Genomic DNA, 144179 nt, shown 5'->3' on the forward strand with positions numbered 1-144179 from the left:
ACTAAGTCCACATAATCTAAACTTCTAACTAATTCAACATATTTTCATTTGTTTTTCATATTCTTTTAACTTTTGTTCTAAAAAACTTTATAAAAGTAGATGATATTTCTTAAAGCTGGATGAATCTTTTTAGATTAGGCATTCAATTATGTTGCAGTCATAATTTTTGTTCCAGTTGTATGTAACAAGTATTAGACCGATTTGTAAAAATCACTTTATGTTTAATATAAATATACGTTTATGTTATAATTTTGAATGCATGATTATGGAGTTTTATTTGAACAAATATTTAGGTTTAAACGAGGTTGTAACACAAAAAAAACAAAAAAAAATTGAATGTGTGCAAGCTATTTTAAAAATGCAAAAAACCTATAGGAAGAAATATTTGTTGCCAAAGATTACCATTTTGTCACTAAAGATGTCTTGAATTTTGAATCTATAGCTCGTCAAGAAAAATCAAATTTCTTGTAGCACTTTGCTTTTGGTTCCACCAAAAAGTCCTCATATACCAATGGAGATAATTATCATATCTTATATACTCATGATCATCTCCTCCCCTAGCCAATGTGGGACTTTGTTTGTATTCACCTTACAAACCCAAGAATAATTTTCCTTATTGTTAATCTTACTTGTTTTGAGTGTCTTGTTTAAATCTAGCCAAATTGCTTGTCTTGCTTTTCAAAATTTAAAAATTGACAGGCAACCCTATTCACTCCTAATATTGTCATTCAATTCTATAGTGATAAAAACAAGCTTGGATTTCCATATTTTGGTGTTACATTTTTATCTCTCATACTTTCTTACTTTATCATATTGTTTCAAGTCTTTTCCTATCAAATCATACCATTATTTGTTTACTCTTAGCCATAAGTGTTAATTAGGCTTTAGACTTGTTGTCCTGTGTAATTCCCCTTGTTCTTCACTCTAATGGTTGATTTGCTACAAACAAGAAAACTTTGACACATCTAAAGGTAAGCTCTACTACTTGATTTGCCACAAAAAAGAAGCTTATTATTCTTATTTTACTAACTTTTCTCGTGTTTCTATGGAAGATCAAGGAGAGAAAACCCATGTTAGTAAAAAGCGATTTAAGTAAGCCCAATTCCAAACATTTGCAAAGTTTACTCAAAACTTCAAAAACATAAACAAGGTCATCCAAATGTTGACCACTCAAATTCAAGGACTTGAAGAACCATCTAGAGAGCTACAACGAACTAGACCTGGTCACCAAGAGTAGAAACCGAAGACTTACAAGAAGAAGAGAAGGGAGACACCAAAGAGAGAAGGGATGAGTATCATGATAACCGTGATTTTGATGTAGGTGTCATCCAAAGAGAGAAGGGAGCTAGCAAATTAAAGTCGAGGAAGAGTATAAATTGACAATTACGTGTTGGAAAAATTAAATAAACCCTAATTCATGATTATTCTAAAATAAAAGCCATAAAATTCCAGAAAAATCAAGGTCAAGGATCTAAGCATGGAAGAAAACCAAAATCTATAAAGAGATTAGAATTACCTAAATCCATTAGATAGATTGACTACGGTTTGTGGTCTTCTCAACTATGCAACCCAGACCAAATATGGGCAATACTCTCTTTTTGATGAGGAACAGGAGGCTCAAGAAGCATAGTGTATTGGGGACCATAACCATATATTTATAGGTTAATCTTAGGGTTTCCCATAATCCCCTAGGATTAATGGGCTGGTTTCTACTCAGCAAGCCACACCACTAAATGGGAAGTCATAGGCCCATAATTAAGATCACTTGTATGCCCATTGAATAGCCCAAATATAATTGCTCTTTAATTTGTTACCCACATATGAATTAATTATTAAATTAATTCCAACAATCTCCCACTTGGGTAACAATTTTCTTTATTAGCAATTATATTAATTTGGTTCTTTAGTGCACATCTCAATGCTATTAAAATAAACTTTCCTTTAATAACAATCCGGTCCATCTCGTATATCGATGAAGAACCAAAGCGGCTATTGTCACATGTATAATCACGACTCAACTTTCAATGATCACCACACCAAATATACTCAATGACATGGATCAAGTGTGGAAGAACAGCATGAGAATTACATGTAATGTGATCTAAACATGTTTATTCTCAACTGGTCCAACTTTATTCTTTAAAGAGATCCAAATTTATGCTTTCTAGCTTTATGTTAAACTACATTTAGAAAGAAAATCATTCAGAGTAACAAAATAAATCATCTTCTTTATTCTGCAGAAAAGAAAAAAATGTCTAATTTAAGAAAATACAAACTCCCACTCAATTGACATACCATAATTTTCACATCTATATGAGCATTATGCTCGTAAAACTTTTGTGAAAATTCTTAATGAGCGGATCCGCAATGATGGAGTTACATTTCTTTAAACACAAATACTCTGAATTTTCTTTATCAACTAAAGCTTAAATATTCATACAAAAGCTTTTGTTGCTGTAATATGGAAAAATACAAATCTTTGTCAAAATAACCTAATGAGAAAATTTGATAACCATATTCTTAAGTTCGTTGCCACATACAAAATGCTATAAACACAAACTTTAGTGGTGACAGGGACTAAAGTGACTCTCTACCACGAGATAGTAGTATTCTTTAACATATTAGTGAATATAGCCTTAAAGGTGGATCTAGATGACAACTCAAATTATCAAAATCAATAGCCTTATGATCTCTAATTAATATGATTATGATGAGTGAGCATGCAACTTTTTTTTTAACACCTTATAACTCTTTAGATCCAATTAAGAGTTATCAAAAATTGTCTTTCATTCTTGATATGAATACTGCAACGGAAGCATATAGACTTTAAGCATGAATTTTTTTTTATTTTACTTTATTATTCAAGGGACCTCTATTGACAGTGAGTTTATCTTCACTAGTGATTCAATACCACCTAGTGCATAAATTTTTATGCTAGAGAACTTGCAATACCTTTCAACATAGTTCTTTTGTGAATTCTCAATGTTCCTTGAGATTGATCTTACAATATCATTTCACAATATAAAAGAGATATGTTCATGCAAGTTTTCATCCTATAACAAGACCTTTATTATGTCGCAGGCATATTACACTAGGTAAATAAATTTACTCCCACTAAACTTGTAATTCATAATTATTACTCCTATTACCTTCCGATATTACATATGATAATATCAATCTGTAATGAAAATTATGAAATTGCAGATAAAAAATTGTTCATTGAGATCACAGATGAATATAAACCTTTTGAAACTTTGTGTTACTAGATCAAAGTTTCCAAAATATGCAAATTTATTGATTTCACAAATTATACAATTAAGAAACCAATCTTTATATTCATCTGACAAAACTCAAAAAAATTATAAGTATTGTCATTTACTTGAAATAACTTTTCGAGAAGCCATAGAAAAGATCTCTAAAAAATTAATGTCAACCTTAAGATTTGAAACCATAACAACTAGATGGACCTTATATTTGTTAACATTGCCTTTTAAAAGCAATATAACAAAATGTAAAATATCTTTGTTGTTTGTTGTTTCAACACATTCTTTATGACATTCATTTTTCCTTTTAAGAGATAAGACTTTGTTTAACTGAAGAGAATATACTTTTTTTATCAAACTTTAATCTATATAATCATATTTCTTCTATCTCTTCTACATACTTTAATCACATTTTTAATGATGTTGAGCTTGCTTTACTAAAATGAGGAGAATCTTTATTCTTTGCTAATATTGTTATAAAGAGAAAATAACTAAATTTCTCTTAAATACAACATTCTTTATTTTATCTTCCCCTCAAACTCAACATCCTTAAGAAACTTTAAGATCTCATCCATATTAACTTTAAGTGGGAACTAACTTTAGAAATTATATATATTGAAAGACTAGTGTATCTAGAGTGACAACTAAAAAACCTTAAGTCCAAGTCTTGTCAAACCTTGAATTGCAAGTGATTTTAGTTGTTTCTTTATTTGGTACACCACTTAAACTTTTTTATAACAAACTTGAGTGTTTTCTCCAAATAGAAAGAGGGTAAGGAAAAATGATTTGTCATATTTCTTACCATATCTTTTTTAGCTTTGAATCATTTTATAAGCAACATATATTTCAGGTTTGCCTGAAAATATATATTACTTATTAGCTCTATAAATCCTTAAAGGAGTTAACAAATGGCTTAGACTTTATCTTTTCAATCCATCATATTTCCTAACGATTTCATTCACTACGAATTAATATATGATGACTTTTAAGATATCCAGGAATAAAAAGCTCTCCTATATCAAAATATTGGTGCCCTTAACGAGAAGCCATATTTAATTTCTTATAACTTTATGCAATGTTGTTAAACATTTAAAGAAGCCATATTGAATAGGCTATAAATTGATGTTCTAAAATACTAAAACTCTCAATAACACCTAAATTTGACAATTCCAGTTATGTCCCCTTGATCATTCCTAATACAGACTTGAATGTCTGTTTAATCTTGAGAACCAACAAGCAACGAATATAAATACCAAAGTCTATTCAACACATAATATAAGTTTTCATATGCAAGTCTAGCTTGTTAAATACCCTAAGTGAGAAGCCAAATTTTCTTTATACCTCATGTGGCAATGTATTTGGAACATTTTTTTTTGTTTTTTCTTATATATGTTCAAATTTCCTAAAAATATCAAAAGAAGTCCTAAGCTTGATTCTTTTGTGGTTTAGGCGAACATATGTTCCAAATAAACCTTAGTACCAACTTTAATTTCTTTCTTTAAGGAAATAAACAATTAATGAGTACAATTTTATCTTTTCTGACTTAACCTATTTTCCTTGAAACATCAGTTATAAGTATCATAACCCACTACATACCTACTGTATAATGTCTCAAATGGTATCAAATGCACAAGTAAATCCTTGAATATTTTAAATTTTGTGCATTAGATCCTTTAGTGTACACACTAGTGTTCCTTTATTCTTTATTTAGAAATAGTCAACAAAAATTTAAAGTCTATTCCTTTTGTACTTTTCAAAACAATCCTTAAGGAACTTTCCTAATTATTTCCTCATTAAACATAATTCCCTTGAATGTTGCAAAACACCGTCATAATACTTATGTAATTAAGATTACTCCGACTTTTCAAGATCCCAATTAAACCTTAGAGGGATATTGATTTGCAAAAGTTGAAGTGTTTCCTTTCTTTATCAAAAATTCATGCAAACTTGAATAGAAATTATTCTTAAATACACGGTAAGACAATTAAATAATATTTAACAATAACTAATTCAATAATAAAACATGCTGGAAATTAACCTTAAGTATTTATAAAAATACTTTGTAATTAAACTCAATGAGGACAACAAGATACCTAACACAACATCGATAGCCTTCCTTTGGGCCGACAATATCAACTTGCAAGTGGTACTCTCCATGTGATGATCAAACATTGATAATCAATCATGTCAAGTGAAAGCCTTCCTTTGGGCCGGCAATCACTCACATGACACAACTTTATATTATCCATGTTTATCACCATCTAACTATATGTGGATCTGTTATTTGGCCAAACTGAAGTTTTCCTTTGGGCCGACTACAGAGTGCATAAATACACAGATCCACAAACATCTGATAATTTTGAAAGATATCAATATCAGAAATCAGAGGCTACTTTGGTAGCATGATTCATCAAATTAACACCAACCAAAATGATCAGACAATTATGCAACATATATAACTTTAATTATTATTAATTTTATCTTATTGAAAATAAAACTACCAAAATTATTTTCAAAATTAATAATAATATCTTTATATGCATAATTTAATAATGGGAAAAGTCCTCTAAACAATTTATTAAATCTAGAAATAAAAAAATAAAATCTGGATTTTCCCAAAAGGAATATTATTGATATTATAACTCATCAACAATTCAACATAGGCTATGAAGCACTAATTGCAGCACAATAATCTAATATCAATAATTAATTACATAATTGTAAGTATATTTGTTATTTGGCCAAATTGTGACCTTCCTTTGGGCCGATCACAATTCGCATAAACAACAATACTCAAATCTCACAAAATTATTACTTAATTATTATTAATTGTTTCCATATGAAAATAAAATACCTAAGTTATTTTCAACAATTAACAATAATATTTCTAAATCAAAACATTCATAGAAATTTAAAAATTGTGCAAAGTATTGATTAAATTGTTAATTTATTTACCATAATCAACAATCTTTAATGAGCACAACATAAAAGAAAAATTAAATCAACCTCCATATTTAAATTCTCCCAGAATATAAATTGATGACTAAATAAATAATTATTAAAATTAAATAAATAGCCACAAAAAAAGAACATCGGTAAGTTTGCGCACTGCAACATTTAAAAATAGTTGGTGCTAAGGCATTATCTCCATGCACCAGCCGTTATCTTCAAACGACACCTTATTGGAGTGACGCAATTTCTTTAATTTTTCTTTTAATGAAAACTAAAGATTCACCATCACAACTAATTTGTTAATAAAAAAAAATTAAACTTTATCAAATTAGTCAGGGATAAATTCGAACAATTTTCAATCAATTAAGAATTTTAATCATGTGAAAATTGTTCAAAGATCTTATCAATCCAAATAATTTTAATAACTTTTTGTTTAAATAAATAAGTTATTAAAAGAACAATGAACTTAACTCTTAAAGATCCCGTAATCATCCATGCAAAACTTACTCTGATACCACTTGTTGGAAAAATTAAATAAACCCTAATTCATGATTATTCTAAAACAAAAGCCATAAAATTCCAGAACAATCAAGGTCAAGGATCTAAGCATGGAAGAAAACCAAAATCTATAAAGAGATTAGAATTACCTGAAACCATTAGATAGATTGACCACGGTTTGTGGTCTTCCTCAACTATGCAAACCAGACCAAATATGGGCAATATTCCTGTTTGATGGGGAACAGGAGGCTCAAGAAGCATAGTGTATTGGGGATCATAATCATATATTTATAGGTTAATCCTAGGGTTTCCCATAATCCCCTAGGATTAATGGGTTGGTTTCTACTCAGCAAGCCACACCACTAAATGGGAAGTCATAGGCCCATAATTAATATTACTTGTATGCCATTAAATAGCCCAAATATAATTACTCTTTAATTTGTTACCCACATATGAATTAATTATTAAATTAATTCCAACATTATGAACCTATTAAAAAAAACTAAGAGTTAGAGACATATTAAATACTTCATAAAGTTTAAAGAATTTTTTTCTTTTTTTAGTACAACATGTGGGGATGTGGATTCGAATTCAACCATTTCAATAACTCGTTAAACACAAACAAAGTTTAGGAACTAAACTTGCAATATGACCTATACAAAATGACTAGTAAAAATAATTTATTTTATATCTTTATTTAAATATAATATTACTTAATTTTGGATGCCAAAATAAGCTGAGTTGGACTAGATAAAAAAAATTTATTACCATTACAAAAATGGATGGTTAAATGTCTACCTCGCAGTGTTGAAATTAAAATAAAATAGATAAAATATTACAAAAGAAATACCTTTGAAATGTCTCTAATTATAGTAAGTGAGCAATTGCACTCCTAAGGAATGATTCAAAAAGGCTCTAACTCAAGAAGACCTAACACTCCATTTTCAGCTCATCCAGGAGTAGGAGCAGGAAGATGAAGTTAGCGCCCTAGTTCTCTAGGTATCCATTACTAAGTTAAAACACTAGTTTCGTCCATTCTTTTGTTTGCTCTCACACCACGGTGTTCAAGCAAACATAATTTTCTACTGATACGAATTATGTTTTTAACTATTTTGTTTTGTTTTTGTTTTGGTCTAATGGGTTTGATTCGATTGAAAATTTAGAGTTTCCTTCTTCTTGAGAACTTCATGCATATGTATGTCTCGTGTTCTCACGATGATAAAGATAACTTCCATGTCAGTTCTATTTTTAGTGTGGCATGATCGCGTATTTGTATATGTTTGTTAAGTAATTGTTGTCATGACCTTTCAATCCTTATTTCTTTTTTAGTCAAAAGGGTTGCTCTCATTTTACCATGTACAATGTTCGAAATTTTCTCATGTATTTTGGCAGTCTCTTTCTAGATTGTAGCATCTATTGTGTGTTCTCTTTCTTTTTTCTTCCCTAAAGAGAGAATTGTAATCTTTTTTAACCAGATAAGTATTTCATTTCATTTACAGAAATGTTTTTGTTTCAAAAATATAAAAGAAAAAAATTAATCGAATGTCAATACTATGTTATGTTGCCTCAGCGACCCACCACTTCAATTTTCGTGGAAGCTTGTTTTGAAAATTAAAATGTACTTGTTGACTACTAAAAAGCTTGGTGTTTGGAAGATTTTAGGGTTTCATTTGTCAGAGTAAACAGAGTTAGAAGTTACTGAGACATCAATTTGAAGGGGAAATGGTATTTAAAGAATATGTTTTCCTATATTATATTGGTTGATTAATTTGGAACCGTGGATATACTTCTTCCTAACTATCTGGTCTATGAGATGCATCTGATTCAGTTGTTAAATACTATCTGGTCTATGAGATGCATCTGATTCAGTTGTTAAATACTATCTCTCTCTTTTTCTACCCTCCTATTGAATTTCTGACTATAAAGACAAGATCTCTTATTTCTCATCCTTCTTTCAAGTTAGTATTGATCTCCATGTCTGTTGGGTATGTTGAAAGAATTAATTGACTTATATACTTATATTACTACCTTCACTATTTGGATTTAGCTTCCTACAACACAGTTATCCTTTGCAAGGTTGTCAATGAAGGAAAATATCAGTTTCACCTTTTCCATGCAAAACTTGCTCCACTTGTGGAGGGTAGACAAATCTTCAATAAAGCCTTGATAGCTAACGAAGAGGATTATAGACCCCAGAAGGTTAATGCATGTTATTTACCAAGTCGATCTTGAAAAAACTTAAGGTCATGTGAATTTGGGTTTCCAAAGTGATGTCTCTTCGAGGAAAGATTCAGGTATAAATTGAAGATGTAAGTGGGTAACTATCTTAGATTGATGAATTTTTCCATCTTAATCAATAAAATCAATGAGATAAAATCAATGAGAGACTGAGGGGTAAACTCTTAACTACTAGGGGGATAAGGTCCCCCTTCTAATGCTTTGTGGGTGGTGGCTAATGTTTTAAGAGATTCCAATTTGGTAAAGATAAGGTTCGTTGGATTTACTTCAAGTTTGCATATGACATTGTTTGCTCTCAAGAGGAGAATTACTTTTTAGATTTCTATTGTGGATAGGATCATCCATATCGTTAAAGATTAATAAAGTTGTAGCTAAGTGTTTGGTGGTGCGGGTTAACTGCGCACTTTCTAATCGCTTAACACATGGGTTGAGATGGTGAGTTGTTCGGTAGTCTTGTTGTCTTGGGTTCCCTTGAAGCCATAACCCTCAGCTAGCCTAATGGTTATTTTAAACACAAACAAATTTTAGGAACTAAACTTGTAATGTGACCTATATAAAATGACAATTAAAAATAATTTATTTTTTTTAAATATAATATTACTTAATTTTGGATGTCAAAATAAGCTGAATGAAATAGATAAAAAACTTATTACCATTATAAAAAATATATTGTTAAATTTCCACCCCTCAGTTTTGAAATTAAAATAAAATAGATAAAATATTACAAAAGAAATACCTTTGAAATGTTTCTAGTTATAGCAAGTGAGAAATTACACTCCCAATGAAGGATTCAAATGGCTCTCACTGAATAAGACCGAGTACTCCATTTTCAACTCATCCAAGAGCAGGAGGAGCATGATGAAGTTAGCGTCCCGGTTCTCTAGGTATCCACTACTAAGCTAAAATCCTAATTTCGTCCATTCTTTTGTTTGCTCGCACGCCACAATGTTCTAGCAAACACAATTTTCTGTTGATACGGATTATATTTTAAACTATTTTGTTTTGTTTTTGTTTGTTTGTTTGTTTTTTTATCTTATCGGTTTGATTCAATTAAAAATTTAGAGTTTCCTTCTTCTTGAGAACTTCATGCATTTGTATGTCTCATGTTCTCGTGATGATGATATAACTTTCATGTCAATTCTATTTTTGGTGTGGCACGATCGCGTATTTGTATATGTTTGTTAAATAATTGTTCTCTTGACCTTTTAAGTCATGTTTCCTTTTTAGTCAAAGGGTTGCTTTGGGTTTACCATGTACAATGCTCAAAATTTTCTTATGCATTTTGGACGTCTCTTTCTAGATTGTAGCATCTATTGAGTGTTCTCTTTCTTTTTTCTCCCCTAAAGAGAGTATTGTAATCGTTTAACCTGATCAGTATTTCTTTTCATTTACAGAAATGTTTTTGTTTGAAAAAAAATCAACCGAATGTCAATACTATGTTAGGTTGCCTCAGGACCCACCACTTCAATTTTTGGGGAAGCTTGTTTTCAAAATTAAAATGAACTTGGTGATTACTAAAAAGCTTGGTGTTTGGAAGATTTTAGGGTTTGATTTGTCAAATAAACAGAACTGGAAGTTACTGAGACATCAATTTGAAGGGAAAAATGGTATTTAAAAAGTATGTTTTCTTATATTAGATTGGTTGATTACTTTGGAAGTGTAGATATACTTCTTCCTAACTATCTGGTCTGTGCGATGCATCTGACTTAGTTGTTAAATACTATCTCTCTCTTTTTCTTACCTCCTATTGAATTTCTGACCATAAAGATCTAGTTTCTCATCCTTCTTTAAAGTTAGTATTGATCTCCATATCTGTTGGGTACATTGAAAGAATTAATTGACTTATATACTTATATTACTACCTTGATCATTATTCGGATTTAGCATCCTACTGCACGATTATCCTTTGTAAGGTTGTCAATGGAGGAAAATATTGGCTTCACCTTTTTCATGCAAAACTTCCTCCATTTGTGGAGGGTAGACAGATCTTGGATGAAGCCCTGATAGCTAATGAAGAGGATTATAGACTCCAAAAGGTTAAGGTAATTTACCAAGTCGATCTTGAAAAAACTTAAGGTTATGTGAATTGGGGTTTCCAAAGTGATGTCTCTTCGAGGAAAGATCAGAAGATGTGAGTGGGTAACTATCTTAGATTGGTGAATTTTTTCATCCTAATAAATAAAATCAATGAAAGACCGAGGGGTGAACTCTTAACTACTATGAGAATAAGGTGAAAAGATAGTTGTCCCCCTTCTTCTGTTTTGTGGGTGGCGTCTAATGTTTTAAGGTATTTGAATTTGGTAAAGATAAGGTTCGTTGGATTCACTTCAAGTTTGCATATGACACTATTTGCTCTCAAGAAGAGGATTACTTTTCAGATTTCTATTTTGCATAGGATAATTTATATGGTTAAAGATCAATAAAGCCGAGTTAAGTGTTTGGTGGTAAGGGTGAACTGCACACACTTTCAAAGCTTGCTTAACGCATGGGTTGAGATGGTGAGTTGTTGGGTGGTCTTGATGTCTTGGGTTCCCTTCCATTTATAACCCTCCGCTTGTCATAGGGTTATTTTAAACACAAACAAAGTTTAGGAACTAAACTTGTAACATGACATATATAAAATGACTAGTAAAAAAATTACTTAATATAATATTACTTAATTTTGGATGCCAAAAAAAGTTGAGCTGGAATAGATAAAAAAAACTTATTACCATTACAAAAATGGATGGTTAAATTTCCACCTTGCAGTGTATACATTTGCAATATTTCTAGTTATAGCAAGTGAGCAATTTCACTCCCAAGGAAGGATTAAAACGAGCTCTCACTAAAGAAGATCGAACACTCAATTTTCAACTCATCCAGGAGCAGGAGCAAGAGCAGGATTATGAAGTTAGCGACCCGGTTCTCTAGGTATCCACTATTCAGCTAAAACCCTAGTTTCGTCCACTCTTTCTTTGCTTTCACGCCACAATGTTCTAGCAAACACAATTTTCTGTTGATACAGATTCTGTCTTGAACTATTTTGTTTTGTTTTGTTTTTTGTTTTTTTGTTTTTTTGTTTTTTGTCTTGTGGGTTTGATTCAATTGAAAATTTAGAGTTTCCTTCTTCTTGAGAACTTCATGCATTTGTATGTCTTGTGCTCTCGCTATGGTAAGATAACTTTCATGTCAGTTATATTTTTGGTGTGGCACGATCGTATTTTAGGAGTTTCTTTCTAAATTGTAGCATCTATTGGATGTTCTCTTTCTTCTTTCTCCCCTAAAGAGAGGATTGTAATCATTTAGCTGATCAGTATTTCCTTTCATTTATAAAAATGTTTATGTTTCAAAAAAATAAAAGAAAAAAAAATCAACCGAATGTCAATGCTATGTTATGTCGCCTTAGCGACCCACCACTTCAATTTTTGTTGAAGCTTGTTTTGAAAATTAAAATGAGCTTGTTGATTACCGAAAAACTTGGTGTTTGGAAGATTATAGGGTTTGATTTGTCAAAGTAAACAAAGTTGGAAGTTATTGGGACATCAATTTGAAGGGATAATGGTATTTAAAGAATATGTTTTCCTATATTAGATTGGTTGATTACTTTGGAACTGTGGATATACTTCTTCCTTACTAACCGATATGTGCGATGCATCTGACTCAGTTGTTAAATGTTATCTCTCTATTTTTCTTCCCTACGATTGAATTTCTTACTATAAAGACAATAGATCCTTTGTTTCTCATCCTTTTTTAAATTTAGTATTGATCTTCAGGTTTGTTGGGTATGTTGAAAGAATTAATTGACTTATATACTTATATTACTACCTTCATTATCCGAAATTAGCATCTTACTGCGGTTGTCCTTTGTAAGGTTGTCAATGAAGGAACATATTAGCTTCACCTTTTTCATGAAAAATTTGCTCCACTTGTGAAGGGTAGACAGATCTTGGGTGAAGCCTTGATAGCTAATGAATAGGATTATAGACTCCAGAAGGTTAATGTTATTTACCAAGTCGATCTTGAAAAAACTTAAGGTCATGTGTGAATTGGGGTTTCCAAAGTGATGTCTCTTTGAGGAAAGATTTAGGTATAAATTGAAGATGTAGGTGGGTAACTATCTTAGATTGGTGAATTTTTCTATCCTAATCAATAAAATCAATGAGAGACCAAGGGGTAAACTCTTAACTACTAGGGGGATAAGGTGAAAAGATAGTTGTCCCCCTTCTAATGCTTCGTGGGTGGTGGCCAATGTTTTAATAGATTCCAATTTGGTAAAGAGATAAGGTTCGTTGGATTTACTTCAAGTTTGCATATGACACTGTTTGCTCTGAAGACGAGAATTACTTTTCATATTTCTATTTTGGATAGGATCATTCATATGTTCGTCAAAGATGAATAAAGTTGTAACTAAGTTGGTGGTGAGGGTGAACTGCACACTTTCTAATCGCTTAATGCATCGTTTAATTAAGATGGTGAGTTGTTCAGTGGTTTTGTTGTCTTGGGTTCTCTTTAGGCCATAGCCCTCAACTGGTCTCTTTTTGGGAAACTAGGGTTGAATTGGTAAAAAAATCTCTTTTTTCAAAGATGGAAGATTAACTTTGATTAAATTAGTTGGGTGTAGCGTGGATTCCATTATAATGTCTCTCTCTTTCTAAAGTCCCAGTGGCTATGAGAAATAAGATAGAGGGGTAGGAGGAATTTTTTGGTGGAAAGTTATGGATGAGAGGAGAGGGTCTCATTTAATTAACATTTAATTAACTTAGTGTCTGTCTCATGTGTGTATGGGTGTAGCGGAAATTGCTAATCGCATGTGTAAGATTCAAGTTTTAATATAGTTAGTATGTAAATACTAGTATCATTCTTTGGATTGTGTTTCTAGTTCACTCAAGTACTATAATACTTTTGTTCAATTTGATTTAGAGAATTAAATCCAAATGAAGGAAAATCAAAATAAATAAACAAGCAATAATAATGAGGAAGTCAATGAGAAGAAAGTCCCAAGGAATTGATTTCACTGACTTATGAACCAATTAATTAATTACTCAGATTAAATAAACTATTAATTCTATAGGCGAAGAATTCTCAAATCTCAATTTACCTCTACCGAACACAAGGTAATACTCCTTATTAATTAAGAAAATAATAGTCATGTCTAGTTCCAATAACAAGTAAGGACTTTAATTAAAGTTATTTCCTCATATTTCGCTATCTTTCTTAATTATGTCAAATGATAAGGGGGAGTCGTGTTTTCATTTCTTCTTTTTAGGATGATTTGGCTTGGTAATGAGCCCTTTCAGGTGCACTTTTCGTGTCTTTTCTCCTTGTCCAATACTAAAAATATGCAAATCTTTTGGTAGTGACTTTTGAACAATGAAATTGAGGGCTTGTTTGAGAAAATTGTGTAAGGTATCACCTTACTATTCTGATATTAGATAGCACAATGTGGGGACTTTTGGCAATACACGAGGTTGAAACCACAAAGGGGTCGAGAGTAAACTTCTTCGCATGATACTCTACCAACATACAAACGACCCCCTCTTAAAATGTATTACAAGCACTTACTAGCCATTGGTGGGGGAATTCCCCTTTTTACCCTTCATAGCATACTTATTTATAATAAGTGACCTAACAAATGGTCCAACTCGAATATAGCTCAACTAGTTAAGGCATATGTCTCCAACTAAAAGAACTTGAGTTTGAATCCCCACCCCCAAATGTTGTACTAAAAAAAAATACCTTACGAATGGTTTCAAAATAGAGTCACGATGAGATGAGTTATACAAGTTAATGACTCTTCTTTTCTTATCTTTTCTCTCTCATGGAGTAAACTCCTCTCTGAGTCTGGGGGTGGAAAGGAAGATGGATCTAACATCGCTCTAAGGTTACATCCTTTTCTTTTGATTCTTAACCTATCTACTAATGAAATCTGATTCGGGTATCTCTCTTGTTTGATCTTTTGATATATTCTAGCTATCTATTCTCAGAAATCATGATAAAGGCGTGGTTAACCTTCATGATTGAGAATTTCTAGTTAGGAGATATGAAGATGATTGAATATAGATTGATTGATCGAAGAATTCGATTTAATTAAGAGATAGATTATTATCAAAATAAAAGAATATGAGCTTATTAAGATTTTAATTCCATCTCCTAGATATTTCAAGACTCTCCATTTCCCTCTCTTATGCTTTCAAAACTTCTCTCGAAAATCTCCCCCCATTCACAGACAATCGTTGACACAGCTTCCTCTTCTTCTTCTTCTTCTAGCAAACGAAAATCAGAACATGATTTTTCAAAAATCTTAGCCGAGCATAATTCAGCCGAAGCCCATCTGGCAAAGGTTGAAGACCGTCTCAAAAATTGGTCTATCCCCAAGATAGATTCAAACCAGGTATATAAAATAAATACCTTCAATTTTTCCCAGTAAGATGTTATCATCATCACCGAGGAAAACGTTGCTATGAAGGATTAATTCACCGAAATCACCCTTCTCCCTGAAGAAACCCTCTTCAAGGTCAGAAACAAATTCAAATACCTCTATATTGGATGTGTCCAAGTTGTCTTGAAACCACTCTTCAGAGAAGGCTTAGATGTCCCAGTTTATCTCGCCCTACGAGATAAGAGGCATCTCAACTTTACTCCCTCTCTACTAGGGATCGTCGAATCAAATATGGTACAAGGACCAGTATACTTCAACTGCAAACCAGGTCTTACCGTCTCCCTTCAAGATAAGAATATTATGGACGTCCTATGTCTAGATGTTCATTCTGAAGGATTAGAGCTAAAAGACGGATCTCTTCCGTTTGCTGTTTCTTATGCATCTATTACAAATTGATGCATACCAACCTTTCTCCAAAAGCTCTTGGTGTTTCTCCAAAAGGTTATATCATGCTAATGGAAGTCAATATCGAAAAATCTTCGATGACCATTCCGAAGACGCTTCGATGGGACGAGATTTCCAGAAACACTATCTGGAGACTCCAAGGAGAATCAGCCCCCCCGCCCCCCCAGAAGAACTAGTACGGAGGCATCAATTACCAAATTTCCAGATGGAAATGTCGAAATACAATTTAATTTTGAGGCAAGATACCCAAGAATTAGAGAAGTTAGGAGTAGCCGCCCGAGTATATCTTCAGATACAGGGTCGGTAAACACTATTAATAGATCTTTTAAAAGATTTGAATCAATGCGAGCGTCGGTAGACTTCACTCATCCTATCCCTGACGTTCATTATGAAGAAGGATCACTCTCTCCTACTCAGTCCGACATGGAAAGGAGAACTGAACCTGCTTTCAACCAAATAAACGTTATCTCAAAACCCGAGAAATGTTATGAAGAACTATACGGCAAATACATTGATATGTGGATTGCCGCACCAAAAGAAACAAGGAAACCTGTCATGAGTATTGGCGATTTCACTTCCAAGATACAACAAAGAGAGCTAGCCAGAAACTTAGCTCTAGTCAAACAGCTCCAAGCCCAAGGACAGATAGCAGTCATTAAAAATGGCACTGTTTGGGTCACGGCAAAAGGCAAAGAGATAGCTTCCACCTTCCCTCCAGAAGAAGAAGCTACCTTTTCTCACCCAGTGATACCAGCCATAAAGATGGTGTCTTCGCCCTATAAGACAATAGACGAAGACAAGGTCCAGAAAGTTGGTGTTCGAGAAATTAAGAACATCCAGCATCAACTTAATTACTCAAACAAGATTCTTTCCGAAGTATCTAAAACTGTAGAAAGAATTGAGAATCCGGTTCTTCCTACTGTCTCCAAGATCCCAGGGATCCCACCAGTAGACCCCTGTCAACCAATCTTTCAACCAAACAGTTTTAAGATTGGACCTCTCAAAGAAGACTCCTCAGATCTATTGCTCGAGATCAACAGAAGACTTTCTTCTTTGTCTATCGGTAAAGGAGACCCTTCCCAAAAGAATGATGTGATTAAGAGTATAAACGTAGTTGCTGTCATACCAACTACAACTCAAGCCTCATCTTCAACAATCCTTCCGGTCACAATGCACACGGAAATGAAGAGCCATTACCCTCAACCATCCCCTCTTGACCTAAGATGGGACAATCTCCGCCATGATCAACGTGCTTATGACGGATCGTCTATAGTTACTTGGAATATCGATGGATATTCTGAAGCTCAAATGATGAATGTTTTTCAAGAAATGATGATGGTAGGTACAGCATTTAGCACCAAAAAGTCGGTTTTACAGACCGCCCATATCCTAATCTCAGGTCTCTCTGGAAACCTAAGGAGCTGGTGGCATAACCAGCTGACAGATGAGGATAGAACAAGGATCCTGACGGTGAATAAAACAGTTGTTAAACAGGAAGGATCAAATGTAATGCAGATTGATGAGCCAGACATGGTAAATCAATTAATTTATGCAATGACAAAAAACTTCATTGGTAGTACTAAAGTCTATTCAGACCTCAATGTCGAAGCTCTTTTAGGCCTTCGATGTCGCAAAATGAGCAACTACAAATGGTATAAAGGCACCTTCCTAACACGTCTTTGCACTATTACAACGTGCGGAGCAGATATTTGGAAGCAAAAGTTTGTTGAAGGTCTTCCGCATTATATTGCTCAAAAGTTCTACCAAACGGCAGTAACAAACTCTACAACCAATCAAATCAATTGGTCAGAGTTAACCATTGGAGATATTACTGCCACGATTCAAGGAATATGCGTCAATCTCTACCTAAAGAATAAGCATACAGCCAAAGTCATCAAAGATCCCGACTACCGAAAGGAATTGGGGACTTTCTGCAAACAATACGGTCTTGACTATGGACCCAAAGATGAAAGGAAGAAGAAAAAGAAATCTTCTAACAGACGACTCTTCAGCAAGAGTAAATCAAAAGATTCCGAATTACCAAGGCGTAAAAGGAAGAATTACAACAGGTACAAAGGAAAGAAGGATTATTCAAAGAATCGTTCTCATAAATCCTCTATTACTTGTTACAAGTGCAACCGCAAAGGACATTACTCCAGCAAATGCCCTTTGAAGGACAAAATCAATTCTCTGACCATAGATGAAGAAACGCGGCAATATCTTCTCTATGCTATCAGAAGCGAAGAAGAATACTCTTCAAATTTCGAGTCTTCAACTGATAATGATGAGATCAATCTCATAAATGAAGAAGATTCAGGCGAAGAGACCTTTTTCTCTCAAAGTTATTCCTCTGAGGAAGATGGAATTATTCCCTGCACTGGCCACTGCGCTGGAAAATGCCACGGCCATATCAATGTCATCAGTAAGGATCAAGAGGCTCTCTTTGATCTAATTGAGCAATTACCCGATGAAGGCTCCAAACGAATGTGTCTTATCAAACTTCGGGAAAGCCTTTTAGCTGAAGCTCTTCAAAGGAAGCCGGAATTAAACCTAATAGAATACTCTTTTCAAGATATTCTAAAAATGGTCAAAGGAGAAGCTAGAAAGCCCATCCAAATTGAAGATCTCCACAATGAAGTGAAGACTCTCAAAAGAGAAGTTGCTGAAAATAAGCAACGTCTTTCTACTCTTGAATACGCCTTTAAAAAATTTCAAGAGTCAGAAACCACGGAAGGAGAAACTTGCTCGAGATCTGAACAAACTTTACAGATTGGTTCACCAAGCGGAATCAATTACATTAGTAAAGTTCAAAACCAGAAGTGGATGTCCAAGATTATTTATAGAAGAGAACAAGTGCTCTTTATAGAAGAGAACCGATAATTGCAACTAGCTGCAATTATTGATTTCTTACTATTGTCTTGACACTTGTCTCAACATAGTTTAATACAACAAAAGAGATAAAGATTAACTGACAAGACAAATCCTTGACTGGCATCTTATCTCTTTGGAATCTACTTTAAAAAGTAAAGATAAGCGTGGCCGACAAGGGGCATCTTATCTTTTTAAAAGTAAGAAAAGAAATAAAGTAAAGCGGAAAATTATTACAAACTGACAAAGTAAAGTAAAGACAAAAAGTGAAAACTGATATGACTGTTTTTGGATTGGATACTTGCTTTAGAAGTTTGATGAAGTCACCCGGCTTCTTCTGATTTAGCGAGGATTGCGGATTCTGTATATCATCGTATAGGCTTCTCCGGCGTTAGATTGGGTCGTTCCATCCAGGGTCTTACTCACGGCCTCTCACCTAAACTGCCCAAGGAACACCTTCGATCTTCGTCTAAAGTTGCCTTATGAGATATAGAATCTCTCAACTGAGTCAATCCTATACGCTAACTGCGCTGCTTCGTGGTTGGTTACTCCACATCAGAAGCTTGTCATCTACTTCATCGGAATTCCTTCTGCAATTCCTTCACAAAAACAGACTGGGATAGTGATGATAAGATCGGAATACAATGATCTTATCCTAAAGTTAAAACGAAATTTAAACAAATTAATTTACATTTAATTTACAATAATAATAATTAAACACTTGAGATATCTAGTTTCAGGATCAGCTGGGCTGTGAATCTAGATACGGATCATTGATGTCATAGCCTTCGAAGGGATCGAAATCGTCTTCGTCGTCTTCAACATCATTATTGACAGAGGTGGAGGAATCAGCATCCGTCTGAACATCGTCTGGATCAGAAATCTGAACCGCGACTGTATTGAGGACTGAGTTGAAGTCGGTTTGAGATCCGGCTCCAGCTAGTGAACTCATGACGGCGTTCTTGGCTAGAAGGAAACTCTCGTCTTCTTGCCTCGTCATGTCTTGAAAATGAACATTGGTTTTGAACCAGTTTTTCATCTTCTCGGATTCCAGGTAGGAATAATCAAATTTTTCCCACCACTTGATGCGTAAAGCTTTGCTTAACACTTTGAAGTTGTCATTGGGTCCTAGCTGGAAATTCCAGCAAAAGATCCATGGTATTTAAAAATACAAAGCAAATCTAAACATCTTAGAGAGGGGAGACGAGTAGATACTTTGTTGGAAGAGATGGTACGATCTTTGAACTTCAACCGGAAAAATTTCCTCGGAAATTCCAAAATACGTCCACCAACTTTGAAACCAGTTTGGGAAGTGAGATTTGTAAGCTTGCTTACAAAAAGTCATAAACCAAGAATGGTTGTAACCTTGCAGCCAGAAAACAACATACCACGCTTTCATGTAATCGCGATAGTTGTATGTCTGAGGCTGAAAGGTCCTCGTCAGTTTCTTACCTACAAACATACCCTGTTTCCAGGAGGAAGGGGTAAGGATGCGGAAGATTCTGAGTTTTGAGTAAATGGTCCTGGAAGGATCATTTCTGTGTAGGATATGAGTTATTTCTGCAGATTTGGAATCTACTAGAATAAACTCATAAAAGGTACGAGTTTTTTGGAGATCCTCTGGCAGGAAGTTAAAGCCATGAGGAAATATTTGTTTACAGACTTCTTGGACCGAAGGTCCGTCGAATTCTGGTTCGATGGTTGAGTCCACCAGGGTAGTCTTGGTGAAATAACCATTAATTGGAGGCCTTGGTTGAAAAACTTTTGGCCTTACGATTTGAGAGAATGAGGAAGGATTCCTCTGAACCGTAGGTTTTGAAGAGGTGGCTGCCGTAGTAGGGCGCCTGTTTTTCGTTGTATTACCAAAGGGGCGTAACAACGTGCTTGAGGGAATGGGAAGGCTAGAAGGGCCTGATTGAATAGACAACGTCTTTTGTGAAGAACCTTGCTGGCGTCTGGATACAGTTTCGAACTGGATATCCATGGCGTAGTTCTCTGCACTCATCGGAGATGGTACAGATGATTGAGAAATGGGCCTTTTGCCCTTTGAGGTAGCAGTTCTTGAAGAAGATGCTACAGTTTGAGGAGAAATGGTTGTTTCATTTCTCGGCGATGGGGGTCGCTGATTGTTTTGCGGCGGAGGCCGCTGAATGTTTGGCCGTCTTCGGCCGGGAGGAGGTTCCATCAAAAGGAGGAGAGGTCAGAGCTGATTTTGGGGTTTTCAAGATATGTTCTCTTGAGAGGTAATCAGCAAGGGAATTCTCGCTTCCTTTTATAGGCACAATTTGGAAATCAAAGCAAGACAGTATGACCTGCCACCTTGCAAAAATTTTCTTTGAGACCAGATTTTTTACATCTTTTTCAAAGATGTATTTACTTGCTTTTGAATCTGTCCGCATGGTGAAATCTTTGTTGATAAGATCTCCCTAGAACTTTTGAATGCAAAGTACTATTGCCAATACTTCTTTCTTCACCGTGGAATAGTTTTTCTGGGCACTATTCCAGATGCCTTAATGATAATGGATTATCGTGATTTTGCCATTAACTTCTTGGTTGAGAACACCGCCGTAACCAATTTCTGACGCGTCGGTGTCTACTATCAGTCGAGACTGTTCATCCACTAGAGATAAGCATGGGATGCTTTTCGCCAGTGACTTGATGGATTGGACTGCGCGTGTATGATCTACAGTCCAAGGCTTTGGATTCTTCTTCAATCTATCATATAGTGGCAGACAGATTTTACGGAGATCTTTAATAAAGTCTCCAATGTAATTTACGCAACCCAGAAATCGTTGTAGTTGTGTTTTGTCTTGTATGATATCTGGAAATTTATCCACGAATTCCAGAGACCGTTGGATTGGTTTGATAATTCCTTGATTAATATCATAACCGAGGAATCTAACCTTTGTTTGGAACAATTTGATCTTTGGCTGGGAAACCACAAGACCATTTGTTCTAATAATACTGAGGAATAACTGGAGATGCTTGAAATGTTGATCTACAGTATTCGAGAATACCAGAATATCATCAATGTATACTATTGTGAAATCTTGGTATTTGCTGAAGATGTCATTCATAATCTTCTGAAATTTGGAAGGAGCATTCTTCAATCCGAATGGCATAACGTTCCATTGAAACTGTCCGAATGGAACATTAAAAGCCGTCTTGTAACGGTCATTTGGATGAATCTGAATTTGCCAAAACCCAGATTTTAAATCGAACTTTGAAAATACTTTTGCTGAAGTGATTCTTTTCAGCAAATCTTGTCAATTTGGTATAGGATACCTAATCCACTTGAGTACTTTGTTAAGAGGCTTGTAATTTATCACGAGCCTGGGAATTCCTCGTTCTTTCTCGGCTTGATTGTTCACGTAGAAAGCCGAACAAGACCAAGGGCTTTTGGAAGGACTGATTAGTCCCTTTTTGAGAAGATCTGTTATCTCGTCAATACATGTCTTGACCAGATCTTTGCTCATTTGAATAGGCCGAGCTTTGGTTGGGATTTCGGCCTCTTTGAATTCATCAACATATGGCAGATTAACCATATGCTTTTTTCTATCCCAGAAGGCATTTGGGATGTTTGAACAAACTTCCTTTTCAAGCTTCCCTTGGAAGTTTCGAATTCTTTGCTGGACTGATGGAGTATTAATTTGAATTGCCACCTTGCAGGTCTTGATATCATCTTGAAGAAATTCAATCTGTTTTTCCTTCTTTGCGATGCTATTGATATAAAGACTGATATCTTCTTCAATTGATGAAATATATCTTGGAATCATCAGATGACTGAATTCGAAGATAATCTCTTTGTTGAACTTCTTAGAAACTATTCCTTTATCAGTGATTGAAAAAAGATATAATTGAGTTAAGTAGGGAGTACCTAATATGACTCCTTCTTTAAGGTTTTTAACCAGGATGAAGGTATTGATAAGGCACACGTCGTCTTTGCAGATGTGGACCTTTGATAATTTATACTTGATGTTTAATGGATTTCCACTGGCTCCGCTGAGAACTTCTTTGATTTTTTCAAAGTATTTAGAAGGAACTAATCCTTCTTGGATGACGTTCTGATCGGCTCCTGAGTCGATAAGAGCGAATGTTTCCAGCTGGAAGTCTCTGATTTTGAAAATAATCTTGGACATCCACTTCTGGTTTTGAACTTTACTAATGTAATTGATTCCGCTTGGTGAACCAATCTATAAAGTTTGTTCAGATCTCGAGGAAGTTTCTCCTTCCGTGGTTTCTGACTCTTGAAATTTTTTGAAGGCGTATTCAAGAGTAGAAAGACGTTGCTTATTTTCAGCAACTTCTCTTTTGAGAGTCTTCACTTCATAGTGGAGATCTTCAATTTGGATGGGCTTTCTAGCTTCTCCTTTGACCCTTTTTAGAATATCTTGAAAAGAGTATTCTATTAGGTTTAATTCCGACTTCCTTTGAAGAGCTTCAGCTAAAAGGCTTTCCCGAAGTTTGATAAGACACATTCGTTTGGAGCCTTCATCGGGTAATTGCTCAATTAGATCAAAGAGAGCCTCTTGATCCTTACTGATGACATTGATATGGCGCTGGCATTTTCCAGCGCAGTGGCCAGTGCAGGGAATAATTCCATCTTCCTCAGAGGAATCACTTTGAGAGAAAAAGGTCTCTTCGCCTGAATCTTCTTCATTTATGAGATTGATCTCATCATTATCAGTTGAAGACTCGGAATTTGAAGATTATTCTTCTTCGCTTCTGATAGCATAGAGAAGATATTGCCGCGTTTCTTCATCAATGGTCAGAGAATTGATTTTGTCCTTCAAAGGGCATTTGCTGGAGTAATGTCCTTTGCGGTTGCACTTGTAACAAGTAATAGAGGATTTATGAGAACGATTCTTTGAATAATCCTTCTTTTCTTTGTACCTGTTGTAATTCTTCCTTTTACGCCTTGGTAATTCGGAATCTTTCAATTTACTCTTGCTGAAGAGTCATCTGTTAGAAGATTTCTTTTTCTTCTTCCTTTCATCTTTGGGTCCATAGTCAAGACCGTATTGTTTGCAGAAGGTCCCCAATTCCTTTCGGTAGTCGGGATCTTTGATGACTTTGGCTGTATGCTTATTCTTTAGGTAGAGATTGACGCATATTCCTTGAATCGTGGCAGTAATATCTCCAATGGTTAACTCTGACCAATTGATTTGATTGGTTGTAGAGTTTGTTACTGCCGTTTGGTAGAACTTTTGAGCAATATAATGCGGAAGACCTTCAACAAACTTTTGCTTCCAGATATCTGCTCCGCACGTTGTAATAGTATAAAGACGTGTTAGGAAGGTGCCTTTATACCATTTGTAGTTGCTCATTTTGCGACATCGAAGGCCTAAAAGAGCTTCGGCATTGAGGTCTGAATAGACTTTAGTACTACCAATGAAGTTTTTTGTCATTGCATAAATTAATTGATTTACCATGTCTGGCTCATCAATCTGCATTGCATTTGATCCTTCTTGTTTAACAACTGTTTTAGTCACCGTCAGGATCCTTGTTCTATCCTCATCTGTCAGCTGGTTATGCCACCAGCTCCTTAGGTTTCCAGAGAGACCTGAGATTAGAATATGGGCGGTCTGTAAAACCGACTTTTTGGTGCTGAATGCTGTACCTACCATCATCATTTCTTGAAAAACATTCATCATTTGAGCTTCAGAATATCCATCGATATTCCAAGTAACTATAGACGATCCGTCATAAGCACGTTGATCATGGCGGAGATCGTCCCATCCTAGGTCAAGAGGGGATGGTTGAGGGTAATGGCTCTTCATTTCCGTGTGCATTGTGACCGGAAGGATTGTTGAAGATGAGGCTTGAGTTGTAGTTGGTATGGCAGCAACTACGTTTATACTCTTAATCACATCATTCTTTTGGGAAGGGTCTCCTTTACCGATAGACAAAGAAGAAAGTCTTTTGTTTATCTCGAGCAATAGATCTGAGGAGTCTTCTTTGAGAGGTCCAATCTTAAAACTGTTTGGTTGAAAGATTGGTTGACAGGGGTCTACTGGTGGGATCCCTGGGATCTTGGAGACAGTAGGAAAAACCGGATTCTCAATTCTTTCTACAGCTTTAGATACTTCGGAAAGAATCTTGTTTGAGTAATTAAGTTGATGCTGGATGTTCTTAATTTCTCGAACACCAACTTTTTGGACCTTGTCTTCGTCTATTGTCTTATAGAGCGAAGACACCATCTTTATGGCTGGTATCACTGGGTGAGAAAAGGTAGCTTCTTCTTCTGGAGGGAAGGTGGAAGCTATCTCTTTGCCTTTTGTCGTGACCCAAACAGTGCCATTTTTAATGACTGCTACCTGTCCTTGGGCTTGGAGCTGTTTGACTAGAGCTTCGTTTCTGGCTAGCTCTCTTTGTTGTATCTTGGAAGTGAAATCGCCAATACTCATGACAGGTTTCCTTGTTTCTTTTGGTGCGGCAATCCACATATCGATGTATTTACCGTATAGTTCTTCATAACGTTTCTCGGGTTTTAAGATAACGTTTATTTGGTTGAAAGCAGGTTCAGTTCTCCTTTCCATGTCGGACTGAGTCGGAGAGAGTGATCCTTCTTCATAATGAACGTCAGGGATAGGATGAGTGAAGTCTACCGACGTTCGCATTGATTCAAATCTTTTAAAAGAACTATTAATAGTGTTTACCGACCCTGTATCTGAAGATATACTCTGGCGGCTACTCATAACTTCTCTAATTCTAGGGTATCTTGCCTCAAAATTAAATTGTATTTCGACATTTCCATCTGGAAATTTGGTAATTGATGCCTCCGTACTAGTTCTTCTGGGGGGGGCTGATTCTTCTTGGAGTCTCTAGATAGTGTTTCTGGAAATCTCGTCCCATCGAAGCGTCTTCGGAATGGTCATCGAAGATTTTTTCGATATTGACTTCCATTAGCATGGTATAACCTTTTGGAGAAACACCAAGAGCTTTTGGAGAAAGGTTGGTATGCATCAATTTGTAATAGATGCATAAGAAACAGTAAACGGAAGAGATCCGTCTTTTAGCTCTAATCCTTCAAAATGAACATTTAGACATAGACGTCCATAATATTCTTATCTTGAAGGGAGACGGTAAGACCTGGTTTGCAGTTGAAGTATACTGGTCCTTGTACCATATTTGATTCGACGATCCCTAACAGAGAGGGAGTAAAGTTGAGATGCCTCTTATCTCGTAGGGCGAGATAAACTGGGACATCTAAGCCTTCTCTGAAGAGTGGTTTCAAGGCAACTTGGGCACATCCAATATAGAGGTATTTGAATTTGTTTCTGACCTTGAAGAGGGTTTCTTCAGGGAGAAGGGTGATTTCGGTGAATTCATCCTTCATAGCAACGTTTTCCTCGGTGATGATGATAACATCTTGCTGGGAAAAATTGAAGGTATTTATTTTATATACCTGGTTTGGATCTATCTTGGGGATAGACCAATTTTTGAGACGGTCTTCAACCTTTGCCAGATGGGCTTCGGTTGAATTATGCTCGGCTAAGATTTTTGAAAAATCATGTTCTGATTTTCGTTTGCTAGAAGAAGAGGAAGAAGAGGAAGCTGTGTCAACGATCGTCTGTGAATGGGGGGAGATTTTCGAGAGAAGTTTTGAAAGCATAAGAGAGGGAAAGGGAGAGTCTGGAAATATCTAGGAGATGGAATTAAAATCTTAATAAGCTCATATTCTTTTATTTTGATAATAATCTATCTCTTAATTAAATCGAATTCTTCGATCAATCAATCTATATTCAATCATCTTCATATCTCCTAACTAGAAATTCTCAATCATGAAGGTTAACCACGCCTTTATCATGATTTCTGAGAATAGATAGCTAGAATATATCAAAAGATCGAACAAGAGAGATACTCAAATCAGATTTCATTAGTAGATAGGTTAAGAATCAAAAGAAATGGATGTAATTTATTCGCTAAAATTTTGTAGTAAAAATAGGGGATTTTTTTTAAATAATTATTTTTTAAAAACAAATGACAAATCTAGTGTAGGTTTCAAAGTAATTACAAAACTAGGGTAGATAAATCGCAGGGATAGGCTGCGATTTGCCCAAAATCGCAGGCGATGGCCTCGATTTACGTCGAAATCGCGGTCATTGACCGCAATTTCTTGCTGACGGGCCATTTGTTCTTTTTTTATTATTTTTTTATTTTGAATTTGGAAGTCGCAGCTAGCGACTTCCCTTTGTTTTTTTTTTTTGTTAAATTTGGGAGAGGCAGCCATGACCACTTCCCCACTTCTTCTTTTATTTTTTATTTTTATTTTATCTTTTGAATTTAAAAGTGGTAGCCTTGAATCTTCCCACCAATATCCCTTTGTTTTTTTTTAATTTTATTTTAAAAAACCATAATTTAAGAAAAATACTATCATCTTAATTTTCTCCCTATTTGGAAAGTAGCTTTTAATTACCTACCACATGGGGACATATTCCTATAATGTAATAATTTAAAACAAAATAATGGTAAAACAAACAAAACCCTAATTATACATATCCCAAAATTTGGTTTTTGATTTAAAGTCATGTATTTCGCGATGCAAATGACAAAACATGTGAGTTTCATGTAATTTATAACTTTACTTTTATGGTTTTAGTAATTTAATAATTTTTTATCGATTTAGTTTATATTAAATTTAAATGTTATTTTATAGAACATACGAAGATGAAATACAAGAAGCTAAATGACATTTTAATCATCGAATTGGTTTTAATATAAGTTTAAACTTTTAGACTTTAAATGACATTTTAATCGAATTTTAAAATAAAAAATAAAAAATTTCATCACATCTTAATTAAATTTCGCAATATTAATAAAATAACAATATATAAATAAAATAAAATAGAATAAAAATAAAAAGGTGGAAAAATAAAAAGGAATGTACGCGACTTCCACCTAATCACATACTAGATTTGCAGGAAAATGGCAGACATTGTACGTGAGTTTTGACTTTTATTTTAACCTAACTTATTTTTGTCAATAATTTTGAAAACCTAATTTAACTTTGAATTTATTTATTTAAATGACATTTATTTTGTAGTTTTTTTTAAACTAACATTATTTTTGTAATTTATTTTTAGAACTAGATTATTTTAAAACTTTGTCGAACAAAATAGTTTATATTTTGCAAAATTTTCCTAAACAAGTCTCGAGGATCTGCGGTCTCCTCTTTCTAGCCTCGAGGGCTTCAATAGCCCCTGATATTTTCGACGAGCATTTGGTTCATCAATCCTTCAAATATTTCTTCACTCATCTTGTTTCATCTTCCGATGGGAAAGTTTACTCCATTTCTCATCTCTCGAAGATTGTAAGTTTTTTTTTTTTTTATCTTTTCTTTTCTTTTTGTGACTGGTTGTACTTTTCTCTGCCCAAATGTGGTATTTGATTTCTTTGGTCTTTTTAGACATCCCGAGTTCCAAATCGAGGGCGTCCTCTGTTGATGGAAGAGTTTTTTTGGGCTTTTCCTTCTAATGAGGAAGAAAAGGTTCTTTGGCAGGCTGGTTTCCTTTCAAGTAATAGGAATATCCGGGTGGGGAGAGTAGAATAGTTTTTACAGTTGTAGAGGGATCTTGAGATTGAGTGTGAGATAATGCTCACTTAAATGCATCCACTTAGTTGTTGGCTTCTAAATTCTTTTATGATATTTCCCTTTCTGGATCACCAACAGTCGGGGTAGTCTCTTTGTTGTTGTTGTTCTTCTTTTTTTTTTTTTTAATATATATATATATATATATATGTTTTTGGTTTCTTTTTGTTAGCCCTTATTGTGGGGCCTTTCTTTTCATTTCATTTACTTAATGGAAGTTGTTCTTTTCATTTTTAAGAAAAGCATGTCATTCAATCAACATTCAGTATTAATTTTTTGGTTGATTTTGGACATAGGTTCTTGTTCTCATAGATTTGAACCAATTTTTCCTTTTAGTCTCCCCATCCTACTTAAATTTTGAACTAATAAATCACATTGTATTTCTTGGAAACAGGAACCAGCTATTTGAACAAATTGTGTGTAAGAAATCTGGTAATGTTGGACATCCTTTTGGGTCACATTCTTTCTCATCTCGAGTTGGAATTCCAGATTCTAGACAGAATTTTACTCAAACAGGTACTATTTTTGGCGATGACAATTCTAATACATTTCCAAATTTAATCTGCTGGCAATATGCTGTGGTTTATCTTGATTTCCTGTTTGGGTGTATGTGCGGGCTTATGTGTGGCGGTATGAGATGAAGTAATTTCAATAAAAGATGAAATTCCATGAAGGGCTTGGATAAAGAATCCAAATTCATGAAAAAAATCCAATTCAAAAAACAACATTGATCCCTGAAGTACATATTCTCTCCAACTGCTACCAATCCAGAAAAGTGGAGTGTCTCTAAATTCTTTTATTGTGGAAGCTGAAAGAGAAAACGACATCAGAACCTTTATCCTTAGAAATACACCTATTTCTTTCTATCCGCATGCCAAATCAACACCAATATCAAACTTATTTCTCTTCCAAGTTTTTAAGACGTCAGTCTCTTTGTTGTGTCTGATTGCAAATTGTTTTTATCTTGCAGTCACAAAGAATGCAGGTGACCGTGTCTATGCTTCTTATAATGTATATAAGGGCAAAGCTGGAGTCTCTATGATGCCTTGTCTGCCAACTTTCACTAAATTAGATGTATATAAAGATTCCTGTTTCTTTTATCTATGTTTATTTCTGTCTAATAGGTAAAAATAATTTTGTTTTTATTCTTTGCATGATCGCAATATACTAGTCTGGGAATCTTGTAATAAGTCGACGTGGTTCAGTAATGCTGACGTTCTTTCCTGCCATAGGCGAGCGCAAGTATGATTGGACAAAGAAACAGGTCATTTTTCATTCTCTGTTTGCATTTATAGTCCAGATGTTTACTGGAAGTTTCCCTTGATTGTAATATCAATAACTTTCATGATTACACGTGTAGGACAGTAGGTACATACGCTGTTGTAATATCATTAACTTTCATGACATGCACTAACTAGGAGTGGGAGTAGGTTGAAAGAGAGGATTCTCTTTTCAGATTCGGATTCCTTTTTGGAAATTCCATCAACCTCCTGAACCTGCTATGCCCCTAAATGTTCCCCCAACCCAGTTAACCTATTCTAGACTCTAGTCAAAACGCATGCATACTCAGACATACTGAAACTTTCTTGATTGATTCGGTTAACATCTTGCAGTTGTTTTCGTTGTCCGCAACAGAGATTGGTACTTTAATAAGTTTGGGTCCCAGAGACTCTTGTGAATTCTTCCATGACCCTGGAATGCTTTCAAGGTTGGTTCCATAGAACTAATGTTGCAGTCTATTAACGCATTTCTATATTTCCATGAAGCATTTGAAATTGTATGCTGCATAGTCCAATGAATGAAATATGATTCCTATTTAATACAATTTACCCATTTGCAGGCTGCTTTAATAATGACATGGTATGAACAGAACCCAACTAAATATTTTATATTCAGTAATTTTGGTTTATTTTGTTGAATAATTTCTTGCAGTACTGCTGGTCAAGTAAGGAAGAGCTTAACAATTAAGTCTCATGCAGATGGCAATGGCTATTTCATCTCTTTGAGTAAGGATGCAAACGTAGTTTGATAATATAGTGTATTTGTGACTTTCAATGTGCTCTACCAGCTTTTTGCAAATATTTCCATTAGATGGTAGGCATTTTTACAAAAATTCACTTGTCTATTCAAGCATCTTGAGAAAAATGTGCTCTCGAAGAGAAAAATTCACTGCTGAAGCCCGTTCATTGCAAGATTAGAATTGCAGCATGACTTGTTAATATATTATTGAATTAGAATGACTTTCTTGTTCTAGGGTGAATTCTTTGTATGGGTCGCTATCTCTTATTGTTCTTTGTTGTTTCCTCTATTACATATGGAATGAGGGTTGTTGAAGCTTGCAATTTCAAGCACCTTTGGCAGTTGTGAGGTTGGAGAAAGCAAATCATGACTCTATTGATTGGACTTTGAAACATAGAGCTTATTCTTATAATCTATAAGACCTTATTCTCTAATAATCCATTGCTGTCCAGGTGGCAGCTCAAGTTTATTCTTTCATATCCTTATAATGATGCCTGGTTTTCTATTTTTTTTTATCTGTTTTTCTTGATCAACTTATTTGTTGTCATTATTCCTGAGAAGAACTCACAGTGAGCTGAATGTATATCCTTCCCTTTTCTGCAGATGTTGTTAATAACATGCAAAACACCAAAGAATTCTTGAGTGTTCCCTTCACAGCAGGCGAATTTTCTGTGATGAAAACAGCTTGCAGTGTATGAATTGAACATCTCTAATTTATCTTTTAGTCATGAAAATAGCTTTTTATCTTTTTTTCTTTCGTTTGGCTCGTGAATATTTGATATGAGATGTGTGTTTAGGTGAAGCATCATCATTTTGACAGAACCCCCACCATATTGAAAGATAAAAGGATATACAAACTACAAAATAACCCAAGTATCAGAGGTACTTGAACCCTCCCTTCTTGAGATATCACTCAAGCCTAAACCACTATACAATTCAATACCTTCATTCTTACACTGTCATTCTATTTATAACAACTCTTCCTAACAACTTCCCTATCTAATTACTAAGGCACCCTCAATACCCTAATAATATCCCTTAATTACCCTAAAGGGTCATTCCTATCACAGTTTGAGCTTGTGAAGCAGAGTTAGGGGATAGAAGGCAAGCTATGAACTTAGATGCTTTTGGGAAGCCATAGCTTTGAACTATTAAATGTTGAATAAATTTCGGGTTCAAATGTCGTAGGATTAGGTAGTTATGTTATAATATTAGTTGGAGTACTCATAAGTTGGTTTGAATATTATGGATATGAATGTAGTAGGCAACTAGGCACTTCTAGACTTTGCATTTTGAAGATCTAATGTTCTATCACTCCCCCACTTTTTACAATAGTGCTTTATCGTTCTATCTTTTGCTGTTTACCTCATTTTTTGAGTATTCGTTAGTCCGTTGTACGTATTTCGTACTATTTTTAAAATTACTGCATGGTTTTAAGTACCAACGAAACAATACCCATGAACAGAGTTCAATCCATTGCATCCCTTGAGCTTCTATGATGAAAAAAATTATAAACCTCAAGAACTCAGCAGATTCTTCTCTTGTTAAGAAAATGAGTTTCTGTGACTGTTGTTACTTGACCGTGTCCTCTACAAGCCTTATGCCTTCATTTCAACCCGAAGAAAAATTATCAACTCTATTACATTTATTTTGCTTTAATCCTTATAGTTCCCCAATTCTCTGTTTTTTAATCTTCGAACTAGTATAAATTTTGTTTAGTTTTGGTTAGATATGGAATCTAGTCTTGAATCTGGAAACTATCGACCGAAGATTTTATTGAACCCTATATTGAAACTTAACAACAAAACTGAAACAAATCAAAGTTCGGAGACCAAAATAGAACGTCCCAGACTATCACAGACCGGTATACATAGCATAACTAAACTCGCATTATTTATATTTGAGTGATTACAACTTACATGGCTGTTTTATGTTAGATGTTTGTCATCTTTTGGGTGTTTTCATTTGCTACCTCTTTTTTCTGTTCTCCTAGTTTGCCCTGCCGCACATTCTTGGTTGGGACCAGCTGACCAGACCTAGCCACCAGGGCATGGGAAAGGTTGTTCAACCGAATAAGGTAGATCGTGAAGCATTGAGTTTAGAGTGGGAAAGGTGAGTGTTCATAAAAGATTCCATCTCCATGAAGCTGCTTACTTCTAACTTCTAAACTGAGTTGTTGTTCTTTCCTTTTGTAATCTTTTGTCTTCTCTCAACTATTATTGTAGTGATGGATATGTCCTTAGAATTTTGCTTTGCCAAACAGAAAACACCAGTTGGTGTCGAAGGTTGGGCTTAGTGGTTGTTTTTTGGATGGAACTATCTGTTTCCAAAAATGATGTAACAATATACACGGGTATTAATTATACTTTAAATGTGTTATGGAGTGTGCTAAGCACTGTTTTTAATTAGGTATACTTGCTGACATGAGCATAGTTCAACGGTAACTGACATTTATTTCTTTCCTTGAGGTCGGAGTTTCAAATCCCATTACCCCAATTTGTTGTACTTAAAAAAAACCAGGTAAACTTTCTTTTAAACAAGGGAAACGATATGGGTGGTAAATAGTTTTGTCATAGTGATGTAGGCATTATAAGCCTTTATAACTCTTTTCCTTTCTTTTCAAACTGTTATGTTAGTTAGTTATCTATAGTTAGGTTTCGGTTAAAAGAGCCGTTGGAGAGGCTATCTATATAGCCTCTTGCCCCTATCTTTAAAGAAACAGATTTATGACAAATACCTTTCACATTGGCTTACATCACATAGTTGTAAATATAGCATGAGTTCTAAGATTTTGCAAACGTAGCAACGTTGTAAGGCAGTCACCTATTATTAATGATGGACGTTGATTAGTGTCTCCTTAGGTAGGGTCTATCAATGCCCATCAATGATAGATGTCTATTTGTTGATAGACACTGATAGATGTGTGATAAATCTTATCAGTGAGATATTGTTAGATGTTTATCACTGATAGATCTGTAGGTTGAGATATGTTATTGAGTTCTTTTTTTTTTCTTTTAAATTATCATGTTTGTAACTAGATTGCTACAAGTGTAATTGCCCATTTAAATAATATATACTAGGTTAAATTATAAGTTTGGTTATTGAAATTTTAGGATAATGCTTAATAGATTCTTAAAATTAAAAAAAGTATTTAATAAGTTATTGAACTTTTAGTCCTGAAGTTTTAAAGTGTCTAATAAGTTAGTGGTTTATAAACAAAAAATTAGAAGTTCAGAAATTCTTTTTATTCAAGTTTAGGAACTTAATAATACTCAATTCCAAAAATTTAGGACACCTTTTTAGAGGTCCAAAACTTTTAAAGTTGGATAAAACTTGTATTTTGACATTGCAACATAAAAACTATTATAGGTGCATTTAAAATCATAATAAGGGTTAAGTACACAATTAACCCTTTTTGAAGATCTTAATTACAAAAATGATTTTAACCATTTACACTTTTATCTAAACTTGGTCCGTTTAGGATGAAGTTCCATTGGAATATATATTTAATAAACAAATAAACACAAATTCATGGAAAAGGTTTTTTTTTTTTTTTTTCTCTATTTCGGCATGATCCATGCAATCCTACCTTAAAAAAAAAAAAAAATTCTCTAAATCTGCTCAATCTCCCTCAATATCTTTTTATGGGCTGATGCTGATCGTGGACAGACGTCGATCGATGGGTTTGTGGGCTGCTATTCTTGGAGCGTCGCTGAAGGTTGGAGATCTGATTCGGGCATCACAAGTTGCTGTAGATCGCCGTTCATCGTCGTCTTGAGTTGCACCGTCATTGCTGCGAGGTTGCCGGAGGAGGAAATAGCCGCACATCTGAGTTGTGCGGTCGAATAGTCAGATGGATCTTCGGGATGTTGTGGTCTTCAGAGGTCGTTGCTGGCAAGGGAAGGGTCGGTTTTGTGGAGGCTAGTTATGTTGTTACGGAGTTTATGTTGGGTATATGTTCCGTATGTTATATTGTTACAGAGTAGATGTTTCATATAGGTATATGGCATATATTTTGGATATAATGCAGTAAGGTGTATGTTATATAACCTAATATTTTTTTAACATTGGATGGTATGTATTTATCATACTGTTATATAATGTTCGTCGGAAAAGGGTTGAAAAAGAAGTATTATGACTTTCAAAGTGGTATATATATTATATAACCAGGAATAGCTAGAAATTTTGAATGTTTAGAAATTATAGGAAATCTAAGTTTCAAATTTCAATTTAAAATTTAAAAGATCTTAGGGTATTTAAACAAAATTTTAAATTTGAAAGAAGTTTAAATCTTTATTAAAGCTTATGTAGGAAAAATCTTGAAAATATCTTGATATTTAAAAGGGTGTCCATGAAATATGAAAAGATTTGAATACATATTAAATATAATTATTCAAATACAAAATAAATCACCTTAATCAGTTAATATTAATTAAGGACAATATGGGTTCAAAAACATTATAATTTAAATACGAAAATCTAGATTTGTAGATATTTAACATAATAATCATTTATGAAATATTGAGTATCGTTTGACCCACTAATAACAAAAACTCTTACATTAACTTAAATGTTTTTTCAATAGTCTCTATACAAATCTATAAAATTTCTCTAAGTTCATAGATCAATGTCTATTTTGAAAGTTTAGAAAAATCAAAATTGTTATATTTTAAAAGTTAGGCACTAAAATGGACATTATAAAAATTCACGAATCAAAATAGATACTACTACTTTTATTAACATTAGCATATTTCATTGTCTCAAAAAAAAATTAACAAATTTCAATCGTAATTGACATGTACTCCTCCCTCGAAGTTAGAGTTCAATCACCTTATCCCCAAATTATTGTCCTACAGAATAAAGAACTACTACTTTTACTGAAATGAAATATTTTTATAAAATTAAAATGAATCATATCGTTGAAATCTTAAAAATATAGTTAAAAAACATTCACATTGTTATTAAAAGTTTGTCTAAAAAAAAAACTTTTAAAACATTAAATTGTAAATCTGATCCTCAAGTCAAAAGGATAATTTTATTATGCTAACCCAAAACTCAAGTCAAATGGATAATTGTAGAAGAGGAATTTTTTTTTCTTGGATATTCTCCATAAAGTTAATGGTAGACTCAACCCATTATTTTGTTTTGTTTCTTTTTTTCTTTTTCTTATAACATGTTAGTCACACCTACAAGTTAACTACTGCACTCAATTTCCAAATATGCTCCAAAAATAATATTAACAAAATAAAAACCTCCAAAATGCAATCTGTACTGACAAAGACAGCTCCAAAAAACACAACAAATAGTCAAATACAACCTTATCACAATTTGTATATTATATATTATGAGTTCATAGATTACATATTTGGATTTTTTGGGTCTATTATGCCATTGTGGTCCCAATATGCTCAAAAACAGAGAATTGGAACCAGAAAGTTCAACAAAGAGCAGTGCAGCATGTTTCTAATTGGTGATGGCAAGAACAAGAAGTGCTTCCTGATCTGTTTGTTGGAAGGAAGTACTTTGAAAGGTCTTGGTCCTCCCTCCTACTGCAGTCTTGAAATGCCACTTGATCTAGCTTGCAAACCCGGGTCTCGGTGACATTGATGGAACATCGATCTATGTCCCGATTTCTACCTCGGGCAGGCCGTATTCTCTCGAGGAATTATTCAAAGCTGCATATATCATCGGTCCTTTTTTAGTGCAGCGATGAATGAGTCTTTCTCCTCGAAAGCTCCTTCCGTGATTTTACACCGGAGGCCTTGTTTGCTGATGAGTTTGATTGCCTTGTTGAGGAGATTCTTGATTGGATTCTCGTTCGTTGGACGATCTGAGTCCGATGTCGACCTGAATATGTGGTGGTTTAGACGGAGACAGGACCGAGAGACGACAGAGTGGGCAAGTAGCATGGTTGGAAAGCCAGTGATCAATACAATCCATGTGAAATACATGCCCACATGATGGTATCCGCTGAAGCTTATCTTCTGTTTTGTATTCCCCTAAACAGACTGAGCATCTGCCAACAACAAAAAAAAACACACAAGAATTTGCTCTCTCAAGATCAGGCAGAAAATAGAGTTGTGAAAAGAAAACATAGGCTGGCTTTGAATTTGATGATCAACACCCAACTCTTTTCATTTTTCAAAATTCTTATTCCACTCTTTCTAATCTTCAAACTTTCCTTTGAAGTAGAGCATGATTTAGTTGACCTTTATGTTGTGGATGAGCCTATCTTCATCCAACTTGAGCCAATTAACACATATATTCTTATCTAAATCAAAGTAGAGTCGGATATAAAGTTTCCATCTAGTCAGGGACAACCGACCTCTTCCTGTCTTCCTAAAGATATGATATTGTCCACTTTGGGCATGAGCCTCGTGACTTTACTTTTGATTTCACCCACTTTGGGCATGAGCCTCGTGACTTTACTTTTGATTTCACCCAAAATACCTCGTCCAATGCTGGCTTATATTTGATACCTCATATCAGATATTATTCCTCACTTATATATCATAAATCTTCCTCTTTCCTAGCTAATTTGAGACTTTGATCGTATTCCTAAAACACATCAATCATTTGAATTCCTCCAACCCACTTGTACAATTGTCTTTTTTTGGACAAGGGACGGAGACAATTCATTAATAGTAACTTGTACAATTGTCAAAAAAAAAGGGAAAAAAAAGAAGGGAAAGGGAAACCGAAGCGACTTGCTGATGACAGTCTCAAAATGTATTATCATTATTCATTCCCAAAACCAAGTTTTCATTAAGGAAGAAAAGAAAAAGAAAAAGAACAAAAAAGGGACAGCAGCAAAATGAATCAAGTAATATAGAACTAGGTAAAGAAAAAGGCTCCGATCCAAAATAACAAAAACTAATAAATAATTACAAAAATCCTTGAAACCGACATCGTAAGAGAAGAATTGAATGAACTTGGCAAGAGACTAAGCCTCTAGCCAGTCCTGAATTCACATAACAAATTTACCAGAAAACTGTGATGTCTTTTAAATATAAATTTTTGTCAAAGACAGAAATCAAACAGAAGAAAAATCCACTCACTGCGTGTCGGTGACAGAGAATGTCTCATTGTACACAATAATGGGCAGCATCTCCCTGAATTCCTTCTTCAGCCCAGCTTCAGACTCCTGATCCACAAGAATAAAGGAAAGTTCAACATCATCAATAATTAAATGGTTAAATCATAAGTTTGGTTTCGTAAAAAACTTTTTAGATACAAAATTGAAAGTTTAGAGGCCCGAAGCAACGAAGTAACCTCTGAAAGTTCAATTTTGTATTAAGAAGTTTCTAAACATTCAGTTTTGTGTTTAATATATCTTTGGGGTATTAGAAACTTTTAAAAGTTAAAATGACGTGTTAAACACAAAATTGAAGGGTTATTAACTTACTAGACATTCTTCTAAAACTTAGAGGCCTATTAAACACAAAAAATAAGAGTTTAAAAACTAAAGTTTAACGACTTATTGGATACAAAATTGAAAGTTAAAAGGCCTGAAGCAACTAAGTAACCTCTAAAGATTTAATTTTGTATTTAAGAAGTTCTTAAACATTCAGTTTTGTGTGTATAATATATCTTGGGTGTATTAGATAATTTTTAAAGTTAAAATGATCCATTAAACACAAAATTGAAAGGTTATGAATTTAATGGACATTTTCTTTAAATTTAGAGGCCTGTTAAAACATGAGAGTTTAAAGACCAACTAGACATTGTAGGGACACTTTAGAGAGTATAGATGCAAGTATGCAACTCGAGTTCAAAGATCCAACCTAATTGAAAATAAAATCAAAACACAAACACAAACACAAATCATTCTGCAGACTGTAAAAAGCACAGGGAAAGCAAAGCAAGAAGAAGCATACTGTAGAGATATCATTGTTGTTGAGCGGAGAAGTTCGCATTCTAATGGAAGCCCAATCAGCCCTTCGGCGACGAAGATAAAGAAGGTAGAAAAGGAATAGGAGAATGAAAGTGCAAAGGATAGGAATACAGAAAACAAAGAACTGATACACCTTCAGTTCTGGTGCAGGCCTTGAAACTGGACCTGGTCCAGAAGCATCAGGATATTCTCTAGATGGATCCAAATGGTCATAAGCCATATTCAAAAATCACTCAAAAACCCCCCAATGGACTAGATCTCACAAACCCAAAACTAATTTCAAGTTGTGCAAAAGACCCAGAAGCCAGAAAACAAAACTTCACCACAATAAACTCAAATCAGCAACACCCAGATCCAGGAGAACCAAGAGGAGAGAAACTACAATGTGATACAAGACCTCAAAGAAAGAAAAATGGAGCCATTAGTGCAAAAAAAATGCAAGTATAGAGAAACCCCAGATGAAAATAAGCACAAATCTGGATATGTATGAGATGAATCGAGCCCAAATGAGAAAGAAAACAGTACAAGTAGCTACGAAAGTGAGAAATGAGAATAATATAGAAGAAGGTATGCGGCGAAGGGGCACTAAAAAGATCTGAAAGGGCCAAATAGGGAAGGAAGTTAGGTGGAATTGAAAAACACTTGAGAAAGAATTCAATGCAGACGAGGAGGCTAAGTAAGGGTTTAAGTAAACGATTTTCCTCGTCGCCATATAATATTATAATGGAAAACAAAGCCATTGGGCATTGCAGATAAACATGCTTTCTTTCTCCTTTGAACATCTAAATCTATAATATTTGAGATTGTTGAATATTTTTTTTAGGGTCTTGCTAAATATTTCAAGGAAGTGCAATTGAAGAATTTGTCCATTTTTTTAACAAATGACAGCAAGAAAAAAAAAAAAAAAGAAATTTCTAAACCAGAGCTTGCTTTGCTTGGTTGGCCTTTACAGATGTTTTGGTTTCTTTATTCTCTTTTTTCCATTGAATTTTGTTCTTACATAGCTCAATATAAAAAATAATACACCCTGTTAAACCCATGTGATGCTATATAAAATTTCAATCTTTATATAATGTTTAAAAACAACTGATATGCAACGCTTCGAGAATACAATGACTAAGTTAAGATAAGTACGAAAATCTAGAACCATAATAGAATTTAAACTCTTTTTAGAGAACACAAATATATTTTTTAGCTATACGTCTCTAAACTTTAAATCTCAAGTCAACTAGAGCCACACATGTATCTAATAGATTCAGAACTTTCCAAATCATGTTTAATATGTCATTTAAATTTAAAAAAATATCTAATAAGCCCTAAATTTGCAACTTTGTATCTAATAGATCCTTAATCTATTAGACACCGTTTCAATTTTGTCTAATAGAATTAAAGTTCAGTAACATATTAGACACTTTTTAAATTTCAACAACTTATTTAGCAGAACTCCGAAAGTTCAAGAACTTGCTAGGCACAAAATTTAAAAATTTAATGATTAAATTCGTAATTTTACCTATTTTGTATTAAAAAAGAAGAGATGCAAGCAACAGAACATTCAAATTTATATTAATTTCCTAAGTTGAAGGGCATGAGTTGTGCAAAAGAGCCTTTTGTCAGTTTGGCATTTAAAAGGTAGAGAGGGAGAGAAGAAGACAATGAGATCTTTGGGTATATGCTTTCAATAGTCAATCCTTACTAATTTTTTTTCCCTTTTTGTCCTTGGGTTGAACATTGCAGTTTGGCATGTCCATATACAGAAGATAATAATATGAATTCTTTCACATTTTTTAATTACTCTTTCTTTTCATTGTGAATTATAAAATTTCAACAACCCTAGGTCATTATTAATTTATTAAAAAAAAGAGAAAAAAAAAAGGAAAAAACACCTCTTGGGGTATATTTGTGACCCTCTTCTCCTACCTTATCTTTTCATATTTTTTTTTTCTAATAATTTTCTATAATAAGATTACAAGATATTTTTGTAATCTCACCTAATTTTGTCCTGAGAATAACATAACCTTTCCAACACTTGATATTTGTTGTATTAAATACACTAAAGATACTCTTTAGATTACCTATCAGAGTTTTCTTTTCGGTAGTTAAATTATGAGTTTGGTCCTCAACTCGAAGGATTGTCTAATAAGTCTCCAAATTGCTAAACTTTCAATGTTGTGTTTCTTGAGACTCTAAAATTTTAAAAATGTCTCACAAATTTAAGGATCCATTGAACACAACTCTGAGGTCAAAGCGAGCATAGCTCAATAATAATTGACATATTTCTCCAACTAAGAGATTGTGAGTTCGATCTCTCATCCCTACATGTTGTACTAAAAAAAACACAAACTCTGAAAATTTAGAAATTCAGATTATAACTTGAGATTATTATTATTATTAGAAAGATATAAATTGAGATGAAAGAATTTTTTTTTTTTTTTTTGATATATGTGAGTGTTCAAGTCAGTTTGAACGCACTTCAACTAATTTTACGAGACAGCTATCTGACCCTACAATATTTAGTGTCGAAGATGAAAGATTTTGAACTTTAAATGAAAACTTTGGAGTAAACGGTCAACAGATTCTTCAATTTACTTGGTGATTGTATGAATATATTTTACTTAGTCATATCACAGATTCATCCTTCAGCATTCATTTATGTTGAAGAGTGACAAACAAATCCATAAATTGAAATTTGTGAGCTTTTTATCCATTTAATGGCTTTGATTCATCAAAGACCCTGTAATCTCATACATCAAGAAAAATAATAATAATAAATCAACCAGAACATAACTCAATTGGTTAAGACATCTATCTCCTCCAAATATTCATCCCATACATTGTACTTAAAAAATACATAAAAATGGAAGAATTTGTTAGGGACAAATCAATATCTTTGACAGAAGATAGATAAAGAATAGCTTGCGTTGGAGTTGGAAAGTTGAAGTACTTTCATAAATGCATATCAATCAGTATCATGATGACAATGAAAAACCATCCTCCAGGCATGTAGTTCTGATATCTTGCATTACACTCCTAAGTAACGTCGGGTTGCTGGTAACGACACCATCGACTGCCTCGACTAACATTCTCTTCATCGAATCGATATCATCGACTGTCCAGGCATACGCCTTTTTGTCCCTCCTGATCAACAAAAAGTGTCAACAACTTGATTCGATAGCACAAAGTCGAGCACCAAATGGGAGGCATACCTGTGCAGTGTGCTCATAAGTTTTTCGTCAATCAATGGATGATACACACCAACCACCTTGGCACCTTTCATTCTCAGCAAGTTGCTTCTTTCCCCTGTAGATGGGTCATTCATAACAATATACCCTACCTGCAACAAAAACAGCATGCGTCTCGTATCTCGATAAGTTACGCCGAATCCTCTACTTATAAATGAGCAATTGACGAAATCTAGGGGAACTCTCTGACACATGTAAAAGAATTTTGGAGTAGATCAATTAAAAAACAAACCAATTACATCAAGTCACTGCTTTTAGCTGAGCCAGTATCAGATGGAAAGATATTACGAACCGAATGAAACACATTTCGATGATCTTAACTGAATGTGGAAGAGGTTTAAAGGGTCAAAGGAAACATTTCAACTGTTAACTGGAGTGACGCTGAAAAATAAAGGAAGATTATTATGAATCAATGTGGTCAAAGCGATTTTTCGGTTAGAAAGAAATCAAGGAGATTTTGAAGAAAGATTGTGTGATTGGTTCGATAGACAGAATTTTGCTTGGTGCTCTTGATCAAGATTATTTTCTAATTATTCTTTCGTTGTTATTTCTTAAGTTTTGTCAGTTTTGCTATAATCCTGTAGTCTTGGGACTTTTTTCTAATCATACAAAATACTCCATAACTGGACATTACAGAAAGAGATCTGGAACAAAAATTGTTCAAAGATACAAACCCCCAAAGGGGTGAGACATTGCAGAAAGAGATCTTGTAACACTAAAAGCAGTTTTTACTCACCTTAATATCCGGCGATAACCTGATTATGTCCCTTGCTAAGCTATCACTTTTGGCCCATACAAGACAATTCTTACATTGTGTCTTCTCAACCTGAAATGAACAACCGTTAGGCTACAAGATATGAAGAAACTACATAATAAGCCTAAATCAAACAAATGGCAAGGAAAGCAAGGAAAACAACAACTCTTTTGTCGTTGCTTCTTTTTTTCTTTTATTTCTTTTTTTTCATGGAAAGTACAAGGCTAGAAAAGACAATAGCTCCACCAACAAAAGAGGTTACTCAGAAACAAGAAAACTAAAAGAAAGAGTTCTGACTGTTCCGTAAGAAATTATTAGATATATGGACCTAAAAATTAAACAAAAGAGAGGAAAAACAATGCAGTTTCCCTCGATACAATAAAGTTGCACACTTGATCACTTTTGTTCCTTCCTTTTGAAAACCAGACAAATGAAAAAAAAAAAAAAAAAAAATACAAGAAGGCTACAGCAGGACAAAGGCCACAACAAAAGAAGTTACCCAAAAAGAAGAATTAGAAGAAGAGCCTCAATTGTTGTTGAACAAAAGCAGAAAGGAAATCGTAGGGTAAATATTTAGATAAGCGGACCTAAAGAGGGGTTATTAAGATAGCACGACACTAAAGCTTCGAGACAACATAGATCCAAAAAATCTGCCTATAGGGCCAAACCTGACTGTATTAACTATTAACGTCCAACCTCCTGGGTGACAGTAATCCCAGTCCCCATATCACAATAATCTGGTCCCAGAGACTTTAGAAAGGATGCTGAATCACTTGGAAATGAGAGCAGTGCTCCTTTGCCTAAAAATTCCCAGTTCTCCAACATAATCTCGACTCGAACTCCAAACTGGATTAATGAGAACCACCCTCTCCCTTACATCAGCTCACAGTAAACTTTCTATCAGCCTCTCGATGTTAGCTTTAAACAAGCACCAAAATAGCCCAGAAAGACAAAAAAAATCACGCAATTCTACTAAAAAACCATCTCATTTGGATGGTCATAAACCTCAAAGGTTTGGCAGTCTTGATTGAAGAACTGAATAGAATAAGAGTACGACCCATCCATCCACCACTTCTTGAATAGATAGAGAACGGAAATTGCACATAAAAATCATGCCTCCAGCGGAACTCCAGGCTTCTAACTACTCAAAAAAAAAAAAAAAAAGAAAAACAAAACAAAACAAAAACACCTCCTCTTAATGCTTCTAACCAAAGACACAGGGCAAGCACAGTCCATATAGTCTCTTGAAGCCAGTTTCTGCCACCATCTTTGAATTTCATCATTGATCGACACTGACATCCACCAGTAACTCCCGAAATTCACACCGACCACTGTAGATGCCAGTTGCTAAACTAAATTCTCACGAAATGACTGAGTACAATCCATACCTTGTAATACTCTCCACCATACCTTATTTGATCTTCCAGTGACTAACACCATTTATGACGTATCAAAAACATAACCTGCACTCTCCATTTCAATCTCTTTCCTTAGCTACTAATTGCGTGCATGAATGCACACTATCGCATGGGGGATGAAAGCTAGTTTTCTAGCAGCACCTTCATTTATTAGAAAGCCACCACCCCCACCATTTCTTCTTCCAAGAGTGAAAGGGTCGATGATCTTATGCTTTGAAATGGCTCCAGAAAAATCGTAAAAAACACCCCTCCAGTGTTTGATGAAACATGTATACATATTAACACACACTAGTCTCCTCTTGTAAAGGAAGTTCAGTGCCGCACTACTCTTAACCAAGCTACAGTCCGGGTTCTATCACAAACTGAGAGCTTCCCCCTCTTGCAACTGCTAGGTATGCAGTTAATTCTAAAATTGCCTGTACTATAAACTATTCTAGTAAAGATCAAAGCCTCAACAAGAACCTTACATTTTATGAATACTCCACAAAAACAAGAACATAGATTAACATATTTAGATAATGTCTTCTTTAGTAGAAAATTGTGCAGACAAATGAGAAAGGGAAAAACTCACAACAGAAATGATGTCTTTTGCAAGCCCATTTTCATATGACGGCGGACCAACCTTTGCGTCTAATATCACTTGCTGAACTGATTTTGATACTAACTGTGCAAAATACAAGAGAATGATAGTCAATTGAAAATGGGAGTCTTTCAAAGAATAAACTACGAAATATCAGACTGGAATTTGGCAGGCAGGATCAGAAGGTGTTTAATGGTACTTAAAGCATTCAGGAAATATTAAGAGAGCATATATCTGAAAGCATACCACCAAAGCTTCTTCAACTGTAGGAATGTTGAAATCCAGCAATTTATGAGTGCGTTTATAAAAAACACCAATATCTTTTATCTACAACCACAAACTACTGAATAATGTTAGAAAAGAACAATAAAAGAAATATCCTCATACATAAAATTTGATAAGAAAAAAGCATTTCAGTGAAAGAATGAAAAATAAAGGAGCCGCTGACCAACAAGTGAAAGGATTCAACCCTCCCCAGTTGGAGCAAATACAAGAAAGACTATAATCACAAAAATCATGATGGAGAGAGCTCCAAAAGTAAGAAATAGAAATAATTAGCTCCTATACATCCCTCTTTGAATATTTTGTTTCTTTTCATTTATTTCAATGAAAATTTTTGTTTCTTGTTAAAAAATATACGTATAGGTAACCTCCAAGGAATTTCTCTTCTATAGACAAGCACTTAACCACTTAACCACTTGTAATTATAATCATGTTTCTTCTAAGATTTAGATGTCAAGCACCAGGAGCACTATCCCAGTAGGCAGTTGTCAAAGGCAGCATAAAGTTTTTGAAACGAGCTAAAACATTCTCCTTACATGGATCCTATTAGCATCTGAGAAAATATGCTCAGTCAGATCCAATTTATTTATATTTAGCACTGGTCATCAGCAAATATTCAATCATCTAAATATTCAATTTATCTTATTAAAACTTTTTTAAAAAATTGAATATCAACATTGTTTTAATAAGAAATTGAGAATTTCTTTAGAAAGGAGGCCAAACAAGAATAACCTAAAGGCCAAGGAAACGTGGAGTCCCCTGGCTTGACAAAGGGGTTAAAATTAAATACTCCCAATCTAAGTAGATCAAGTAAATTGAATATCAACAGGGTATGATGATTTAGCATAGATACAACAGAATAGAAATGATTTTTAAGTATACAAAGAATCGTTCAGTGGGATAAGCACAAATAAATCTCATCTGAAGGAAATCATATTTGTAATCAATGTACACCCGAAGGATTTACGCTAGATAACCATAATACTACATGGAAAATGATACCCTCAGAACGTTAACACATGGTTTTATTAGTTCTTCAAATTGAATATGTAAGCACACATTAGAATGCAACTAGGAATATTGGGTTCAAACTGTACAACATGCTAGGAAAAGAGAGGTTGATCTGTATGAATCAAAATAATCATGTTCAGCCTACCCAAAGCTAAGTACACTTTTCTTCTCATTTCATAGTGAGAGCACTAGACTTGAGCAATGAACTCGACCAACACTGTAAGATTCCTCTGTGATAGTGATGGAACATAATAACAAGCTCCAATAACATAATAAAATAATTTAATGAATCAACCCTATTTCCCTCTCATCCAATCCTCCCTACCAGCTACTGGTATTTCCCAACCCCAGAAGCGGTTCACTGGAGACTACATAGTCTTATTTGCCACAATCTATATTGAGTATTGGAAATGAGAACATGTCCACGCAAAGGGTTTCCCACAGTGCTTGTGGAAAGCATGGACATATATTACCTACTGGGGTACCTTTTTGAACTTATTCTCCCATTGCAATCAACTGAAATTGGGTACCTTTCAATAAGCTCCTCTTAGGAGACCTACACTTTTACTTGTAACTTTTCACCTTATAAATGAAACATTTTGTCCTTTGTCAAATATATATATGTATACACAGTGAGAACTTCATAATAAAAGCAAACTCCTCCATGCACCCCACTCAAATAGTTGCTTAATATAGATATCAAGACAGCAGAATCCGCACTCACCTCTTTCATGCTCAAATTTCCAACTTTAGACGTATTTGATCCAGTTATCCTCTGCAAGTCCCTGCCTGTCAGGTGATAATCAAACCTCCAAATATCTTCAAGAGATTCTTAATATGATAATACAAGATCGTAAAGTTTGATAGAAGAACTGAGTGCTAATCTCATTTCAATGTGGAGAATTTTTTTTAATCCACCTATAGCTGGTTGGAAGGTCTTTCCTTCCCTTTTGTATTTTTCATTATATCAATAAAATCTCAGTTTCCTCCTTCAGAAAACGGTAAAAGAACTGAGTGAATGCTAATTAGTTATTTAATATCTAAATACCATTGGTTTCACAGCAATTTCTCAGTCAATATCCCCACTATTATGGCATATCAGCTCAATCCACAGAATATTTCAACATGGCATTCACCTTGACCACAACCCAATGCTAGAACTATCTAGATAATCTAATCTCCATTACAGTGCAAGAGAAGAAGAAAATTGACAAGGTGATTGGGCATCGCCTGTGCACAGATGTGATAAATACCTGTCATGAAGCGCAAATAAGACTCCATCTGAAGAACGAGAAACATCAACTTCAATGCAGTTGGCTTGAGAACCAAGAGCTATGGTATATGCATCCATCTGTTGGAAGTAGAGGAGTATAGAATAAGAACATAATCAACAAAGAGCCACAAAGAGCGACCAGAGATGATTCGATACTTTAATTTAATGAGAAAACATTCCTCCTTCTACAAAACAAGGAAAGTAACCTATAATTAGATTAAATTTAAGGCCACATATAGTTCCAAGACAATAAAGAGATTAGAGGACTCATCATACAGTGTTGGGAAATGCCTTAGATGAGTCGCCCCCATGAGCACACATAAGGGGTGGATCCTTTAGCCATTTGCACTTCCTCTGTTGCATCTGCACAGAGAAGGAAGATACAATTAAGCAACAAACGTGTTATTAACAACAAAATACGAGCTACCCATTGTAAAAACAGCCTAAAATTGATGGTTGGAGTTCTTCCCGGGGCGTGAATCCAAGAGAGACGAATTGAATTACAGGGTAGAGAGCAGAGAGCGAGAAGGGTACCTGCTGAAAGCGCTTGAGCTTGAAATGGAAGAAAATGGGAGGCAGAATAGCGACGAAAGCGAGGCATAGGATGGTGAGACGAAAAAGTCGTCGGGAAGAGAATCTGAAGGGGAACCGATTCCGCCATGTCCTTTGTCCAACCCAACGCCTTCTTCCAAATCTGGCGGTGGTGGTGGAGATCGCCATTCGGACGTCAACTTTCTGAAACAAGTTTTCTGGAACAGATGCCCAGTGGGGAGACTGTCAGGTGTCGACACTGGACAGAATCTGAGGTTTCTTTTTACTTCTCGTAGGAAAGGACGCGAAAGTACAAAATTACCCTTAGTTTGATTAAAGAGTTAGGTTTGAAGTAGAAATAATGGGTCAAAACTCGAGCGAATTTGAAGAAGACTCACCCGAGCGGTACGAAATTCGCCCGAAATTGTTAGTTCGAGAAGCGAGTTTCAACAACTTAGGGATCTCAGGTGAGGTTTATGTTTGTACTTCAAATTGGGGGTCTGAACTAACGTTGAAGATTTGAGCTTCAGATTTTCATGAGTTTGGAGAATGTGATTCAAATCCCGAAATGAGGTCGGAGAGAAGAAGAGAAATAAATTTAAAAGTATTGTAAATGCACATTCTTTGATTTTTATTTATTTTAAGTTTCTTTTGGGTCTGAAAAACATGTTTTCAAATGTTTGTCGGTTTTGCAAACCCGAAAACATTTTAGGTCAGAAGGGTTAATTTCTCCTCTTTATTTTGGTTAAATTATATGAAATTTTGAACTTCATATAATAGATTATTAAACTTAAAATAAATAAATAAAGAAAAATACACTTTTTAACCACTAAGATTTGAGGTAGGTTTCTATCTAGTGCGTAAAATAGATTCTACCTGGTAGTTAAATTGGTGATTGTACTGGCTGATTTAGAAAATATATTAATTTAATAATATATCTATTTTTTAGTACAACATGTAGATATATTATTAATTTAATAATATGTCTATTATTATATATAAATTGGGTATGGGTTAATAGATTTAAGAGAAATTTGAAGAGTTTTGGAAGAAAAAAAAATAGAGAATTTGAAAAGAAGAAATTCTCATTCACGGTTATCTCCTCTTATTTACAATGATATATAGACATTAAGTTGAGAACAGAAAAATAACAATAACTCAAAAAAAAACTAAAAGTAGAATAACAAATGTATCAAATCCTAACTAATGCGAGATCTTAACATCCCGCAAGTCAATGATAGGAGGAGACCGAACATTGAACTTGAATCTGAGAGTAGTAAAAGACAAGGTGGAAACAAACTTGGTAAGAATATCAGCAATCTGGGTTGTAGCAGGAAGATGTCGAACATCAATTTTCTTAGAGAGCACCAAATCTCTAACGAAGTATATATCAAGCTCCACATGTTTTGTGCGAGAGTGAAGGATCGGATTAGCACTGAGATGAACAGCACTAAGATTATCACACCAAAGAACTGGTGGTTGAGAAATGGAAATACATAACTCTGCAAGGAGAGACTGCAACCAAACTAAATCAGAAGCTGTCAAAGCCAAAGAACGATATTTTGCTTCAGTACTAGATCGCGATGTAATTGATTGTTTCTTGGATCCCCAAGTAATAGGATTTCCGCAAAAAAAAAAAAAAAAAATACAATAACCAGACATGGACTTTCTATCATCAGGATCTAATGTCCAATGAGCATCGTAAAGCCAATAATACCAAGATCAGCAAGTTTAGATAAGAGAAGACCGTAATCAAAAGTGCCCTTCAAATATCTCAAAATGCTCTTCACTAATTGCCAATGAAAAACAGTCGGTGGAAGCATACAAATGAATACAATTAGTGTAAGCATACAAATAAAAACAATGACTTTAACCAATTGGACAAGCTTAACAGAAGGAGAAATTTTTATTAGAAGAATTGTTAGGCATACAAATGAATACAATTTGTTTTACAATGGATTGAGAATGATGACCCAATCTCCTATGTCAAACATCACATAAAGACAAAGTACAAGTTTTCTTAAAAGAACCCACGTCGGAAGAAGAAAGTGATGTGGTAAAAGCTTGGGAAAATTGACAAAATAAGCCTCCTGCAGGGGTCTTTTAAGTTTTTTAATCGCCCTTCTCAAAACATAAGTTTTCTAATCATTTGCTGACATCACCTACTTTGCCAAATGACCTCCAATGCCCCTCTTTACTTTGGCCCAAATTTTAGTTTAGTTTTCCCTCCTCCCTTACTTACTTGGGTAATACGAATAGCCGTTCCATCTTTAGCGCACTCACAATGTAGCATTCTTCGCTCAACTCAAATTTGACTGTCTTCACCTGCGATTGAAATTACATTTCTCTAAATCTCGTTATCTTTCTCCTTCGTATTTCGATTGCGACTCGCTAAGGTAACTCTGACCCTGTCGTCTTCAAGCGGTGAGACGAAGTGATTTTGGTTGCAGATTACAACGAAGGAGATTTCATCGTTAACTTTGGGTTAGTGCATTTATCTCTCGAATTGCTTAAGATTTTCGTTTTAATTACCACTATTTTAGCTATTATTCGTAAGTTCTGTACAACCCCGACGTTGTTCTTCTATCTCTTTTGCGATTTTTGTGGATTTTTTACATTGCACATCTAGGGCTTTCGAAGAAGAGGAAAATAATACGTAATCGGCGCGAGGGAAATGAATCGATGGAGAATAAAATCGTGTTTTCGAAAACCAATAATACTGGGGGGGCTGATGTTGAAATAGCCAGAGCCAAAAATGACATCGAGAAATACAGTGAACATGAAAGGTCGAGAGCTAGAAAAATCGAGAGATAGAACATCGAGAGCTAGAAAGATCGAGAGCGAGACATATCGAGAACGAGAGAATCTCCATTGATTTACAATTATCATGAGTGTGCTAGGAAGAGCGAAATCGAGAATCATCGTGATGGATACAGTGAACTTGAAAAATCGAGAGCTAGAAATATCGAGAGCTAGAACATCGAGAGCTAGAACATCGAGATCTAGAAAGATCGAGAACGAGAGAAGCTCCATTGATTTGCAATTATAGGGTGTGAAATAGGTAGAGCAAAATCGAGAGTGAGAAACATCGAGAGCGAGAAACATCAAGAGCGGGAAACCTCTAGATCGAGAAACATCGAGATTGAGAAGAATTACAGTGTTATACATTTTGTATTTGAACTAGTTGCTGTTTCCCTTTCGCTGTCTTCTTAATCCGTGATTATGTATCATGTTCAATTATTAAATTTTTGAACTACTTGCGTGTTTCCGTTTCTCTATCTGCTTAATTTGTCATCATATATCTTGTTCAATTTGTTGCAGGTGCACAATGGACCATCAGTTGAGGATAAGAAGAATGACCACTTTCCGGCTCAAGCTACTAGCATGTCTCACTTGAGCAATGTCAACAGGCTTATCAAGGATAAACTCACAGCAGACCAACTTGATATGTTTCGTAGAAGAACAATATTTGGTCGATTTGTCGACTTGAAGATGATGTTCTGCAGTGGTGTAGTTCATCACTTTTTGTCAAGGGAGGTTGCTGGGAGTAGTGATGATAGCATGAGTTTCTTAATTGGTGGCAACGTGTTGACATTCTCGAAGGATCAATTCATGCTTATAACGGGATTGTGGCGGCTGCCCGGTAAGGTGGTCCAGAAAAAGATTGGAAAGAATAGGTTGCGGAGGAAGTACTTCAACGATGAAGCCTCCATGCTGCTCAAAGAGTTTGTGGAGATTTACAAGCAGACTGATTTCGAGGACGACGAGGACGCCGTTAAAGTGACATTAATTTTGTACACTGAGCTTGTGATGATGGGAAAGAGCAAGAGCAAGTCGAAGGTTGACATCGACTTGTACAACCAAGTCGATGACTTGGACTACTTCAACCATTTGGACTGGGGTTCTGATGTCTGGAGTAGGACAGTTAACGGTCTGAAGCGTGCGATGAATGAAAAAGTTGCGCTATACAAGAACAAAGTAAGAACGAACAAAAAGTATCTAGTACGTATGCATACTCGTTGCACAAATAGGAAAGGTTAGAGGTAGGTTCAGCTTCCAAAAAAGGGGAGTCCGGGTAGTATTTAGCACATAAGACTTGGGAAACAAGAAGGTTAGGATTTTGGAGAAATCTCTAAGCCTCTTTAACCAAGGGAGCTTTATTAAAGCCCTCTAAATCTCTGAAGTTTAGGCCACCCAACTCCTTAGGGAAACACATATGCTTCTAGCTCATCCACTGTAATTCTCCTTTAAAGAGTGGACCCCCACCAGAACCTCACAAAAAGCTGGGAAATATCATCACAGAAAACTTTCAGAAGATGGAAGACACTCATAGCTTAAGTTGAAATGCCTTGACCAACGCTTTTGATGAGAATTTCTTTGCCTCCTGTAGAGAAGAAGCTTCGTTTCTAACCTTGCATAATTTTCCAGATCCTATCCTTGAGAAAGCATCAATCATCTTTTTTTTGACGTGAAAAAGAGGAAGGCCAAGGTAGTTCAACCAAATCCACACCCAAAATAAATTGAAGGTACCTCTATCTGTTAGGGTGGACATTAGGGGGGAAACATGACGATTGATTTGGACAACTTTACACTCGTCTAGAAGCAGAACCATAAGCAGCAAGTGAATTTTTTTTATAAAGGCACTCAAGTTCCTTAACCTTGAGGAAGATCAAACTATCATTAGCGAAAAGAAGGTGGGAGATGATAAGACTCGTCGGAGTAAAAGAGATGTCATGAAGATTACTAGAAGAAATAGCATTATATAACATCATGGAGAGACCTTCAGCACAAAGCAAAAACAAGTAAGGGAAAAACGGATCACCCTAACGAATACCCCTTGTAGGAGTGATAGAGCCTTTCAGATGTCCATTGATCAAGATAGAGAAACGGGCTGTAGATATGCAATTCGTAATAAGGGATATTCAAGTTGGATGAAAACCGAATTTAAGCATTAACCATTCCACTCTATCAAAAGTTTTTCTAAGATTGAGTTTAAGAGAACCATACCATCACGTCCCAATTACTGATTGCCAAGGAAATGAAGGCACTCGTGACCAATAATAATATTGTCACTAATAGCTATATTTTGGATAAAAGTTGATTGTGTAGGGGAGATAATATCATCAAGGATACCTTTAAGATAATTTTCCAGAACTTTGGTCACTATTTTATAGGAGATGTTGCAAAGGCTGATGTGGCGATAGTCAGAGACGAGCTTGAGGTGCTTTGTCTTCGAAACGAGAGCTATATTAGCGGTATTCCACTAATGAAGACTGTTGTTGTTATTCATAATAATCATGCACTCCTCCACTGTTTTAATAGAGCTGGAAAACCGTGGGTCCTGAGGGCCTTGGTGAGAAACATCTACTAAAGAGCTATCTCAATATCCTTCTTTGTAAAGGGAGCAAGAAGCTTAGAGTTTATGGAAGAAGTCACCTTAAAAGGGATGAACTGCCGGATAGACGAAATACCTTCTAGAGAAGGGTTTGAAGAAGTACAAATACTCTCAAAATAGGAGATAAAAGTGGAGTCAATTTCAAAGGTAACTTCTGCCCATTCTCCAAAAGACTTTGAGATTTCTTTGACCATGTTACAATGCTTCCAAATTTTGGCCTTTTTGTGGAACGATTTAGTGTTCCTGTCACCCCATTTAAGCCAATTCTCCCTAGAATGTTGCTTCTAGTAAATTTCTTCCTACTCAAGAAGCCCAGCTAACTCATCTTTAAGTGAATAAATACATTAGAAATCAAGAGGAGGGAGATGACTATAAGCTTCAACAAGAAGAGACTTGTGCCTTTTAATAGAGAGAGCGAACTGTCGAGCGGCCCCATCGGACAAGAGCAGTAGAGATGGCTCTTAAATTTGAGGATAGAGAGTGGGAAGAGTCATGCGAGGTCTAATATCCGACATCATGAATGATAGATCGACAATTCGCGTGGCAAGTCCAGACTTCCTCAAATTTAAAGGGTCGGTGACCTCGGAATCTGCCCAAAGTAGGAGACAAAGGCTGAAGATCCAAGGCTATAATTCTATGGTCATATTTGGATCAATCAAGGTGCCTCACCACAACTTCCTGAAAAAAAGATTAAAAAGAAACGTTACAGAGAAACTTGTTGAGCTTCCTCCATTGTTGATCTTGCACCAGGTAAATTTGTCCCCGGAAAAACCCATGTCTAAGAGGGAGGAAGAGTCCAAAGCATTATTGAAATTTGAAATAAGATAGTCATCTGCATAACTCTGAGTATTCTTTTCATGATGTTAGAGAATTGCATTGAAATCACCACCCACAAGCCAAGGAGAGTCATCTGAGTTGTGGATTCGAATTAATAGGTCCTAAGATCGGTATGAGTAACAGGATGTCCATAAAGGCCAGTGAACCGCCAGGAAAAAGAAGTCCATTTGACACAGGAATCAATATGATGGATCAAGAAGGAGCAAATAGCAACATCAATAGAGTCTTTCCAAATAATATAAAAACCTCCACTTAACCCCCAACTAGCAACAGAGAAACAACCAGATAAGTTAAGACTTAGTTTCAATTTATTTGCCATTCAATCATTACATTTAGTTTCGGAAAAGAATAACCAAATGAGGGTTTTCATGACGGATAAAGTTACAAATTACTTTGAATGCTCTCGAGTCCCTATACCTTTGGACATTCCAACAAAGTGTTTTCATGGCTCTCGGTGAGGTTGCATCATCGATATGGTTGTAGAGGTGGAGGGTTGATCAGAGTCAATCACATGCTTCTGCTTCTTGGCACCAAGAATGGCAAGTGAGGGTTGGTCAACCTTCCTTTTGAAGATGCAAGGAAGAGCACCATGGGATTAATGCGGGAGAGTTTTTTCTGTGGGCCCTCCCTGACCCTCATTTTCCATTTTAGAAGAGCACCATAATTGGTAAATTTGTCAGCCTTGGACGAAGAGGATGGGGGCGGATTTTCTATAGGGTCAAAATTTGGCAAGTGAACGGTAGGAAAAAAGTTATGGGCAAGAAATCCTTCCTTAGGGAGCAAAAGTGAATCTGCATTCAATTGGGTATTTAAAAAATCCGTAACGGGTCCCAGATTTTCCATAGATTTCAAATTTGTGCAATTTAATTCAGTATTGGAAAGATGCACCGACGGCGAGACCTCAACCACTGGAGAAACAAGTCGGGGCTCATTGGATGAATAAGGAATAGACTGAGTGCTGTAAAGGGGGAGGGGCGACAACCATTAGAGATGAGTCTTTTAAAGAACCTTGAAACTTTAGCCAAGGACCATTGAAGGCGTGAGTCATTAGTCATAGCAGCATCATAAAAAAATCTTGGTGCAATCTTTCAGAACATAATCTATCATACCGCAGTGGTAGCAGAAGTAAGGAAGACCCTCAATTTAGGGCTGCACATTGGTCGGTCGGGTAAGCTTTTAGGCCAAAATCCTCACCAATAGATATAGAGTTGATTTCCAAAAATGGAAACCAACCGACCGAAGTGACGATGCCCTCACTGACCGAATTTTTATCAGTTCGGTCGGTCGGTTTTGGATAAATCGACATCTTTTTTTTTCTTACACAATCAATGGCTGGGTCCCAACGGTAGCAGTGGGGCTCGATGGTGTTGAGCAACGGAAAGTTGGGTCGCAGTGAAAAATCGAACGGTGGGACGCTGAGTGCGGTGATTAAAGAGCGGGAGGTTGGGTGCGGCAAAAATCAAACAACGAGAAGTTGGGTGCGGCAATGTAGGGCTCGACGGCTGTCAGCAAGGTTGACGACAAGGCTGACAGAGAAAAGACACTAAGGGGAGGGGAAAGGGGCGACAAGGCTGACCGAGAAAAGACACTAAAGGGAGGGGGAGGGGGAGGGGGAGATGGAGTGAGAAGATGGAACTCTAAACTAAACCAAAAGTTAAGAAATGTATGAAATGAAACCCTAAACTAAAGTTAAGATAAAAGTGGAAGAACCATGAAAAATACGAAGAGATCGATGAGGGTATGAAAAATCAAAAGAAATGCCAAAAAGAAAGAGAAAACATGAGGGACAAGAGGATGAAATTTGATCGGAAATGAGAGATAAGGGGAGAGGTGAGAAAGTAGAATTAAAAATAATTATAAAAAAAAGATTTTTGAGTGGTTTTGAGAAAACCACAGGCGCCCTTGGTTTTCTCAAAACCACCTCAATTAATGAGGGGTTGAATGACCGTTTTTATTATATTATATATATATAAAAAATAATTTTTTTTTAATACCACCTATTCCGGTCGGGTCAGTCAGTTTTAAAGGATTTTTTTCGGCCAACCGACCGACCGACAATCCCATAGATTCCCGACCGACCGACCACCCCTATATTTTAAAAATCAATCGACCAACCCTATTTCGATCGGTTTCGATCGGTCGGGTCGATTTTACCTCCCATTCTTTTAGCAGGTCTTCGGGAGTCATTATTTTAGCAGGTCTATGAGGTATAATCTTTGCTGTTCAATTTTACCTTTGAAATTTTCATAAATTCCTATTTTGTCTTTCAATTTTTTTATGTGTTGATGTGATGTGGATATTTGGGTCAGGGTGTGTTAGAGAAATTAATCTAATAGATTTTCGAGTAAGATGCTGGGAGAACCCTTTTCGCATTCCTCAATATTGCAAACATATTTTCCGTCATCTTTTTTTCACGATTCATTTTCTCTTCTTTTTCCACAATCATTTATTTCATTTTTAATAAGTATTCTTCTTTTAGAAAAAAGAGGTCTCGAGATATCGAGAGAAAGATTATTGCAATCCCCATAATCCCCATTAAGTTTGATTTCAATTTCCACATTTTCTTCCCATCTCCATAAATTTTTCATTATTCTTTTTCCTTATATTTCTTCTAAATCTCAATCATTCATTCATTTCTACCCTAAAATCCAATGGAACAAGTTTTCAGCCTAAAAAATTTATTTAATGCTATCAAATTAATTGTTTATGTATCAATTATCCAAGCAAAAATCACTTTCTTCTCTTCTTTAAATTTTGCTCTCCAAATCTCTAAATTCTCATTCTCTCGTAACCAAATTTGTACAATTTTCCTTTGCGAGGTATTTTCTTTATATTATTTATTTTAACTTTATTTGAGATTTGTATTAAGGTATGGGTGTACTTGGGATTGTGAGAGTTGTTTGATCATGAACCAATGAAAATGATCGTAGTAATTTGATCTTGAACTAGTGAAAAAAAAAACAATATAGGTTGGATCTTGAACCTGCAAAAGGATTGGTAGGAGGTTTACTCTTGAACTCGTAAAAAAAGTGAACAATCAGTTTGGTTCTCGCTTGCAAGAGAGTCGACACAGTAAAATGCCCAAGAAGGAGTCTTGGGCAGCGAAGGTAGGAATTTCCGAACCATTATAAAAATTTATGGTATTATTTGTTGTCCCTTACTCTTTTTGCTTTCTACATTTAAATTTCGTTTGATATTTTGTTATTCTTGAATTTTAATTTTAAAATCTAAAAGTTGGTAAGCAACTTTATTCACTCCCGCTAGTGTTATCATATCGATCATACAAATAGTACTCATGTTGAATATGACCTTGATGGAGGTTTAGGTTAGTTTCAATATTCAGAAGAATATGATAACTTCACGCATACATGCTTGAAGTTGAAATAAAGGCCTCCAACAATTTTGTGTTGCATCTTCCAACTTCAATTGTGCTTTCAAGCTCATTTTATGGTTTGGACATGATCTCACCAACCGACCCAACAATGATCGATAACAGAATGGTATGAACAAATCGGGAAATAAAAAATAGTGAAATAATTCATATATTTATATTTTGTTCTCGTTTCCAAATTTCGATTGGGATTTCGATTGAAAAAGATGTTAGGCCGGTTCCTCAACAAGGCCATTTATATCCACCCTCTTCTCACAGAGTCGTACGTGGACGTTACCGCTCATACAGCTCCCAACCAACAAGCAGTTAGCCGCTTATGAAAGGTTGACTTTAGCCAAAAAGTTCGGGATTTGTGGCTGGGTAGGGAACCTTGTGTGGCGTCTTCCAATCCACCACAGCTTGCACACACCTTCCCTTGATTCAACTGGGACCATTCTGAAAAGTTCTTTTTATTCTTCTTATTCTTTTGTTTTTTCCCGCCAACTATCTTCTCTTCCTATCACTTCACTTCGTTCGAGAGGTTCGACATCTACTAGAAAAGAAACAATCCACTTCAGATAACCAACCTCTGTGTTGCAGCATGTGGAATGGCCGAAAGCGCTTTACGGGAAAGACGGGTTGTGGCCTATTAAATTAAAAAGGTTGTCCTGGGTCGGGAGTCGCATTGATTTCAGTCGATTGAATCGGTTCTGATCTTTACTGAAAAAGTGAAGACAAGGACCACAACCGGGTAAGAACCCTCAATTCTGCATGAAACTCGTATGTGGACCTATTGATTGACCATAGATGCGACCGCTATCTAAGAGAATCCTAATAGTTCTTCTATCGTTCTTTCAAAGGCAAGATGGCCTTTCTCGAAGGTTGGGGGTTGCTCGAAATCTGTCTGGCATTCCACCAATCCCAAGTAGTTCATTCATTTCCTACACTCCTCCAGCACCTTCACCAAATCAAGCAGGTTCATCTACTTCCGCACAGTTTGTCACTAAAGAAGAATTTTTGAAAAACGGTGGAACTCATCGAAGAGCCCAATATCGTAGTGGTTGTGGTTCTTCAACTTTTTGTTTTGATCGAGGGCGTGGTTTACCCTGTGGCGGATGTTAACGGTTTGAGTCTACTTATCTTCAACTCATGAAGCTTGCTGATCATGCTGCTTTGATGGCGCTTTTTTGCCTTCTATTTGCAAATTAGTAAACGACAATGAAGATACAAAAGCTTTTGCACTTACGAATCCCAAGCTCTCGACCCTTACCCCTGACCCAAATCCTACCTGAATCATCCGGTAAGAATGTGGAGAAGAACTAAAATAGAATGGTCCCACCTACTCAAAACTAGGAGGGATTCTTCAAATATCCCAAAAGGTCTGACTAACAAGCGAGAAACGTCGACTTTTCTAAAGAAGGGGGGCGCACACGAGACCAGTTCGATGTTGAGCGGGCTTCGCTCCTCGTAGAAATTCCAGATCATTGAAGAGAAATAAAAAATTGTAGTTTTCCCCACTCGTTTTGCTAATTCTTATCTAGAGAGGGGCGCTGAATTCGTTCCATTGGGTCGTGCACTTCTCGGTAGCGAACCATTATGTTGCCCAGGCTATGAATACTCCAGTTGCTCAATGAGGTTCAAAATCATATCCTCGAAATGTTAGAGGTCTTGGGAACCGAGCCAGTGGGACAAAAAAAAATTATTATTTAATAATCATTTTATTTTTTCGATTATTATTTAATTTAAATAGCTGCAAGACAAAAACAGGGTGCAAAAAAGCGAAAGCCTCTAGTTTATATTCCGGAGTACTGCTACGGCCGATCTGTCACCCACTCTACTTAAACAACCTAAAGGCTTCGCCCTCCAGCCCGATGCTCATGACACGCTATGAACCTCCACCGTGTCGGGGGACCATGTAGGACATAGCTAGCGGCATCGGCCTACCTAGATACACCTGTGTCACAATGGCAGATCTTTTGAGTGAGGGAAGCCGAAGCATTGGTCAAGAGAGAGAGAAAAGGTCAAGAGGTACTAGTCACCCAAATTCTCGAGTTTGAACAGGGTCTCCAACTTGTTGATTGGAATTGAGCCTTTCGGGCTTTCTGAGAAATCTTTTTCGGTATAGCACTACTCCCGAGATGGGCAAACGCCTTTGATGTCCCCTCCAGTAAAGAACTTTGGACATATGGGAAGATGAGAGCTAGAAAAGACGTTCTAATGGAAAGATCAAGTCAAGCCCAACAAATCTACATGATACTCAAATTGGACCAGAGGTGGAAAGGCCTAGGTGTAAAAACCTAGCTGGAAGGCCAAGGCCCGACATACGGAAGACAAACGACTTGGATCAACTGAAGCCAACTCGAGATCGGTGCCGACTAGTTCTCAGTCGTCAGCTGAGAACTCCGACGAGTGCTTTCCGACGGTTTTGCGAAGGTAGGCCCGAATTTATCCCGTCTTGGTAAAATCTTATAATGGGCAAACAACTCCTCGATTCGACACCCGACCCGCAACAAGGTGCTCAAACCTTGAAGGCTAGGTTTCCTAAAGGCATCAAGATTTGACCTCTATAAATAGAAGGATAGGTTGAACCCTAAAGGTATGCTGAATAACCCTACCCTTGACATTCATCAACTTCCGCTTTTAACTTAAGCATCAGAACTTGTATGACTAGTACCACACCAGTGTTAAGATTTATCTGTTTTGCAGATCAATTTTATATCCTTTTTATTATTAGAGATGGGTGTGAATTTGGTGGGATCTCCAAGGCCAAAATTTTGCATCATCAAACATGCTTCAAAATATAAGTTGTAAAAAATGCTTCAAAATATAAGTGATTTTAGGAAAGGAAAATAGAACATATTATATATATATATATATATATATATATATATTTTGTAGGTTGAATTTGGGTTCGTCTATGCTTGAAGAATCATGAAATGTAGAGCTTATACAGAGAATGTAACATATTAACTTGGGAAAAAACGAAAGAATATGATTTTTTTGCCGTGAAAAAGAAGAAGAATATTATTGGTAAATGAATGCAATAGGATTATGCATAGAGGGAAGTCAATAGGATTATGTAACTTATTTATAATTAAATGTTATGGCATACTTAATTATTTATCTAATAATTGATTATCACTTCACAACAATTAAAATGTTTTATTCTTCAAAGAAAATGAAATGTTTTATAATTTCTTTTAGTTTTCTTTTCTTTGTTTTAGGCCTCCACTCTTTCAACTTGTCAATTTCATTTCATCCTATTTTCATTTCAGCTCTCCATTATTTCGATTTCTCGTTTGGATGAATTTCAAATATGACTTCTTTTTTAAATAAAATGACCATTTATCGAAAAGTTTTAATTTTCTAAAAACACAAAATTAAAAACAAAAATTTTTCCCAATAGATTTGTAGTTTTCAAAAACCAAAATTTTGCCAAACGTGCCCGTAGTCTATTATTATTTCAAAACATAGGGTAAAATATTATTGGCAAAGTTGGAAGGAAAATAAAACGATGTATTATATTTAGAAAGTTTTTCATTTTAAAAATTGAATGCAACTTAATTGAGGTTAAAATTTTGTAGATTTTATTTTTCGGAAAAAAAAAAGAAAAGTAAAGGTGCGTTCGGTTGGTAATCAGAAAACATAAATTTGAAAATTTGTTTTCAGTGTTTTCAGATATGTGTTTGGTAGTAGATTTGGTAATTGAATTTCAATTTAAAAAATTGTTCATGTTTAGTAATATATTTGTAAACTAGAAGTAGTTGCAAACTAAATTTTAGTTTAATCTAAACTTATACTAATTAATTTATTAACATTTTTTTTTATGAATTTTGTATAATTGTTATTTTACAAGGTTCATTATATTTTACATGTTTTAATTTTAACACACATAAAATGAGTTTATAATATCAAGTAGTATATTTATCAAAATTTTTATAATTTTTAATGTAATTCTGCATCTTCAAAATTTCAAATTCTAAATCTGAAAACACTGGAAACATTAAAAAATTGTTTTCAGAATTTCTACTGTTTGAATGACAGAATCCGAAAACAGTTTTCAAAAACAAATATCCAAAATCCTGTCAAAGTGAATCTGAAAACAAAAAACAGAATCCGAGTTTCCAACCCGGCCCTAATATATTGGTTGTATTATTTTTTTCACCTTATTTTCAAGTAAACTTTATTTAGGCCTTTTTTTTTTTTGAGACAACTTTATTTAGGCTTGATACTTTCATATAATAATAAATTAAAAAATGTATTTTATGAAATTAAGTTCGAGCTAATGTTGGTCCGTGGAGTTTAATATCTATTGTCATTTCTATTCGTTAATTTATATCAATGTATATGGCTATGAGAGATTGTTTTGATTTCTGCTTATTTAGAAGTGTTTGGACTCGCGCGATGAGTCCTATGGTAGAAAATTAAATCTAAAAAATTTACTATAAATATATATTTTTTGAAACACAACACAAATAGAGCCACGAGTGTTACTCCAGACTCTTAAACTTCAAATTTCGAAATACAACCACACATAACTTGAAATAACTAGGAATGTGATCTTAGAGTTATTTTATTACAAAGTTTATTTTGCTTTTCATGAAGCGGGACTTGCTCAATCTTTTGCTTCGATAGATTGTGGTGGTGGAGAAGGTGACGATACTGTGGAATCACAGTATGCTTCAAGAATGTTACTTTCTTCATTAGTGTATCCCAAAGAGCCGAACAATGTAGACCAACATTCATGCTGAATAATTCTAATGGCTTGACAACAACTAGTAATTTCACTGGTGCATGTTTGGAGTTGAACTAGAGATCCCCAACAATCGGATGTCTCGCCATCCAATTTTACCCTTGCTGCTAGACTCATTTTAGGGTTTTGCCTCGATTAAACTATAAATGATGAGTAGATGAGAGATAGGAAAGACGTAGCGATAAAGAGTTTCAAGAGGTAAGTCATGTTAAGAAGAAATTGGATACGATGAATCGACATATAATAGATGACAAGAAAGATGCTCAAATACTTTTGTGATCATGAAATAATATAATATGGGATTTATATAGAGAATGTAAAATATATTACTTGGGAAACGAAAGAATGTGATTAATTTATGATGGGAAGGTAATTAGACTATGTAACTTACAATTAAACGTGTAATGATATTACTTAATTATTTAACCTAATAATTGATTACGATTAACAATAATTAAAACCGTTTTATAATGTCATAGTTTTTCTCTCTCGTTTTTTAATCCTTTTTAGGTCTCCACCTTTCAAATTCTCAATAATAAACATAGTTTTTCTCCCTTCATTATTATTCTTCTAAGAGTAAAAAACATGCTGCTGCTTCTTAGAAAAATCGATATCGGAGTCTACGTGGCTCGTCAACTTTCCATTCTAACTTAAGTATCGGAGCGTGTGTAACTAACATCATATTGCTTTTCAGATTTATTTGTTTTGCAGGTCGACCTAATAGCCCATTTTATTAATAGAGATTGGTATGAATGTGGTGGGATTTTGAAGGTCAAAATTCTGCATCAACAGACATGACAATGAAATGCTTCAAAATATAAGTCATTTTACCCGAGGAAAATAGAACAATATTTTTTTTTTCTACGTTGAATTTGGGTTCGTCCGTGCTTGAAGAATCATGAAATGTAAGAGCATATATAGAGAATGTAACATATTAACTTGGGATAAACGAAAGAATATGATTTTTTTTTTTAAGAAAAAGAAGAATATGATTATTAATAAATAACAGAAGTTAATAGGATTATGTATAGAGGAAAGTCAATAGGATTATGTAACTTATTTGTAATTAAATGTGTAATGGTTTACTTAATTATTTGTTTGAGCTCGAAATCGCTAAGCTCGAATTAGGTATAGGTCGGAGTAGTCAAAAGGATGTTCGCCGAACTACCAAATACCCTCCTAGAGCACTCGAGGAACCTGCAAAACAAAGTTAGTACTCTGACGAGCAAGTTAGTTTTCAGTTTGACCTAACTTGCTGGTTCTATCTAGGATTGCGTACCTTGCATTTAAGGCAAGAGTTACTATTTATAGAATCTGGGTTCGACAGGAACTCTGACAAACCCTAAAAATGCGGCGTGTTGTCGGGTTCGGAAGAGACAATATTACGGACTTTACTCAAGGTCAACTCGGCTTCTTAGGTCGTACCTATTGCCGAACTTAACGTTTTTAGATCAATTTTCATATTTCGCGTGAGTGTCAATTCAACTCACCTCTTCGATCATGACACGTGGCAGACCAAAATTCACACCCAACATTATTTATCTAATAATTGACTATCACTTCACAATAATTAAAATGTTTTATTTTTCAAACAAAACAAAATAAATAAATAAAATGTTTTATAATGTCTTTTACGTTTTATTTTCTTTGTTTTAGACCTCCACTCTTTCAACTTCTCAATTTCATTTCTTCCTCCTTTTATTTCGCTCTCCACTATTTCAACTTCACGTTTGATTTTCTAATAATTATTGGGAAAATTTTGGATGAATTTCAAATATGACTTCTTTTTAAAATAAAGTGATTCTTTACTGAAAAGCTTAAGTTTTTAAAAACACAAAATTAAAAACAAAATTGTTTCCAATGGATTTGTATTGTTCAAAAACCGAGTTGTTTTCTTCAAAATTAATTAAGATTTGAAAAACTATTTAAAAAAAATTGTTAATAGACTAGCTTAATTTAAAAAAAAAATATATATATATATATATATATATATATATATATATCAAATGTCCATACGCAGTACGTTATTATTATTATTGCAAAACATAGGAAAAATATTATTGGCAAAGTTGGAAGAAAAATTAAAAAAAATGTATTCTATTTAGAAAGCCTTTCATTTTAAAAAATTGAATGCAACTTAATTGAGGTTAAAATTTCGTAGATTTTATTTTACAAAAAAAGAAAAAAAGTAATAAATTTGTTGTATTATTTTCTTCACCTTATTTTCAAGTAAACTTGATATTTACATATAACAAATTATAAAATGTATTTTATGAAATTAAGTGGAGTTTAATATTTTTGTCACTTCTATTTGTTAATTTATATTTGATTTTTGTTTTGATTCTTAAACTTCAAATTCTGGAACATAATCAACCATAATTCGAAATAACTAAGAAGCCCCTCATGGTTATTTTATTACAAAGTTTACTTTACTTTTCATGGAGCGAGACTTGCATCAATCTTTTGCTTCGATAGATTGTGGTGGTGGAGAAGGTGACGATGACGAAAGATCAATATCAACTCTAGAATCACAATATGCTTCAAGAATGTTACTTTCTTCATTAGTGTATCCCAAAGAGCCGAACAATGTAGACCAACACTCATGCTGAATAATCCTAATGGCTTGACAACAACTAGGGCCTAAATAAGTTTCACCATTGACGAAGAACGTGATAATTTCACTGGTGCATGCTTGGAGTTGGACTAGAGATTCCCAACAATCGGATGTCTCGCCATCCAACTTTACCGTTGCTGCTAGACTCATTTTAGGGTTTTGTCTCGATTCAACCACAGACGATGAGTATATGAGAGATAGACCAGACGTAACGATAAAGAATTTCAAGAGGTAAGCCATTTTAAGAAAGAAATTGGATATGATGAATCGACCATGGATGATAAGATGCTCAAAAAGCTTTTGTGATCATGAAATAATATAATATGGGGTTTATAGAGTGTAAAATATAGTACTTAGGAAACAAAATAATGTGATTAATTTATGATGGGAATGTAATAAGATTATGTAACTTACAATTAAATGTGTAATGATTTTACTTAATTATTTATCTAATAATTGATTATGACTAACAATAATTAAAACGTTTTCACTCTCTTTTTTCATCCTTTTTAGATCTCCACCCTTTCAAATTCTCAATAATAAACATGGCTTTTCCCATTCATTGTTTTGTTATTTTTTTATCACTCTTTTTAGGAAAAAAATAGATGGATTGCAAATATGATATTTTTAAAAGTTATTATATATTATATAGTAAAGGTAGATACTTAATGGTGAAAAGTTTGTCTACTATAATGTCTAGTTTAATAAGTATTTAAATTTTTAATTTTGTGTTTATTAGGTCTCTTCCATGTTCGCAAATTTTTAAAATTAACGAGTCTATAAGACATTAAATTGAATCTGAAAATTTTTATATTTTTATTTAATAGATTGGTGGATTTTTTACAACGTTGAATAATTCAATGACCTATCAGATACAAATTAGAAGTTTATGAACCTATCAAATATGAAACTTCAACTTTAACTTCATACGTTTCATGGACTAAACTTATAGTTAACCTATCATTTTTTTTTTCAATGAATTGTAACAATTTAATTCATGTTCCTATACAATAATTCAGTCTCTATAATTTTAAAATTTGTAATGGTTTAGTCTTTCATAGTTTAAAATTTTCAACAATTCATAAAAAATGTCTTTTAAGTTGCAAGGGATTTTTTTCTTGTTGTGAGTAATTCCATCAACTCCCCCATTAATTTAATTCAAATTCAAATTGTTACGAAGTTTAAACTATATTTACTTTTTTTTTCTTTTTGTTTGTAATTCCATTAACTCCCCATAAATTCCATTCAAATTGTTACAAAATTTAAACTAAATTTACTCCTTTTTTTTTTTTTCTTTTTGTGAGTAATTCCATTAACGCCCCCATAGATCCAATTCCAAAGTGTTCCCAATTCCCTTCCCTCTTTACCATAGCAGTCAAAAAGAAAATAAACATCATGAAATCCATATAATAATCCACACAAAGAAATAAAAAGTCTCAACATCATAATGCAAATCATTCATAAATAAACATTACAACTATAAGAACTTAAACTTCATAATGTTGAGAAGCAAAAAGAAGCCTTCAAAATGTCTAAAGTTCTAAATATGCCTTCAGAATGTTTACACTAACAGACTTTCAAAAAGCCTACAAAAGTTCACAAAAGCATTCAATTCTAAGTACCAAAACAAAGCCTTCAAAATGCATACAATTCTAAATCTGCCTTGAGAATGCCTCAAAATGTGCTCTAACAGATCCAAAGTTTCACAGTTATAGTTAACGACCAAAAACTTGAAGGCAGGTTGTCAGCATTTCAATTTCTTTTCTTCATACAAACCTACAAAAGATGAAAGCAAATGCAGGAGGTAAAAGAAACCATGATTTCAGTACAACAATAGACTACAAAACTTTAACTCTCCCACCCTTTCAAAACTTTTCCTACCCCAGAACTTAATTTGAAAGCCATATTCCTGGGATGCCCCTAATATTTATCGAATGGCAAAACTCTTTTCGAACTTTCATTTGCAGATCCCCTATAATTATCCCTTAATATTGAGGTATCAACTCATTTAGATCCTCTTCTCTCCACCATCCCTTTTTTTTTTTTTCTTTTTTATATCCGTGAGTGTCCAAGCCAGCTTGCCCGCACCTCGATTAATCTCACAGATAGATAGGTGGTCATCATGAGGTTTGAACTCATTCCCTCCCAATTAAACCTAGCCCCTCTAGACCAACGAGCCACCCATGATGGTTCTCTCCACCATCTCTTTTAAGAATAAAAAGCCTAAACTAATACAATTACGACAGGAAAGTTACATGTAAAAAGTAGATATTTACTTGAAAATCTCTTGAGAGGTGTATGAATCAATTATTCTCTTATCTAGGACAGAGTTGCATAGGCTATGACGACCAGATTCCACCTTCCTGAAATTACAATAAAGATTAAATGATATTAAAAAACATAATAAAGATGAAAAACTTTTATTAACAACTCACATACTTGTTCACCATCTGTGTCGTGAGAATTTAATGCATCAAATGAGTCAGAATTAGAAGCAGGGAGTGAATCATCATCTTCACTTAACTCCAAATTGGTTGTTGAATCATCAAGCATATTCAATTTCAATCCCATGACATTTCCTTCAACTACAGTAGGCTTGACATCAGCTCTATTCAAGTAACCGAACTCCATACTCCCGTTTATAAACATATTACGTGTTATAACAAGATCCCAAGGTTCACTTGATTGATCTTCAATATCCTCTTCATCATTCTCAATCTCTGGAATGTCCCATAAATGTCTAGGTTGCACAAACTGTACCACTTTCCAATTCATTCCAAATTTTTAATCATCAACATAAAAAACTTGTTCTGCTTCATTGACAAGAATGAAAGGTTGATCTTCGTACCATCTACGGGAAATATTGATAGAGACGAAACCTTTCTCATTACGAATATTACTTTTCCTTTGATTTGTGTCAAACCATTCACATTTGAGGAGCAACACACGTTTGTTTCTATAATGTAATTCTAACACCTCACATAATATGCCGTACAAGTGAACTTCAAGTTTTCCATGGAAGGCAGGCAATGATATTCCACTATTTTGAATGGTTTGACCATGATCGTGATCTTTGGTATGGAAACGCAATCCATTAACTGTGCACCCACTATATGAATTTGCACAGCGATCTGGACCAATTGCAAGTGTATGCAACTCGTCAGATATGTTGCCTTCCTGATGTAAAGTTTGAGCCTATATAGATAATTGGTAAAAACTATTACTGACACTTGTATTTATAAAATAAACTGGTGAGAGTAATAAGTTTGCTTAGTTGGTTTTTGATCCAATTCGGAAATTGTAATTCTTGCATTGTATGAATATCATTTGCGCCTTTCGGTTCAAGTGTTCCTGCATGTCGCCTATGAAAAGAATGTTACAAGGTTGTAAATGTGCTAATGTAAAATAGTTATACAATTAACGAGTAGTTGAAAGATAGAGACATACTTCAAATATGGTTTTGATTCATCACAGTGACTCAAAATGTACCAATGTGCTAATTCCATCTCTTTTTGAGATAATTGTCGTGATTTTGGTTCTCCTATAAGACGAGCATTTTGCCCAAACACTGATAGTTCACCACTATTCTTGTTTCTGTCACATGAGTCATTATCATATTCACACCTATTCGATCCTGTTTCCTTTCCTTGAAGATACGTGGAACAAAACTTTAACGATTCATTCACAATATATGCCTCTGCAGTGGAACTTCAGGATCCGTTTTATCCTTGACATATTGCTTCAAATTGTTCAAGCTTTGTCCAATGGGATACATACAACTGTAACGTACAGGCCCTACCATTTTTGCTTCATAAAAAAGTAGGAGGAAATAACTTTTCAAACTTGCACAATATCTTAACAATTTCATCTTGTAACTTGTCCAAGTCTTGAGATTGTATTGTTTTTGCACATAACTTCCGAAAGAAGATAGACATCTCTGTAATTGTTGTGCATATTTGATCTTGTAAATATGTAAGAATACCGATTGGGAGAAGCCGATGTAATAGTATATGAAAATCATAGCTTTCTAATCCCGAAATTGTTCCTTCTCTAACATTCACACATTGCGATATACGTGAAGGAAACCCAAAGGGAAATTTAACCGATCTTAAGAACTTGCAAAAGTTCACCCTCTCATTAGCAGCTAACGTGTATGAAGCATGTGGTTTTAAATATTTGTCCCCATTTTTCTGAATATGTAGCTCTTTTCGTACTTCTAAGTCCTCTAGATCTAAACGTGCCAATAAAGTATCAGTGGTCTTCCCATCCATGTCTAACAAAGTGTTTAACAAGTTATCACATATACTTCTTTCAACAGAGATAACATCTAACTTATGACGTAGCATGAGTTTTGACCAATATGGAAGTTGAAAGAAAATACTTCTCTTGTTTGGAAGGATTTTTACCAAATCTTGAGAACCTTATAGCCTTTACTTGCTGTAAGATCTCCTCTCCAGTTCTAAGGTCCTAACCTATGTTCTTCATTGCCATCATGCTGCTTGCTTCTACGCCAAACATGATCTATAGGTAGATAACAACGGTGCCCTGTAAAGCAAACTTTCTCTCTCAACTTCATTGAAATTGTATCTTCATTACACATAGGGCATGCTTTGTATCCTTTAGTATTCCAGCCAGATAAGTCACCATAGATTGGAAGATCACTAATTGTCCATAACAAAGCTGCATGTAATTGGAAGTACTCATGCTTGCTACTATCAAAAGCACCTACACCAACTGTCCATAATTGTTCCAACTCTGCAATCAATGGTTGCAAGTATATATCGACTTCTTTACCAGGAGATTGGGGATCGGGAATAAGCAATGACATGAAGAAAAAATTATCTTTCATGCATTTCCAAGGTGGTAAGTTGTACGGGACTAGTACGACTGGCCACATACAATATGGACTTGTATTTCCAAATGGGTTAAAACCATCTAAAGCTAGTGATAATCGAACATTTCGAGGATCTAAAGCAAACCAAGGAAATTCTTTATCAAAGTGTTTCCATTCTTCAGCATCAGCGGGATGTCTTAGGACTCCATCTAACTCAACATGTTTATCTTTATGCCACCTCATTTCATGAGCTATATCTTTTAATAAAAACAATTTTTTCAACCTCGGAATCAACGGAAAATGGTATAACACCTTATGTGGAAGCTTTCTACCCTTGCCATCATTGACATTATATCGAGATTCTCCGCACATTGGACAATGCTCACATTTTTCAAACTCTTTCCAAAATAGAACACAATCATGCTTACAAGCATGGATTAGATTATATCCCAACCCCATCTCAAGCAGCCTCTTATTAGCATCATGATATGAATGTGGAAAATTTGCACCATCAGGAAATGCTGCTCTTAAAAGTTGTAGCACCATGCAAAACGATTTATTACTCCAATTATTTAAAACCTTCAGATGCATCAATTTGACTAAAAATGTGAACTTTGAATATTGTGAACATCCAGGATATAATTGCTTTCGTGCTTCACCTAATACATCCTCAAATGTACTTTTTGTACCTCGCTCATTAATACCTGCAGACAACTCATTGCCATTATCATCATCCAATATTGGACCTTGTAGATCATTTTTTTCTTTGTTAACAGAATATGTCGGTTCACAGTGAGGTCATACAACTGTTTTTTTTGTTTACTGAAGAAGGACCTGGTTCAGAGTGAGGTGGCACAACCGTCTCCTTATTAACAAGAGATGTCTGCTTAAAGCAAGGTGACACAAATGCTTCAGGTTCCTCTCCATGAAAAATCCATAGGTTGTATGTAGGGGATATTCCACGCATGTACAAGTGATGTTCTATACTTGTAATATCACCATAAAAAGAATTCATACAGTACGTACATGGACATCTTGTCTTTCCTTGTGCATTGAGAGTATTTTTAGCCACCTCTAGAAAGGAGTTAACACCATCTACATACACTTTGCACTGTCTATTTTGAAGTTTCATCCAATCTCTATTCATTCTCTTTTAATTTCAAACCAAGGCAAAGTTGCTTGTGATTTGAATATGTAGAAGTTCCAATCTCCAAGCTAACAAGTAAAAAAAAAAAAAAGAAATTTCCCAAAAGCACATTAGTGAGATCATGAAAATCAAATCAAATATTGTTGTTCATACAAAAAAGCCACAAATTCCCAACCACTGTTTCAGTTTATAACAAAGACACCACAAAAATAAGTAAACGAAGCCTCTCAAATCCCAATCTCAATAATCAAAGCCAGCCATTTTGGGGGAATGCAGAATCAACAGGTCAGTAAATCAGCCCAGAAGAATGAGAAATTCAAAGCCAAGAAAGAACTACGTAGGAGGAGGTAAAGAAATCCAAAACAAGAAAAAAACTAACCTTTTCAAGTGAACATAGATGTTGTGGCAGTGAATCGGAGTTGGAGGCGGCAAATGCGAAGAGAAAACTGAAGAAGATTGGTGCATAATCGAAAGGAAAAGTAGGGTTTTGTAAAAATAAAGAACCCATTTGCCGACGATTAAGTTTCGTCGCGGAAGATCTTTTTAGCAAAATTTTTGCAGAATTATTGTGAAGAAAAAGGCTTGTACTTTGTACTCTGGAAGCGTTTGACATGGCTCCGCTTTTCTTTTTTCTCTCTCTTTCTCTCTTCTAACTAAGTCTGTTTTTTTAGTACTTCTAAATCTCTGTTATCCACTTTCTTATCCGCTGAAATAACACGTATAATTATCCTACCTTCCTAACAAGAATAACGAAAAATCAAAATAATTGATGTACAGAATTAAGAATGTTTATCTTTTATTATAATTTCAGAAAGACAAAACTTTATTTCAATTCTAGAATATTTCGAATTTAGTCCTCTGAAGTTCAAATCCACTGCGTGAGTGTAGTTTAGTGGTAATTGACACCAACTTCTTTTTTTAAGTCGGAGGTTCAAACTTACATACCCCAATTGATTGTACTAAAATAACTAACTATCTATATATATATATATTTTTTTTTAATAAAACTATCTATATTTATTTATTTATTGTAGAGTAGTATAAATGTGGGGAGTTCATGTACATCAATTACCTACATCTGTTATAATAATAATAAAAAGAGATGTATTTTGATCCTTCAGGTTTGGGCCCTGGTTGGTCATTAAATTTAAAAAACATCATTTTTTTCGCGTGAGATTTTAGTGAAGTTTCAAAAGTGACATCTTTGGTCCCTAAAATATGAATTTAGTTTTTAATTGGTCTCTAAAGTTTGAATTTAGTTTCTAATTGGTGTCTAAGTTAAATTGATTGTTAGTTAACATAATGACATCCTTAGTTCGCTTTTGCCTAAGTAGAATATATGTTAACTGTCACATCATCATTTCGTCAAGTTAATTAATGGTCAACTGAATTTAGGAACCAATTAAAAACCAAACTCAAACTTCAAGGATCAATTAGAAACCAAACTCAAACCTCAAAGATCAATTCAAAACCAAACTCAAACTTCAGGGATCAATTAGAAACCAACCTCAAACCTCAAAACCAATTAAAAACTAAATTCAAACTTTGAGGTTTGGTCGACTCAATTTAGGGACCAATTAAAAACCAAACTCAAACTTCAGGGATCAATTAGAAACCAAACTTAAACCTCAAAGATCAATTAAAAACTAAATTCAAACTTCAGGGATCAATTAGAAACCAACCTCAAACCTCAAAAACCAATTAAAAACTAAATTCAAACTTCAGGGACCAAATATGTCACTTTCGAAACTTAACGACTAAATAGAAACTAAGTTTAAATCTAAGAGACCAAAAACCAAAAGCGGTGGTTTTTTAAACTTAAAACCAAATAGAAACCAAATCCAAACTTAAGAATAAAAAATTTATCATTTTTAGTATGACAATAAAAAATTTTTAGATCATAACATACATCATCTAATTTATTATTCATATGCAAGTTAAAGGACTACTTATGAGCATGAGAACCGCTTTTAAGAAAAAAATTTCATTTGAAAGGTAGTGATCGATTCACTTACATTGATTACTCCAATTGTACAATATGAGTCTTGTCATGTTTTTTTAGGCCAAACACAAACTTTGTGTCAAGATAAATAAAAAGCAATCATGTTAAAAGAATTGATAATGTGATGGTTGCTTCTTATAACTCCAGTATTCATTTTGTGTAATCCGCTGGAAGATATCCACTTCGTCTTGATACTTCACTTATATCATGACTAGATGTTACCTCCTAAGCAAACTCAGCAAACTAAGCAAAACAGATAAGGATATTGAGATTCCCTCTCAAGTTAATAATTATCTCATTCTTAAAATTACTACAAAATTTTGAGCTTCATCCCTGTTTCGAGGAAAACAAGTAAGAATGGATACATTATCTAATCTCAGGCTGTATCTTTTATCTCTTATCTTTTACTCTAAAAAAATCTCAATTTAGAGAGATAAATTGCTAACCTATCTTTTTTTTTTCTTATACATATTTTGAATTTTATTAGAGGATAGGATAATAACAAACTAAAGATATGACAATCACATTAAGATTCTCCATAAATTGAATTCAATCACCCTCAGCATGCCAACTCGAGCCTAGTTCAATTAATTAAGGTACTTATCTTTGATTAAGAAGTCGTAAATTCGAATCACCACCCCCACATGTTGTACTTGAAAAAAATCACACTCTTAGCATAGCACTCCCTCAGGCTCTTCTATTTAGCATCATTCTCCTTCTGCAACGGTCAACAATCTATTTCAACTTCTAATTTCTCTTCTGCAAATAGTAATAGTAGTAAAGTTAAATGGTATAAATGTTGGGAAAAAATTACTCGCTACTATTGATTTCCTTTGTTTCGATCCTTAATTCTGGAAATGTGTATATTTCAACTATTACTTTTGATCCTTAATTTTGGAAATGTGTACATGCATATAGGACATTTTTATAACATTTAGAGTTGATTTATAACAAAAACTATGATTTTGTGCAGGAAATTGCTGAGCTAGGTGTCTGATGCCTTATCCAATGTGAAACAAACATTTTGATGTATTTGACTTCTCCTAATCCCTCCATGTGTCATCCATGTAAAGAAAGATGTCAAGTCAATAACAAATTAAGTTGAAGAAGTTTTGAAGGGATCTCTCCACGAAAAACTCAACTCCTTAACCACCTTGAAGTTGCCTATAAATTGAGTAACCTCCTTCACTTCATTCATCATCCAAGTGATTATTTCAAGCTTTCTACACTTTGCTCTCAACCTATTTCGTTTTTTTTTTTAGTTTTGTTATTTTCAAGACTTGTTTTATTTCAAGTTTATGCTTAGTTTTCGGCTTGTTACTTATCAGTTGTAAGTTTTGAACTCCATTTAAATTTAATTCCAGCAAGTTTATTAATCTTCATCTCCATTCTATTTTTCTATGAAGTTTGCAATCACACAATTTTGTGGAATCGATCGAGTATTGTCTCGCAAATCTTGAAAGAGAACGAGTAAGGGTCTTTTGGGTTACAACTTGTTTTTATTCTATTCTTCTTTAAATCATGTCTTTCATTTAAAACATCGTTCAATTCTGTTTTCTCTCTAAAATTATGAGCTAAACTTGTTTTCCTAAGCTTGGTTATGGATGATTAGCTAAAGTTTTTAAAAATCCAGCAAGTCAAAAGGTGTTTCTCTCTTCTTTTATTATTAAAAGTTGTTTTTAAAGAAATGATTAATTTGATTGATTAATGTTCTAAGCAAACATCGACATATTAGGAATGAGTTTATACCTTCAAAAATCACTTAGACATAAGAAGATGGCGAAGCAGAACCGAGAAAAATATAAGAGGTGTTTGGCGCCTAGTTGGAAAAATTTTGTGTATTTTTAGCTAACTTGAAGTAACTAGGTTGAGTTTATTCCATTGAGTTTTTAAGCACCAAAAGCAACACAATTCTTGATATTTGTCACCTTAAAAACAATTGCAAAGTCGCCAATCAATATTATTTTTATTAAAAAAAGGCTTCATTAGTCTCTATGGATTGATACTCGGCGTACTCATTCCATTTTATTACTTGTGACAAATGTACAGTCACGCTCTATCTATTATTTCAAATTCAAAATCCCAAACAACTATTCGACAACAAAATAGCTTATAGCCCGAGTTCACCTCAATCAATAATCTAACTACGAACCATTTTCCCATTCCACAGTTATTCAGCGAATCCCAATATCCAAACACCACAATAAAGGAAATATGAGGAAGCACAATAAACAACACAAGAGATTTATACTGGTTCACCAACTATGGCTATGTCCAGTCTTCTGCGATGTGCGAGTTTTACTATGATTGGAATAATACAATGGGCATACAATATCCCTCAATACTCTCTCTAGATGCCTCAACAAATACCACCTAGTTTTTTAGGTAATATAATACAATAATACGAGCCTAAGAATACAAGAATAAACCTCACCAATAGACTCGAGAACAAGTTGTCGACGACGCACTACAACCCGAGAACTCGATCACTTCTCTACTGCCTTAAAATTGCCTCCCACACCTCTAATTTGTGCCACTTGAAAAAACCTAACGTAAAAGAAAACAATCCGTTTATAAAATGTCGCAGTGTTGAGATGTTGACGCTGTGAACACCACAACATCAAAAAGACTCGTGCACGCTTTTTTTTTTTCAATTTCGCGACGACACCACGACGTTATAAGGCAGCTGTGGCGCTGCTCTCTCGACCAACAGCCCTGCAGCATGCCTTCATCTCTGTTTTCATTATTCGTCTCCATTTTTTCTCAACTTATGCAACATTGTAACCTCCTTCTTCTCTCTTTTTTGTCTATTTTTTTTTCCAACTTAATACAACTTAAGTTTACAGTATAAAAAATACATCTCAACAATTTAAAGGTACATATATGTATACATTTCTTGCTTTTTATTTTTCATAGTTTTAAATGATTGCCAAGAAGTCGCTTAATATTTATTGTTTTTTTCTCTTCTATTATTTCATTTCGCGTCTTATTTTCTTCTAATTTTAAATGGGGGCGACTTTTCGGCAGTCATTTAAAACTATGAATATACCTTTAAATTGTGAAGATGTATTTTTTTATGCTGTAAACTTAAGCTATATTTAAGATGGAAAATAAAAAGACAAAAAGAGAAAAGAAAGAAGTTAAGGTGTTGCATAAGTTGAGAAAAAAATGGGAACAAATAAAAGGGATAAAGAAAGAGGTGAGAAGGTGTAGGGAGAGAGGAAAAAAAAGAGAAGAATCGTCCAACACTTTTTTAGAAAACTAAAAGAGATTTTGATGAGACTCTGAGTTTTAGTAAAATAATTAGAAAAAGGAATAGTCAACACTTGTCTTTCTATTATGGGACCAACATGAGGGTAAGGAGCACAATGCTCCTTAATGTTAAGGAGCGAAGTTTTTTCCAGATACAAATGAGTATTTGTAAGAAAAAGAAATGAAAATAATAAGGTCACAAGATATAAAACAAGACTAGTTGCACAAAGTTTTTTTTGCAAATACCTGGTATTGATTACAAAGAGACATGTTCTCCGGTGGTTGATACAATTACGCTAAGATATTTAATTGGTCTGACTGTTTTTGAAAGTCTTGATATGCATCTTAAGGATGTTTATATGAAAATCCCCGAAGAATTTAAGGCCCTGTTTGGTAGGAGATTTGGATCCAGTTTTATGTTTTGAAAAACAAGGGATAAGATGGATACAATGGGTTTATGTTTGGTAGGCCCAAATTTGAAAACAAAATCCAAAAACTTGAATTCAAAAAGCCAAAAATCTGAAAACAACTAAAAGTTATTATCAACCTTTTCAGATATCATATCCCAAAATTTTGAAAACACGGGATCCAGTTTGACGGTTTTTTTTTTTTTTGGAATACGACATGTAGGGGTTATGCATTCATTTTATTTTTATAAATTATAATTTTTTTATAATAATTAAATTTTTTTTAAAAAAGCTAATTTTAATTATTTAATTAAATAAATTATACAATTAAAATATGATATATATTTATCAATAAATTTTCAAATCCAACCAAAATATTATCGTGTGACCTATTTTATTTTTGAGTACATTACCAAATACCATTTCAATAAATTCTTAAATCCATATTCAATTTCTGAATTTGCTACCAAACACATATTTGAAAATAGTGAATACAATACCAAACACAGTTTCAACAAATCCTTAAATCCAGATTCAATTTCTGAATATGGTACCAAACACATTCTTGAAAACACTGGATTCATAGAATACAACCCCTGTTTTCATTGAATCCCTTGTTTTCAAATTCATGTTTTCAGATCACCAACCAAACACACCCTAAGATACTCGAAACATATAATCCAAGTTCTCGGGGAATTATATGTTGCGGAAAAAAAAAATAAATCGATCCTCTTGTAAGTTCTTGAAACATGAACTATTTGATTTTCCCCTTCCACAGTCTAAAAGCAGATAAGTAAGTAACAATAACAAATGAATAAGAGATAGGGATAGAAAAGCTTAACACCACAGGGACTACGTCCCTATCTTGGGACTACGTCCAGTCTTTTACGAAAAAACAGGCTAAACTATAGTTGGGAATATTACAATGGAGACCTCACTCAACATATTACTATCTTGCTTCTAAGTACTCTAACAATGGCTACCTAGAATTACACAATTGAAAATACCCTCACTAAACCCACGAGATACAAACACCTTTTTTTTACACACTGCCCACACCCACTCAAGTCTCTCTTATTTGGATTCTGTGATAATGAACCCTTGACAAAAGGGTTCTATTTATAAGAGGTCAAATATCTCAATCCTTATAGGAAATCAATATTGTAATCCTTATAAGACAATAATATCCTACTCCATGTAGGAATTGGTAGTAGTGTTGAAAAATTCTTTTTCTCGTACGACACGGGTCATCTGTTTTGGCTTTATTATCCCAACAATCTCCCACTTGGAGACAAAACATCGATCTTGCCTCCCACTGCAACAACAGTTTCTGATAATCTTGGAAAACTCCTAGGCTTCTTCTGCAACAACTTCTGATCTTCTTGAAAAAATCTTCAAGCCTTCTCCTGCAAGTTTAAAAATATCAGCAATCACTGGTCTCATATGTCTTTGCCCTGAGGTCGAGAAACACAGCCACGTGCTCCCACTCAAACTAAGTGGTGATATCTGAAGCTTCCTTCTTCATTCTCAAACATTGATTCTTAAAGAAAGAACTTCCCACTGATGACTTGACAACTCTATTCAAGCCTGTTGCCAGAATTGAAACTCCATTCTTTACCTCAGCACCGATTGGGTTCATCTTCTCTGATGCAACTGTTCGCTGACGCGACTTCATCAATTCACCCATCCGTCTGACAACTGGAGATAATCCCTAACAACCTAAGGAACCTGTTCTCGTTTTTTGACTTCCCAATTGCTGTTCCTGAATTGATGGCAGATCCTCCTGATCTGTTCTAGTTGTCTTTATTGCTGGTTTAGTCCTACCTCTTTGGACACCATCTGCAACTTGCATCCACTGTTTCAATGATCCTCTGGCAACATTCAACTGCGATGTGTAAACAGTAGATCTTCTATGGCCAACTGCCACCAACTTGGATCATTTGGTGAGCTTCCTGGTTCCCACCAAACTCTGATAACCATCATCGTCCAACTTACCTGTAGAGATAAGGTTCATTCTGATACTGGGTACATACTTGACATCTCGCAGTAATAACTCAGTCCCACTATCGGTCTTCAATCGTATATTTCCAACCCCTTTAGTATTGGAAAGTCTTCCATTCCCCATCCTCACGTGGCTGCAATTGCCTCTTCTGAATGATGTGAATAATCTTCTATTTGAAGATATGTGTACTGAAGCTGCACTGTCTATTACACACTCCGATTAATGGTTTCATGTTTTTGTGTTGCTTTCAACACAGACGAGGGCATCGTCTACAACTGCATTTGATTCAGCCATGTACCTTTTCAGATCCTCTTTTAATATTCTACAATTTTTCTTGATATGGCTTTTTTTGGGGCAATGAAAACATTCAGCATCTCTTTTTCAATCCCTCTTACTATGCTTTTGCTACCTGTCATCAGACGCAACCTTCTCTTTACCTTTTTCGACAACCAATGCTAAGTCTTGTTTGGAAGTAGATTATTTTCCACTTCTCTTTCGGCGAATTTCTTCAGCAATTGCCGCATCAAAAGTTTCTGAAAATTTCAAAGATTTGTCTCCTAACGAATTGGACACTACTGTCTTCATCGTTTCCCAATTTTCAGGTAAAGATGTTAGCAACTGAATAGCATTCACTTCGTCACTAAAAGTAATCTTAACTGATTCCAATTGATTGATTAATTTTGTATCCTCATTTATGTGGGAATTGACAGAAGTATTCTCTTCCATTTGAATGTTAAAGAATCTCCTTACAAGATATACCTTATTATTAGCTTAGAGTTTCTCGTACCTATTCTCCAGTGCTTTCATCAGATCTATTGCTGTCGTTTCGTTTGCTACGAGACTTGACACATTCATCGACAAACACAATCTTATAAAGGTAACTGCCTGTTCATTCGTCTCTACCCAATCTTCATCTTTCATCCCTGCTGGTCGTTCCTTTAAAGCTTTACTCAACTTCTTGTAGGTTAAGTAATCCTTAATCTACATCTTCCAATATCCGAAATTGGCCCCATCAAACTTCATGATTCCTTCAAAATCTGACTTCTCTTCTGATCCCATGATCTCTGAACCAAACGCTCTGATACCAATTGTTGGGAAAAAAAAAGATAAATCGATCCTCTTGTAAGTTCTTCAAACAGGAAATATTTGATTTTTCCCTTCCACAGGCTAAAAGCAGATAAGTAAGTAACAATTACAAAGGAATAAGAGATAGAGATAGAAAAGCTTAACACCACAGAGATTATACTGGTTCGCCCCTATCTTGGGACTACGTCCAGTCTTCTACAAAAGACAAGTTAAACTATAGTTGAAAATGTTATAATGGAGATCTCACTCAAGATATTACTATCTTGCTTCTAAGTACCCTAACAATGTATACCTAGGATTACACAATTGAAAATACCCTCACTAAACCCACGAAATACAAATTCATTTTTTTTCACACACTGCCCACAACCACTCAAGTCTCTCTTATTTGTATTCTGTACTAATGAACCCTTAACAAAAGGGTTCTATTTATAAGAGGTCAAATATCTCAATCCTTATAGGAAAAATATTGTAATCCTTATAAGACAATAATATCCTACTCCTTGTAGGAATTGGTAGTAGCGTTGAAAAATTATTTCTCTCGTAGGACACGAGTAATCTGTTTTGGCTTTATTATCCCAACATTATATTAGATAAAATTACAGAGATTATTATATGGATTAAAACAATCAGGATGAATGTGGTACAATCATTTTAGTGGATATTTGTTGAAAGAAAGATATCAAAATAATCCCATTTGTTCTTGTGTTTTTATAAAGAAATCACAGTCGTGATTTGCTATTATAACTGTACATGTTGATGACTTTAATATAATTGGAACTCCTGGAGAGCTTTCAAATGCTATGAGATATCTTGGGAATGAATTTGAGTTGAACGATCTCAGAAAAACAAAATTTTGTCATGGCTTACAAATTGGCATTTAATAGATGTGATATTTGTGCATCAATCAACTTATACAGGGAAAAATTTTAAAAATATTTTAAATGGGCAAATCACATTTATTGAACATTCTATGGAAGTTCGTTTACTTAATGTGAAGAAGGATATATTTTGACCTCAAGAAGATAATGAAGAACTTATTGGTCCTGAAGTACCATATCTTAGTGCAATTGGTGCACTTACGTATCTTGCTAATAATACAAGACTAGATATAGCATTTTCAGTTAATTTATTAGCCAGATATAGTGCTTCTTCTACAAAAAGACATTGGAATTGAGTTAAGCATATACTTCGTTATCTTCAAGGAACAATTGATATGAGTTTGTTTTATTCAAACAAATCAAATTTTGATATAGTTGGTTATGCAGATGTTGGATATTTATCTGATCCACACAAAGCTAGATCTGAAACAGGTAATTTGTTTACATATGGAGGAACTGCTATATCATGACAATTGGTGAAACAGACCATCACAATCACTTCACCAAATCATGCTGAAATTCTTGCAGTACATGAGGCGAGTCGAGTATGTGTATGACTAAGATCAATGACATAGTACATTCGTGGAACATGTGACTTGTCTAATGTAACACCTCAGGCCTACGATTCTAAAGCTTCAAGATTGAGCTACTCAAAGCTTTAGGGACGGCTACTTTTTCTGGAACGACAGATCCAGTTGATGGGGTGTCGAGTCGAGGGAGTTTTAAACCGAGATTTCGGGAGTCGAAAACTTTAGAGCGAATGTAAATTTTCCACAACAGATTATGAGTAACTTGAGCCAGTATATAAAACCTTCTGGTAGTCAGCAGTCCGTGCAACAAGTGGAGTCAGCTTCTAGTTATACTAGATTTCCTGTATGAAGGAATCATGGTAAGTCGCACAGGGGTGAATGCCTTTGGAAGCATTACAGAACATGTGACATCCGAGTAGAAAAGAGGGGTACATGAATGAACCGATACCACATCCGAATGAGAGGGATCCCTGAGATCATGGAAGCGTGGTCAAGAAAGGCTTAAAATAATTGATAGTCACTATCTATACTAACAAAGTGCACCTTCTTTTCGGTAGTTCAATCATAAGAACTCTAAAGTTAAGCGTGCTTGACTTGGAGCAATCTTCAGCTGGGTGACCTTCTAGTTGCTTTACTAGAAGCATGTGAGTGAGGACAAAAGTAGTTCAGAACTAGACGGTGCCGCAACCAAGTCACAGAGGAATGCCGGGTCGATTAGGGCTAAATCCGGATTCCGAATCCTGGGCCTGGGGCATTACATCTAATCTTCCAATATTATTATACGAAGATAGCACAACATGTATAGCTATAACAACCTTTGAAAAATGCTCAAGTGATGTGTTGGTTTTCGTTCGATAAGATACTAACCTCTTGTAGTGTCGCAGCGGAATCCACGAAAACCAAGTCACGGTCGGAGATTAATCACGAACGGAAAAATATCACGATTCACCGCCTGAATTCTTCAAATGGTGAAGAATTTTGAGACAATCCAACTCGGTTCTTTCTCTGTGTTTTTTACAGGAAACTCCCTCTGTTTTCCAGGAAAATTCTCCCGTGTAACATACACTCAGTGAGAGAGAGTGGAGAGATTTTAGGGGAGAAGCAGTTTCATAACTTCTCCCCTATTTTGAAATTCAAATTCAATTTGAATTTATTTATTAAAATCTACATCTCCCACTCGCACACAATGTACTTTCATTATGGGTGAACCACACAAAAACTATGTCTCATCTTCTTATGGGACTCTGTTAATGTCTCAAAAACAGGAAACACATTCCAGTTCACCAGCACTAAAAATCATACAATAAAAACAGGTCGTGTGACCGTCATACTTTAATTTTGAGAGCGAGTCACTTTACAACTATTAAGTATGTAAAGTAACTTAAATAAGTGAGTAGATTCAGTATGAAGTGCCCTAGAGACATTTAGTCACATTTATCACAACTCAAGATCTCTTTTGAAATATTAATTTCATATATGTGTGTATTCACAATTATATTACAAAAATATAATTGGTCGACCTGTGAATACATTATAATGTGACACTCGAAATGATCCTCCATTTCCTAAAAGATTTCCATTCCCAAACAATTGCGTTCTTTTTAGGTCCCATTAGATCGAATCATTCATGACCATTGGCAACCTTCCTAAGAAAACTAACATTGCAATAGAACTTCCAAAATTTAGCCAAAAAGGTCATAAGGGTGCTTGTGGAGATTTCTTAATCTCACGGGTCTCACAGTTAACTTCTACTACCCTTGGTGGTCAAATAGTGAACACGTGGTATGAAACACGTGTTACAGTATTTTACTCTTTGCCGTTAGAGCGTATGTCTCAGCCAAATACTGTACAGATGATAGTTCATATATACTTAATATCTAACTTGAGTTCTCAACTCTACCTTAATAATTTATCAACTAATGATAACAGGACTTCCATCTAGCATTCAAAGACAATTTAAGGTGAATAATGAGATTTGTCACATTTGATCATAATATGATCTCATCTTGATCAAATATCAAGGCGATATCTCATTTTAAGCTAGCACTTGCTCTCATATCAAGGCGATATCTCATTTTTATTGTACTACTACAACAATAAAAATGCTTAAAATTATCTCATTTCTAACTGACACACAAGTCATAGAAGCGATTGCTCGTGTGAGAGAGCCAATCTACTGTTCGACATACTTCTCATTAAATGTACTAAACATTTTGTGTGTATGCATAGTAAAGTACAAAACTTTATTCCATAGTTTAAAATACACAATACAATTTGTTCAGAAATACAAACTTAAAGCCTTTGCAATCCTAAATATTTAATGTGGCTATTAAATACATCTCTAGGAATAGGCTTAGTAAAGGGGTCCGCAACCATGTTGTTCGTTGATATATATTGCACATTTACTTTCTTTTGTGCAATCATATCTCTAAAAAAATTGTATTTGATATCTATGTGCTTTGTCTTAGAGTGATATTTGGGATATTCGTGAAAGCTATAGTAGCCTGACTATCACAGTTTACCAATACTGAGTCATGCGCACTTTCTTTAAATCCCAAATGACTTGAGAATCTCTTAAGCCATACTGCTTCTTGTACCGTCGCTGAAAGTGCCATAAATTCAGCTTCCATTGTAGACAAGGCTATACAAGTTTGTTCCTTGCTACTCCAAGATATTGCTCTATTATTGAGTAAAAAGACATATCTCGACGTAGATTTCCTTTAATCCATATCTCCTCCCCAATCAGCGTTCGAACAGCCTTTTAATTCCGAATTGTTTCCTTGGTAGCACAGCGAATAATTCATACTGCCTTTGAGATACCGAAGTATTCTCTTAACAGCCTTCCAATGGGGTTGGCCAAGGTTTGACTGGTATCTGCTTACCATGCTAACGACAAAGCAGATATCTAGTCTCGTACACATCATAGCATACATGAGGCTTCACTATGGTAAGGAACTTTTCTCATGAGCTCTATTTCCTCAAGAGTCATACGACACATTCTTTGACTCAAATTTTTGCCTTTTGTGATAGGAGTGTCAATAGGTTTGCAGTCTTGCATATTATACCTTTCAAGAATTTTCTGGATGTATTAGCCTTGTGACAAGGCTAACATCCTTTTGGAGTGATCTCTTTCAATCTTGACTCCAAGTATATAAGCTGTCTTACTCATATCTTTCATTTGAAAGTTTGAGGATAACCATTCCTTAATGGCTAACACATACTCCTTATCCTTTCTAGCCAACAATATATCATCCACATATAGTGAAAGAATCACAAACTTATATTTGTTTGTTTTGACATACACGCAGTAGTCCTCATCGATCATATGAAAATCATATAAGATGATTACTTGGTGAAATCATGTACCACTGTCTCGAAGATTGTTTAAGGCCATAAATTGACCTCATTAATTTACATACTGAAGGGATTGGATCTTGCAGCGGAAGCGCGCGAACGTGTGTGCTTCGATCTTGTCTTAGAATTACAACAAAGAAAAGACATAAGCATTAGTAATAGGGAAGTTAGTGATACATACCTTCGAAGACAACCCTTCAATGAAGACATCAACGCTACCACAAAGTCTTCCTCGCTATCCTCTGGATCTTAAGAACTCGATTTGTGGAACCGTCTTATAATTGAAAGGGAGATCGAGAGATTAAGAGACAGATTTCTCGTTTGGAGTTTCAGAAACTCAACAACTGTGGAACCGGGACGAAAGAAAAGGGAAATCCTTAGGGAGGAAGAGTGGTGGGGAAGTCACACACTCTCCCACTTCCCACCATTAAAGGTGGGAAGTGGGGAAACCTCCCCACTTCTCACCATTAAAACAATTAAAACAATTTGAACAATTTTAATTAAAACAATAATTAATTAAATCTAATTTAATTAATTACAAAAAGGAATTATTAATTTAATTTAATATAATTTAATTTAACCAAATTAATATATCTCATTAATTTAATTAAATCATATTTAATTAAATTAAACTTAAATTAATCAACTATATTAGAATCAAATTCTAATATCCATCTCTCTCATAATTTTGAATCCAATTCAAAATTAACTTTATATTATAATGTATCAACATACATTATATTAATTGCATCTCATACAACTAACATTAATTCTCTTTAACTAATTTGAACAATTCAAATTCTTTTAAAAACTAATTGTTCTTAACTATCCTTTACGAGCAAGCAATGAGACCTAATAGACCTACAGATCAGAAGCTCCAAACTCACTCAAGATTGAGATCCAGTTACCTGATCATCCTATTGAAATATTAATCTATTAGCTAATGGTGTTACAGTTAAAGATTAATTATTTCGTGGTCCGGTCTTATACAAACTCATTGTATAGGATACCTCACTCACATGTATCCACACGAACGACCTTGATCAAGTCATTTGTAACTATTACAAAGTGAGCCGTATCCATAGTGTTACCAGGATAAGGTACTCAATTTTATCCATATACTATAGACCCTTTAGGTTACTACTGAAACATTATCCACCTGTATATCGAATATATACTGTATTTATATACACCGTATATCAAATATATACGTTGTATATTAAATATATACTTATATATCTGTTATATACTGTTCCAGTTACATGATATAACCTTGAATGTTAGTTTATTGGATTTGGGTTAATGCAGTTATATCAATAACAACTTTATTGGATGAATATTTGTTTTATGTTTACAAACCACGAGTTTAGGGCATAAAATCCAACATATATTTTATCTTCTTGTCCTTCGTTAACAAAACCGATGGGCTACTTAATGTAAATTTCTTCTTCTAATTCACCATTTAGAAATGCTGTTTTTACATCCATTTGATGTAATTCCAAATCTAAACCGGCTACTATGGCTATAATTAGTCTAATAGAGGTAAACCTCACAACAGGCGAGAAAGTCTCATCATAGTCTATTCCTTCCTATTGTGTGAATCCTTTTGCTACTAGTCTGGCTTTATATCTGTCAATAGAGACATCAGCCTTGCGCTTAATCTTAAGAATCCATTTGTTACCAATTGCTTTGCGTCCTTTTGGGAGATCGACTAACTCTCAAACATTATTAACTTTCATTGACTCCATTTCTTATTCCATTTCTTATTTCATTGCTTTCATCCATTTCTCTCTATTGGGACATCGAAGAGCTTCCTGAACACTTCTTGGCTCTTCATCATCATCAAGTGTAATCATATAAATTTCATCGTCAAAACGACGTTTCGGTATTCTACCACGATTACTAAGTCTTATTTGTGGTTCTGTTGATTGTTCACGTGTTGATTCCATTGAATCACGTGACAACTGATCAATTGAGTCACGAGTGGTTTGTGGTTCGTCCAAATCACACGTAGTATTTAGATATCTCCCACTTGGATGAGATAATGTTGATACAGTACTGAGATTATCCCACGATAGATTTGATGAAAGCAAATCATTCTGATTATAAGTTTCAAATAGGGATATTTCATCACTAATCTCATCTCTCCTTGGAAAATCATTCTCCAAGAAAGTAGCATCTTATGATTCAAATTCAGTTATACTACCACTTTCTTGTTCACAATTGAACACATACCCCTTTGAGTGTTCCGAGTATCTTATAAATATACTCTTTTTACCTCTTGGACCTAATTTTCCATGTGGATATGATGACTCATGTACATAAGCAGTACAACCCCATGGCCTTAGACCACTAAGGTCGGGTTTTCTACCAGTCCATAACTCATAGGATGTGAAAGCAACAGATTTGGAAGGCACATGATTAAGGATATAAGCAGCGGTCAATAGAGCATCACCCCAAAAAGTGATTGGCACTTTCGCTCGCACCATCATTGACCTAAGTTCTATTTCTTCTTTCAGCTACTTCATTCTGTTGTGGTGTTCGAGGAGTAGTTAGCTGCCTTACTATACTCTTTTCGTCACATAGTTGGCTAAACTTATTAGATAGATATTCACGCCCTCGGTTAGTTCTTAAGGCGTTAACCTTTTTATCTAATTGATTCTCCACTGAGTTTACAAATTTTCTAAAACATTCTAATGCTTCAGACTTGTGGGAAATTAAATAAACATGACCATAACGTGTGAAATCATCTACGAAAGTGATAAAATATTCACTTCCATGTCTAGCCTTTATACTCATGGGTCTACAAATATCAGAATGAATTAATTGCAATGAAGTTTCAGCCCTAGTTCCCTTACCAAATGGTTTTCTTGCCATTTTTCCCGTTAGACAGCTTTCACATAAAGGTAATTCTATTTTGTCGATTTGACCTAATAAACCTTTCTTAGCCAATCTAACCATTCTATGTTGACCTATATGACCTAATCTAGCATGCCACATAGTCATGTCAACATTGGCATCAACAGATGATATTATAAAGGAAAAACTTGCAGAATTGTAAGATATCGTTTCAGCAACATCCAGTACAATAAAACCATAACCATAATGTATGTTGTTCAAAGATAGAGTTAACGAGTTCCGAGTCATAGTAAAAGTGTAACCAAGTTTAAGAAGGACAGTAACCGAAAGCAAATTTAACCGAATATCAGGTGCATACAACACATCATGCAGAAGTAGAGTGCGTCCATTCCGCATGTTCAACTTGCAGGAACCAATGCCCTTTACAGGCACTCGAGCATTGTTTCCTACATACAGCCACCTAGCTCCTAATGGAATTCGACGACATTCCACATACACCCCATGATATTTAGCTACGTGGTCAGTTGCTCCTAAGTCTACAGTCCATAAAGGATGAGAGGCAGTAAAAAAGACAGAGCTAGAAACACAACTTTCAACTTTCATAAGTGAAAGAACAAATCTTAAATGTCTTGAAAGTTTGTACCTTATTGGGTTCAGTACACTCGCGAGCATAGTGATCCTTCTGGTGACAATTGTAGCATTTGATATATGCTTTCTTGTTTTTAGGACGAACCATGGGATGTTTCGCCTTACCTTTGTTATTCTGACCTTGCTTGGGTTTCTTATTCTTGTGGTCTCCTTTCCCTTTAAAACCTCCCTGATGTTTACGCTTGTGCCCTTTGTTCCCATGTGAACTAGGGCCAGCCATATAGGCTTCAGCGTTATCAGGCCTTGTTGCCTCTATACGATCTTCTTTCGATTCAAGATGACGTGACACATCAGTAAAAGTTAAAATTCCCTCATTATGAGTAAGATGCACCTTAATGTGTTCCCAATTTTGGGGAAGAGATCGAATAGTAGCTTGAACTTGTTGTTCATCAGTCAGGACATGACCAGCTTCTATCAGCTCACTAATCATATTAGACATCTTCCTCATATGTTGTCTCATATTATGATTAGAGCATTTTTTTATAAGTATCAAACTTAAAGGAAGTTGCCTAACTTTGGTGACAGAGGTCCCACCAAATTTTAATTGTAACGCTTCCCACATGTCTTGGGCAATGTCATAAGAGCGAAACTCACACATGACATCGTTGTCCATGCTGCTAAGTAAAATTATGCGAGCAAGTGAGTTTTTCTTCTTCCAAGCGTCATAAACCTCTTTGTCCCTCCTATGTTGAGCACTATTACCCTCCTCAGGCTCAGTTAACACGTTACTTAACACTTCTAGGTCCCATTAGATTCCAGTACATACTGGATTTTCATGGCCCAAATCTCATAATTATCCCCATTAAGTTTCTCCCCTTTGTTCAATTTAGCAATTATATTTTTTGAAGTAGATGCCATATTTTTAGAGTCTACAGGCCATATTAGCACATATATCAATTCAAATGCATAACACATTACCCCTTAATATTTTACAATTTTCAAATAAATTTTATCATAATTATTTTGTTCAACATCGAGTCGAAATTTCACTAAGTTTTCAAATCATCATCAATATTTAAACCAAATAATTATAGACAAACCTATCACATTGTAAAATAAACAAATACTTTACCAAAAAAAGTATACGAGAATAATGAGACACCATCATCATTCAAATGCCCATAGTAAAACCCCGAAAACGGGCACAATTTTTTTATTTAGTATATATATCAGCAACAATACATACATAAACATGTACATGAAAACATTTACAATTGCATCCGACGAACAGGAAATGAATTTTTAAAAATTTCGTAAAGAACTATTGGAATTTTATGGTTGCAAACAATCACTCCACGTTTGTTTCGATTGAGACGGATCCTTTCTCCATAGACTGGGGCCTTCTGCCTTTCCAAAGCAGCTCGTATACTGAGCTCATAGGCAAAAGCTTTGGTCACTATTTCGTAAAGGTCACCTCCACTGTGTCGACTCCAGACATTATCTAAGAAGGTTTTAAGGCACTCGAGAGATAATAGTGATCTTAAGACACTCAGTCTTTGATCATCTATTAGTAAACCTCCTTCTCAAATAATCATTTGAAGCTGATTCTTAACTTGGATTATATACTGGACTAAGTATATTAAATCCAATGCATGACTTGGTTCAACATTTATAAGGGATAAGTCTTCTATCATCTTATTCACTACGCCCTCCTAACTTTTGTCCTAGGGACCTTTGGTGTCTTTATCATCCTTGCCATATTTTTTGTAACAAATATAGAAAAATAAATCACGAAGGTGATTATGACACACACAAAATTAGGACAAAATCATCTAGGAAACAAAAGAAAAACATATTATTTTTAAGCAATAAAACAGAACAACATGTTACAATTAGATGATTTGCAAAGGTGACAGAGGGCATATTTTCCAAGTTAGAGGTCAATGGATCAAACCTCATAAAAAGCAAATCGCTTTATAATGTCGAACTACAGTGAACTTGATGAACCGGTCGGACCAACATTAAAAACAGCCTCGGTTGAACCGGACCGACTGTTCATAACATATACTAGCATGGTTTAACAAAAAAAACTTAAAATAAGTCATGCTTTGAGTGGAGAGATTTTAGGTAGAGCAGTTACATAGCTGCTCCCCTATTTTTAAATTCGAATCCAATTTAAATTTCTTTATTAGAGCTTTTAGGCACTACAATATTTTTAATTAAAGTATATAAAACTCACCCTTAGATGCTCATAGTATATATGAAATATGTTAAAATTAAAAGGTGCTTAATGCTCTTCGTCCATGTGGTATTCCCCAATAGCTCCATGTGTCTAGTACATAATGATCCTTAGTGTCCAAATTCCTACACATCATGCTTGTCCAATTACCTATAAATAAGTGGCAATTGATGGTTGGTGAAGGAAATCCAAGGTTTGAACGATTCTTGCGGAATAACATCATTTGTAAAAGTGGGGAGGGAGGCCAATTTTTGTGCTCATTCTATCGCGAGGAGAGCTATTCAAAGAAAGGAAAGTGAGAGTTGGTACTTTTGTTTACCTAGTTGGCTAGCTTGTTTGTGTTAACGATCCCACATCGAAAAGAAAAGGGACCTAACAATGGTTTGTAATAGACATGGACAATCTCTCTCATTGTCAATTGGTTTTGAGATGGAATCCCGTGAATATTGATATGGTATAAGAGCCCAAAAGCTCAAACGAGCATCTGGTCCAAAAAATGGGGTTCGACCAAGACCGATGAACCAAAAGAGTATATTCTTCCATTGTTCGTGTACGCATGGTGCATCATTTTGTTCCTTAATTTTACAACTATTTCGTTTTTTCCGCACATTCAAACTCGCATATGTGGGTGCTTTTATATACATTTTTCATTTTTAATTAAAAAAGGGATTTGTTTCCTTTAAAATAAATAATTTAGATTTTTATATCTATTAGATAAAAATATTGTGTATATATAAAAGTTATAATTTTTAATATTTGTTTTGTAATCATTTTTATTTATATGTATTTCTATTTGTTTTGACATAAAATCTTTGTTCCACCACAACTGTAGCTGCTTGTTTTCTTTCTCCCAAAGCCGAATTTAATGTTGATTTTCCATTTTTTGTTGATTGGTTCAAAGTTAGTTCAACTATTTTTACTTAATTAGTGGCATTCACATACTACATTGGATCATATCATTTGAGGTTCTACTGTGTAACTTAAAACATTGAACAAGGAATGATACCATATGTTGGGGGAATTACAAATAAGAGAGGCAATTGGAGTAATTATTTAAAAAACAAACACGTAATCAATTAGGTTGAGGGACGGGTATCTCGCTCTCGTTAAGGAGATTCAAACCCTCTACAGTGTGTATTTCTTTATCAACCACTGGTGCAACATGTATTATCTGGCATGTCCTCTCCAGGGTACAATAACCCAATTGAAACGTTGTATAGTTCAAACCACTCTGCAACTAGAGGTTGAGCTCAAAGCTCCACAACAAAGAACACGCCTCTTTTGGCCAATCACTTTTAAAAGAGCAATGCAGAGAATAGAGAAAGATGGTAGGTTGTGTTGGTTTTTATTGAAAGTGAGGTTAGAGAGGTATTTATAGGAGATGTAGATTTAGTAACTTAATAGAAATATAAATAAGATTTTTTAACCTCTCTATTCCAAATATGTTTTCTTCACAATTTGTTAAAACCTTCGAACTTTAAACTCTTAAATTAAATATAAAAATAAAACTCGTATTTAATGAAATATTAAAATGTTACACCACAGTACATATAAAAAATAAGACATGAATGAAACTCTTTAAAAAATGTAATGAAACTAATAACGACAACTTAGATATGATTGGATAGAATTGAATTATATTAGTATTAAGTTCCCAATTATGTTTGGGGTTTTATTTAGTAGATAATATTATTAGATATTATTTGATTTATGACTAGGAATTATATTATTTGATTTAAATTTTATATTCAAATTATGAACACAAATTTTCTTATTATAAATAGGTGGTTAGGTTTGTATCAAGAACTTGATGAATTCAATTTAATGAAATCATATTTTGTTATTATTTGTTTTTCTCTCCTCCCTTAAATTTACCGCAACTAAAAAACAGGGGAGAGTGGTCCAGTAACTCTTTATATTAAAAGTAAATTTTCTTTTTCTTTTTTTCGATAAAATATTCAAATTAAATTGGAAACACATAATTGCAAAGTACAAAGGCACCCTAAATCCCCAAAGTCAACATGTGTGGGCTTACACATGCTTGTGAATTCTTGCCCTTCAACCATTATTATCTTGACTCATTCCAATAAATTCAAATATGATTTCAACTAATCGTATTAATTATATAACAGTGTAGGACCACTAAATATAATGTCTCATAAAGTTGGTTCTAAAATCATGTTTTTCCAACCGAGCCAAAAGCTTTCAATAAAAGTCACTTTGAGATGTCTAGAATATTTATCACAGTCATAGGAGAGGTTGGGAAGATATAAAGACTAGCCATCATGGTTAATTTTGAGAAGTTCACTTTTTGACAAGAGGCAACTTCATAGATATAGTAGTTAAGATGTTTTTTTTTCCTTCTTTAACATTGGCTTTGAAGAAGAAAAGGATATCATCAGTGAAGAACAAATAGCATAGTCGGTCGGTGAGTAATTTAGAACTCGTTTGGTAACATCCCCGTTTTTTGTTTCTGTTTCTTATTTTTTAATATAAAGAAAAATAGAATTGCATGACCTCAACACCCATTGATGTAAGAATGATAAAACAAAATATTTACTTATGTTGGAACAAATTGTAAATGAGAACAAGAAACAAGAAACAAGAAACTTGTTTTTTGTTGTTTCCAAAATTTCTATACAATTTTGATAATGCTTCTAAAAAACATGAGAAACAAGAAACATAAATAATCGTCAAATGTTTAGATTTCTTAATAAAACTATAGACGAATTGACAATTAGAGTAGCTAACTTTGTTAAGTCCTTTGATATTTGACTCACGAATCATGACCTTCTTCTTCTTCTTTTTTTTTTTTTTTGGATAATCTCAAAATTTTTTGAAAATGAGAAAAATAGTCTTGTGTATTTCTAAACTTTATTAAGTTTCTTGATCTTTTCAACCCCACATGGCATCAGAGAAGGACTCTATAAAACTCTTGTGGGGATAAATTTTATAATGTGAGGCATTTCCCTCTCTTTATTTTCAAATTCCTTTGCTCCCCTCAGAGTTTTAATTTCTCAATATACTGAACATTATTTTAAACATGTGAAATAGGTAACAAAAATTTCTTGATCTTTTGATTACTCAAGCAAATAGGTAAATACGGTTCCATAAAAATTCATTAAAATTATAAAGTGGAACTTGCTTTCGTTCAACTCTAAAAATTGGTATATATCAGGCCAAACTTCCTCATTTTTCTCTTTAGGGGCCTTTATGTGGAACATTATTTTTAACTATTCTAATATATTAGTGTAAGAAAGATTTTTACTTTATAAACAATTTACTATAGTGTTGTTTGATAATCATGTTATCGGGTAACTCTAAGACAACAATTGTCTCGGCTCCATTCAGCCATGTGGATCAAGTCAACAAAGATTAGGCAAAGGCTGAGCATACCAGCTCACGTAGGTGGGGCGAGGATGGGGAAGGCTTCCTCGTCCCCGTGAAATTCCCCACGGAATTTTGCGGGGATCGGGTTCCCTACGAGGAAATTTTCTCCATTTATTTATTTTTATTAATTTTTCAATTTAATTACATTTTTAAAATAAAATTCAAACTAATTACCTCTTTTAAGGATTACAACTCATTTACCTTATTTAGTTATCCTCATTTAAAGTAAAAAAATTCTTCAAACACCTAATAAATAATCTTAGTCCAGTTATCAATATAAAAGTAAACACATCACAATAAGTCTGCAACATCTCAACAATAAATTCGAAAAAAATGTTAAATTTTTACAAAATCACACATCATTCAAAAAATATATAAACTAAAAATAAACGTTATAATAGGAACTTCAATTACCTCTTTAATTCATGATGCATGATTCCTTAAAAGAAAAAGAAAAAGAAAAATAATTTATGTTATCATCAATTAATAATTAAGTTAATTAAAATACACAAACTAATCACTTACCTCATCATTCGGATCCCGATCCTCTAAAATAGTTGTCACTTCATTTTCATCCGATGTTGTATTTATTTAAAACAAGTACAAAGATAACATATTAAATATTCAATAAGACATTTAATATTTTAAAAAGTAAATAGCATGACTTTTTAAAGATATACTCATACATTCTGTCCATAACCAATCTTGAGCGCATATCTAAGACTCAAGTAAGTTAGCATGAAGTCTACAACGATGAGGATTTACATGTCTACTACCAATACTAAATGCAGACTCTGAAGCAACAGTAGTGATAAGAACAACTAATTAAAATATCTTTGGCAATTTGATACAAAATATGATATATTTAACCCCATTTAACTTCCACCAAGTCAAAATGTCAAAGTCATCGGATCGTGGCAAAAGACTTTCCTCTAAATAAAGATCTAGATCATATTTGACATTGTCAGTATTTGCAACAATACAAACATACTCATCGAACTTGAGAAATCTATCTTTCTTTTGAACAACACAATTATTCACATCTCGCCTTGGGATCAAAGAAGTAACTGTGGAACTTGAAGATTCTCCAGTCATACTTGTAGTTGATTTATAATACCTCACTAAGTCATTGCACATGTCTCGAGCACGTTGAATTTCATCTGAATATTGAGCTCCATAGATTTGAGGAAAATAAAATTCAATTAATCTCATCTTAAATCTAGGATCCAATATTGTAGCTATTGCCAAGACACCATGAATCATACTCCAATTTTTTCAAACTTAGCAATCATTCTCGATGCCATCATATTTATCTCATCAGTATCAAAGTCAAGCCACTTAGAAAGTTCTAGCCTAATATCACAAATTTCTGGAAAAAAATACATTGGAAGTTGGATACCTTGTCCTAGAAAATAACTCAGTCATATTGTAAAAGACTTCCAACCTATCATACATTTCACTTGCAAAAACCCAATCATTTTCCAAATGGAGACATTTGTATTGTGTTTCACGTGCTTCGAGCGATGAACAATAGTTTTATATGTCAAAGCAGTTTTGAGCATCAAATATGTAGAATTTCATCTAGTCATACAAGCAAGAACAAGCTTTTTGGTGTATGGAATTTGTAATTGACAAATAGTTTCTTCAAATTTTTCTACCCTCTTCGGCGTTAAAGTCCAAAAAGCAACACTGCTTCTAATTCGTTCTATGCCATCACTAATTACCATAAATCCCTCTTTTACTATCAAATTTAAGATATGTGCACAACAACACATGTAAAACAAACTTCCATGTAAGATCAATGTCCTTAACTCTAACGTCTCTAATAGAATATCAACCATTGCTTCATTTACCGAACAATAATTATCTACTGTTAAAGTAGATAATCTACAATCTATATTCCATAATCAAGTAAACACTCCATCAATTGATCAAAAAGTAATTCTCAGTGTGTGGATGTGGCACATATGTAAACCTAGTATTAAATGATGACATGTTAAAATTGAACTCAAATGTTAAACAAATTGTACTAGAAGAAATGTTGAAGGAAAATTATAAGTTACGTAAGAATTCTGCTCTACAAGACCCAAGATTCATCAATGAAATGTGCAGAAATTGCCATATATCCCTTTTTCTGGTTACTAGTTGTCCACATGTCAGTAGTAATGACAACTCTACTTCGAGTGTTTTCCAACAATCTCATTATCTTAGATCTCTCTTCTTCATAAATTTTTAAAATATCTCTCCTCATTGTACTTCTCGAGACCATCTTAAACCAAGGTTGAACACTACTCATAAACATTCTAAATCCTTTGTGTTCAACCATGTTAATTGGATATTCATGTAAAGTTATCATACAAGCAAGGTCTCCCCTAAAAGTTTCATTGTTAAAATTAAGCACAGTCTTTCCATTCTTAATTTTGGTTGGTCTCAAACACGATTGTCTAATGTCTCTTTGTTTCCTTAAAGGACATATTTTGAAATGATCATGTAAATGCTTTGTCCCATTTTTGCTCACAATAATTACATATCATTTCATGTTGTCATTGATGTTTTTTCTTTTCTAATGATTTCATACTACTGAATTTAATTTACATTTCGAACATTATTCACCATTGTCATCACTGTCTACTACTAGCAGGTGTTGGTGTATCGGGTAAAGTATTAGAAGTTACGGTTGAACCAATATCATTTTCTACTAAAGACATTGTCACCTACAATAATTAAAAAATGTTTTTTGAATGAATCCACTAATAGTTATGTAATTTTTTCAATTTAATCTATACTAAAAAAACTAGCAAACAATCAACATTTTTTTAATTGAGGTTAACTATCGAAATAGCAACATATTTATTAAACGAATAATTTAAAAAATCAACAAGTGCCCCAAGAGAAATCTAATCGATGAATGATGACGTTCGAAGTCGAACTAATGTGACATTGCTAGAAGTCGAATCATGTGACAACACTACCGAACGAGAGATTGAAAGTCGAAAGGTGAAGGAAGGCAAGACAGTGGAGAGGTATGACTTATTAGAAGTTAATTTGATGTTGAGTGCCAAATGAAAATAAGAGATTGAATTTAGAAATAAAAATTTTGGTGACGAAGAAAGTTTTCTAAACATTGTGACTACTAAGAGGGCTACATGCAAATTGTGTTAAGGCAGCCAAGATTTTTTTAGTGTACACATAACGTAATTAGATAAATATAAATACATATAAATATATATAAAAATGAATATTAACAAGTGATAATTTGGTATGAATATTAGGAGAGAGAACCCAAGAATTAAGGAAGGTTAGAAGCCTGGGAGATTGCGTCTGCATGCAAGTTCCTTTTAGTGTAAAATAAATAAATAAATATATATATATATATATATAAAGAAAACGGAGCTAGTGGGGAACGAGGCGAGGCGGGGAACAGGGACGGCCAGCGGCCAGCAGGTCGGGTGCTGACACACCTTGTACCCAAACTGCGATACGCCCCAAATAATAGTCGAAAGCATCGTCAAGCCCCCTTTTAAGCTACATCGGGAGAAGGAGAATATTGGTATTCTCGACGACCGCGTGGCATGATGTCCTATATGTCTGCTTCACACTCAATCACTCCCTTCATCCAAATATAAAAGGGAGAAAAACCCTAATTAACTCAAGGTAAGACAATTTTTCCTACACAACTTTTTGTATTAAAATTCAGCATACATTCACAAGTAGACTCTTCACCCTCGAGATTATTGTTTTTCTACTCTACTTCCCTCATACCCATTTGTTCCTAACTTGAGTTTTAATTTAAGCATCAGAGTGCATTCAATAGAGCACTATACTGATGCTAGATTTATGTTTGTGCAGGTAACCCAGAACTAGGACGAAAATGTATGTAGCACCTCTGTGACATCTATGCGTGGCTTGTCCATAAATCGTCATCAACAATTTTATTTTAATTAGTTTTCTATTTTTAAAAATTATGTTTTTTTTTTAATTTATTTAGTAAGTTTTTCTTTTTCTTAAAAACATACTTGAATTTTTAGCCAATTTCAAAAACAAAAGCAAGTTTTTGAAAAATATTTTTTTTTATTTTCAAAATTTTACTTTAGAATTTGGAAATGGTTCTTAAAACTATGAAAAAAAAACTAACAAACACATTAAAGTAATGTATTTAAACTTAAATTTCAAAAATAAAAAATTAAAAATGAAACTTTTTGGAGTCAGAAAAGACCTCAAAAACATCGAAAAAAGTTTATGGCGATGAAAACAAAAGTGTCGGCAAAAGCGTTGGTATTGGCCAATTGGCGTAAGTTTTTCCGACGCTTTTTTACATTGCGTCAGAAAAAGTACACCATTTTTTACACATACATATCATTGGCATATCTCTTATCTTTCCTCACGTTTCACATAGTATCGGGACAATTGACCTTTTGCCGACCCTTACATAGCATCGGCATAGCACTAATTTTTTCCTATGTTTTCAAAAAGCTAACCATAAGAGAAGTTTAAAGCTAACCAGAAAAGAAGTCTTTTATGTATATATAATATATTTTCAGTATTTTTCAAAACTCTAGTTTTAGAAAGTCCTTTAAATAATTTTTTTTTATAAAGTCATTAAAAAAATTTTGAATATTATATTTTAACATAAAATCGTCATAAATTATTTCTTCCTACCTATATACTTCATATATGTTTTCCTTTTTCCATAAAAAATATGTCTATATTAACCTACCAATTATAATGTAATATTTTTTATTTAGTATTAATTCATGAATGCATAAAACGAGATATGGTAAATCTATTATAATAATATTAAATAACTACAATTCTATATATACATCTTAACAACTCCTTGATGAAAACTCTCTGTCTCTAATTTATGAATGAGTAGAAAATAATTGAGAAATTGAAAGAAAACAACAACAACAAAGAAATATAATAATTTATACGGAAAATTTCAAACCGAAGAAAAACCACGACACACAAATAAAATCCACAATGTGAAAAAGTTATTACAAAATTCTCTGGCCAATTCCAAAAACACAAAAGAGTCTCTTAAAAGCAAATACCACTCAAACAACTAGAGTTAAGTTACCTTTGAGAGTGATTTTGACATTGTCAAAATCATTTTTGCCATTACCAAAAACACTTCCCTTTCTATTGATCATGTATGTCAAATTAAAAATTGATTTTAGGAAGTCTAAAATCACTTTAAATTGATTTTTGGGTATTACATGGATGATGATTTTGAAAAATCAATTATACTTAAATCTCTTTTTTCAAAATCACTCACTCTACCGTCACTCTCAACACACTCTTAGTATATCATACTTAAATGATTTCAATTGAAATGAATAAAACCCAAAGTCACAGGCTCCTTCTATAGCACTTGCAAACCCCTCATTGTACCTTTATGAGATAATTGCTCCTCTAATATTTGCCAAAAATCTTACACTACTAATAGTCAATTCGAACATATCTCAACTAGTTAAACTATCAATAACCTTCATAAAAGTAAGAGATTCAACCCTCATAGATTTCTTCCTTTTGCGTTTATCTAGGGTGGCCCTAGGATTTCTTCAAGGAAAAAGTATATGTTGGGAATATATTTAGGTATTTGAAGTATGTGTTAGGTATATGTAACACATCGGGAGCGTTTTATTATCATACTATAAGTTTCATATAAAATATATATTATATAACCGACTAGATTTATATATAACAGCGAAAAACATATATTATATAACATTTTGGAGTAGTATATATTTATCATTGTATATTATAAGATCAAAATGAAAATTATATTATATAATTGTCATTGGAATATATTAATATAATTTAATTGTTTAGTATATATATCAACAAAAAGTATAACCTTTTGGATGAGTATATATGTTTATCATACTATTAAAAATAAGATGTAAAAAAAAAGACGCCGAAAAAGGACTCACTTATATGAAGCTTATGTTGTAAAGTATTCTGGCAATGATGACAAATTCCATGAATGGGTGAATTCTATTATGAATAGATACTATTCTTAACTACTTAATTTTCTATTACTATATTTTGTTATTATGTTACTCTAGGTTGTTGTTCAGTTCTACTCATTTTTTATTTTGTTATTTTTCATATTATGTATATAAGGAGTTGTATTATCAAATGACAGTGTGAATCAATCAAATATTTTCTCTATAGATTTTTTCCTTCTAAATTGGTTTAATATGGTATCAAAGCATTATTAGAATTTTTCTTTCAGTTCTCGTTTTTTCTCTCTTGCTTGTTCTTTCGTCATGATTGATGAAACAATTACTCCTTCAGAGATCTTTGTATCTCCAGAAGTTCCCTCAGTTCCTGTTCTACCGAGTTCGTCTTTGGATCTTTCTCAACAAGTGACTCATTCTGCTATTTCTTAAGTTGTTGCAGAATCATATACGAGCCCTTATTTCCTTCATCATCACGATAATTTCAGACTGGTTTTGGTTACATAACTTCTTACAGAAGATAATTACGTTTCATGGAGCAGAGCTATGGTGATTGGCTTTTTTGTGAAGAATAAGTTTGGTTTCATTGACGATATTCTTCCATGGCTTACTGGTGACTTGTTGCATGTTTGGATAAGAAAAAATAACATTGTCATTTCATGGATCTTAAATTTTGTTTCCAAGGCAATATCAACTAGTATAATGTTTTCCAATTATGTTCGGGAGATATGGCTCGACCTTCAACAACTCTTTCAGCTTAAGAATGCCCTTTGAATATTTGCGTGATTTAGCTACACTTAATCAAAATCAAGATTCTATCAGCATGGATTTCACTAAGATCAAGACTTTTTGGGAAGAATTGAACTTTTATCGTCCTGCTTGTACTTATGGTTCTTGCCATTATGGGGGACTTCAATCCATGGCTGATTTTCTCCAAATTAAATATTTGATGAATTTTCTCATGAGACCGAAGAACTCTTTTTCTCATGCTTGTGCCCCACTGCTGTTCATAGATCCACCTCTTTCTGTCAATCGTGCATTTTATCTTATTATTTAAGAAGAACAATATCAAACTATCAATGTGCTTCCCTTGACTGAAGGTGTTGCACTTGTGTATCCTTTTCTCCTTTATTCATGGGTTCATCTGTTGGCTTTTTGGCCCTTAATCTCAAATTAATTAATTAATATTTTGATGATAACAAACTTAATTTTGTTATTTGACAATTTTAGTGTTTTGAAGTGTCCACAACATATAGCTCGAAATAAGGATTCCAACGTCTTTTGAATTATCCAAATTCGAGCTCAAACGAAGAAATAATGGTAGAAAGAAGTCGAAAGGAAAAATACACAAAGTGGATGACGTGACAGTTGACTGATTGCAACGACCATTGAGGAAGCAACATGTGGTGTAATTTGTATTGTTAAAAGACAAAAAAGAAGGAAAGAGAAAAATTGAAATGAAAGGGAAAGAAAAAGAAAAGAGAGAAAAAAATTTATATATATAAAGTTACCAACGGTAACTTGGAAGATTTAAAAAAAAAAAGAATTCATTTAATGCAACTGACGCATGGATAAGTTAAAAAAAAATATTCTTTGTTTTTCAACTAGCTGTTTGAGTTATTTATATATATTATATATTATTATTATTATTATATTCAATTAAATCTCAACCTTTCATCTATAATCATTTCAAATCCAAGGGTCCAAATTTAAATTTGATTTCAAATTTCTTTTTAACTTTTCCTCACCTATTTAAACCTCACTTCCCTCAACATTTTAATAACTCATTTCCTCCCTAATTTTCTCTCTCATCTCTTCATGTTTTTCTCTCTAAAATTTCAATGTTGTTATACTTTCATGTGGGAGAAATTTTATTTGAGAGATTTTGAGCTATTCAATTTTATTTCTCTTAGCCAAATTGAGGACTTTTATTTGTAAGATTTTTTCTTACAAATTTGTGAGCGTAAATTTGTACATCCACTCTTTTGAGGCAGTTGTAATCTTGTCCTTCAAATTTCATATTCTATTGTAAGGGTTGCTCTTGAGCCCGAAAAGAGAGTTGTAACGGTTTGATCCTGAACCGTGGAAAGAATCGAGTTTCTTCTTGCTCCAGAAAAAAAGAAGGTTTTATACCGGTTTGAATCCTACTATGGAAAGAGTCAAAGATTCTTAATCGAATACCCAAGAGGCACTTGGGGAGTGGAGTAGGCCGGTTGTTGCCGAACCACTATAAAATTTCCGGTGTCATTTTCTCTCACCCTACTCTATTTAATTTTTGCAATTAATTTTCTTTATTACAAATTGCATGAAATTAATTGTTCGAATTTGTTAATCATATTTATGCTTAATATTTATATTTGAATTATTTGGGTGGTGAAATTAATTAGGGTGTTTGTATTTCTAATTTGTTGTTTAATTTTGTGTTAAAATCATTTGTTGATAAAAAGTTTACATAATTGTTTAAATATGGCCCACCGTAGTAAAAAGTTCAAAAAAGTTTCATTAAACCCTATTCACCCCCCCTCTAGGTTTGTCATAACGATCCAACAAGGGTTCATCCACTAACACTCGGAATTCTCACGGAGTTCAAGGTCAGTGTCGTGAGTGTTCTTTATGCATTCATTGTGGCATCCACGGACACATCGTGGATCGTTGTTATAAGCTTCATGGTTATCCACCAGGTTATCGTCATCGCAATAGTCGTACTTCATCTCACCAGAATTCTTCCACGACCTCTTCTATTGCCAATTCTATGATGGCACAACCCATGCAATCCTCTCCTAGTCCCGTGGATACTATTTTGAAATGTCAGTCTCGTAAATATGCTCCAGTCTCAAGTTTCTCTTGCTAAGAATGACTCTAGAGCCTCTTCTCATGTCGCAGGTACATGCTCGTTACTGCCTAACGGTTCGCCAAATTTTGGGATTGTTGATTCCGGTGCTTCTACACATATATGTTTCTCTCGCGACTGCTTTGTCTCCTTACATGCCGTTTGTTCTTCAGTCACTTTACCAGATAAAAAGCGTATTATCGTTCGCCATATGTGTACAGTTATGTTGTCTTATTCCTTGCTGATTCATAGAGTTCTATATATATCGGGTTTTCAATACAACCTCCTTTTGGTTAGCGACCTTTTACAGGATAATTATGTATTTATACAATTTTCTAATGATTCTTGCCTCATTCAGGACAAGTCCACTTTGAGGATGATTGACAAGCCTAGACTATCTAATGGATTGTACATGCTCGATGCCTCGACAACCCCAGTTGATACTTCTTTTTGCCATTCTATCTAAGCATCTGTGACCTCCTAATCATATGTTGTTTTGTGGCACCATATGCTTGGTCACTCATCTTTTAGTTGTTTGAATTCTTTACGTACTGCTTTGCATTTACCCTTGTTGCAATAAGATCATTCTGCATATTGTGACATTTGTCATATGGCAAAGCAAAGACGTTTATCGTTTGTTTCAAATAATATTTCTCTCCTAATGCTTTTGATCTTGTTCATACGAATGTTTGTGGACCCTTTTTTACACCAACTTATGCTGGACATTCCTATTTTTTTACTATTGTTGATGATGCTACCTGCTATACATGGGTTTTTATGCTTAAAAATAAATCAAATGTTCTGCAAATTATACCTCGATTTAGTTTAATAAATTCCTTTACATAGGAATTGAAATGAAATGAGTTGACGGATTTTGGCGAGGTCCGACAATAGGGAAGATTTGTTTTTTTTTTAATAAATATGGAATGATTTAGAGTATATTATTTAAGGAGAAAATTAGGAAAATAAATCAGTTGGGCCTATGAGAGATTAATGTTTGAAGATCTAAATATATCATATTTAATATGAGAAATTCAAATTTGGAAACATTTAATTAAAAATAAAATCTAAACATTTAAACAAAACACAAATCTTATTAAATATAAAATCGATAAATGACGGCAATCTTGGTATTAATAAAAAAATTTAAATCTCAGAATCTAAATACGTAAAATATGAAAACACAACTCAATTATGAAAAATAGTTTTCAAAATAACCCATTAGGAATGTTTACGAGTTGGGTTGGGTCGAGTTAGCGGTGTTTTTGGGATCAACTCGATTTTGGGTTGGGCATATGTGGGAACCGGTGGGTTGAAAATTGATGGCTAACCCAACGTAACTCAATCCAACCCAAAATTTCGGGTTTGGTCGGGTTGTCTTCCTTTTTTTTATTTACTTTAATTTTGTTTATAACATAGACTTAAACAAAATATAGAAAAATCAAAATCTTAATTGAAGCACAATTTCAAATCCTAATTCAAACCAACATGGAAGTCCTAATTTAATACAAATATTAAAAGTTTACACCTTATAATAGTAGTCATCCAAAGTTTATCTACATCCAAACAAACAGTAAAATTAAATTCTTAAATCTCTATTACAAACAACAGTTGACATCATGAGCAACAAGCTAAAAGATCTTGATCTTTGACTTCATATGCTAGTCCTGAAAATTCAAATACAATAATAACAATTATTTTTAAAAAGATCAAGAAAAAAGAGAAGCATTTATCATTAAAATAATATTTAATTATTTTACTTACCATCGAAACCATAAGGATCTAAGGAGATTTGTTTATGCATGGTGTTGGTAAAGAAGTGCAAACTCTCTGAAAAAAAAATCAAAAGAGAGAAAGTATAAAATGTTAAGAGTATATAGAAAATAATCAAGTACAATTCGACAATAAATAAGTTACCTGTTTCAATTTTATCACAAGTCTCCAATTCTTCGAGTAGTAGAGGAAGATCTAATAACACTGATTTACCACAAATCTAATTTTGTTTGTATATCAAATCCTCCCTCTGTATTAAATGTTGATTCAGGATCAACTCTAGACACTGGAACTGCCAAAACATCTTGGGCAATTTTTGATAAAACTTGATATTTATAGCCATGAAGTTTCCACCAAGCCAAAACATCAAAACTATTATTAAATTCCTCACTAGGGTCACTTAAATGTCGATCCACATCAATCTTCAATTCAAAAGAACTCTTCTTTTCTCTTCTCTTCTTGTATCTTGATATTACAATATTACTCCCTTGAACATTTCCACCAATTTCCATATCCATGGTAACACTTGATTGGGAAGACTCGGTACTACAACTTTCGGTATTAAGACTAAGAGTATTGTCAGTAACACTTGATTGGGAAGACTCAGTACTACAACTTTCAGTATCAAGACTAAGAGTATTGTTATGTGATTTGTAGAAATCATGCATACGAACCAAATACGTCTTGATACTATCAAGCATCTCTTTAGCTATAGCATCCTCATAGAAATTCGAAAAACAAAATCCTACATAATCCAATTTGTAACGAGGATCAAACACCACAACAATAAATATCAACTTATTCATTTTCTCAATTGAACCCCAATGTATACTTGTCAAACTTTTCTTCATACCTAAAGCCATTGAACATAAAATAGAACTTTCATTTAGGCTCCAAGTCAATAAAAGCTCTTAAATACCATGAAGTTCATGAAAGTAAGAATTATAAGTCACATATAGAGAACCACTTATCTTTGTAGTGACTTCATAAAACACCTTCAAAAACTTTACAAACACATTTACATTTTTCCAATCATCAGAAGTTGGTGGCCCTAATTTTTTGTTTCCCTGTTCATCTGCTTTGAGTAATTAGAAAAATCTAACTCCTCTACCTCTAATATTTGAAAAACTTTATCAAATTTCAAAGCACGTTCAAGCATCAAATAAGTAGAATTCCATCGGGTTGCCTCATCTAAACAAATAAGAGCTTAAGACTATCTTTTTTTCCTTTTCTACGCAATCTTTAAATATTGACAATTTCTTGGGAGATGATCTAACATACCTTACTGTAGTACAAACCCTAAAAATGGAGTCATGCATATCTTTCAAACCATCATTTACAATCAAGTTTATGATGTGAGCACAACACCTCATGTGTAATAATTCTCCATCTAAGGTAAGAGTTTTCCAACTTGTGAGTCTCTTCTTAATATAAGAAATGGTCACATCATTAGAACTTGAATTATCAACCGTGATGGTGAAAATTATATCAATCCCCCATTCCAATAAACAACCTTCAACAACCTTGCTAATAGTCTCTCCCTTATGGTTTTCAATTTGCACTAGTAGAGAAGTGGTCTTCCATGACAGTTGTGAACAATAAAAAAGTTTGATGGAAAAAAAAATTGTCATAAATGATGGGGGCGCATTTTTGGCGGAAAAAAACGCTATTTTTCGGATTTTGTAAGTTTTATGACAGTTAAAAACTGTCACGAAAACCAAATTTTCAATGACAGTGAAAAACTGTCACGAAATTGTGGAGACGCGATTTTGACAAGAAAAAACTACAATTCACGAAAATTTTCATGCTTTATGACATTTTATAATTGTCAAGAAAAATAAAAAAATTTCACGTATTCAATGACAATTACCTAGACCATCTTGAGAATGTATGACATACAAAAAGTGTCACAAATGATTTTGAGCGCATTTCATTTCTGTCGGAAAAACTGCAGCTTTATTAACGATATTAATTATTTCGGGATTGTCCGGTCGCATTGAGTATAGATTCCCCCAAATACTCCATGAAACAAGTAGAAAATGATATTTGGTATAGTGGTATGCTTATCTTGTGTAATTGTGCCATTCTTCTCTTCGGTCCCGAGTTTGAGCCCTATGAATTTAAATTATTTTTTCAACCCTCTATTATTATATTTTTATAAAAATAATATAAGTTAATTTTAGTTTCACCGAACATTTCGTAAACAAAATATTCATATTTAAATTATACCCGAGTTTTTTTTTATTGGAATGGAAGATAGTCAACTTAATCGAATGCTTAGAAATTATTTCGGGTTTAAATTGTAACTAGTTAGGTTTGTTGGAGACTATTTATCGCCGGCCACGTGCGACAAAAGAAATGTATTGCTAATCGAATCCTTAGGAATTATTATATAAAAATAATATAAGTTAATTCTAGTTTCACCAAGCATTCCGAAAATAAAATATTCATATTTAAATTATGCCCCTGATTTTTTTAATTGGAATGAAAAGTAGACAACTAAATCGAATGCTTAGGAATTATTTTGGGTTTAAATTGGAACTAGTTAGATTCATGAACCTTTAAATTTTTTATAACATAAAATTTTGAATTTTAGATAGAAATTTTTTAATTAAATCTTAGTTTGGAAATTTTGTTTTATTTTTCATTAAATTCTTGCCCAAATTTTAAGAATATTAATAGAAACTTTTTGAAAGAAAATAGAAACAAGTCATAATTTTTTTCAATAAAATGAAATATATAAATGATAACATATTTAGTTACTTGCGTGAATTGAACTCAAGACCAGTGAGACTTATGGACACACCAAACACCAACAAAATAAACTAATTTTATGAAATGTTCAAGTATGATATTAATATAGTAATCATTTTTTCATTATAGGTAAATAAAATTAAAATAAATTAAATCAAACCACACCCTTTTCCGAACTGCTTTCTTCCTCATGTGTTTTCTATGTTCTTTTAAAAGAACCTAAAGTTCATCATCTTCCTCACGTTCTTTTGCCTTCGTCGTCATCCTTCATCTTTCTCGTACTGTCGTTCAAGATCTGTTACCTAGATGACGCAAATTCAGATAATCGATCACCGACGCTATAAGAATTATGAGTTTTTTCGACGTTGGGCAAACATCCTATTCCTGACTAAAAAATAATAGTCGGGACTTTGCCGACTATTGACTAAAATAATCAAGAAATGAATGCATTCTCGACGATGGGTGAAGTTACTCGTATATGAATATTTTCATTTGAATATCATCTCTTCTCTTCTTTAATGGTAACACTAAAATAATTGTCACATTCAATGTTCAGTTGATAGATTATAAATACTGACAATTTTAAAAAGTGAATGTCGGTTTTAAAAAAGTGGATCTACGTAATTGATGTAGTCCTCGTGTTCTTAACATAGTTGACGATCCTTAGCCGTCAACATTTCCTTTTTATATTGACGACTAAAAACTGTCAATAAAACAGAAAATATTGACGCGTTTTAGCTGTCAAGAAAATATGCCTTATTGATGTCTAATTACATTTTTCATGTAAACTTTCAACTAAATATATTAAATCTGATGGGTATAATTGACCGACTTAGTTCGTTAATATAAAATTTCATAAAACGATGTCATTCTGATGTTTTAAAATAATATAAAAATTTTGTTTGATGGATATATGATTTTTTTAAATTCGTAATTAAAAATAAAAAAATTCATAAATAAAAATTGTATTGAAAAATAAAATATTCATATTTAAATTATACCATTATTTTATTTTCTTGAAATTAAAGGTAGTCAACTTAATCAATTGGTTGGGAAGGAAACCTTTATTTCAATTTAAATTGGAACTAAGTTAATTTAGTAAACCCTTTTAATTTTGTATAAATTAAAATTATGAATTTTGGATAGGATTTTTTAAATTAAACATTAGTTTTGAATAGGAGGAGAGTTTTTGATATTTTGGAAAAAAGAAAAAAAAGAAGAAACAAAAGAAAGGGAAAAAAACCCTATGTCCCCTCATCGCTTTCCCCCTCCCACTCCTTTCGTGAAACTTAAAGCAGCTACCCTTCTCCGACGACCCAGCCACCACGACAGCGGCGGCAAACCTACAACTGCACGACGCGGCGGCAACCCTACAACTGCGCGACGATTCAGTTCAACGAACCCTTACGATTCCCTGGCAGCAGGTGCGGCTTCGTCCATTGATCATGAGGTTATTTTCTCCTTTAAACATTTTTCTTTGCTTTTGCCGACCGAGCGAGCTGACTGGCCATTCGCTATGCTCTAAAGATGCAGACACCAACTTTAACTGGAAACGACATCAGGAAAAGCAAGTAAATTTTTTATGATCAGATTCCAACACCACAATCACACATTACCAACTGGAGTGTTCAATAAACTCTCGGTATTGACACACTTCTCTAATTGTTCTTTTTTCCTCTTCTGGAGTGTTCTTTATATTTTCTTTATCTTGTTTGATTGTACTCCCACTTCTAATTCCCTGGCAATGTTTCTTGCTCTTGTGGGTTCTTTGTCGGATGTGCTATTGAGTGAAAACTAGTTTGTGATCAATTATGGATAAAATAGCTGCAAACTTAATTAGAATTTTCTTGATTAAGTTCAATCCGTAGTTGAAGTAGCTAAATATATCTACTACTCTAGGTCTATTGGGGACTAACTGTAATATGTAGTTGATCTATTACCGATTTATAGCTATTGTGTTAGTTTGGCTGTCTTTAACACTTGATGCACTTTGGTGTTTAATAGTTATGAGATAATTTTGATAGATTATACAGCTTCTCAAATCTAATTATGCATGCTAGCGTGTTGGATTTTGAAATAAACTAGAACTTCTTAGTGCTAATTAAAATTGTATGGCTAATATTATTTAAAGAAGACTAAAGAGAGCTCATTCTTTTCTTGGTGCCTTCCAGAGTGTTCTGTTTGAGAGTATTTTAGAAAATTTAAGATTCTTCACTCAGAAACCCAACATCTTTCGTTCCGCCTCATTTGCGTCCAGCTCTCCAAATCGATTTTCCTTTTTCTATTGTCATCGCCCATCGCCCAAGCATGGCCGCTCCATCCGTTGCTCGCCGCTCCTCGTCGTCAGTTGCTCGTGAGGTAAATATCTTCTTTAAACATTTTTCCTCTTCCTTTGATTTTAGATTTTGGGCAGTGTGATGCAAAAAGATGCACTGGACGCAAGCTTGCACGATTTGGATTGCTAAAAGAAAGTACCTAATTCTCTCATTTTCTTTTCTTCTTCTCATATTTTTATATATGTTGCTCCTTTTGCATATAGCGATATCACTGAAGAATTAGTTGGTTTTATATGTTCTATCCACTCTCCCCTTCATTAATGATCATACAAAATGGCTTGTTATTCAACACAAATCGTATTACTGAAGATGTCCTTTAGGTCAAAGGTACTCTTTTAGTTTTGTACCTCTATAGCATTGGCTTTGTTCTAGGCCGTGCAGGGGGAATTATGAAGATACGTTTCAATGTGATGATTAGTGAAAGGAATATGCTGATTTGGGAATGGAAGTCGAGAAAAATAAGTTGTATTGTGTTTGCTTGCTAAAGGAAGTATAATGTTAGATGGTTCTGTTTCGTTAGTGGGGAGCTTCAATTATAATTTCTAAGTTTGGTCTTACAATGCTTCATAAAAGTACAAATTAAAAAAGAAGCAATCTAAAGTTCTTTTGAGCGAGAATCCTTGAAACTCTTAACATAGTTTCTAATTGTTTCCTTTTATTAGTTGGAATTAGTACTGTTCGACGGTTGGAGTTGTGCAGAATGATACAATATTAAAATAAATGGTGGAGGATGTTTTGCTTTGCCCCTTTTCGGGATAGAAGAACCCAGTTGTGGCAAGCTTGTTTTTTTGCAAATTTTTCAAGTATTTGGATTGAGATGAGATGAGTAGTAGAATTTTTTGGATGGAGAGGTCTTGGGGGGAATTTGGGATTTAGTTAGACTTAATACCTTTTTATGGATGTCAGTTTCTAAGACCTTTTGTAACTACAAGTTGAGTGCTATTCTTTTGGATTGGGATCCTTTCTTGTAGGTCGTTACCATTTTGTTGGGCTTGGTTTTTGTATTCCTTTTCTATATTCTTTCATGTTTCTCAATGATAGCTTGGTTTCTTCTCAAAAGAAGGGAAAAAAACTGAAGCAACATTTGGAGCACATTCAGAGCATCTACATGAGAACTATTTACGATTCCGTGAGTTTAAGTTAGTTTCTTGAGAGTGGAAAGTTGTCTTTGTTCCTTCGTCTTCAAATCATTTCCTTTAGAGGACTCTGTGGGTGGGAGGGGTGGTGGAGCTATATCTTAACTTCTAATTTTCGATTGTATCCTATAGAAATGAAATGAGAAATCGATTGTCTTAGCATCGTTTTACTCCATGAAAGTAGGGGAATAGGGATGGCCGGATGGGAGAATAGTGGATTCAATAATGGAGGTTGTTAAAGTGATGGAATTCAAGGATCAAACTAGGTTTGTGGATTATGTAGTGAAGATGACACGAGGGAAGTATAATCTCAGACTGTTAGCTGTTGATCTTATCCCAGTCCAGGTGATTATTTGTTTCGTTACTTCTTACTCTTGGTTGCTATTCTCTAACAAATGTATTTCTCCAATGGCACGATTTTTTATTGTATTTAAGTTACAGTAGGGGTTCTTTGCATTATGCCATTTATGCTATTCTCTAAAATTAAAAAATTAATAGGTATCGTTACTAAGATCTGTTTTTTATTACATTTGAGTTGATGAACTCAAAAAATGAGCTTATGTATTTTGTTTTATAGAACACGTCCAGTTTCATGTAAATTTTTGTTGGTATTCTTCCTCTTGTTGCTAATGAAAGAATAAAAACATGAAAATTCGAGAGCCAAGAAGGGATAAATTCTGGATCGCATAATTTGACGAGGATTCGTAAGTAGACGTTAATGTTGCATCAAAATGTTATGTGGCGTAATTTGAACTTTTTAAAGCTGATGGACCAAGGACATACATGATATTCGCGAAAGCATGAAGATTAAGGAGTTCTTATTTCTTCTTTCTTGTTTCTCATTTCTCATTTTAAATTTTTTTGGAAATATTAGTGTTTAGTAACTATTCCTGATTCTCGTTTCTCACTTTTTAGAAACATTTTCAAAATTGTGTTGAAATTTTAGAAACAACAAAATTAAGTTTTTCTTTTTTTTTTTCTTTCTTTCTATTCATGGGTGCTGCATTTTGCATTCGTGGAGGTCATGGAAGAGAGCGTGGCCATGGAGGTGTATCTCTCAATTATATTTTTACTTTATTTTCATTCAAAACTAGAATTTATTTCCTCACCCTTTTGAAGTTGATTAGTATCTTTTCCTTTATGTGTTTCTGAGTTTCAGTCATTTCGTTAGTAACATTGAAGAATCATTAGAATGAAAATTATTTTCTGTCAGTTGGATGGTTATTGAAGCATAAAACAAGATCAAGGTATGTGTAGTGAAGTTTTTTAGAATTTTGGAAAAAAGAAAATTTGTAAAACATTATGCTTATTGACATGGTGTACTAACTACCAGGATATTGACAAGTTTTGATGGCCACAAATCAGATTGACATTCTTGATCAGCCTCATCTCAGACCTAGACGAATTGATGGAAAATTTGAATTCTCAAATCTAAATGAAGAGGTATGTAACTGTGTTAAACATCATGGTTCAACTATTTACTCTCTCGTATTTTGAAGTTGGGCTTTAGCTGGATTTTTTCTCAAGATATTTTTGTTGAAATATGGAATCAAAACTTATTTTTATGAGTAATATGTTTGATCAAACTTAAATAGAATTGAGTTTTTGTAACGGTAGAGTATGCATTCTATTGAGTTCCAGTTCTTCTAGCTTGTAAGAGATAATTCTTGCAGGTTCTTCTTTAGTGAGCTTTTTCTTTTGCTCTTGTATCTCTGCATGTGGTAGAAAGCTCATCATTTGAAAGTCATAAAATCCAAAAAAGATTAAGTAACTAAGTCTTTTCTTGTTATTATATTTGCTTCCTTGAGCTTGTGGTCGTTCTTCAGGAGTTTGAAACAACTGCTTAAAAGGAAAAGTTGGAGATAGAGGAACTTTTCGGCACGACACAAAAATCTACCATGAGATGTGAGTTAGGTTACACACTCACTCATCACATCCCTTATTTGGAAAGCATATAAAGTTGGACCTTCACTATGCCCAGGTTGGTTTACGGCCTTATCTTTATGTTTGTACTTGAAATTTCAACTTCACCTTTATATATGTGTAGTTTGATGTTATAGATAAGAGTTAATGATCAGGTTACTTTGAGTTTACATATGAGTTCATTTTCACATAAGATATAATTTTCTCTTATTCATTTAGCTAATTGGATATTGTTTTCTTCTTTACTTATTGCCCCAACTTAAAAAAGTTAAAAACCATGATTGCAACTAATTGATTTATGGATTTTGGTGGGTTAGCGCGTGAAACATATATATGTTAGTTAGATGTTGACATTTGACTCCCTCCAAATTTACATATTGTGGGGTGATTAAGATATTTGTATAAGATTGATATTTGTTGTGAGTATTTCAGATTCGTATATCTATGCAATTGTCATTCTTGTTAAATTTAAAGTCTAGTTGGATAATCGTGTGGCTATCCTACAGGAAAGATAGCCAACCAAGATTTAGTGTTTATATGTGTCATGCATATAGTATAAAGTCTAGTTGGATAATTGTGTGGTTTAAAGTTTAGTTGGATAATCGTGTGGCTATTCTGCAGCAAATATGGTCAATTAAGACTTAATGTTTATGTGTCATGCATATAGTATAAAGTCTAGTTGGATAATTGTGGGGTTTAAAGTTTTGGATAATTATGTGGTTATCCTGCAGCAAGGATAGCCAATTAAGACTTAGTGTTTATATGCGTCGTGCATGTAGTTTAAAATCTAGTTAGATAATTGTGTGGCTATCATGCAGCAAAGATAGCCAATTAAGACTTAGTGTTTATATATGTCATTACGTAATGCATGTTGGAGTTAGAAAGAAAATGTGGGAGTCAATATTAATATTTTCTTAATTGTTCTTTTTATTTTGTTGAAAGAGTAGCTTGCGGGAGCAACATTTTGAGAAAGGAGAATGTATAGGGAAGTGTTTCGGTGTACTTTTGACATGTATGAGGTTGATGTAATGTGAATATAGTTGGTTGGACATTCTCTTATTGTAGTCATAAACTTATAGTATCATAATGTACAAATTTGATCAGACTTTGATTTTATTATATGCAGCTTTGTTACATTTTATAATTTATTGATATAGAGAATTTCTTTGAAACGTATACAGTGTTATTGAATGTATTTCATGTCTGTTGTAAAATTGTCATATATAAACTTTTATTGACATTACAAACTTTTATTAAACACAAATTGTGACAAAAAAAAACTATCACAATTAATCAATTATCATATATAAAATTTTCGTGATGGTTAAACTTGTCAATATAAAGATTTTAATGACAGTTAAAACTACCAATATTGACCGTTAAAACTATCACTATAAAAGTTTCTGTGACAATTATAAATAGTCATTGTTACGTTTTTCTTGACGTTTATTAATAGTCGTTAAAAAATATTTCATGTCAATTTTGAATTGTCGTTAAAAAACGTTTCATGACAATTATAAACTGTCGTTAAAAAATATTTTGTGATATTTATAAATTGTCATTAAGTTTTTATTGACAGGAGAATAACATCTTTCAATTTTTTAGTGACAGTTATAAATTGTAATTAAATGACTTTTTGTGACATTTATTAATTGTGATGGAAGATCTATTCGTAACAAAGTATAACTGTAGTTGTAAATGAATTGATGACAATTTTTCAAATTTGTCATCTGCTCCACTTTCTTGATGCCTTAATAGATGATAAAAAAAAACTGTTATGAATTATGTTAATGATAGTTTTTAACTTTTCTTGATGCCTTAATAGATGATAAAAAAAACTGTTATGAATAATGTTAATGATAGTTTTTAACTGTCACTAAAGCCCGAATTTCTACTAGTGTTGACAGAAGTTTAAAATTCTTTTTTGCAAGTTTTATTATGAATCAATAAAGTGTGTTGTGAGTACCATGTAATTAACATTTTCTAGTGAAGTCATGTGCTAGTTGTAAGACAAACTCTTTGAGAAGTTTTGACTAAAAGAGATTTTAACTGTTCTTTCTCTTCAAGATATAGTTGATACACATTTTTGGCAATAGTTATTCTCAATGGAGGGTCAAACTTAAGACATGAAACACTGCAAAATAATTTGAATCCCTCATTCTCTACAAATCTGAATGGTAACTCATCTATAATTATCATCTTAGCACATGCCATTCTAGATGCTTGTTGGCTAAAAAATGTGACACAAAACTACTTCCAATTTTCCATCTTTAGCAAGTTGGAAAGTTATAGTTTGTCATTTTTCTTCATTCCTTATATGGATACTTTTTACACTGATTTTTTAAGTGCATTACAAAAAAAATGTCATTCAGCGACGAAATTGATCACAATCAGCGACGAAAAGTGGAACGTCGCGTTTTTCGTCACTGAAGACATGTCGCTATTGGTTTCGAGTGACGAAAAGGCGCACGTCGCAAGGACTTGGCGATGAAAACGTATTTTCATCGCTAGAATTTTCGTCACATAATATTTTCATAACCCTAACGATGAAAAGGGTAATTTCGTCCCTCAAGCGACGAAAATAGTTTTTAGTCGCTGGTTTCGTTTTGCGGCGAAATATTTTTGTCGCTAATATAATTTTTTTAAATACAAATTAGCCCTTTGTTATTCGTATCGTGACGTTATGCAATTTCCGCTAAAACACTTTCATTATTTGGTCGCTAGCAAATAAAATCTCAACTTTCTTATCTAGTCTACAATATAACTTCTTTCCTGCAATTTTAAAGAATATAATGATTGATAATAGAAGTGAAATAATATTACATTAAACTTCAAAATTAAAGATAATCTCTACAATCTCACAACATAAAAAATAAATGTACATATACAACCATAAGAAAAATGTACGTAATATAGATAATGTCGTTACATATTTTTAACAGATCTTCAAGTATCACGATCAACAAAAACATTATGTTTTCAATCTTGCACAAATAATTGCATGTGATCAATATTATTAGCAAACTAAAAATACATTCCTTCATAAAAAAATACTAACAATAGAAGCACTAACATTAATATTCAAAGTTCTAACAACATATCCATAGGTATTCAATAGTTAAATCTCCAACATCAAATTTAAACAAGCAAAGCAAGTGGTTTGAAGCATAATATTCAAAGTTTCAACAACAAAATATAATCATTCAACAATTCAATCTTTAACAATAAATTTTACATTCATAACAAAGTTAATACACCTTCTCCACACACTCAACCCCCCAAACTACAACATTAAAGTCTCAAACTTGCAACAACATTTAAAGCAAAAATAGGTTCAATACCCTTCAATCTCCAACATCAATGCATACTCCACCTTTCAAATTATAGTATCAAAGCACAATCTCCAACAAAAATATTAAACCAAGGTTTCAACATCAATACAACCTCCACAAAAAAAAAAAAACATGCATACCCCATGTTTTAATCTCTAACATCAATGCACCCTCCCAACAAATGCACACTTCATCTCCTCAAAATACAATATCAAGATTTCAAGCTCTCAACAATAGTTCAAACAAAAGCACCCCAATCAACACATCAGTCTCAAGATCCAAGAATAACATCAAAACAATATCATACTAAAAATACACCCCCCCCCCCAATCAACACATCAGAGTCTCAAGATCCAAGAACAACATCAAAATAATATCATACTCAAAATACCCCCCCCCCCTCCTAATCTACACATCTACACATCAGAAGTCTCAAGATCAAAGAACAACCTCAAAACAATATCATACTCAAAATCTAGAACTTCACCAAATACATAAGCCCAAACATAAATAAACTAAAATTTTTGTTACCTTGTTCAACGATGAACTTCCTCCTCCTTTAGTAAATCTCCGAAAAAGTTCTTCCATATCGCCAAATCTTCTTTCATATTCTTGACGTTGCATATCAAACAACGTCTCCATTTCCTGGCGTTGACTTTGCAATAACTCTTCCGTTTTCACAACTCTAGCCTCCAAAGCCTAAACATATTCCTGAGAGTATGCTGCTGCCTGTTTCTGACTTGGTGGCTTTGCTTTTTCCACCTAACTCCACCATTTTTCCTACCACAAGAAATATATTAAGTTAGAATTCTGAATAAATATTATCATTAAATTTACATTATTAAAATGAGTACTTACATATGCAATAGGAGCAGCTTCGTCAGTCCAACCCTTTCTTGGATGGCAATGTGTTGCGAAAAACAATTCGAAAAGGTTCAAATACGTCTCATATTCCTTTTTCTATTCCAATAGGTTATTTAATATACTAACAATCAAAGCATATATTATACTACCACAAACAACTTTGTACCTTGTCTTCTAGATGGGATAAAAATGATTTTGGGCAAGCGCGATGATTAAATGGCAATTTACTCTTACTAACTTTGTTTCTAACGGACTTTGCCTACAACAAGAATAGATATATATATCACTATTTATAATTATTAGTAATCAACTTCAGTTATTAGTTACCTTCCATTCACTAGTTTTCCATCTATCACACAACATATTCCAAACATCTTGTGTAATTCGTCCGTAGGGTCGTAGTCGAGTCGTTTCTGGACCTTCAAAATCACAATAGTACCTACGTAATTGGTGTCGATAATCTTTGTAGCGGGTCCCGATCTCGTACTTGAAATTATCGAAGTGATGTTTAACATGAAGTTCCACCTCAAATTTATTATGTATATGTAAACCAATGAAAATAGATAGCATCACATTAATTTCACTAAACTATATGATAATTAGATACATAATAACATATCTTACCAACAAAAATTCAATTATGGCATTATATGTATGATCTGGAATATCATTTTTCTTCTTAATGTCTAAAGGTACATTCCAACGAGTCAGACGACTGATCTCGATATTGAATAAACTGGCGAGATATCCCACAGGTTTGCCAGCTTCTACAATCCAGGAAATTGGTATGGGTCGGCCTCCATTTGCATCTATCAGTTTGTCTAAGGCCACTCCACTGTTTTCCCGATGCTTTACAAGTGCTCCTTCAACATCGCTATCTGAAGACATTATCCCTGAAAAAAAAACACAAAGAATTCCGGAGCGGAAGCGGATCTTCGTTGCTGATTTTCGGGATACAAAACCGAAATTGAAAGAAGGAAAATACAGAGGAAACTTTACCTTTGAAGAACGTTTCTTCAACGAGTTTCCCTCGAACACCACCACTATGTCTTCCTCGCTATCCTCTTGGGTCTTGGGATCGTGCTGGTGGGAGCAATCCTTTGGAACGAGAGGGAGAGATTGAGAACGCTTTGAGAGAAAATGATGGGAGATCTCTTTTTTTTCTCTGTTCTGTAAAAAACTCTTCTTCACCTTTTCCAACACTTGGAGAAGAAGAAGGGTGACGTGGGGTAACTCCCCACGTCACAACACCTCCCACTCCCCTGCAATTTTGCAGGGGAGTTTAATATTATTATTATTATTATTATTAAATATATATATATAATTAATTAATCAAATTAATTAACAAATATATTTAATTATTAATCCAATTAATAATTAATAAATATATATATACATAAATAATTAACACTTAATTATTTATTATAAAATTAGAATCATATTCTAAAACATTTCTCTCGTATAACCTATAGTTTTAATATACATCTTATGCACATTATTTTTAACCTATAGTTTTAATATGAATCTTATTCATATTAATTTTATTTGAATCTCATTCAAATAATATCTTTCATAATATATAGTTTTAATTTACAATTAACTATATATTATAATGTATCAATATACATATAATCCCTTAAGTAATTTGAACAATTCAAATTCTTCCAAAAACTTGATCCTCGTTTTACCCGTTATGAGCTAGCAAGGGGACCTAATGGACCTACAGATCCGAAGCTCCAACGATGCAAGATTAATCGGTCAAACTCATTGACCGAGTTAATCTAGGTTCGTTAACTACAGGTCATTCCACTAAAGACCCGCAGTTGCACTCTTCTCACTGCAGAATGTTTTCGTGTCCATGGATATACGACCATTAATGACGAGTCAATCCTTCACGAGTGTTCGTAACTCAAGTTGGGTCAAATTACCGTTTTACCCCTGAGTTACATCTTACTCCTTAAACACCACTGCTCCTCTAATGAACAACTTGGTTATGGTCCAACCAATAACCGGAAGTCCCTCTCGGCCAATGAGAGGGTGAGGCCCCTTGTTCAAGTCCCGGAGTCAGCATTTAAGGGAACACTCATCTACTCCCCTAAAGTCGGGGAGGAGTGAATTTCATCTTGTGAAGTTATGTTCACAGCTCCCCACTCGGTCTCGTCCCCAAAATGGTAGGAATGTTGAGTCGGTGACTCGTGCCACTCTCACCCATACAGATCAAAGGACGAGCTCTCACGGGCAGGAGTCCATAACTCACTCAGGATTGAGAATGAGTTGCCTGGTCATCCTGAGAAATAGCAACCTATTAGTTAACGGTGTTACATCTAAAGATTGCCTATTTCGTAGTCCGGTCTTATACAAACTCATTGTATAGGATACCCCCACTCGCATGTTTCCACACGAACGACCTAGATCGAGTTGTCTGTAACTTTTACAGAGTGGGCCGTATCCATAGTGTTGCCAGGATAAGGTACCCAGCCTTATCCATATACTATAGGCCATTTAGGTTATTCACTAGACATTATCCATTCATATATCAGGGGTATATCAAATATATATCCCGTATATCAACTATATATCCAGTATATATACTGTCCCGATTACATCAAAAATAACCTTGGATGTTTAGTTTATTGGATTTTGGACAATGCAAAGCTATGATTCAACAACAAATTTATTGAATAAAACTTTATTAAATAGACATTTGTTTTTACAAAATACAAACTACGAGTTTAGGGCAACACACCCAACAAAAAATACATTCTAATAATTGATAAAAGTTTATATTATATAACATTGCAATGATATTTTATATACCAATCATGTGTAGGTGTCAGAGTTATCACTTCTTCGTCATCGTTATCGTCATCTTCTGACGATGTTGCATCATCCTCATATTATTCCTCCTCCTCATCTTCTTCCTTCTCATATGTCTTCCTCTACATTCTCGTCAAAATCTAAAACTATCTCAAGCCTATCAATATTGTCGGATATTATTATTGGATCTATATCAACTCTATAAAATGTATGTGCTTCGAGATCCAGTTCTTCAACTTCACATTGATTTGTAACTCATTCACATACATCAGCTTCTTTTATTTCAGGCACATCCCATAAATGTCTATGTTAAATCTTTTGAACTACTTTCCATCCAGAACCTAATTTGAGATCTTCAACATAGAATATTTGTTGTGCTTGAGATACAAGTATGAATGGTTCGTCTTGGTACCACAAATGACGTGTGTCTATGCTTGTAAAATTATGGTCCTGACGAATACAATTCTTCTTAGAATTTGTATCATACCAATCACACCTAAATAGAAGAACTCGTTTTGTATTAATGTAACTCAATTCGATAACTTCTCCAATGACACCGTAGAAATCAGATAACTCGGTGTTATGTCCACCCATAACACATACTCAACTATTTTGTGTTGTGCACCGATCATCTCGCTATATTGAGTTAAATCGAACTTCATTTGTAACACAACCATTATACGAACGAATTCAAATATCAGGACCACATGCTAGTGTATTTAACTCATGCACAACAGCGTTCGAATTTGAAGAAACTCCCGATCTCATCTACAGACATATTTTACAAGATCAAATATCATTATGGAAATAGTAAACCATAATGGATAGATGATGTAAGAAATTTTTATGTAGTACAACTCACTTTTCTTTTAAACCATTCTGGAAAAAATACTTCATGCAAACTGACTAAATTATCATTGTTTTGCTATTGTAACTCTAATTCATGTTCTCTGTGAAACAAAACTAACAATGAATAACATTTGAAATAAACTTACCGACTACGAGTACCAATGAAAGTACATGAAAATTCGTACCGTTTATATGAATCTACTGCTTCAGAATTGGTTAGATGTACCAATGCGACTTTCGTAACTTCGTAGGCGATAATTTTTTCATTTGTGAACCACCAATTGGTCGTGCATTTTGCGAAAATACAAGATGTGTCTTTGAGTCATTCCGGTCCAACATATAATCATTTCGAATTGGCCTATTGAATTTTGTCTCAATTCCATCGAGATACATTGAGCAGAATGTCAATGGTTCATTCGTAATGATAGCTTCTGCTATGGAACCCTCATGCCGAGCTTTATTTTTTACATATTGTTTCAATGTCCTCAAACTCCTACGATAATATGTGATATCAATTAATTAATACCACTAGATATACTTTGAAGCAACATACACAAATAAAGAAGCATACCTCTCAATCGGATACATCCAACTATAACCCACAGGTCCTACTAGCTTGACTTCGGGTAAGCGCACGACTAGATGAACTATGACATAAAAGAATGTTGGAGGGAATATTCTCTCAAATTTGCAAAGAATCAATACAATTGCATCTAGTAACTTATTCAAAGTCTCAACTTTCAATATCTTTGCAGTGAAGTCTTTGAAGAAATTCGACAATTTTGCAATACCTCCACTAATATCATTGGACAAAAATGGACGAATACCCACTGGTAAAAGTCTTTGAAGTAACACATGTGAGTCGTGTTTTTTCAGTCCATGTATTTTTCCGTCTTTAACACTAACATATCTTGAAATGTTCGATGCGAAACTATCAGGGAATTTGATGGTTTTCAAAAAGCTACAAAATGTCTTTCTTTCTTCCTTCTTTAACGTGTAGCTAGCATGCGGTTTCAATAATTTGTTCCCAACATGTTGGAAATGTAATTCTTTACATATGTTTAACTTCATTAAATATTTACGTGCTTTTTCAGTATTCTTTGTTTTCCCTTCGATATTTAATAGTGTGGCCAAGACATTATCACTAATATTCTTCTCGATATGCATGACATCAAGTTTGTGTGTACCAAGGATGATTTTTCCGAGTGGCGAAAAATTAATAGAAATTAATTGCTAGATGACATCCAATCCAGAAAAACGTCGTGGTACAACTCTACTTTCAGTTTTTCCATTATATTGCTTGCTTATGTACCAAGGATGATTTTGTGGTAAAAAGCGACGATGTCTCATATAGCATATCTTACTATGCAATTTGTCTGATGAAATATCTTCATTACATACTGGACATGCCTTATAGCCTTTCTTACTCCACCCTGAGAGATTGCCATAAGCCGAAAAGTCATTGATTGTCCACATCAAAGCTGCATGAAGTCGAAAGTTCTGACCACTACATACATCATACGTATCAACGCCAGTAGACCACAACTCTTTCAATTCATCTATTAATGGTTGCAAATAAATGTCTATCTCCCTTCCTGGAGATTTTGGACCTGGTATGAGTAATGACATGAAAAAAAACGATTCATTCATGCATTTTCAAGGGGCAACTTATATGGAATCAATATTACTGGCCACGTACTATATGATACATTCATGTTTCCAATTGAATTGAATCCATCAGTGTCCAAAGCCAATCTTACATTCCTTGAATCCTTTGCAAACCAAGAATATTGTTTTTCAAAATCTTTCCAAGCCTCAGCATCAACTGGATGTCGTAAAACCCCTTCTACGTTTAGTCTTTTTTCCTTATGCCATCTCATTTCTCTTGACGTATGCTTAGATAGATATAATCTTTGCAATCGAGTTATCAATGGGAAACGCCTTAGAATTTTATGTGGAATCTTTTTCCATTCCCCTTGTCTGTTTTGTAACAAGGTTCGTTACATTGTAGACAGATATCAGCTTGCTCATTATGTTTCCAAAATAAGATACAATCATCCTTGCAAGCATGTCTTTTTTCATATCTTAAGCCCAAATCGCATAACATCTTTTTTACACCATAATAAGACTTTGGAATTTTGAAGTCATTAGGAAGAGCTTCTTTAAGTAATTGCAACAACATATCAAAGGATTTATTACTCCATAGATTAAGTACTTTGATATGCATTAACTTAACCATGAATGTTAGTACCGAAAATTTCGTACATATTCAGGGTATAATTCTTGGTCAAGTTCATTAAGCATTTATTGAAACTTGGTATTTTGAGCTTGTCTATTGTGATCACTTGATTCACCCATAAGTGATTGTCCTTCTTCATTAGACTCAGTGTATATCTCATTTGTCAAATCATTTAACATCTCACTAATTCCTTGTTCCTGATATGTGTTTTGGTCCACATTTGTACGTATTCTTTTAGAATGCAACTCTCTAGTTTCCCCATGGAAAGTCCATATCCTATAATATGGATACATTTCATATGAGTACAAATGACCTTCGACATCACATGGTCGTTTTCATTTAAAATTTCGACATTTCCTACATGGACAACGTGTGAATCCTCTTTTATCAAGATGCTTCTTCGATAATTGAACAAATGACCTAATTCCTTCAGTATATTCTTTGCTTAACCTATCCAGATTTTTTATCCAACTTTTATCCATAATTTTTCCTATTCAAAAGTAATAATACCAATAATTATTAACATAATTAAACAAGTGAAGGTACCAACTTATAAGAAAAAAAATATATATCACAATAAAATCACAAGCCTAACAATCCTAAATTTTTTTATTCCAACCTCACACAAATTCAAATCTAAAGCCACTTTCCAGCAAATAAAATCAAAATAAAAGAAGCAAACAAAATTCCATTAATAATTGAACTCTAAAATGAATTAGCATAGATAATCTTAAACCTAATTCCAAGTAAACTATAAGCAAAATTTAAAGTGAATATCAAACATATTATAAATAAATATTATTATTGAACACTACACAAAAAGAAAAATATTCACTACTAGAATTTTAGAATTTTGTGACGGTAGGGAACAGTAAAATACTATTCAACATTGTTTAAATACGTCACGAAAGGTAAAATACCCATTTTTTGAGGAAAAAAGCGGAGAATTCCGGATTTTTGGCCTTTCGTGACATTGAGGCGCGTTTTTGGCAGGAAATGACGAAATGTTTCGGATGGTCGCGTTTTTGGCCCTAATCTTTCTTCTTTCTTTTCCTCACGATAGGCCCCCTTTTTTCCATCTCACTCTCTCTTCAATCCCGTTCTCTCTCCCGCAATCTCTCTCTACCCCGACGGCATCTCCAAATGACGATCCACACCCTTCGAACCCAGATCTTGCAGCGACAAATCTTCACGGCGGCGCCATAGCATCAAGTGGGGTGAACTCATCTTCTGCGGCAACGGTGACGAGCAGCAGGCGGCGTCTTGAACGGCGGCAGGCAGATTGACCAATGCGAGGCCAGATTCAACGGAACTCTGCAGCAGCGACAAACCCAACGGTGATTTTAGTTAGTTTAATTTTCTTTACCTTCAACTCCATCCAAATTAAAATTAGAAGGGACAAAAAGATAAAAACATTCATACCCTTTTTTTTTTTTTGTTATTTTTTGGGTTCTGGGGGTTCCTTGAGTTTTAAATGAGGATGAACAACATACCATTTTTCATTGGTAATGAGTTTTTCGAAATCCCTATTTCAGCATAATGTGTGAAGTTTTTTTATGACATTCCAAATATATGTATTGAGATAATTATGAGGATGCTATATACTTTCCAAAATTTCAATTCTTGGGTTGCATCTTTCCCCTTATCAATGTATATAAGTATATGTTCATTTCACTCTCTTGTTTTACCTTTCTTCTCCATCCACTGTACTTCTGAAACATTTTTTATAGTTCTGCAAATATGTGTTCTATAAACATGGTAGATTTTGAAATTCATGCTTTGATGGATACTCATAATACTTTTTGTATCCAATTCCATCGTCTCACTCTATGTTCATCACAGATTCCGAACCAGTTTGAATACTTGTTCCTCTAATCGTTTTCAGAGCCTTCAATTTCATTGGAGTTGAAGTGATTAGTCTAGTCGCTGTCTGCTCTTTTTGACGGAAAAGTACAGGTATTCTCCCTTTTTTGCCTTTGTTCCTGTTTGCTTCGATGGAGAATGTTCTTCTAATTCTAATTCGATAAATTAATGAAGTAGACCTGAAGTTATGTTACAATAAAATTGGGAAAACCTTGGTATTTAGTTCGAATTTCATTTTACTTTCGAGTTCATTTGAGAGTTGATCTCAATTGCAAGATGGTAACAAATTTTCATTCATATATTTGGAATTCTTGATTTGTTTCTCATTTGGCCAGTCATTTCGTCGTGCTTTCAAGGCTTCATTTCACTTTGTAAGCCTGTTTGAGATGGGAAAACACCAAAAAGATTAGAAAATAACTTGCAAACTATTTTTTGTCTAGCTTTGGCAAAGATGCAACTTCTACAATTGAAACAATGTGATGTATGGATAAAACTGAAGAAAGTTACGAGTACTGAAAATGAAAAACTATTTCAACCCTCCTTGAATCATGGATTTACAAGTCTACCATTTCATCATCCACTCCATACCGGCATCTCTTGCCTTACTTTCGATCCTTAATTCTGGAAATGTGTATATTTCAACTATTACTTTTGATTCTTAATTTTGGAAATGTGTACATGCATATAGAACATTTTTATAACATTTAGAGTTGATTTATAACAAAAACTATGATTTTGTGCAGGAAATTGCTGAGCTAGGTGTCTGACGCCTTATCCAATGTGAAACAAACATTTTGATGTATTTGACTTCTCCTAATCCCTCCATGTGTCATCCATGTAAAGAAAGATGTCAAGTCAATAACAAATTAAGTTGAAGAAGTTTTGAAGGGATGACTCTCCACAAAACACTCAACTCTTTAACCACCTTGGAGCTGCCTATAAATTGAGTAACCTCCTTCACTTCATTCATCATCCAAGTGATTATTTAAATTTAAGTTGAAAAAGTTTTCAAGACTTGTTTTATTTCAAGTTTTGCTTAGTTCTCGGCTTGTTACTTATCAGTTGTAAGTTTTGAACTCCATTTAAATTTAATTCCAGCAAGTTTATTAATCTTCATCTCCATTCTATTTTTCTATGAAGTTTGCAATCACACAATTTTGTGGAATCGACCGAGTATTGTCTCGAAATCTTGAAAGAGAACGAGTAAGGGTCTTTTGGGTTACAACTTCATCATTTACAACTTGTTTTTATTCTATTCTTCTTTAAATCATGTCTTTCATTTACAACATCGTTCAATTCTGTTTTCTCTCTAAAATTATGAGCTAAACTTGTTTTCCTAAGCCTGATTATGGATGATCAGCTAAAGTTTTTAAAAATCCAGCAAGTCAAAAGTTGTCTCTCTCTTTTTTTATTATTAAAAGTTGCTTTTAAAGAATATATTTCTACAACTTAAATGATTTAACTTTTGGAGAGAAAGACTTTAGACATAAAGATTTCGATCTGGTAGCCTAGACATAGGACCTCGACCTAAAGTTATGGTTGGTTTTTATTAAAATAAGTTCACTTTTCTAATAGACATATTAGGAATGAGTTTATATCTTCAAAAATCACTTAGACATAAGAAGATGGCGAAGCGGAACCGATGAAAAATATAAGAGGTGCTTGGCTGCCACAAAGGCTTGTGGTGGTCTTATTGGCGCATACCACGGTGGGGTCTTCGACTGGGGTGAAGTCGTAACAAGGTAGCCGTAGGGGAACCTGTGGCTGGATGGAATCCTTCACGATGGAAATGCCCTCTTCCTTCCCCCAACCCAACTAAGGGGAAGCACCTACTCCTAACAAAAGCGAAGCGAGCCGCGCTACTAGCGCGCATTTTGTGGATTTTTAGCTAACTTGAAGTAACTAGGTTGGGTTTATTCCATTGAGTTTTTAAGCACCAAAAGCAACACAATTCTTGATATTTGTCACCTTAAAAACAATTGCAAAGTCGTCAATCAACATTATTTTTATTAAAAAAAGGCTTCATTAGTCTCTATGGATTGATACTCGGCGTACTCATTCATTTTATTACTTGTGACGAATGTACAGTCGCGCTCTATCTATTATTTCAAATTCAAAATCCCAAACAACTATGCGCACAACAAAATAGCTTATAGCTCGAGTTCACCTCAATCAAGAATCTAACTACGAACCATTTTCCCATTCCACAATTATTCAGTGAATCCCAATATCCAAACACCACAATAAAGGAAATATGAGGAAGCACAATAAACAACACAAGAGATTTATACTGGTTCACCAACTATGACTATGTCCAGTCTTCTGCGATGTGCGAGTTTTACTATGATTGGAATAATGCAATGGGCATACAATATCCCTCAATACTCTCTCTAGATGCCTCAACAAATACCACCTAGTTTTTTAGGTAATATAATACAATAATACGGACCTAAGAATACAAGAATAAACCTCACCAATAGACTCGAGAACAAGTTGTCGACGACGCACTACAACCCGAGAACTTGACCACTTCTCTACTGCCTTAAAACTGCCTCCCACACCTCTAATTTGTGCCACTTGAAAAAACCTAACGTAAAAGAAAACAATCAGTTTATAAAATGTCGCAGTGTTGAGATGTTGACGCTGTGAACACCACAACATCAAAAAGAATCGTGCACGCTTTTTTTTTCAATTTCGCGACGACACCACGACGTTATAAGGCAGCTGTGGCGCTGCTCTCTCGACCAACAGCCTTGCAGCATGCCTTCATCTCTATTTTCATTATTCGTCTCCATTCTTTCTCAACTTATGCAACATTGTAACCTCCTTCTTCTCTCTTTTTCGTCTATTTTTTTTACAACTTAATATAGCTTAAGTTTACAGTATAAAAAATACATCTCAACAATTTAAAGGTACATATATGTATACATTTCTTGCTTTTTAATTTTCATAGTTTTAAATAAAATTGCCAAGAAGTCGCTTAATATTTATCGTTTTTTTCTCTTCTATTATTTCGTTTTGCATCTTATTTTCTTCTAATTTTAAATGGGGGTGACTTTTCGGCAATCATTTAAAACTATGAATATACCTTTAAATTATTTTTTATGCTTGTAAACTTAAGCTATATTTAAAATGGAAAATAAAAAGACAGAGAGAAAAGAAAGCACTTAAGGTGTTGCATAAGTTGAGAAAAAAATGGAAACAAATAAGAGGGATAAAGAAAGAGGTGTGAAGGTGTAGGGAGAGAGGAAAAAAAAAGAGAAGAATAATGTTCCTTAATGTTAAGGAGTGAAGTTTTTTCCAGATACAAATGAGTATTTGTAAGAAAAATAAATGAAAATAATAAGGTCACAAGATATAAAACAAGACTAATTGCACAAAGTTTTTTTGCAAATACCTGTTATTGATTACGAGAAGATATATTCTCCGGTGGTTGATGCAAGTTTGGTAGGAGATTTGATCCAGTTTTATGTTTTGAAAAACAAGGGATAAGATGGCGGTGAGTTTATGTTTGGTTGGCCCAAATTTGAAAACAAAATCCAAAAACTTGAATTTAAAAAGTCCCAAATCTGAAAACAACTAAAAGTTATTTTCAACCTTTTCAAATATCATATCCCAAAATTTTGAAAACACGGAATCCAGTTTTACGATTCTTTTTTTTTTTTTGGAATACGACAGGGGTTATGCATTCATTTTATTTTATAAATTATAAACTTTTTTATACTAATTTTAATTTTTTTTTGAAAAGCTAATTTTAATTATTTAATTAAATGAATTATACAATTAAAATATGATATATATTTATCAATAAATTTTCAAATCCAACCAAATGATTATCGTGTGACCTATTTTATTTTTGAGTACACTACCAAATACCATTTCAATAAATTATTAAATCCATATTCAATTTCTGAATCTGCTACCAAACACATATTTGAAAATAGTGAATACAATATCAAACACAGTTTCAACAAATCCTTAAATCCAAATTCAATTTCTGAATCTGCTACCAAACACATTCTTGAAACTGGATTCATAGAATACAACCCTTGTTTTCATTGAATCCAGATTTCCGAGTATCCTACATTCCCACAAAACAAACGTGAGAATCCAGATGCCCGTCCAACGGGAATCTCGGATTTCCATGAAACAAACGACCCCTAAAACGAAGATTTTCAATCCATTCCTTACACTTTTGGTGCTACTAGATCATAAAGATGAAGTTGCATTTAATTTCATTTGTGCAAAAGTTAAAAGTCTTTTCATTTGCCTTGGATCATTCTTCTTACAAAGTTACTAGCTAGACTAGGTTATACAGCATACTACCACTAGTGGTAGATTCATAAATTTTTTTAAGGGATTTTATATAAAGTTCAATAAATATGCTCCACGAATTTGGTTTCGAATATTACAATAATAGATTCAGATGGTACGAAAATATAGTTGGAAGGCTTTGATTTATATTTAGTTTATATATTTTATAGTAAATTGGTTGACAAGTTTTTCCCTTAAAGTTTCAATATTGTGTTTAATTAATAGATCTCTAAACTTAAAAAAAATATATTATATATCAATAAGTTCTTCAACTAATAAATTGTTGAACTGTTAACCAGCTCAACTAAGACACCTATGTCCAACAAAAAAGTTGTAAGTTCGAATCTCCACCTCCACTGATGTACTAAAAAGAAAAAAAAAATTGGTTGAACTGATAAACACATTGATACAACCTATAACAGATCTTGTTCAAGTAAGGTGGATATTTATGAACCAAACTTATAATTTATACCATTAAATTTGTTCAATAAAACATAGAACAAGATTTTCTGAGAATGAAACTTGAAATAATAAATCAAATTTTCTCCATTTATAAAAATTATATAATTTTTCATACAATCAATTATTTTTCAAATAATCTACTGAAGTGAAAATACTTTTTAATTAATTTCTATTTATATTTAACCTAAAAAAATAAATTTAAAAAAAGAAATTAAAATATTTATAACATTTCACTGCAATATTTTTTCTAAAATAAAAGTTGTTTTCTTAAATAAAGAACAATTGTTCCTTTATCTTAAAATAAAATAAAAAAACAGGGAAGTCTTCTTAAATAATTTTTTTTCCTTAAATAAAGAATAGTAAAAAAAAATAAAAAAATGATTAATGGACAGACTAGAGTTCCAAACTCAGGATTTCGAGGGGGCTTGAGCGTTCAAAAGCAGCTTAACCACTGTGCCATCAGTTAAATTCATTGCATTTAGTACACAATTTGTATATTAATTCCATAGTCTAAAGGAGGTCGTGGGCCCAACGTGCATCCGTTCCTACTAACTATTACATCATCTTATTGTTGAATAACTAATCGTCTCAACTCAACAAAGAGAATAAATAGAATATTTAATTTTTAATACAACAACATATAGAAGTAGGAAGACATATGTCTTAACTAGTTAAACTATGTACAGATTGGTAACTTTTATGTCCCCATCATAAAGGTATTAAACGTCACGAAAAGTGAAATTTGTGACGGTTTAAAAATGTGCTGATATAAATAAGTGGAATTCACCTATTTTAGGATTAAAAAAACTATATTTAGCATCACTGTTTTGTTAAAAGATTTTTTATAATAAAGACTGAGTTTTTAACTTAATTAAAGTTTTGAGAAGGACCAAATTTAAAACTATATATTAATATATTTTTGTTAAAAGTATACAATTTTCGCAAGTTTTAACATAAATAGTGAGAATATCCTACTTTAAAGACTAGGATAAATAAATTTATCTAATTCAGAATTAATTTTACGAGATGATTATTTAGCTATTTAAATACTTAGAGAATTACAAAACTAGTATATTGTATCTATAGCCATTTATTTTTAAAATAACAAAGTGTATATATATTTTTGATAACAACCCACGAACCCACAATATAATGAAGAATAGGTTATTGGTCAAGACATCACTAACTTTTCTTATAAATAAATGTAGGGGTGTTAGAAAACTATAAAAAAAAAACACTAATCCAATCAATCAAAATCGAGTGAACTGACATCGATCGGTGGATTTGATTACTGGTTCAGTCGGAAGTTAGTTTTCCAACATCAGCTGAAAATTTAGCCTGACATAATTGTACGAACATCACCAAAAAGGAAATTACAAACTAAAAGCAAAGAGCATACTTTGCTCAATGGCTTTAGCCAGACAATTAATTACATAGCTTTCCTAAAGTGGACTACTCTCGATAAGGAAAGAAATATGCCCCAAAAGGAAGAAAATAAAATGGCTGGAAGAACCTGCTTCTTCCATCTTGTGAATTTTGAAAAAAAAAAACCCCTAATATTACGAAGACATCAAGAACCTGAAGGATCCGATTGATTGAATGAGAGACAATACAGTGACCAGTACAAGACTTTGTTGAGAATCCATATAAATAAATTAAATTTATCCAATCCATCCGTTTAAATTTTTAAGTTGAGTAGTGGTTTATCCATCCTTAATATGGTATCAGAACGGAAGATCTTGTATTCGAACCCTTACATTATTGAAACCTCAACAAAAAAAGAAAAAAGGAGAGTGAACTGTAGTTGCATTACAAATTCGAAGTCACATGCACTACATGAAATGAATAATTTTGGGCGTACAAAGACATAGTAGATGCAGGGTCGTGGCATTAAATATTTGCCTTTTAAGTTACTTTATTTCCATATTGAAATGGACATGAGATGTATCTATTATCTAAAGATGCCGTCTTCAACTGAAACATCAATTTTCTTTTGTCATTTTTCTCACAATGACAAAAGATAGTAGCATTTTCGATTGTGGAATAATTGGAGATATAAAAATTAATTTATCAGGTAGATCTACACGTGTCATTTAATCAACACATTTCTTGTAGATTACCCAATTAAATTTCTAATGTTGAAATATTTTCCAACTTCAAAGACACTTTTCACAAAGTTTAGAGAACAAAATGTTTCTTTTTTTCTTTTTTAATTATTATCGTGTTTCATATTTTCTTTTCTTTTTTAATTATAAATCAATTGATACAAAAGTACAAAATAAAAGGTCTTAAATGAATCAAAATTTGTCAATAAAAACCATGGCTTACTATTACCTAGTTGGACGCACACGTGGCAAGATATGTTGAGATAATTGTGAGTTTGACCAATTAAACAATCTTGCCACACCGATTACATCTATTTGAATAATTGGGAATTCAACGCACAATTTTGGGTTAAAACTAGCTACCCTTATTTTTATTTTTATTACCAATAATTTGTGAACGATTGCAATTGTATTTTTAGTCATAGTCAACATCAACTTAGTTCAGCAGTAATTGACACGTTTCTTTATTAAAATATCATGAATTCGAATTTCCCACCTCATTTGTTGTATTAAAAATTATTAAAAAAAATTGTATTGAGTTTAAATCCAAAGTGGACCTTGTCATTATGGAACAAAAGCAACTTTTTGTCTCAATATTAATATTTGTAGTTTTTTTTTCTTCTCTTTAATTCCTTTTATTTGCAAGGAGTAAGTTTTAAGTACTCCTATTTTTTACTATAGTCACATTTTCATAAATAGTTCTATGATCTCGACTAATTTTCCTGTCGAGCTCACAAATGTTTCAACATGAAACGATTAAGAGTGTTAAAGTTACGTAGTCGTTTCATCTATGAGAAATTTTTTTTATGGAAGAATGCAATTTATAATTTCTAATTAATCATTAAAGAGTAAAATTGAAAATTAAGAAATATTTTAGAATATGTCAGAGCAATGTAAATTATAACCTAACCTACCACACGTGGACCAATAAAAATGAATAATTGTACCTTGTTCTTCCACATCCTTGAACTTACCGATATTGAGCTAAATAGTTCAGCCTATGATAGATTGTCATAAAAGAACACCGATCGTCATAGCTTGTGCTACCTCATTAATGCTTCTCCCAAGCATATGAAATCAGGCTATGGAGCGAAACTAGTTACGATCGTGTAACAAACTCTTTGTATGGTTGTAACTGAATGGTCTCTCCCTCTACTCCTATAAACACGCACTCAATTCGATATTTGTAACTATCTGGAACTGACCTACTTAACCTTTGGCTTTAGACTAGCTTTAGTGTTGAAGTATTTGTACATTTTGTGTGCAGATTTTCTTGCATAGCTTGCTCTGCATAACTCGACGAGAAGAAACTCGATTCGAATCTCAGCTTGTCTAGAATCCAATGTAAACAAACAACCAAATCAACAATTATCTAAAAAACTATGAATCACATGGTGTATTAAGCCATTAATTATTAAAACTGAAAGAACTTAAATACAACATTTTAAGAAAAACATAATAAAAACTTCGTTCCAAAGCAAAGCCATGTTTTAAATTACCCAAAAGAATACAAAGAAAGTTGCAACAAATAAAAAGTATTCATTCAGCTTTTGGATCCTCAGTTCATGAACCCCAAATTTACACCGCCAACTGTTTCTGCATGAAATCATTGGCATCTTTAATTAGCAACGAAGCATCCTTCAGCTGAGGAACTGCATAAAATCCATGAATGGCCTTTGGATATTCAACCAAATCCACTTCTTTTCCTGCCCCTTTCAGCCACTCGTAGTACTTTCTTCCCCAATCTCGTAACTGGTCATGTCCTCCCACGATCAGAAGCGTCGCCGGAAACTTCACGCCGGAGATGTCTCCTGCATCGGGTCCGAACACGTGCGCCGCTGGGTGGTTTCTGTTGGACCCATTTGGCAGAAACGCTTTCCAATACCAATCTGCTTGTTCTAAGTTGACCATCGGCGACTCGCTGAATTGAATCTCTGACTCTACTCGCTCCTCCCCGCCGAAAAATGGTTCGATTGTGATTAATCCTTTGATATTCACCTGTCAAATCAAGACCCGAAATCTTTTAGATGAATATATATGCGTGGACTGGAAAATTATCACAATTTATAATAAATGATTATAGATATTGATCGAACGAAAAAAGAATTTTACTCTGATACCATGTTAAATTACGGTCCTAAAGCTTAACTAATAACAACAAATATGATAGTTTCATTTTTAAAATTTCAAATAATAGGCCCATGCCCTTTTAAGATTGTATTTATGTTAATCTTGTATGTTATGAACTGGCTTTATGTTAACTTTATCTATAAGTTAACAATTACAACTAAGCCTCTCAATGGGTCTGAAACTGACCTAATCTTTAAATAATATATTCATATCAACTAAAGCAATTAACAAAGAGACTTTGTAAAATAAAAAATTAAAAAAGAAATATTTAGATCCTGATACTACCTATTAATAATTGAAAACTCATTATTTAAAAGAAATATATTATTATGTTTTTTTTGTATTTCTGTTTCTAGTTGTTAAATATTTAACGATAGTCTACTCAACGGAACGAACAGTATTTAAGCATTTTCCAAATTAAAAATTTAAAAACCTATCATAACTTTTGAAATTACAAAGACCTCTCACTGTTAAAAAATTATAAACACAACTCAAAAAATTGAACAATACTTAAGCCTTTATTGAACATAAGACTTCTCATTCTGATATGATGTTAAAGATAAATAAAATACCACTCAATTTAAAAGTTTAAATGAATGAATTTTCGTATATATCCATTCTGGAGACTCCCCTCTTTTCTCTTGACCTAAGACCATAAAAAATTTTCTTTCTATTTTTTAAAAATTTAATGGTAGTCAGGTATTTTCGTACAAAAAAAATAATTACTGTTAGAAATTTTCTACAACACAACAGCCAACAGTACAGCTAGCAAACAGACAGTAGGTCCAAAATCTCTTCACCAAACTTTGTAATTTAATTATCACCTTGTTGAAATCGTAGTCGGCGGCTCTAACTGCCACGTGGTGGGCCAGGTTGCCGCCGGCGCTATCTCCGGCAAGAAAACAGCGGCCGAGGTCAGCTTTGACCGGAAAAGAAAGGGAATCGAAACCCACTTCGTCGAGGAACTTCACGGCGTCAAATCCGTCCTCGTAGGGACACGGGTACCGGTGCTCGGGAGAGAGGCGATAGTTGACGGAGACGACGACGGCACGGAGGTCACGTGCGAGGCGCCGGCAGAGGTCATCGTAGGGCTGGGAGTTGGCGGAGAAAAACACGAAGCCGCCGCCGTGATAGTAAACGACGACGGGCACGGTGAGATTATCAGGAACGGCGGAGGGGATGAAGAGGCGGAACCAGAGGTTGCCATTGGGGTCGAAAACGACGTCGTGGGAGGAAACGCCGTGGCGGGGTTTGGTGGAAGGAGGGGTTTTGGGGTCGAAGAGGCTCATCAAGCGGCGGTTGACGGTCATGTTGGAGCGGCGGCTGACGTATGAGGCGGCGGCGTTGAGGCGGACAAGCATCCGGAACTTCCATGGAAGCTTTGGAGCTTTCTCTCTCTCCAAATTCTTAGACATCTCGAGACTTGAGAAACTGGATTTTGAAGAAAGCTATATATATTTATTGTTTCTTGAAATCCATGCTTTGGGCCTACAAAGACCGAATCTCGTTGTTTGGGCGGAGTAATATTGTGATAGCACAAGACTTGTCCCTGAAACCTCAAAGTAGGTGTTATTTCAACATTTCAAACCATTGTCACTACTTCATTCTCAGAGAACCAAAGAAAACTAAATATACCCCAATCGTATTTTATATTTCTCTTGCTAAAAATAATTAAGTTCAAACTTATTTTGTGCTCTTCACAGTTAAATATTTGACATAAAGAAAAATGTTGCAAACGAAAAGAAATTAATGAGAGAATTTGTAATGAGCAGCTACAATCTAGTTGTCATATTTACAAATATAACAACAACTTTTTAGTTTTGGAAATCTGACAAAATATTTAAAATTTCATTTTTAGATCTGTAGTTATTCTGACTTTTAACTTTCTAAATTTTCGAATTCTAATTGATTTACTTTGTACTACATGCTAGAGATATCTGCTATAACTGATTTATTTTGTACAAAGTATACAAAGTACATTAAATTTATGTACTCAATAGGAAGAAGTACATCAAATAACTAATATACCTTGATATAATTTATACTAGATATATTAGTTATAGCTTTGTTGATGACAAATAAGTTATAACTAATATAATATATCAAAGTATATCAATAAACTGATATACCTTATATGAAATATCTCAAAGTATATTATATGTACCGTGATATTCTTCATTTAAGGTATATAAAGTATATATATAATTGATATACTTATATGAAGTATATCAACGATATGATATCAGTGACATACTTCATATGAGATATATCAGTCAACTTTGATGTATTACAACTAATATATTATAGTTGGAAATATCTTGATGTACTATAGTTGATACACTTAACTACTGTACTATAGTAGTTATGACTGATATACTTAGTATGAAATAGGTGATTGATATATTTTATTTTTTCAAATGATTGCTATATATATTATGCGTGACATGCCCTTTTGATGTTGTTCTCTTCATCTTTCAGATAAATGAGCCAATGAGTCCAACAGTACTTGTAGGGCTAAATAAGAGTCACTTTCGCCCACCTGCCTAATGAGACTTGGGGTTCCCTCGAAATCCCCTAGCATGTAAATACTGGTTAACTACATGATCGACCGCGTGTTTCCTGTAAACTATTACGAGTTCAAGCTTGAGGACGAAGAAAATAGATAGGATGAATATTTTATGAAGTATATTAATTGGTGAAATACTCGATATATCTAATACGCAATAGATCAAGTTATATACATTGGTAATTTTTACCATGATTTCATAATTTTTATGTTCAAAGCTGTTATAATATCAATTGATTGATGGTACTTGAAATATATATTTCTAATGTGAGGAATTATTTTCTATTTTCTAGTAAATCTCATTGAATTTGGGGTATTCGTCACAATTTGATTAGTAATACGACAAAATTCTTTTAGGTAAAAGCCTTGCTCTTAAAAGTTTGTATATCATTTGTGAGCGTTTATTATATAACCTCTAATTAAATGTAACAACAATTTTGGAGGACATCTATTAATTCTAATTTATAGAAAATGTCAAAGGGGTCATTATTCATTTGAATAATTTTTTTGGGAAGAAGTTTTATGATGTTATCTCAATTTTATAATTTTGAGTAAAATTGCACTTACAAAACTCCTAATTCTAAATGAAAATATATATTAAAGTAAAATAAAACATAATGTGTATATCATTAGTACATCAGTGTTCATATCAGGTATATCAATATGGTATATATCAACATTTAAAGTATGTATATCAATAATATATCATATATAAGGTATACCAACACGCACATATATATTAATAACTAAAAAATGGAATAAAATCTATCATATTTTTAATTATTTTGATTTTACTCTTCTAGATTTTTGGATATATCAATGGTATATATACCAAATCAGGTATATTGATGATATATAAAATCAGGTACATGAATGATTTGTATATCAACATTCATATAAAGGTATATCGGTATTAACTAATTTACTTTAATGTCCTAGTACTAGGTAAAGTACTCTGGTCAAATTCTCATGACCATTAAATACTTTCCTAGTTTATCCTTTATTTGTAACCGTTGGAGATATGTTCCTTCTCTGATTTATTTTTTCCTTTTGTACTGTCCATTCTTTTTTTGTGCAAACTACATAATAGCTAGGTTGCATAAGAAATGTACAATTTTTCTCTTTTGAGGTGATATAGAACAATCACGTTTTGAAGCATTTCTAACAACCTTTTAATCGCAACATCTACTTTAGAGGTGGTTTGTACAATTTACCCTTAATTTTAAGACATCGGTTAAATTTTGATTGATCTGGCAATTTTGTTATTTAGTTACGAAATTATCACATAATTAGTTAAAACTTGTCTTTTTTCTAGTGTGGTGATAATTATATAGCAATACTCAAATTTAATTTTTGAGTAACTTGTGGAATGCGATTGCAATTGAACTTCCAGGCTGTGTGATTTCGTTACATTTAATTTATGTTAGATCTATATTGTGGACTACAAGTGCCAGAATAATGGGCAGGTGATATTATGGTATGGTTTCATCCAAAGTAAGACGAAAAAAGCGACGCAAACCAAATCGGGCCATCTAAGCCAAGTAAATCGGGATGGATCACCTGTGCCAATTCAGCCGAGCCGAACCGATTGGACCGAGCAAGGTGGTACAATCACCTATGAGCTGGCCTAACGAATCATTATCACCTCCAATCACCAAGATCAGTGCTAGGAAGATTAACTTTTATTGTTGACTTCATTATTTGAAAGTTGGAAAACGATGAAGATAGTTGTGTCAAATTTGTTAGGAACAAATGTTGAAATGTGATACAACAATTGTTGAAGAAATTCGTAGAAATGAGGGTGGGGGAGAATATACTTCTAGTTCTGACTCAACATTGACTATAAAAAGAAGTAAAGAAAAGGTTGTATCTAATGACACGTAGCAAAAAAATAACATAACGAATGGAAGAAAGATGTCGAATATTTTTACTACCACAAGAAAGGCCGTAAAAAATTCATGATGGATCTGGTATAAGACAAATGCAAATGTAATTGTGCATGTTGATGTCTTTTTTTGTGTTTATAGTAACCCAAATACTATTAGAAATATATGTTTCAGCGATGAAAATAATGTGACGAAAAAGTTTAGTCGTAAAAAACGCGACGAAAACAACTTTCGTAGCATAATATGTGACGCAAGTGAATTCATTGCAAAAATATGTGACAAAAGCAAATTTCGTAGATAAGAGGTAACCATTATTGTGGGTAAATTGACAAGACAACTTGAGTATACAGGTATCTTCAGATAAGAGGTAAACATTATTGTGGTACTTAGCAATCATTGTTGTGTTACCTTAAGAGGTCTCTACAAATGAAGGAGAGGCCAATTATAATCTTTCCAATGTAGTTGAATCTGCTTTGACATAAGATAGGACGTAGTCCCGACTTTGCGACAAACCAGTATAAGTTTTTTGATGTTAAGGTTTTCTGTCCCTATCTTTCATTCCTTTTTTATTGTTATACTTGTGGTCTACTTTGTCCTATGGGAGAAAATAATAAAATAGGTACGGTCTTGTTTGAAGAATTTGTTGGAGATGATTGATTGATCTATATATTTTTCCAACAATTAGTGCCGAAAGTCAAGCTAGAGGCAATCTCAACTAGTATGAGGCCCAAGGTGACTTCATCTATAAATATGATGAGAGACCTTGTACGTGAGGTATGTTACACAACCCTATTTCTTGCCGGCTTAACTTAATCCATTATCTGACTCAGGCATTGGAAGTGTACTGCTTAATTAGCACCACATACTACAATAGAATAATGAAACTATTTCCACCAACTTTTATAGGTTATTAATAAAATAGGAAACATAATATATTTACCAACAAATATTAGAATTCATTAAAAATTATATTATATTTTATCAGAAGTTATTTAAAAAATCTTGAAAAATATTCACCGGTGAAAGGTCATTAAAAACCGTTGAATTTTTTTTTTTGTATTTATAACCAAATGTTAAGAACATTAACATTATTAATGGTACTATCTTTTAGACAAGATTAATAAAACAATCTTTGAAAAAATGTTCACTTTATTAAAAGTTATTAAAAACATTTGAAAATTGTATGCTTTTATCAATAAATATTAAAAACTTCTGAAAATTATACCATCTTTATTAAAGGGTCTTTAATAATCTTCAAATATACATATATACTTTTTGTCGAGTGTATCTTTTATCAAAGTAAAAAAAAAAATGTATAAATATTTAAAACATTCTATTATATTTTATCAAATGTCTTAACAACCTCTATAAAAAGTATACCTACTTGTTTATGGCAATATTTTTTTTCTTTCGAAAAACAATATATTTATCCCACAATTGTTAAAAACCTTTGAAAAGTATCATATCTCTCATAAAGTTTATTAAAAAAATATTTTGAAAAAATATTCAATCATTTTCATAGGTTATTAAAACCCTGTGAAAAATATGTGTTTATCAACGAATATGAAAAACCTTTAAAAATTATATTATCTTTCCTCAAAGGTCTTTAATGATCCTTTAATACAAAATATATTGAGACACTAAATCGAGAAAGATGACAAAGAAGTCTAGTTAAGAAACTCTTGAGAATTGTATCTAACAATCTTGTTAACAAACAAGACTTTTAGATCACAAACTCAAAAACTCCAAAACGATCATGAAACCAACCTAAGGAAAGTAAAAATTAGATTACCTTGTTGATCAAATATCTCAAGGCCAGAAAACTCGTTCCTTTTTTGAGATTTGAATCACTCCACAAATAAGATAGATCAAGTCTCACTTTAAATAAAGGTTCATTTCATTAATCTTAATTTTATTTTCTCAAATTTGACATACATGACTATATATAGCCTTCAAAATAGAACTAAAGTAACATATGGGTATTTGAAAGGTTGGAACACTTGAGTCCATCAATTCCATAAACAACAGTTAACTAATTGTAACCTAAAAATAAATGAAAAGTCTTGAAACTTAAAATACATCAAAATTCACCATAAATCTGAGAATTAAAGTTGCAATTAGCAGCGAAGAGTTTTATAACCATACAAGATTTAAATGAAGCTTTATTTTAAATAGCATGAACTTGAGTTACATAATTGATGCTTTTGTCTTGAATGAAACTTGAGTTGACTTGTATTTGCTTGGAATATGTTGGAGATTCATATCATTCTCCCCTCTTGGAAAGGAAGAGCCCTCAAATGTAAAAGATCTCCTTGTAAAACAACCTTGTAGTCATCATCTCGAGCTTGCTCAAACACTTGGATAGGATTTTCATTTTGCACGATAAACAGGTTGTAAATTTTGTAAATGAAAACCTTGCCGTCCAATCCAAAATTCAAGGCTTAAATCCCCAATACACTTGATCGTGAATCCATGGTATTCGATTCTCTAAGTGCTTAGGAGCAATGGGTGAATGTTGCTTCTCAATGTTGCCTAGGTCTTCCTTTTGCAATTGTCGTAATGAGTAATTAAAAACACTAGGAAAGTAATGGATTAGTTGCTTAGGTTGAAAACAAACCTGGTTTTCCCTACCCTCCTCACTTTTCGTAACATCTTTGTTTTAACCTCTTTCTCAACAAGTACCTCCTCTTTGATCATATCCTGATCATGCATAAAAACCTCAACATGCAAATCTTCTTTGGCGTCATAAATAACAACATCAACATTCGAATCTTCTTGTTGAGCATGCATAACAATCTCAACATTCATATCTCCCACGGGATTTTGATTCTCCCTCTCATTTTGTGTTTATTGATTATCCTCTTCGGTCATTGGATGTTCTCTATCATCTTATATTGATTTGTCATCCTTTGGAGGCTCGGTAAAATCTTCCTCTTTTTGAATGGATTATGCGGCATGCCTCTTCATGGATATATATCTTATTTTTATCCCTTGGCACAATTCAGAGAGGTAATTTATGGATTTGTGAATCTCGGCCAATTCCTCCAAAAATGGATTTTCACTATGGTGGTTCTCATGCGATGTCTTTGACTAAGGTGGAACTTGGATTTGTTTAAACGTGATAGCACACTTTGTGAGCTACATTTTATGAGATTTATATTGAAATTATTTGTTAGTTTTCATTTCTTCATGACAAATTTAAGCACATAAGATATATTTTGCAGGAATAAAATATCGAGAGGAAACGAGACATATTTGGATCAAAATGAGAGAAAAATCGGAATCAAAGTGACCAAGCATGAATTAACAACAAGATTTGAAGCCAAAAACCTGAGAAGATAGCACCACGGCGCTGGCATAGAGCATTGCGGCACTCCAAAGTTTAAATTTCGCGTTTTGTGAATAGTGTAGCGCCATGACGCTGCCGTGACAACTTTTATAAAATTAGGATTGTGCAGCCTCCGAGATGGGTAAGTTTGGGAGAGTTTTTTTTTGGCAATTTAGCTTTTTGGCCAATTTGGAGGGCAATGAGACCATTGGAGAGCTTATAAAAGATATTTTCAAGGCTCGGGATCGTGAAGCTCGCTTCAGGAATGGACGATTGACATGCGGAACATAATTTCTTCTCCTTTCCCTTGATTTTTCTAGTTTTGTTATGAACTTCTCATTGTGAGTTTATTGTTTTACATTGAATATGAGAAGCTAAACCTCTTATCTTAGGGATTGATGTAGTCATTGAACTTTATGCATTGATTGTTTAATTTTCTTGATTGAATGTTTATGAATGTTCTATTTATGTTTCTTTATGTTTAATGCCTTGAATCTACTGGCCATAGATTGATTGATTTTAGACTTGAAATCTTACGTTCGGGAGAGGTGGTTTAGAGTTAGAACTGAGATGCATAACTAAATGGGTTTTAAGATCGGAAGATTTAAAAGTTCTTTAGAGGTCGTTAAAAGACTTGTTCAATAAAGCCTTTACTTGTTATATAAACTAGATATGGATATTGGTTTCATAATTCATAAGGAGAATTAGCTTGTGCTCGGGAGAGGACGTTGAGATTTGAGAGTCTTGGCCTATAGAATTAATAATTCTATCAATCTGTAGTTGGTTCTCATAGATTCAATAGGTGAAATCAATTCCCTAGGACATTTCTGTCCATTGTTTTTATCTTTATTATTGCATGTTTATTTTTCTTTGATTTTATTCTCTAAATAAAATTGAGCGATTGTATCTATGGTACTTGAGTGATCTAGAAACCCAATCCAGAGGAAGATATCGGTATTGACTTACCACTTTATTAAAACTTGACCTGTACACTTGCAGAAGCGATTTCTGCTACAAGTTTTTTGGCGCCGTTGTCGGGGATTAGCAATTATTTAGGTTCACTTGATATCGTGGAGAACTTGCTTGGTCTTAATTTAGAGTTTTTTTCTTCTATTTTGTATATATTTTTTGTATCTTGATTTTTTCCCCTTTTATCTTGATTTTTTTTAATTTTTATTTTTGTGTATTGTTTTCTTAGTTGCTTGGTTGAGTGGTGTATGCCTTTATGTGAATCATGTCTTTTTATAATTACAAGTGGCCTTACGAGGAGTCTTCGACCACCCAAGGACTACCACCATCATTTAATTCTTATTCTTCAATTAAATTAAAGGCCTAATTATTCTTCAATTAAATTAAATTAGTCTTCAATTAAATTCTTATTCTTCGACCACCCCTCTTATGACCATGAGAATTCTTATGTTAATTATGGGTGTTTTCAGGAAACTCAAGTGTCTAATTATTATCATTTTGATTATATGAGATATGGAAAATTTGTCCCTTGAAAATTTATTGCGTTAATATACTTTGGAATGTAGAATTAAAAATCTTTGTGCAGAAGAATCAGAAATGATGAATAGGTAGAGGCCAAAGTGGATAGGATTGAGGCCACAATTGAAGAAAACTGAGCTGCTATAGAGCCTTTGGAAATACAACTTAGCCAGATAGTTGATTCAATTAAAGGCCTTCATGAGAAAAAAAATTTTCCATACCAATAAAGCAAAAACTTATAAAGTTGTATGCATTGATAGTTGGGATGAGTTGAAGAACTTTGAGTAGGCAAAAACTGTGAAGCTATTTGCATTGATAGTGGGATTGAGTTGGAAAAATTTGAGCAACACCAGGAAGTACAATTTTGTGAGATAAAGAAAGAACATGAGCCTAATTTGGAAGAGGAATTTCAAGTGATAAAGGAAGAGGTTGAAAAGCCTACTCTTATTTTATCATTTGAAAATTCTCTTAATTCTCATATTTTATTTCTTTATCCTAAAGAATCGTGTAAATATGGTTTTGATTTATTTTTCTTTAACTTTCCTAATTTATATTATAAATTTTTTTCTCTTTCAGGTGCCCATGAAAAGCAAATGAGCCTACTAGAACTAGTAGGATACATCGAGTCAAAGAAGAAGGGACCGAAGAAAATTGAGGAGTTTTATACACTTTAAGAAAAATAAAATAAAAGAGAGTCACGTCTAGCTACAGACGTTAAATAAAGCGCTTTTTGGGAGGCAATGCAAAGTTTTTTTTTTTTTTTTGTTTTTATGCTATCTTAGTTTCTTTAGATTTATTTTTCTTATTACCTTTTGTGTTTCATACCTGCTTAATGTAGATTTTGGGAGTGTGTCTAGACATCTTGGTGCTGTGCAATATTGATATTAAATTCAGGGCAGTATTGTTCTTTCCCCTTTTTCATTTTCTTTGTCCTCATTGTCTACTTCATACGTATATTTTTGTTACATTGAGGACAATGTAGTTTTTTAGTTTGGGGGGATTTGTCGTATTTTGACTTGATTAGGGACAGTCTATTATCTTGATGGATGTTATATTGCATGTTTGTTGTGCTATTTCTACCTTTCAATTTAATCGTTAAGTTTGTGAGGTGAAATTTTTTGTCATATTTTTCATGCTTTTGACCCAGTAGGTATCATGATTCATATGTGCTGATTTCTCCTTTTGAAACTTTGAATCTTGATTGATACCCTTGAATACTTTGTAAGTTATGAATGCATCTTGGGTTTGATTTCTTATGCACGAAGGAGATAAGCATGATTGATTTTCTTTTATAAATTACATGATGGTATCTGATTGATTTTCTTTTATAAATTACATGACGGTATCTCATTGATTTCTTGGTTGAAAAATGCATTTGACTTGATACAGTTTACACACCCAAGTGAGCTGTTTGAGCCCTATGAGCAACCCCTTATATTTGCTCAATTTATTTTCGTTGTTGTGTGTGATCAAACATAGCATGGTTATTCTAGAACTTGCCTATGAATGCATTTTGTGACTGCTTATTTGAATTGATGCTTTAATATGACAAGGGCAATTTAGGCTTACCCAAATTTGGTACTTCTAAAAAGCCAACATTTTTTACATCTTCCATTAGAAAGCCACCTTTGAGCTTAATTTCCCATTTCTTCTTGTTTTGCACGTCATATTTAAACCTAAAGCTTTTTCATTCATTATCCTCGATATTTCTACCATTGTCAAGACAAAGGTAAAAATGTTGCATGATATCACATTCGTTTTTTCAAGTAATTATGCAAGTTGTGTTCTACAAACTGGAAAAAATGAAAAAGATAAGAGATGAAAAAAAAAGGATGGTGTTTTGATCATGAAAAGAAACTATGTTGTGTCGTCTATATAGAGAAGACATTGGAGAAATATTTTTCAAGAAGCAATTAGTTGATGACACTTCTACATGATCGTTAGTATTCAAAGATGGGGGTAGATACTTCAAGCGAGTAGCAGTTCATTGTCTTATGTGATTATCATGCAACTTACCATCTTTGTTATCTTGACTTTGAGCCTCTAAATTCACTTTTATCTCACCCTTACCTAAGCCCCATTACAACCATTATTAAAGTCCCTTTGATTTTTACATTCAATTAATCTTTAAGTGGGGAGATTTGATTCATTTGCAAGTCTATGGTAATAACATGCTTTGTTTTAATTTTGAGAGTAAAAACACTCTAAAAACACTTTGAGAGATTTGAGTGAAAGTCCGTGAGGGTGTTAAGTTTTTTGCATTTGATTTCAATGAGTTAATGAGATGCTTGAGTTTTTAAAAATTATATCCTACCATTGTTTATTCTCTTGATTGTCATTTTGATTCATCTCATAGATGTGTGATAGACATTACTTGTATTATTGGTTATTGAGAAAGATGAAAGAGGATTAGAAAAGAGATTCAGTATGTTGAGTTAAGATA

General features: G+C 33.7%; 5 protein-coding genes across 13 annotated transcripts; 1 reads left to right on the plus strand and 4 right to left on the minus strand.

Annotated features, from left to right (window-relative positions):
* Nucleotides 1–27776: 27776 nt before the first annotated feature.
* Nucleotides 27777–34399, plus strand: ATWHY2 (WHIRLY 2). 6 transcript variants are annotated; one of them, XR_015788995.1, is made up of 10 exons: nucleotides 28178–28320; nucleotides 28629–28750; nucleotides 29205–29308; nucleotides 29406–29498; nucleotides 29848–29942; nucleotides 30167–30240; nucleotides 30857–30945; nucleotides 31051–31135; nucleotides 32247–32365; nucleotides 33923–34399. XR_015788995.1 is itself a non-coding variant. In XM_088120070.1 (9 exons), exons 1-9 carry the CDS (start codon nucleotides 27918–27920, stop codon nucleotides 34029–34031), a joined length of 843 nt encoding a protein of 280 aa, XP_087976196.1. In that variant the 5' UTR covers nucleotides 27777–27917; the 3' UTR covers nucleotides 34032–34399. The 6 variants fall into 6 exon arrangements, 5 of the variants coding, with proteins under 5 accessions (XP_087976196.1, XP_087976197.1, XP_087976198.1 ...); XM_088120070.1 differs by lacking the exons at nucleotides 28178–28320; nucleotides 31051–31135 and adding an exon at nucleotides 27777–27955; XM_088120071.1 differs by lacking the exons at nucleotides 28178–28320; nucleotides 31051–31135 and adding an exon at nucleotides 28104–28132.
* Nucleotides 34400–35556: 1157 nt separating this feature from the next.
* LOC111023985 (RING-H2 finger protein ATL58) lies at nucleotides 35557–38914 on the minus strand. The gene is made up of 3 exons (XM_022301533.2): nucleotides 38131–38914; nucleotides 37312–37397; nucleotides 35557–36269 (listed from the first exon to the last, which is right to left on the minus strand). Exons 1-3 carry the CDS (start codon nucleotides 38365–38367, stop codon nucleotides 36002–36004), a joined length of 591 nt encoding a protein of 196 aa, XP_022157225.1. The 5' UTR covers nucleotides 38368–38914; the 3' UTR covers nucleotides 35557–36001.
* A 1995-nt stretch (nucleotides 38915–40909) lies between these two features.
* Nucleotides 40910–47800, minus strand: GDPD4 (PLC-like phosphodiesterases superfamily protein). The gene is made up of 9 exons (XM_022301546.2): nucleotides 47239–47800; nucleotides 46981–47067; nucleotides 46685–46782; nucleotides 46156–46216; nucleotides 44385–44465; nucleotides 44130–44222; nucleotides 42123–42212; nucleotides 41351–41478; nucleotides 40910–41282 (listed from the first exon to the last, which is right to left on the minus strand). Exons 1-9 carry the CDS (start codon nucleotides 47422–47424, stop codon nucleotides 41114–41116), a joined length of 993 nt encoding a protein of 330 aa, XP_022157238.2. The 5' UTR covers nucleotides 47425–47800; the 3' UTR covers nucleotides 40910–41113.
* A 17831-nt stretch (nucleotides 47801–65631) lies between these two features.
* Nucleotides 65632–70865, minus strand: LOC111023993 (uncharacterized). 4 transcript variants are annotated; one of them, XM_088120213.1, is made up of 5 exons: nucleotides 70565–70865; nucleotides 67652–70253; nucleotides 66644–67566; nucleotides 66481–66567; nucleotides 65632–65980 (listed from the first exon to the last, which is right to left on the minus strand). In XM_088120213.1, exon 2 carries the CDS (start codon nucleotides 69627–69629, stop codon nucleotides 68664–68666), a length of 966 nt encoding a protein of 321 aa, XP_087976339.1. In that variant the 5' UTR covers nucleotides 69630–70253; nucleotides 70565–70865; the 3' UTR covers nucleotides 65632–65980; nucleotides 66481–66567; nucleotides 66644–67566; nucleotides 67652–68663. The 4 variants fall into 4 exon arrangements, 3 of the variants coding, with proteins under 3 accessions (XP_087976339.1, XP_087976340.1, XP_087976341.1); XM_088120214.1 differs by having other exon boundaries at nucleotides 70565–70849; XR_015789042.1 differs by lacking the exon at nucleotides 67652–70253 and having other exon boundaries at nucleotides 66644–67399; nucleotides 70565–70852.
* Nucleotides 70866–131733: 60868 nt separating this feature from the next.
* Nucleotides 131734–134104, minus strand: LOC111023986 (putative carboxylesterase 18). Its single transcript, XM_022301534.2, has 2 exons — nucleotides 133293–134104; nucleotides 131734–132336 (listed from the first exon to the last, which is right to left on the minus strand). The coding sequence occupies exons 1-2, from the start codon at nucleotides 133881–133883 to the stop codon at nucleotides 131917–131919; spliced, it is 1011 nt and encodes a 336-aa protein (XP_022157226.2). The 5' UTR covers nucleotides 133884–134104; the 3' UTR covers nucleotides 131734–131916.
* Nucleotides 134105–144179: the final 10075 nt, after the last annotated feature.

The sequence above is a fragment of the Momordica charantia genome (genome assembly GCF_013281855.1).
Source record: "Momordica charantia cultivar OHB3-1 chromosome 11 unlocalized genomic scaffold, Mcharantia_2.0 BLBB01000011.1, whole genome shotgun sequence".
NCBI classification, from domain to species: Eukaryota; Viridiplantae; Streptophyta; class Magnoliopsida; order Cucurbitales; family Cucurbitaceae; genus Momordica; species Momordica charantia.

Coding starts and splice junctions, on each gene's coding strand:
- LOC111023993 (XM_088120213.1), bottom strand. CDS start 69,629: ATGCATCTGAAGGTTTTAAATAATTGGAGTAATAAATCGTTTTGCATG.
- GDPD4 (XM_022301546.2), bottom strand. CDS start 47,424: ATGGCGATCTCCACCACCACCGCCAGATTTGGAAGAAGGCGTTGGGTT. Junction 47,068..47,238: donor AGCTCAAGCGCTTTCAGCAG/GTACCCTTCTCG, acceptor TTCTCTGTGCAG/ATGCAACAGAGGAAGTGCAA. Junction 42,213..44,129: donor CAAAAGACATCATTTCTGTT/GTGAGTTTTTCC, acceptor TGTTCATTTCAG/GTTGAGAAGACACAATGTAA.
- ATWHY2 (XM_088120069.1), top strand. CDS start 28,250: ATGCATCCACTTAGTTGTTGGCTTCTAAATTCTTTTATGATATTTCCC. Junction 28,321..28,628: donor CTGGATCACCAACAGTCGGG/GTAGTCTCTTTG, acceptor TCTTGGAAACAG/GAACCAGCTATTTGAACAAA. Junction 29,499..29,847: donor ATGATTGGACAAAGAAACAG/GTCATTTTTCAT, acceptor AACATCTTGCAG/TTGTTTTCGTTGTCCGCAAC.
- LOC111023986 (XM_022301534.2), bottom strand. CDS start 133,883: ATGTCTAAGAATTTGGAGAGAGAGAAAGCTCCAAAGCTTCCATGGAAG. Junction 132,337..133,292: donor CCGACTACGATTTCAACAAG/GTGATAATTAAA, acceptor TTGATTTGACAG/GTGAATATCAAAGGATTAAT.
- LOC111023985 (XM_022301533.2), bottom strand. CDS start 38,367: ATGGCTTATGACCATTTGGATCCATCTAGAGAATATCCTGATGCTTCT. Junction 37,398..38,130: donor ACAACAATGATATCTCTACA/GTATGCTTCTTC, acceptor CTTGTGGATCAG/GAGTCTGAAGCTGGGCTGAA. Junction 36,270..37,311: donor TTCTCTGTCACCGACACGCA/GTGAGTGGATTT, acceptor TGTTGTTGGCAG/ATGCTCAGTCTGTTTAGGGG.